We start from the raw sequence: 105,064 nt of genomic DNA, 5'->3' as shown, positions 1-105,064 counted from the left end.
ATCAGGTGTAATCTAGGCCTATATAAAAGGTGTTTCATGAGTTTTTAACTGGTTTCAAGAATGACACACAGCTTTGCTGGAAGATTTTGCTGGCATGCTTTTAGGTGACCCTTGAGTACTGAGGTTTGTTACTGCCACAGTAACGCATTAAAGCATGTTATGTATTCAACCAGAAGTACATTGCAATTTGCTGACCAAGTGCTCGCGTCTGCATTTGCGTACTTGCGTAAAGTATGTTTCTAGCTTAAGTACAATTTGCAGAGATTGAAAAATCGCAGGACACGAGAGTGTGTGCATGTCACCGTTCCTACCCGACCCACTCCGAGTGGGATTCGAACCGGCGATCCCAATCATGAGAGTCGAACGCACTAGCAAGGAGGCTATAAAAGCCATGGCCTCTAGCCTCGGTCGCTAGTGCATCTCTTAAGGCCAGGAGAGTGATATTTACACATTGCACAGCTATCACGTACCAGCTGGCTACTGTTACATGTGGAAAGCCCTTATTTGGAGATCGTTTGGCCATGTTTATGCAAAATACTAACTGCAGGGATGTGCTCCTAACGAAGGCAAGAAAACATTTATATCCACACTTTTGAAATTTTTGCGTGAAAACTTTTTCTACGCACGTAAATACGCAACTGTACGCATTCATTAGTAAATGAGACCCAGAGTTTTTAATTGTAAAAGTGGGTGTTTTCTGAAGTATACGCCCTGTAATAAAGTGCAAATGTGTTGAAATGCAAAGAAGAAGAAAAAGGGAGATGGAAAATTATGTAATATATGGACACCAAAAACAAACTGGTTGATGGAAAATGAAACTTGATGAAGCACAAATTAGAATTGGTCTGTAACCATTAGAAGCAAGATTATTTTCTGTTTCAATCATACCACACTGTATATTCTTGCACTGTTAATATTTGCCTCAAACTTTTATTTCAAAACTGAAAATGTGTCAAACATAAGCACAAAGTCATTGTGAAACATCATTGTTTAGACAGTCTCAGGATGCAAAGAAGAGCCTAATTGAATTTGTCTTTTATCATTTGTGTGAATGAATTTTTGTTCTCGCTTTGTGAACATTTCAATCTAAACAGCCATTTGTTTGACATTTGAATAGAAGACTTAATTTAGAAAAAGGAACTTTCAATATCGATTTCTGACCAACCCTTGTTAATATTGCTGTATATTACTTTGCTAAAGTGATTATTGGTGGAATATTGTTAAACTATAGGATCCCATATGAATATATATGAAAAAATTGTCAAAATATCTATTTCAAGTGTCCCATACTTGTAAATTTACACTCACTGACCACTTTATTAAGTATACCTGTACATCTACTTATTCATGGGATTATCTAATCAGCCAATTGCTTGGCAGCAGTGTAATGCATAAAATCCTGCAGATACAGCTCAGCAGCTTCATTGGGATAGTTCACCCAAACATTAAAATTCTTTCATCATTTACTCACCTTCATGCCATCCCAGATGTGTATGACTTTCTTTCTTCTGCAGAACACAAATTAAGATTTTTAGAAGAATATTTCAGCTCTGTAGGTCCACACAATGCAAGCGAATGGGTGCCAACATTTTGACGTTAAAAAAAGAACATCAAATCAGCATAAAATTAATCCATACGACTCCAGTGGTTAAATCCATATCTTCAGAAGTGATATGATAGGTGTGGGTGAGAAACAGATAAATATTTATGTACATTTTTACTAGAACGTTTTCTCCCTGCCAATAGGGGAGCATGAAGAATGTGAACGTGAAAGTTAAAGTGGAGATTGACTGAGCAGAGAGGAGAATTTATAGTAAAAAAATTACTTAAATATTGATCTGTTTCTCAAATACACCTATCAAATCACTTCTGAAGACATTGACTTAACCACCGGAGTATTATGGATTACTTTTATGATGACCTATGTCATTTTTGAGGCTTTAAAAATTTGGCACCCAATCACTTGCTTTGTTTGGACCAAAAGAGGTGAAAAATTCTTCTAAAATCATAATTTGTGTTCTGCTAAAGGAAGAAAGTCATACACATTTGGGATGGGAGAAAGGTGAGTAAATGGTGTGATAATTTTCATTTTTGGGTGAACTATTCCTTTAATGTTCACATCAACCATTAGAATGGGGAAAAATGTGATCTTGGTGACTTTGACCGTGGCATGATTTTTGGTGGGAAAAAAATTCTGGATTGAGTATTTCTGTAACTGCTGATCTTCACACACAACAATCTCTAGAGTTGACTCAGAATAGTGTCAAAACCAAAAAACATCCAGTGAGCGGCAGATCTGTGGATGGAAACACCTTGTTGATGAGAGAGGTCAATTGAGAATGTCCAGACTGGTTCGAGCTGACAGAAAGTCTACGGTAATTCAGATATCCACTCTGTACAATTGTAGTGAGCAGAATAGCATCTCAGAATGCAAAACACATCGAACTTAGAGGCAGATGAGCTACAACAGTGGGCACAAACTGGACCGTTAAAGACTGGAAAAACATAGCCCGGTCTCATGAATCTCTGATCAACTGTATACAGTTGGTAGGCTCACTGCAGCCTTAGCTTTCTCTTCTTGGCTGACAAAAGTGGAATACGACGTGGTCTTCTGCTGTTGTAGCCCATCCGCCTCAAGGATCGACATGTTGTGCATTCATAGAAGATATTCTGCTCACTACAATTATACAGAGTGGCTATCTGAGTTACAGTAGCCTTTCTGTCAGCTCAAACCAGTCTGGACATTCTCCGTTGACATCTCTCATCAACAAGCATTTCTGTCCGCAGAACTGCTGCTCACTGGATGCTTTTTGTTTTTGGCACAATTCTAAGTAAACTCTAGACACTGTTGTGCGTGAAAATCCCAGGAGATCAGCAGTTAGAGAAATACTCAAACCAGCCCATCTGGCACCAACAATTATGCTAAGGTCGAAATCACTAAGATAAAAAATTTCCCCATTCTGATGGTTGATATGAACATTAACTGAAGCTCTTGGCCTGTATCTGTATGATTTATACATTACACTGTATTGGCTGATTAGATAATTGCATTAATAAGTAGGTGTACAAGTGTTCCTAATAAAGTGGTCAGTGAGCATAGTTCATGTAAGTAAAGAAAAGAGGTTTGTTTGTTTTCTCCCAACACAGGGAATGTATATAATGTGTATATTTCAGAATTTAGTAAGCTGTTCATTTTATTTAATTTTAACTTGTTATTGCTGTTTTATGCTACGTGTGTGGAATTCCATTTTAGCCTCTCTAAGTACGTACTGTATGTCCCTACAGATTGTCATTAATACTAATTTATTGGGTAAATCTGATGGAAAAACACAATGCATTATTATTATTAGTGCTTTTTATAAGCTTGTGAACAAATAACAAGTATAATTTGTTCATGAGAAAGTCAAGACAACAATCACCATTATTGCCTTTGTGTTTGCAAAGAAACATATATGACACATTAAAGTTCTGGTGAAACGTAACTTTCAAAAAGGGCTGGGCGATATGGCTACTGAAATGATATCTAAAAAGAATTTCAGCCTAATGATGATCTTCTATATAGGCCGATCAGCCACAACATTAAAACCACCTGCCTAATATTGTGTAGGTCTCCCTCGTGCCGCCAAAACAGCACCAACCCGCATCTCAGAATAGCATTCTGGGATGATATTCTTCTCACCACAATTGTACAGAGTGGTTATCTGAGTTACCATAGACTTTTTCAGTTCAAACCATTCTGGCCATTCTCTGTTGATCTCTCTCATCAACAAGGCATTTCCATCCGAAGAACTGCTGCTCACTGGATATTTTTTTGTTTTTGGCACCATTCTAAGTAAATTCTAGTGACTGTTTGCGTACAAATCGGATCAGCAGTTACAGAAATACTCAAAGCAGCCTGTCTGGCACCAACAATCATCCATGCAATTATCTAATCAGCCAATCGTGTGGGAGAAGTGCAGTGCATAAAATCATGCAGATATGGGTCAGGAGCTTCAGTTAATGTTCACATCAACCATTAGAATAGGGAAGAAATTTGAGCTCAGTGATTTGGACCATGGCATGATTGTTGGTGCCAAATGGGCTTGTTATATATATCTCGATAATGATATATTTGCTCTGAAATGGCTCAAAAGTGATTTATGTTTTTTAAATAATAGGAACATCTTTTCATCCAAACGGCTATTGCAGCCAAACAGATTCAATGTTTTAAAGGCATTGAATAAAAATCTATTTAAAAACAATAAAGGCATGTTTCCCCACAGTTTTTCACCTAGTTTATTGTTCTACTAAAATACTCATTAGTGGTTCAAGTCCAAAGGATTGCATTTGTAAGGATTATTATTATTATTATTCTGCCCTAAAACTGATCGTGCAGACCAAACCATAAGGCCTAGAGACTTGAAATTTGGGGGAATCGTGGTACTCTGGCTGGCTAACCATACGCATGGACTTACCCCAATCAGCCAAAGGGGGGGGCACTACAGTGTACAAAATAATGTTTTCCTGTGATTCCTTGCATCATGGTGAATCTTTTGGAACGCCACAAACTATTTTCTCCACTCTTTAGTTTTCCCACTATTTTGGATTGTTTGAAAAAATAAAAACAAACTAGTTCTAGGCTGTTCACCTGATCGGAGTCAAACCAGTCCCAATATGAAAAGTTGAATCAAAGGAATTTGGAACTTTCAATTCATTGTCAAATGGTCAGCAAAAATGTAAATAGTGGGTGTGGCCACTTTTACTAAAATGGTTATAACTCATGAATTGAATGAGATATTATCACCAAATTTGGTACACATATGTATACCAAAGGGTCATTCTGAGAACACACAAAACAAATTCACGCCTCTGCCTCTTGGTGGCGCTATAATAATTAAATTTAAAGAAATGGCTATAACTATGGACCCCTTTGTCCGATCAGCTTGAAATTGTGCATGCAGTGTCTTTGTCAAAGGTGCCATCAAGGTCTATGAGGACAGTCTCATATATTGAAGAACATGACTGCCATCGACCAATCAACTTATAGCAGCAATTAGGGTTAGAAAAGGCAGATCGGAATGAAACGTGGCAGGCGAATTTGTCTCTTGGCCCAAGAGGCCTGTGCAAAATGTAATATAAATCGTCAACCGGGAGGTGGTATCGTGTTTTTCATGCGCATAAATCGTCATATATACCGTTGTGTTTCACCCAGACACATGTTATTCATACCATATTATAGATTACCTTATGCTGAATAGCTTTGCCTCAAGAAACATTGGTGTGGATCAAATAATTTTTTTTCAGGGTGGATGTGGCTCAGGTGGTAGAGCGGGTCGGCTGCTAATCGCAGGGTTGGTGGTTCGATTCCCAGCCCACATGACTCCACATGTCGAAGTGTCCTTGGGCAAGACACTGAATCCCAATTTGCTCCCAATGGCAGGCTAGCGTCATTGTGTGTGTGTGGGTGATTGGGACACAGTGTAAAGCGCTTTGGTAACCTCTAAGGTTAAAAAAAAGTGCTATATAAGTGCAGACCATTTACCATTTGTTAAATATTTAAGATTATTTAAAAGAAAACACACACAAAAAAAAACTATTTTTTCAAACTAGTCCTAGGTCGTTCACCCGATCGGAACCAAACCAGTGTAGAGAGATTTTCTGCAGTCCCAATATCAATAATTATAAAAAAAGTTTGAACTTTCTATTCATCGTTGCAACGGTACGCCAAAACATTAAAAATGGATGTGGCCACATTTACTTAAATGGTCATAACTCAAAAGAACGGAATGAGATAATATCACCAAATTTTGGACATTTATTTAGGACGTTAATCTTAGGACACATGAACAAATTGTGCACCTCTGCCTCTTGGTGGCACTGTAACAGTCATAACTGTACAAAAATGGCACGTCTATGCTACCTAACATGATGGTTCTGAAAAATTAAGCTACTTTATAATTGCAGTTACTGAAGTTTGGAATTGCATGAACACTTCAAGATGCAGTACTTTTCTTGAACTTGAACTGCTATAAAAGTGCTTAAAACACAAGCGCGTAAGCCCCACGTGTGAACAGAGAATTATTCGGAAGCGCACATAGACCATCTATCTTTAATCCTAGCCTTTTGCAGATGTATAATCACATATGACCATATTGCCATTTTGGTGTAGCCCTGTAGGTTCGCAAAATGTGTCTACTGAAACTTAATGGGGAAAATAAAAGAACATTAAAATCATAGATATCACGATGATTGATTAATTTGATTTTGTCAGCAAAATCATCGCGATTATATCACGAATATTCGATAAATCGCCCAGCCCTACCTTCAATGTACATTTTTAGGACATATTTCCAGTGTTCATACTTTATTTCACTGTTAATTACATTGAATATACTTGAGACACTTTTCTAATAACTATTTATTTGCATTTTTTGTTTTCTTGCTGTATGGGAAAATGTGTGAGTTTGCTTTTACATTAACTATCCAACTTTTTAAAACTATGCGTCTGTACAAAAAGACAAAAAACATTTGGAGAGTAAAATATGCACAAACTCACATTTGTGTTTTATTCTTCATGCAAACACTTGTTAGTGCACTTTCTGAACACTTTTGCTCAACATCATTTGGTACAAGAACTTGAATATGGACCAAATGCAATTTCATACATTCAACACTATTCAAACTAAACATATATATAAACATATTTACCAAGAATATTTGTGTTAATAAGTTGTCTATATGTGTTAGCACAATGTCACAAACATAGTTGTGGTTTCTGTTAGACTATGATTCACTTTAAAACATAATTAGAGGTCATTGTTGTTATAAATATATTCAAGACAACGTCTCACATTTTTACATCAGAAAAGGTATTTTAGGTACGTAATATCTTAACCAGGCCCTTGAGTTCTGTGATGGACACTCTTTTTTATAAGGCATACATAAGTGGGCTTGTATTGTAAAATACTTGGTGCTTTGCTGCCCCCAAGAAGTAGAACAAGTCATTGCACCTCCATTTTCAGAACTAAGAAGGATTTCGCTTAGGGCGTCCATATGCTCAGAAACAGCCCTGCCTCAAAGGTTTTGTTTACTGTTTTCAACTTTAATTGGCTTTTATTAAACTTATAATCCTGTCCATCTTTCCACATGGTGATGGTTTATAAGTAATCAATAATGGGAGTTGGCAGGGAAATTAAAGGATTTCAGATCAAAACATAGGGAAAGAGCAATGCGGTGTATTTATCCTTAAATCTAGACTGAGGCTTCGAGGCAGTAGAGACAAAAATATTACATTTAATTATGTTTCTAATGAAAAAATATATATTATTTATAAAGCATTATATATATATATATATATATATATATGTTAAACTGTCAAGTAAATTGCATACGGGTTTACATCAGAGACTAATTAGCCTGAGACAGAGCACTTGTATTAAAATGAATGGGAGAAATTAGAACACCCAATATGGTGGATGTAAATGCGGACGTCCCGCCTTACAGGTATAATAGCCAATCACCTTTTACAGACATTGTCTGTCAATCTGCTTCAGAACATGCGTGAGAACTAGCTAGACGAGTTGGTAAAATAGCGTTTTTAGCATGATCTTCGCAATCTTAATTTGAACGATCTAGATATCGATTCTTAAATCCCAAGATCCATCTTTCAACCCTCTCTAATGCGACCAAATTTTACACTATGTGACTAAAAATGTCTGTAATTAGCCACTGGCTGGTAAACTTTCAGATTTCACTCAGCAGTGATTGAGTAGTGTAGAAGTAAATAAGATGTTCACACTGAAATCCTTTGAAAGAAAAATCCTGTGTGTCCAAAGACGAGATCCACACAATCCATATGTCATTGAATAATGTCTCTTGAAATACTCTTTTTTTCTCCCCAATTTGGAATTCCCAATGCGTTCTAGGTCCGCGTGGTGTAATAGTGACTCGCCTCAATCCGGGTAGCAGAGGACGACCCGCATCTGAGACCATCAGTCCGCGCATCTTATCACGTGGCTTGTTGAGCATGTAACGTACGTGCGTGTGGAGGCTTCATGCTATTCTCCGCAGCATCCACGCACAACTCATCACGTGCCCCGCTGAGAGCGAACCGCATCATGCGGCCAAGAGGAGGTTACCCCATGTGACTACCCTCCCTAGTATCCGGGCCAATTTGGTTGCTTAGGAGACCTGGCTGGAGTCACTCAGCTCGCTCTGTATTCAAACTCACGACTCAAGGGGTGATAGTCTGTGTCTTTACTCACTGAGCTACCCAGGCCCCCAAAATACAAAAATAAAAACAACAGAGTAAGAATCATGCACATCTTCTCTCTTTATATGTGCTATACTCGCTAAACTCGCTGATGCCGATAGCCTTAAAAAGACAGATTTAGCACGTGTTCTGCATATCAATGTAAATACTTGTAAATTGTAAAACAAGTAAAAAATAAAGACGTAATAAATATACATTACATTCATAATTAAAGATTCGTACAAATCTGAAAGCAGTGTCTTTTTCTGGCATTGACTAAAAGATTGTGGAACAACAAAACTCATTATAAACATCAAACTTTAAAGAAATTAATGAGCTAATCTTTATTTTAATGCAGGAATATTACGTATTCATCTCAAGCTTGTTGGAACCTGCCATCTGCATAACAGTGCCCCCAGAGAGTTAATTATTAGGATTAATTATTTCCCCAAGCAATTAACATTGAATCTTTTTTGGACTGCTCCCAAATTGTTGCTGGATGTATCTTGAGATTGTGAAACATCACTATGATTGAATGGAGAGTGAATTGATTTTAAAACCATCCTACAGCATAGCTTGAAACAGCAAAAACATGAAATTAGCATTTCATTTGTCATTGCATTTTATCAATATTCTGCTGCTGTGGTTGTGCTAAAGTCCTCTTTGATTACTGTGCATAAGACTTTCTCCGGATTATCCCTTACTCTCATCATATGGCATTTATGGCTGTGCCTCTGGAATATTTCTAAGTGCACACCTCATTAAAGATTTTTGAGAGGACAACAAAAAGAAACAAGTAATTTGGAGATGTTTAGTATGCATGGAAGTGGTAAACAAATGAGATCACCTTGAAAAGACAATTAGAACTAAGAATATCTCAGGCCACACAGAGTAATTACAACTTAAAAGATAAACCATTGATTTTAAATGTTATTCTGAGTCTAGTTAGTTTTAATAAAATTAGGAAATATCAATAGACTTTGAGAGGACCACAAGTGTACCAAATTGGCAGCATTTTGCTTCAGAATGATGGTCATTGAAATAGCAAATGGCAGCTGGCACCTTGCGGCCTTGAGTAGAAACGTGGACGAACAACAAATGGGTTTTTCTTGGATTTTTAAAGATGATTTAAATTCAGTTCAGGAAGGCAAACTGAAGATAAGTTTTATCTAAAAAGGTTTAAAATAAGTTGAATACAAAGTACTAAGAATTGTGTGCAGGAAAACATGGTGAAATCCCTGTGTTCATAAACCTTGCCATGTCCTTAATAACTCACTCAATTATATGCATCACTTTAACAGAAGCCTTCAAAAACAAAAAGTAGTTTCAAAACAAAAAGATATTCATTGCCATATACTGTCTGAACAGAAAATGTTTACTGTAAAAGAATGAGTTTGCCCAAAAATCTAAATCATTTACTCATCCTCATGTTGTTACAAACATGTAACTCTTCTATTCTTCCATTGGAACACAAATGGAGATGTTATGCAGAATGCTTGCCTTTGTCACAATTCACTTTCATTGCTTTATGTCTTCTTTTTTTAATCAAACAATGCAATTAAATAAATGTTGACTGAGACTGAACATTCCGCCTAACTTAGAAGTTGGTTTGGCATGACATGAGGGTGAGTAAATGATTAGGTTTATGATTCTGGTGGTGCCACTGCATGTTATAAGTGGCTATAAACAGAGAAAACCCTTGCAACCACATATCAATGTCCAAGCATCCATCTAGAACCCACTAGCCACCACCAAGGACACCCAAGTAAATGTAAGTCCTTAAAACAACTTAGAACACCTTAACAACCACATATCAACAGCTTAGCAACAATCCAGGACATACTAGCAACCACTAAAGACACCTGAGCAACTGCAAGTCATTGAGAACTAGAGATAGACTGATAGCTCTTTTTCTCTCCAGATATGATTCCAATACCTGAACTCGCGGTATCAGCCGATATCGATTCAATACCAGTTTTGTTTTTCCTAATCAGTTTAGGACTGTGTGGAACTGACTGGGAGTAATATTTGAAACACTGCCTGGCCAAATTCATTGGACCACCATTAGCTTTAATTATGATGTGCATTCGTCGTGGCAACCTTATGCAACGTCACAATATTTATTTCCATCAAGAGTTGCATACATTTGAGGGGAGAGTCGAACCACTCCGTGAACCATTCTTTCACAATTTTAGTCCAATGAATCTTGGCATTGTCGTCCTGGAATTTGCCTGTGCCGCCAGGGAAGAAGAAATTTATGGGATAACCTGGTCATTCGGTACATTCAGGTAGTCAGCTGACTTCATTTTATTGCCGTATAACATTGTTGAGCCTTGACCTGACCAATTGAATCAACCCCAGATCATAGCACTGACTCCAGAGTCTTCTACAGTGGGAACAATGAATGGTGGGTGCATCGCTTCATGTGCTTCCCTTCTTATCCTGACACGCCTATCATTTTGGAATAGGGTAAATCTTCCTAGCAAATTTAAGTAGTTTTTTTTATGATTAGCGTCACTAACAAGAGGCTTCTTGTAGTCACACAGCTGTTTAGTCCCAATCCCATAAATTATTGTTGCTATTTGAAGCTACACAACGCATCAGTTAGGATTAAAACAGTTGTTGCCAGCTGAAACATTTTAATCACTGCAATAATGATCCAATCATAGGCTCTTAAGTATCTGCTAATTTAAATCCAAATGGTGACCTTTTTTATTTTGGCCAGGCAGTGTATGTAAAGGAACACATATTGGGCTGACAGATCAATATTTAAGTCCTTTTTTACTCTTAATCTCCATTTTCACATTCTTCTTCTTTTGTTTTTGGCTATTCACATTCTTGGTGCATATCGCCACCTACTGGGCAGGGAGGAAAATTTATAGTAAAAAAGGACATAAATATCGACCTGTTTCTCACCCACACTTATCATATCACTACAGAAGATATGGATTTAACCACTGGAGTTTTATGGATTATTTTTATGCTACATTTGTGTATTTGGAAGTTTTGGTACCCATTCACTTGCATTGTGAGGACCAACAGAGCTGAGATATTCCTCTAAAAATCTTTGTGTTCAGTGGAAGAAAGAAAGTCATACACATCTTTGATGGCATGAAGGTGAGTAAATTATGAGAGAATTTTTATTTTGGGGTGAATTACCCCTTTTATTTAAATTGCACTTTTTTCCCTTCAACCTTACGTGCTTCTCGTTTGTTGCGAGACGGTATCTGTATCACATTGGGTATTAATATATATTGATAATTGATGCTTAAATTCTGTAACTCATGAATGTTACACCTCTACATAGCACCCACAAAACTGTTGCATTGTGGCAATAAGTTTTGCACAGCCAAGCATCACATGCATTTTATCCAGAAAATGTATAAATGTGTTGTGACACATCAGTATTGCTGATATGAAATGTATTCAATGTATTCCATTTTGCAAACACTTATCATTAACAACTTATTATTTTGAGCAGTATTTGCGCTTGCATTATTAGAGAACAAACAAATGAGTAATGTACTTTGTATGGCTAAACAAAGGTTATGAAACAGCAAGGACTAATTAATTGCTATTCATGTGTTTACACATTTAGTGAAAACATGTTTTTACTGGCTTGTTATTTAATTAGCAATTATTTGCTACTATTCAATACATCTGAATCAATTAAATGAATTATACAGTGCATTCCATGGTTACATTGCAATACTTTGGTTACAGGGTTATAACAAAGTCACATAAATGTAAAAATAGAACATTTCAATAAAGTAACTATGACACAGAAAACAGTAACAACAACAGGGTTAAATCTTTGGACTAAGAAATGTATTAAAGTGATTTTTCATTCAGTCAACATGAATCGCCATTCACTGTAGGCCGAGACTTTACATTATCCGTTGGTAATGGATTGGATCCAGAATGGAGACTTGAATGAAAATCATATGTAACAATGCCTAAATAGCTATTTGGCGATTGGTTAACATTACCCAAAAGCCTAGGTGATGGCAGCAGAAATGGAAAGTTGTTTAAGATGTGGACCATTTGGATGAAAGATTATGAGTACACATGTTTTTGACACAATGTGCACAATAAGTAAATCATGAGAGAATTTTAATTTTTGGGGTGAACTAACCCTTTAATGTGAGACATTGAAAGTTCATTATTCTTACCTTTGAGACTATGAATACATCTTCCATGTATATTTAGACAAACCCTATATAGTATGCATTTAAAAGTGTAGGAATGACAAAAGTCATATGCATATACAGAATTAATACTTTAAAAAGAGATGCATATTCAGTATACAATTTTCATGCCAGTAATGCCAAAGGTGGATTAGGCTACACCAGTGGTCTTGGGAGTCTCTAATGAGCGGATGAGTTGAATCAGGTGTGTTTGATTAGGGAGACATACAAAATATAGTGTTGGGGTGCCTGTAGGAACAGGGTTGGGAACCACTGGGCTACACACTGGAATGTACTTGTTTATATGTTATACATGACATCATAAAATTATAATCAAGGGAATTACAATGATTGTCCACTGCGGCAGTGTAAGTGAAATGAATAATACTAGAATAATGCAACAATCTGTGGATTTCATATTGACAATGTTCACACACCAGCAGAATATTATTATTAGTCCTGTTTTAGAGTGCTAAATAAAGTAACTGTATGTTCGGTTATTAATGGAAATGGATATGTTATGAATGTTATGGAAATGGCATAGTTTGGTTATGAATGGAAATGATAACAGAGTACCTCCATTTAAAATTTCAGGGTTCACAACCGAATTCTGAATTTGGCTAGTGGGTTGAAGTTTTTTATGTTGGGTTTTGATAACTGATATATAATCTGTGTCATTCAAAGGTTTTAGGTCCAGTTGCTGTCTTCCAAATGTTTTGTATTCTGGGCATGACCCAAATTCTGCACTCATGACTTGCTGATAAATTGAATAGTCACAATATAATCAAAATTATTTTGATGAAATTATCAATATTGTGGATATTGCAATGATTTAAATGTGCTTTTTATTTGACTACTTCAGTTCCTAAAAAGCGTGTCATTAGATTGATTTCACAATCCTTATGGCCTGCAAAATTAATGAAAATAACCAATTATCAAAATGGTCATATGTGATTATTAAACCACAAAAGGTTGAGATTTTATAAAAGTAATGCATAGTCTGAGTGCGCTTCAGAGTGAACGGGTGAGGCGCTGTTGTGTGTGTGCACGTGCGGAGCTCATGAAACGCTGTTTTCTAAAGGTTCACATATTCATGCAACTCCAAAAATGTGTAACTGCTACACTTCATTACACAAATCTAAAAATGTGAAATAGTATCAGACAGGAACATTGTAAAATGTCAAACACTGACAAGAACCCTGAAGGTGTCCCGTGGTATCTGGCACCAAGACATTAGCAGCAGATCCTTCAAATCCTGTAAGTTGCGAGGTGGAGCCGCCATGGATTGGACTTGTTGGTCCAGCACATCCCACAGATGCTCAATCAAATTGAGATCTGGGGAATTTAGAGGCCAGGGCAACATCTTGAAATCTTCATCATGTTCCTCAAACCATTCCCGAACAATGTGTGCAGTGTGGCAGGACGAATTATCCTGCTGAAAGAGGCCACTGCCATCAAGGAATACCATTGCCATGAAGGGGTGTACCTGGTCTGCAACAATGTTTAGGTAAGTGGCATGCAACAATTGACCTCCACATGAATGGCCGGACCTAGGGTTTCCCAGTAGAACATTGCCCAGTGTATCACACTCCTTCCACCAGCTTGTCGTCTTCCCACAGTGCATCCAGGTGCCATCACCACGACCATCCATGTGATGTAAAAGAAAACAGGTCTCATCGGACAACGCCCATTGTAGGTGCTTTCGACGGTGGAATGGGGTCATCATGGTCACTCCGTTCTGCAGCTAATCCCCATACGCAGGAGGGTGCGATCCAATGCATGTTGTAACACATTTCTCCCATAACCATCATAAAAACAATTCTGTGACTTGTGACACAGCTGACCTTCTGTTGGTTCTGACCAGAAGGGATAGCCTCCGTTGCCCTCACGCATAGATGAGCCTTGAGCACACAACACCCCGTCGCCGGTTTGTGGTTTGTCCCTCCTCGGAACACTGTCGGTAGGTACTCGCCACACCTGACCGAGAGCACCCCACAAGCCTTGACGTTTCAGAGATGCTCTGACCCAGTCATCTGGCCATAACAATTTGGCCCTTGTTAAAGTTGATCAGGTCTTTACTCCTGCCCATTTCTCCTGCATTCAACACTACGAAAATTGATTGTTTGCTTACCATCTAATCTACCCAGACCTTGACATGTGGCCTTGTTATGAGATGATCAGGATGATCCTTTTAGTGAAAAATTTTGGAAAACATGCCTTCATTATTTTTAACTAGAGTTTTAGTTTATGCATTACACATTTTGAATCTACTGCTACAATAGCTGTTTGGAGGATGGTTCTTCTGATTAAAAAAATTATAATTTCAAGCCATTTCAAAGCAAATGCATCATTATCAAGATACAGTACATGTTGAATATTGTTAGTAGGCTGAAAAATATCAAGATATAATTATGTAGTCAAATCACCCAGATCTAATTCAAAGCCATTGTCAGTCAATTTAGATTTGACGCATCAAATTGCCCATTGGTTGGAATGGTTCATTAAATAGCATTGTGTCAATTGTTAAAAGAATTTCTGAATTTATTGATGTCACCATCTTTGATAGTTACTTTAGTAACTGTCACTATGGTAACGTGTTATTCACAGCTTATTTTGAGAATAGAAAATGGGCTTGACTTTGGTTTTTTGGTTTGTACAGACAGTATTCAATAAGCGCATGCAAGCGGTTCCAGAACAATTTGAGATTCACACCTGTTAGTAAACACTGACTGCATGAACGTAGCCATTATGAATCCACAGCATAACAGTAAACAAGGGATGAAAGGCCAAGCCATTTCTTAAGAAACTCCTGGTAAAAGTGCAAAATAGTCATATTCATATCATACATGTCTTATAAAAAATTACGAAAGTGCTACAAATAAGAAGGTCATGGTTAAAATTGTAACTGATTGTAGTAGAAAGGTAAGCTCCTGAGTAAAAATGAAATATCAGACCGTCACAAAGTGCTTTACTTCATACTGAAACATGGATCCGGATCTGTAACTGTGCTATGCATGTTGTCTTGCAAGGCAGAGGAGGACCTGCGTGCTGCTTTATCTTCTTGAGGACAAGTGTCCAGAACTTCCTCTGCAATAAAGACCTCCAGGCCGGTGTCTGCATGGGTTTCCCGGTCTGGGCCAGCCAGGTTTGGGGAGGCAATGGAGGAGAGTAGGACAGAAGTGGGAAAGTCGGTGGAGACGTACCCGGCCAGCACCTGCAGCTGCTCAGAGGTGTCCTTGGAGAGGCTCTGGCACAGGCCTGAGAGGTTCTGATGCATCTCCTCCATGCCAAGCTTGAGCTGGTTACGATCTTGCAGTAACTTCTCCTTTTCGTTCCTCTAATAAACATGGAAACATAAGAAGATCCATTTAAGGATTGTATCTGTAATTTACCAGACAAGATCGTTAACTACAAGTTTTTATTAGAGATAAAACGTAAATAAATTGTGTAAAATATGAATGAACATTTAACATTATATTTACTCAAACTTCGGCAAAAAAGATAGCTTGCTTGGAGTATCATGGAATGACCGTTGAGCAACATTTGTGAGACAGAGGGACACAGTTTTGATCCAGGCTATTATAAAATGTGGGTAACACTTTACAATAAGGTTCCATTCGTTAACAGTAGTTAATGCGTTAGGTATCATGAGCAAACAATGAACAATATATTGTTTACAGCGTTTATTAATCTTTGTTAATGTTAGTTAATAAAATACAATTGTTTATTGTTTGTTCATGTTAGATCATAGTTCATTAACTAATGATAACATACACAACTTTTGTTTTGAACAATGTATATGCTGAAATTTACATTAAGATTAATAAATACTGTAAATGTATTTTTCATTGTTAGTTCATGTTAACTAATGTTGTTAACAAATGAAACCTTTTTGTAAATTGTTACAAAAATGCGCTTAAGAAGAATATATATGAGCGCTCAACACACTGTAAAATGTACTTTACCTTTTAAGTTATGATAACAATAAGGCGGAATATGAATAACTGTATTGGATTGATCTTTTTGTGATACTTATCCAAGTTTTTGTTGGCTAAAGTTGTGATAAGTTACCTAACTTAGAAAAACTATTCAGCTGAATTAAAAAATATAAGTCGAGAGAACTATGCACATTATTCACGTATTCGGATTCCCAGCATGCACCGCGTCATGAATAAATTGTGAAAATTGCAGTGTTTCCATCTTATTTTTCATTGGTTTAGTGTTTGCTGCTTTTATTTGTGGTCTTGGTTGTGTTTGTTGTCACTTTCAGTTACTTGTCATGTAGCAATAATTCAAAGCTCATCATTTTACATAATGGTGTGTTTGATGATTTTGATTTGTGTGAAAACTGTTGAGACCCATGTGTGTGTCTGCTTTATAACCATATACATTAGATGTTGGTCTCTTATCAGTAACTACGGTCCATTTATCCACAAATCGCAGTTTAAGTCATCCCAGATATAGCCCAGCTGCTGCTATGGTATCCAATGAAATTAATTAATAAAACATTTGATTAATTTGAGTATTCAATTTGAATTTAGTTATGCTTAAGTTGAACTAAGAAAGTCAAGTTTGTTTAATAAGACATTATGTTCATTTAAAAAGTTATATTAATTTACGACAGTTGAAACAACAACAAAAATGTTTTACAGTGTAGTTGCTGTGTCAAGAAATTATTGGCTGAAGTAGAATTTAGCGTTTATTGAACAAAGCCAAGTTGGTTAAAGTACTGTGGATAAAGATATGCGGGACCTTGTAAACGAGACTGCGTTGCACAACGGTCTATTATTTTGGTAGCATGATGGAACGCAACAACAAAACGAACCGTCGTGGTTTCAGAAACCAATCGGCCAAACAGGAAAACTTATAGGCCAATACTAATAATTTAAAAATACTGAATATCGTTTATATCAGTCAACCATTAATTGTCATATGAACAATCAGTCAGTAATTACAGTGATTTAAATCTCACAAGCCTTGAAAACATATAACAAAGTTGGATATGATGCAAGTAATAACTTGCAGTTCAAGTGACTCTGATTCGTGAGTCTTTCAGAATGATTGATTAAAAATAACCAGCTCATTCATTATTCACCAGCTCATTCATTATTCTTTTGTAATTTAGACTATGCTGGTCGTGGTACACTGTATTTGAGTATGGTATTCTGTCCTCATTGGTGGAATAATATCCGTTCCATAACTGCTAATGGAACTGAATGTCAAGAAAACCATTCAAGAAAATGATTCAGAACCTGGTCTGAATAAGAACCATCTCTTGGCTCCCGGTGCAACCTCTTATTGAATGCATTCACAAAATATTTACCATAACCCATTATTTAACAAACCGATTTACCAGTCTTTTGATATCTCCCTCCAGCCTGTAGATACAGTCTAACTTCCTTTTGCGGCAGCGCTGTGCAGCCACACGGTTCTTACAGCGTCGTCTCACATCCTGAACAAATTCCAGCTGTTCCGGGGTCAGTTGCTGCTCTTTCAACATCTGCAGGAATGCTCTCCTGCTTATGCTAGAAATTTGTTCCACAGGGAATGGTAAATCTACCTAGGAAGAAAACCAAGATGTCAACAATAATGGAAGCATCCAGCTATCTCAGTCTAGTGTTTGCTAAGAGACAGACATTTGTTACTGAATCATGTTGGGGAATCTAAATCCAGTATGAATAAAGTTAATAAATAAGCTTAAAGGTGCAGTGTGCTGTGACTACTGTGGCACCAAAAACCAAAGTAACTAGATCAAGATTTTTGCATTTTCTAAAGAACATGTGGGTTGTTTAAAGTGATCAACTTGCCACCATGATGCTAAGGTGTTGTGGGTAGTTGCCAGAGCACTGCTATATGGTTGCTATGGTGTACTGAATGGTTGCCAGCTTGTTGCCATGTGGATGCTAGGGTATACTCTGTGGTTGCTAGGTGTTTTTCAGGGTGTTCTGGGTGGTCAGTTGATCCCACCCACAAATCTCTATAATATTCTGGTCTCTATAGATATGCATTGGGTCCCTCCTTCAATGTGAGTTAATGGATGTTTTTAAAGTATGTTTTATTATCCACCAGGTCAATATTGTATGCTAAGTCTGATTGCTTAGAAAAGGAATAGCACGCCTCTCCTCAACAAGCTGATTCATTTGAGGTATCATTCATGTCCGCATCACAGATGGAATTGGATGAGTTATGTGTCCAAGTTACAAATTTAGGGTTACCTAAGGCATTGCCCACTCGAATGGACAACTTAACTTAAAGTTCATGTTTAACTTCATGTTTTTTGTCTGATTTTCAAATATTTTATTGCTTCAGATCAAAGTTTTTAATGTTTGTAATGACTTGCCTTAGCAAGCACCACTGATGAATCTTTCCAAACATATAAAAGACAACAGAGGCCAGGCATTGTTATTATTTTTCTGTCTGGAAACAATAATTATTTTTTAAATTCTGTTTGGTGCCACTAGGATCGAAATTACACACTGGACCTGTAACTTCAAAAGCTTAATTCCAATCAGCAGCTGATGAGTGTTAACATACCTCCTGCACCTGTTCATTGCTACAACATTGCTCACTGTCGCCATCTGATTCACACTCAGAGTTCTCCATTGAGTTAATAGAGGACATGCAGGGACTGTCGCTCATGTCCTCTTTGGACAGGTTGTCCCCTCTAGAAATCTGTCGCTCATTGGAGCTCAGGTCCCTCAGAAAGGGACAATCATCAGGTGCAGCACCCAGATCCAGATGCTTCAACCAGTGGAAGTCTGAGCTATTTCCTGCAGATGTCTGGTCAACAGAATCCAGAGGTAGTGGCTCGGTTAATGTGGAGGACAAATCAGGCCAAAAGCCCTTTGTGAGATGTTCAGCCACTTCCCTTTCCACTGTGATCCGTTCATTGGAGACATCTTTATGGGCCAGATCGGGGAATGTTTGTTCGCCGGAATCAAAGACTTGATTGTTGTTGGCTCCAATGTTGTTTAGGTTTCCAGTGCTATCAATGCTGTCCAAAACCATGCTGGATTCTGTTGAACTCCGAGAACATGGATGGTGACAGTCATTTGGTGGAATTAGAGAACTTTCATATTGGTCAAAGTGTCCCTGAATGATATTCATGTTCAGGTCTTTATCAGAAGATGTTTCAGTAGAAACACAATGGACATCCACTGTAAGCTCTTTCTGAAATTCTTCATCCATTGTTAAAATGTCTCTGCCATAGCCAACTCTAGCAGAATGCAGTTTTTCGTTGCCACTGGTGCTTGAAAGGGACAGGAATGGACAAACTTCATTGGCTGCCAAAGAAGATGAAGGCAACTGTGGGCCACAGTTCTCCAGGAAAAACGGTTCTTGACCATCACCAACATGGTATGAAGTGTTTTTTGCGCACTGAGTGGGTACATCTAATTCTGTAGATGGTGTTGCACATGAGGTTTGTGCAACAGATTCTGCCAAATGAGGTGCATCATCATTTCCAGTTTCAGGGTTGTGGTCACTGATAGGACTCTGGTTTCCAAAGGTGGGTTGGGATTTCTCACGGGAATCTTGGCTATTGCCTTTGCTTTTGACTTTTGGTGGGGTTTTACTACTATCAGCCAGCTTGGGGACAATGAACTCAAAGCAGGCTTTATCAAGGTTGTGAAATCCCAGGAATTCAGCACATCTGTGGATCTCCAGGATATTTTCTTTAGTGAAGTGAAGCTTTGCAGTATAGGCAAACTGCAGCAGGGGCTCAAATCCTTCCACGGTGACCTTGAGAGATTAATGATCCATTTATGATTATTGAAAAAAAAGATATATATATTACATTATTGGGTTATGGCTGTAAGGTACTCAACTCTATATATTCTCAATATATAGGAGGCCTAATTGAAAATACTGCAATTTAAACAAAATTTGAAGTTTTAGTTCACTCAAATATAAAAATTCTGTCATCATCTGCTCACCCTCATGTCGTTCCGAACCCCTAAGATTACAGATTTCAGAAAGTGAAATTTGTTTTGTATGCGCACATAACGTTCTATAAAGGTGTAAATCAAGTTGCAAGCATAGGAAAAAAATATTGGCATTACTTTAATGCTTTGCATAAGTGTAATTTGTGTGTTGTGAATCTGTAATGTCATATTAACACAAAGTAAATCTGTATTCTTCCTGATTCCTGATTTTCACGCTTACACTTTTGGCACTGTTTTTGCACCTAAACATGGCCAAATACATTGCAAACCTGCAATCAGTGATATGGAAGCAAAGAAAGAGTATAATGAACAGCAAAATGGATTTGTATGTGAAAAATAAACTACTGCAAACGTGTAAATTACTCGTGTTTGTCGCATAGGCCTAAATGTTTTCCTGAAATAATACGATATACAATGTTCCGTTTTCCCTTTTGTTGCGCTCACACTTTTGGCACAAATTTCTCACTGAAAAGAGTTTTGCAAACGTGAGGGGGAAGGTGGGTCTACCTGCTTCTAGTAACTAATCAAATTTTCCATGACCAGTTTACTTTGACTTGATAGGTATAATAACATGACAGACAGCTTCTTCTTCATATGGCTGAGCGTTGTTCCTCTGGGTATCTCTCCTCTCTTAAATATTAATACATAGACATTCTTTTATTGTGAGAGTAAAATTGAGTAGACACCGTTTATTGATATCATTTGATTCTCAATCTGGTGTTCAAATGTTTCTTCTTGTTCTTTTACGCTTGCAATATAATTTACGTTTTCACAAATCTCACCCTGCGCATGCAAATCAATTAGGCACTGTTTTATCCTCATAGATAGAAGCTTCCATAAAAGCACCATAAATGTATCACCTTCCTGTGCGCCACAGCTTTCGAATCTTGTTCACGCTCACATGGCGTGTGAAGACGGCAGGTTTGACGTTAATGATGCTGAATGCTGTCAATGCTGAGTTGTCAAGTATGTCGAAACCGATCATGTTTCACCAAGTTTGAAAATGAAGAAGTGCTAATTAAATTTGAAAGATGCTGTGGAGAGTAAAATGTTCTGTGAATAATGACTTAAGGCTAGGGTAAACTTAATTTTTTCATGCACAGTCAAGCACTCAGCATTGCAAAGTATACTATTTTGACAGCAACCTATATGGACATGTTCAACTCATGCACACTACAAATGATTTGCGATACTCTTTTAGCAACGGCAGGTGCATACGCTGATGATGCACAAACACACGGACTGTCTGCATGTTTAGAAAAACTAGACTGTGTGTGGTCAGTCCACACATACTGTGTCGATGACAAAATGTATATATACTGCGCAATGTATGTATACTGCGCAAAACCGAAGTATAATTTGGCCTTTCGATTTCAGACATACTAAGCTACCGAATGGCTTCAACAGACCTGGAATATAGCAGATGAGTCATATGGACTACTTTAACATTGCTATTTTGTCCTTTTGGGAGCTCAACCTTACCAGTCTTCATAGATTTTCATTTTATGGAAAAGAGCAGTGTGAACATTTTGTCTAATATCTCCTTTTGTGTTCAACTGAAGAAAGCAAGACATAGGTTAGGAAAACATGAGGGTGACATTTTTGGAAGAGCTTTTCTCTTTTTTGTGAATGTAATTATTGAAAATAATAGGGGTCATGACAAATTCTTTTACTTGATATTTTGACATATAAGAGGTCATTCTACTATTAAAAAAAAACATTCTGTAAATTGTAGAACTAAAAACTCAATCCCCAAAGCAATTTATTAAAACAAAGGTGCAAAAATGCCTCTTTCTCTACTACCGCGACTTCCATACGTCACTAGGGGGCTCATTAATTCATGACCGCCTCTACAGCAACAACATCAACACTTACTTTAAATCATCACACCCTTGGCCACGCCCACTGGTTCTCAGTTCATAAACAGAGAGAGAACAAGACAAACAGTCCTAACGTGGCCTAACTATTCCTGAACACAAAAGCGTACCCATCTGGACAATTTAGAATTATTTTTGTATATAAACGGACAGACGTCTTTGACCACATTCATGTATCTTGCGCCACTTTTAACATATGCGGTGTCAAGTTAAAACTCTAAAGGGGCCGCCTTCTGTTTCATTCAGCTGCTCTGCATCTTGTTATTTTGAGCATAAACTCATCCTGGAAGTGTTCTTGCACCCATCTGCGCTTTTTAATTGTTGGTGAATTTAAACATGTACTAGATGGACGTCTTTGACCGTTTTGATGCATTTCCAGCTATGTGCATTTTTTCTGGCTCATATCAGCGTGGATTGTTTATGAACCTGTAATTATACGATTCAAGCTTTGCAAAGAAACTGTTATTGAAGGATGAGGGCAGTTAAAAACTCTATTGGACCCAATCGTAAACCCGTAAGTAAACGGTTTCACTAATGATTATTTCAATTTGAATGACTGTTTGATGCCGCTGTGCTTGCAATGTGCTGAATGTGCGTTATGTGTAAACCCTTAAATTTAGTTTTATATGGTTGTGGAGCTTGTTCATTGTCTGCCGATTGAGTTTCAAATATGGCTGTATGCAATGGGCTGCACGATTTTAGCCAATCATAACAGTGGGTGTTTAAACCAAGCTTATCATACAAAGGGCCAAAGACAGGGTGGAAAATTATCATATATCACAAAATAAGGGTTGTTTTGGTGCAACAAAAACTTTGATAACATTACAGGGGACATCAGGGAAGATAATAAAATTTTAAAAAAATTCTAAGAGTATCATGACCCCTTTTATGATGTGTTTATCAAATCTTACAGGTTCAACCCATGTATTGTATCAAACATTACCTCATCTGGTAAGCTGACAGTGTGGTTTGGTCTGCTGTGGTTTGTGAGTCTGGTGTAAAAATAGTCACTGCAGGAAGCCAGCACAGAAGCGTGTGCTCCAAAGCTTCTGCTCTCCACTTCCACAGTGACGTCACACAAGATCTGATTCTGCCTCTGCTCTTCCAGTGAGCGAAGAACATGATGGCTGTGTACAGCAGACTGAAAGGTGAAGACAGAGGTCCGGGGGCCATCCACAGACATAACGCAGGTGTTTAGCTACAAACCAATACACAGAAACATACAACTGTGTAACAAAGTGGAAATACAGACACACTAATGTATCTATACATAGTCATCATTTTCTCACTCACATGTTGTTACCAGCCCGTTTGACTTTCTTCCGTTAAAAACAAAATGTATGTTATTGCCCTGATTGACCAACACTGAACATGACTCTGTACTAACAGTAGAGAAGGAAACATGCAGTGTGTTCTAGAGAAACTGGATTTCCACAATATATCTAATCACAATCATGTTTACACGAGGGGTTTGCATGTCTGTGGAATAATACAATACTGACCTGACATTTCATCGGAGATCAGAAATCGTTAAATTTACCTCGCTGTCTATTGCTTTTGATGTATAAAAATATAATTAGATAATAACAGTTTGATATTAAAGGAGCTCCATAACGTCTTACGCCATTCGTGTGACTAGACAGTGCGACAGTGCGCGTCACACACCACGTACAGCACGTGCTGCGTCATGCAGTTGACAGGCACGCCCACTTCAAGCGCGGAGGAGCACAAAACATTTCTCTTCTTTCTTACTTTCTTTCTTTCTTTTTAACAATAAAAACAGGCTTAACAATACAAATGATTCAAAACATAGAAACAAAGGAGCTAAAAAGCAGTATACATTTAAACAAAAACATAAAATACAGTGAAAGGAAGGCAATTGGTTAATTTTCAAATACATTTTATAACATATCTCATTATTAAAGGGCATCTTTTGTTACACGTTTATCAAATATTTTATTATTATTATTATTTATCTAGATGTATGTTTCTAATAGTGTGGTTTTTAAAAAAAAAAAAAAAGAAAAAAAAAAAAAAACTATTAAATATCACAAATTCAACTTTCTGGAAAATCTAAATTTATACCAAACCAAGCCAGGCACTCCTACTGTACATTTCAACATTAATCAATCTTGAAGGTACTTCCAGTATTATTCATAGAAAATTTGCATTAAAGGAATAGTTCACCCAAAATAAAAATAAAAATCTCTCATCATTTACTCACCCTCTTGCCATCCCAGATGTGTATGACTTTCTTTCATCTGCTGAACCCAAATTAAGATTTTTAGAAGAATATCTCAGCTCTATAGATCCTTACAATACAAATGAATGATGGCCAGAGCTTTGAAGGTCCAAATTTCACATAAAGGATGCATAAAAGTAATCCATATGACTCCTGTGGTTTAATCCATGTCTTCAAAATTAATGATAGGTGTGGGTGAGAAACATATTAATATTTAAGTCCTTTTGTACTATAAATCTCCACTTTCATTTTTAATTCCCATTCTTCTTCTTTTGTTTTTGGCAATTCACATTCTTCATGCATATCGCCACCTACTGTGCAGGGAGGGGAATTTATAGTAAAAAAGGATGTAAATATTTATCTGTTTCTCACCCACATCAATCATATCTGTTCTGAAGCTATATATTTACCACTGGAGTCATGTTGATTACTTTTATGCTGCCTTTGGTTGAACTGTCCCTTTAATAAAATCCAATAGATCCAACATGTCTTTGTCTGCTTTACAAAAGGTGCACACATCACAATCCATATGAAATCTGTGTTACAGAGTAATACGCTCAACTTGAGAAATATATTCAGTCTTTTTAAACTGCAATTCAGCGACAGAACAATTACACACACAGGACAAAATGTTCAAAGTATGACTATTTTAATAGGCAATACAGTTTAAGCACAACATTGTACAGAACATTAGGCACAGTGGGCCAAATGAAAATAACATCATCAACAGAGTAATTTAACAGGCTTGAAACTGAAAATATTGTTTTCTTGTTCTTGTTCTTGCTCTCTGATGTGTCATGAGCATTTTTTCTGATCAAAGTCCCAGCATAGCGCTTATCTCACGCTATCGAGACTTCACCTACAAATTTGGTTTGGCACCTACTGTGTTGTAAGTCAAGTGATGAAGCATTGAAAGTACAGAAGTGATATTAGCTTCAATTTCATCAAAAAATACTTAGCAAAGGAGCTGGACATCCCAAAAAAGAGATAGTTCACCTAAAAATGAAAACTCTCTCATTGTTTACTCACCCTAATTCCATCCCAGATGTGTGACTTTCTTTCTTCTGCTGAACACAAACAAAGATTTTTGAAGAATATATCAGCTCTGTATGTCCATACAATGCAAGTAAATGGTGACATTTTGAAACTCCAAAAAAGCACATAAAGGCCATATCCATAAAAATCCATGTCTTCTGAAGTGATCAAATAGCTTTTGGTAAGAACAGACCAAAATTTAACAAATTGTTAATGTTTCTTGACATCTGCAGTCTCATTGGCGATCATGATTTTAAGCTCGATTACAATTCCTAGTGCAATCTAGCACTCTGCGCATGTGTCAAGCACTAAGAGGTGTAAATAAAGCTTGAAATCATGATTGTGCCTAGAGACAGCTGTCAAGATGTACAATAAAAAAGGAGTTATATTTTGGTCAGTTCTCACCCAAAACCGAAAAAGGACTATTAATATTAGTCATTAACCTAGTCGAGAGAGTTTACTGTGAATAGATTTTGGTCAATGCAGAATTCTTTGCATGCATTTATGATTTGTCTGGTTAAGATAAATTAAACCTTACTATGACCATGATCTAAACCCATGCTTTACACTTAAACTTACCCATCTGAAAATTATAAGGTTACATTGCCATCCATCCAGCCATCCTCAACCGCTTATCCGGGACCGGGTCGTGTTGGCAGCAGATTGAGCAAAGTAGCCCATACGTCCTTTTTCCCAGCCACATCCTCCAGCTCATTCTGGAGGATCCTGAGGCATTCCCAGGCCAGCTGAGAGACACAAGTTGAAGTCAGAAGTTTGCATACTCTTAGGTTGAATTCATTAAACCATATTTTTTAACCACTCCACAGATTTTGTGTTAGCAAATTATAGTTTTTTAGGACAACTACTTTGTGCATGACACAAGTAATTTTTCCAACAATTGTTTACAGACTTTTAATTAACTTTTAACTGACTATATCACAATTCCAGTGGGATTGAAATTTACAAACACTAAGTTAATTGTGCCTTTAAGCAGCTTGGAAAATGACATAAAATGATAAAATGCCTTTAGACAATTAGCCAATTAGCTTATGATAGGCTAATTGGAGTCAATTGGAGATGTACCTGTTGATGTATTTTAAGGCCTACCTTCAAACTCAGTGCCTCTTTGCTAGATCATGGGAAAATCTAAATAAATCAGCCAAGACCAAAAAAAAAAAATGTGGACCTCCACAAGTCTGGTTCATCCTTGGAAGCAATATCCAAACACCTGAAGATACCACATTCATCTGTAAAAACAATATTACGCAAGTATAATCATCAATGGAACACACAGCCATCATAGCGCTCAAGAAGGAGATGCATTCTGTCTCCTAGAGATTAACGTAGTTTGGTGTGACAAATGCAAATCAATCCCAGAACAACAGTAAAGGACCTTGTGAAGATGCTGGAGGAAACAGGTAAAGTATCTATATCCACAGTAAAATGAGTCCTATATCGACATAACCTGAAAGGCTGCTCACCAAGGAAGAAGCCACTGCTCCAAAACCACCATAAAAAAGCCAGACTACAGTTTGCAAGTGCACATGGGGACAAAGATCTTACTTTTTAGAGAAATGTTCTCTGGTCTAATGAAACAAAAATGTAACTGTTTGGCCATAATGACCATCCTTATGTTTGGAGGAAAAAGGGTGAGGCTTGAAAGCTGAAGAACACCACCCCAACTGTAAAGCATGGGGGTGCAGCTTCATGTTGTGGGGTGCTTTGCTGCAAGAAGAACTGGTGCACTTCACAAAATAGATGGCATCATGTGGAAGGAAAATTATGTGGATATATTTAATATATTGATATGTTGTCCGCAAACATCTAAATCTAAGGTTTGACAATTGGCTGGAGTCTCCTCTCCAGCACCCTCGCAAAAGCTTTCCCAGGTAGGCTGAAAAGTGTGATCCCTCGAAAGTTGGAACATATGGGAATCACCACATCTGTCTGCTAATCGGGTTTTAGGATATTCTGGGCAGGGGTCTCTGCCAAACATTCCCAGTTCACCCTTACTTGGGTTTGCCAGATCTATCTGGCAGTTTCCCCCGCCATCTGATCCAACTCACCACCAGGTGGTGGTCGGTTGACAGCTTAGCTCCTCTCTTCACATGAGTGTCAAGAACATGCAGCCGCAGGTCTGATGATATGACAGTATTGTTGATAGATAGCCATTCCTCCCAGTTGCTCCCTAAAGCTATCTCCATCATTGCCAACATGGACATTTAAGTGGCCCAGCAGGTGCCCCCTCCAGGGCCCCTCCTAGCGTCTCCAAGAATGCAGAATAATCTGGACTGTGGTTCGGTGCATAAGCATAGACCACAGCCAGAGCTTTTCCTCCTGCAACATGAAGTCACAATGAGGCGACCCTCTCATCTACTGGGCCAAAATGCAAGATCATAGCACTAAGCTGGGAGTTTGTGAGTATACCCACACCTGCTCAACACCTTTCACCCTGAGCAACTCCGGAGAAGGAAAGAGTCAAAGCCCTGTCCAGGAGTTTGGTTCCAGAGCCAGAACAGTGTGTAGAGGTGAGTCCAACTATATCTACCTGGTATCTCTCAACCTCACACACTAATTCTGGCTCCTTCCCCACCAGTGAGGTCACATCCCATGTTCCAAAAGCCAGTTACCGTAACCAAGGTCCAGTCCGCACAGGCCCCCGCCTTCACCTGTTACCCGATGGGCATCGCACCGGTCCCCTATTTCTCTCCTGCAAGCTCCTCTCCCGGGCCTGGCTTCAGGAAAGGACTCCTGTTTCCCTGTTCCAGGCAAGGTCACTTTTCTTCCTGCTGGCCACATCATAGGGGAGTTTCGGATGGCTCTTCATCTGGCCTCTCACCTGGGACCAAGGAAGACCCTACCAGGAGTCAATGCTCCAGATAACAAAGCTCCCAGGGTCATTGGGGCATGCACACCCCTCTACCACGATGAGGTGGCAATCCACAGAGGGGTTGCATCTTACTCTCAGTAAATCCAGCAGAGTCTGAGTGCTGCCAACCTAAAACTACATCTTTGCAACACTTGGATACAATGACAATGTTCATTTGAGATAGAAAAAAACAGGGTTAAAAGAGAATTACCTTAAAATCCCAGAGTGATTTAAAAATAAAGGTCTGCTCTTGGCCCACTTTCTAGAAACAGCATGCATGCAAGGCACCTGTGATGTACTTTTTTCATCTTTTTCCAATTTCCAGTAAGTTACTGAACTTACAGGTAATATTACAAATGAAACGCATTAGATAATTAGTTAAAGTTAATTAACATTTACCTGCTTTTACATGAACATGCAATAGAATGTACAATAGACATGCAGTAATAGCCAGACTAAATTATACAGCATACATTCCAAACCCATTTGTAGCACCTCATTATTTTACACTTACCACAAAATTAAGTGGCCCCCAGCCAGGCTCAGAGCTCTCATGCTGACTGACATGTCAAGGGAAAAAAATCCATAGTGTCTTCAGGTTTAAGGTCATTTTAAGAATAAATCAGGTATTACCACGAAATACTCCAATATAAGAAGTAAGTTTAAATTTACAACCATAAAAATGTTTAGCAATACATAGTGTACGATAAGTTTCAAGGGAAAATATTTTTATATGATCTGTTTTCTCCACCTGGAAAAAATGCCATGCTTTGAAACGGTGTTAAGAATTATTTAAAATAAATTCTGGTTGCATCAATCACATGGGTGCACTATTATTCAGCGATACTTCTTTCATTAGCTAATAGCTAATCCGATTAGTTAAAACAACACCGACAGTTTGACACAGTTTTGTCTCAGTGCCACAAAATCACTGTCATGTGCCACAACATCCAGTGGCATGAGAGGCATAAAAACGTAAGATGCCATACAACAAAATGTTAATACTGCTACTGCAAAACCAACTGGATCGCCTTAGAAGACATGAATTAAACCACTGGACACATTTGGATTACTTTTATGCTGCCTTTATGTCCTTTTTGGAGCTTCAATGTTTTTGCAACCATTCACTTGCATTGTATGGACCCACAGAGCTGAGATATTCTTCTTAAAATCTTATTCTGTGTTCTGTCGAAGAGAGAAATGGGATGGCATGAGGATGAGTAAATGATTATATAAAAAATTATAACTCATTAACCCTTAAATGCATACTTTGGGTCTTTAGTGACTTTAGTGGGAATTCATTCCACTCTAAAAAAAAAAACATGATTATGTCTACACCGCTTGAGTATTACTCAACTTTCTCTGCTAAATGGTGTAAAAACAATCCACAAAAAAAAAAATTATGTTTAGAATGTTTAATAGAGCTGTTCGGGTTGTAGTCCAAAAACCTAGAAGAGAATTCACTATGGGTTCCCTCAGGGTTTTCTTATGGGTTTTTATAATGGGGTTTTTGAGTAAAATAAGGTCTGTGGTAAACATTACTTGACGAAACGTGGACGTTGTGTTACAACATGAATTACAGTCATGAAATGTGAATTTCATTTGAATAAAAAAAAAAGAAAAAAGTATTTAAATCAATACAGATTCAAAATTCACATTTGAGGTATGACTGTGTGTAATTTACGTTCTAGATCAAAACTTCCACGTATTGTAAAGTAATGTTTACCACAAACCTTATTTTACTAATAAGTTCAAAAACCCCATCATAAAACCCATAGGAAAATCCTGAGGGTACCCATGGCGTATTAGACTTTCGTGTTCGCCTACAAATTGACTTCAAAGCTGAACAGCTCTATTACCCGAAGTGTATATAGTCATTAAAGACAGTAGATTTGTAACATTGTCTGTTTTTTTTTTTTTTTTTTTTTTGCACTTCTGTAAATCATATTTCTATGATTATTTCATATCTATATCATCTATCTATATCACACAATATATATTTTCTTGTTTAGATGACTATATTCATACAAATGACTACTAAATCACATTGATTTTCTGTGTGACAACAGTGAATTATGAGTATAAATATGGTATTTCTTACTCAAAGTGGCACTGATGTATCAGTGATTGACTTTTACATTTGACATTGCCATTTAATGAAGAAACAACATGGAAGTAAACTATAGCAAGTACAACACATTAACAGTATGATTTGGCTATTGTCATTGGGTGTACTACTGAAATGATGTAAGTTGTATATCTGTTTAGACTCAAAGTGTAGCTCAGTATGTGTTTGACAGCCAGTTGCTTTAGCAAGATGCAGGATATTTTAGACATTGTTTTGACATTCGTAACCGATTTACTTCAAACAATGACTTTTAATTGCTTATTTTGTTGCGGTAACCTGTACGGCTCTTTGAAATAACTGAAATAATTTGGCAAAGTGATATGGAACTATTATGCGGTCAAGTCCTAGAACTACTTAATAGCCGAGCATTTACTTAAAAAAGAATTGCACACTTTAGAACCAAATCAAATCCACGCCCTGGGTTTGAACCTATGACTCCAGCAGTGGTCAGCTTGCTGAGCTACCCAGGTCCCTAAGGGTTAAGCATTTTTAAGGTTTAAAGAAGTCAAACAGTTAGGTGAAATTATCTGCTATAATAATAATAATAATAATAATAATAATAATAATAATAATAATAATAATTACTATTACTTTTTACTGTCAGTTGGTAGCTTAATCGACACAAATAATATAATGTTTCTCCTCATTTACAATTCCGTGACTTTTATTTTGAAAAACCAAGAAGATTCGCTTCATGTCTCACTTACGATTTAAATACACTTTAACGTTTTACATATTTTAGTAATATCTCGTGAACAATTCAAACACAAAATATACTGTAAAAAAAAATGTAACATTTGAAAATATTGTCATGAATGCTCACAAATTAAATTATCCATGTCGAAAGTGCTGCTGTAAAATCACAGCGTGTCATACGCGCTGACATTGGCAGGGACGAGACATGCCTCTTTTCTTCAAGCCTCTGAAAGTTACTTTTCTCTGCGGTGCTGTTCCGTTTGCCAGCAGTTTCAGTTTGTCGGTATTGCTGGTTGTGAATAGTGAAGTCAGTATAGTTATATAGTTATAGACTAACAGTGTGATGTCAGTGTACAGACCGCTGGTGTGTTTACTCAGACATGGGACTGCAGTGAGGGTCTGTAGGACAGTCACCACCTGGTCACCTGTAGGAGCTGCTTTCAATTCCAAAGTCCAGAAGAGACTAGACCTCTTTCAACAAAATGTGGTATGTACTTTTCTTCACATTATAGTCTTGGTAGTTCATAACATCTTCTACGTCATAACTTCTGCACCACATTGTAAATGGCGTACATGATGATGTTACTCATTTTGTCTTCTGATCTCTTAGGGGTTGTTTGGGGTCCCGGAGCTCAGCTCCTTGGAGGGCTTTGATGTGGTCCAGGACAGAGCTCTGCAGGAGACAGAGCAGCTTGTGGAGAAAGCCTGTCGCTGCCCGCCAGGAGTCAAAACAGTGGAGATATTTGATAAACTCTCAGACAGCCTGTGCAGAGTGGCAGACTTGGTAAACTACACATTTAATTGGGGTCATTCGTATTAAGATGGGAAAAAATACAAAGTGAAAAATCTGAATTAATGTCTGTTCCTTTTTTCATGATTTGTAGGCAGACTTTATCAAAATAGCACACCCCGATTCGTCCTATCGGGAGGCTGCAGAGAGGACTTGTATAAAGATTGGCACTATGGTGGAGAGGTGGGCCTGCTTCACATTGAGCAGTTTTTAATAAAATCGAAGGAAAGGTATTTTTCCAAAGGAATTGAATGTTTTTATTTCTTATGATGCAGGCTCAATACTAACGTTGAATTGTGTAAGAGTTTAAAGGACTTGTTGGATAATGAAGAGATCATGGCCAAATTGGACCCAGAGACAAGGTATGAAATCTTTTGAGAACCAGTTTATTCTGGAAAAATTGCCACAAATTTCTAACTCTGATTTATGTTAAATAACAACAACTAGGCTTTGAATGCGACGCAGGTGACTGGGTCAAGAAAAAAGTGAGGCACTTACAATGGAAGTGAATGGGGCCAGTTCATAAACATTAAAATACTCACTGTTTTAAAAGCAAAGCGACATTAGGCAAGTTAATATGGCTTTAGTGTGATGAAGTCACAAATAAACTTTATCGGTGTTAAGTTATATCCAATATTGCAACTTTGTTGCCATGACAACGTTATGCCAGTAAACCCTATAATCTAGTAGGCACGGTAATGCCCAGAAATCTTTGATTTTGTCACACTGAAATAATGTCAACACATAATGTTTACATCTTTCGGCTATACTTTTGAAACTGTGTATTTGAATGGTTGTAGACTGGCCCCATTCATTTCCATTGTAAGTGTCTTACTGTAACCACACCTCTCTCAAACAGTTTTGAAGAGATTTTTATCAAAGTCAACCCTGAATCAATTTTAGAGTTCTTATTGGGAGAAAAAAAAAACCTTACATAGTCTTTGTTTTTAATCACTCTACCTAAAACATATATTTTAACTTTAGCTTTTCATCATGAAAATAGCCTTGGAAGCTGGCATGGCATAAAGTCACTAACTAACTAACATTCTCTCTCTCTCTCTCTCTCTCTCTCGCTCTCTCTTTTACTCTCTCTCTCTCTCTCTCTAATTAAATAAGGGATGAGTCTAAATTATTTTTGTGAGAATAATATCATTAAAATGAATTCAGCAAGAAAATAAATAGAAAACTTTTGTTTCATTGATACAGAAGAGTAGCTGAACTGTTCATGTTTGACTTTGAAATAAGTGGAATCCATCTGGATAAAAAAAAGGTAAGATTCTTTGTATTGATTGTGCTTCTCGTGACCAATCGTAATTTACTGGTGAATGAAAATTTGTGAGTGTCTATAATATCCTCTCTCTTTCACAGAGGAAAGAAGCAGTGAACTTAAATGTTAAGATCTTGGATCTGAGCAATAAGTTTCTTATGGGCTGTCACATGCCAAACAGAATAGAGAAGAGCGCTCTTCCTGAACACCTTCACCAACACTTCACCAACGAGGGAAATTACATTCAGATTGGAGGCCTGCACGCTGATGCACCTGATGATCTGGTAGATCACAAAAGATCACTGTGTTACAGCTGTTACCATCTGATATACCTCTCAAACTCCAAAAGGGGGCACTATATCGCAAAAATAATAATGCTTAATATGCTCAAGTACCTGTATACATAAGTCAGGCATATGTAGTATTGTTTGAAAGCTTAGAATTAGAATTTTTCATAGATAACTATTACTTCTGCATTTATGTTACTTAAAATAACAAAATAAGGCCTTATAACATCCACGTTGCAAATAAGCGCCACCTAGTGTTATGTGGTAGAAATATTAATATTAATATAAAATAGCACTTAAATAGACAAATCATATATCAAATGAAAGCTGTCATTCTCAGGAATGCATTGTTGCCCTAATACCACAGTTTAAAAAGATTTTCAAAAGAATCACAAAGTGAAATGATATCTGTTTTACTTTAGGCAGTTCTCTAAAATATAATCCATTGTTTTCTTGTCTGTGAGCTTGCTTGCGTGAATAATTCAATGTTAAATCTTGGGTGTCCAGAACAAAATATGTGGTCCCGCAGTAATAGCATGCTAAAACATTAATCGTAAATGTAAGTTATCATCTATACAGTGAGGGAAAAACGTATTTGATCCCCGGCTGATATTGTACTTTTGCCCAATGACAAACAAATGATCAGTCTATAATTTTAATGGTAATTAAAAAAAAAAATTTGTTTAAATTTAATTGCATTTTATTGAGGGAAATAAGTATTCGACCCCTCTGCAAAACATGACTTGGTACTTGTGGCAAAACCCTTGTTGGCAATCACTGAGGTCAGATGTTTCTTGTAGTTGGCCACCAGGTTTGCACACATCTCAGGAGGGATTTTGTCCCACTCCTCTTTGCAGATCTTCTCCAAGTCATTAAGGTTTCGAGGCTGATGTTTGGCAACTCGAACCTTCAGCTCCCTCCACAGATTTTCTATTGGATTAAGGTCTGGAGACTGGCTAGGCCACTCCAGGACCTTAATGTGCTTCTTCTTGAGCCACTCCTTTGTTGCATTGGCCGTGTGTTTTGGGTCATTGTCATGCTGGAATACCCATCCACGACCCATATTCAATGCCCTGGCTGAGGGAAGGATTTGACAGTACATGGCCCCGTCCATCGTCCCTTTGATGCGGTGAATTTGTCCTGTCCCCTTAGCAGAAAAACACCCCCAAAGCATAATGTTTCCACCTCCAGCTGTTGTCACCTTCTCACCAAGCTGCTTGGCGATGGTCTTGTAGCCCATTCCAGCCTTGTGTAGATCTACAATCTTGTCCCTGACATCCTTGGTCAGCTCTTTGGTCTTGGCCATTGTAGAGAGTTTGGAATCTGATTGATTGATTGCTTCTGTGAACAGGTGTCTTTTATACAGGTAACAAACTGAGATTAGGAGCACTCCTTTTAAGAGTGTGCTCCTAATCTCAGCTCATTACCTGTATAAAAGACACCTGGGAGCCTCTGATTGAGAGGGGGTCGAATACTTATTTCCCTCATTCAAATGCAATTTAATTTATAAAAATGTTTACATGCTTTTTTCTGGATTTTTTTGTTGTTATTCTGTCTCTCACTGTTCAAATTAACCTACCATTAAAATTATAGACTTATCATTTCTTTGTCAGTGGGCAAATGTACAAAATCAGCAGGGGATCACTGTATCTGTTATAGAATGTTATTCATCACCTCAAAGGAGACTGAGCTTCTAATCCATTCAGAGGCTGAGATTTTCGATGAAACAATGGAGGTGGTGCACAAACTGAAAATTAGACTGAATGTCCATGGACGAGTTCATCTGCAAGGGCTAAAATGCGTTAGAGCGCCACCTACATTTGAAGGTGATGGAGGAAAAAAAATGATTCTAGTACTTGCTGCCATCTAGTGCAGTGGTTCTAAACCCTGATCCTAGAACCACTATTTTGAAGGAGGGTGAATGAGTGTGAACAATTGCAGGTGGCAGCCCAAAAATGCCTCAGTTGAAGAGGTTAAAGTTATAGTTCACCCAAAAATAAAATTTTTTTTTACTCTTGTTGTTCCAAACCCCCTATGATTTTCTTCTGTGGAACACTAAAGAAGATTTTATACAGAATTTTTGGGACTGAATGGTGACTGATGTTGCCATTCTGCCACATAGGTTTGGAGCAACATAAAAGTGAGAAAGTGATGACAGATTTTCCATATTTGAGTGAACTATCCCTTTAAACTGTGAACTTTTTTTTATTTTATTTTTTTAGGTAAGGGAAGTTGCATATAAAATTTTTCTCTACCCCAATGCAAATTTGATGCACATACTTGAGGAACTGCTGACCTGCAGGGATAAGCTGGCTCGATTGGTTGGTTATGAATCTTATGCACACAGAGCATTAAAGGGAACCATGGCCAAAAGCCCAGGTAAAAACCTTTAGTCTCATCAGGCCTAATTCTTCTCAATTTCATTGTTTTGCTTTTTTAGTTTTTTTTTTAGGGTGAAGTGTGTAATTTCTGTACAACTAGCGCCACCGAAAGGAGTAGCAAAAATACTGATTATTTCCAAACAGTTTTCCCAATGATTTTTCACTGGTAAGACAAACAGGTAGTCCCGCCTCAAACTCACGCAATTGGTTGAGGCAGATGATGTCTTAGACCATTCAAACAAACAGAGAAATGTTTTGTAAGCTACCTATGAATAGGTCACTTATAGATGTCTCTGCACCTAAAAATGGAATAGTATTTAAAATGTATCTGAAAAATTACACACATCACCTTTAAAAAAAACCTTCCAGCTATACACGTGCCCTCTGATGAGTATTCAGTTCAAGTTCTGTTTTTCCACAGAGGCAGTCATGAACTTCTTACAGCTTCTCACAGACAAACTCTCTGACAGGTTGTGTTTTACCCCTTCATTGTATGTAATTTGCATTAAACAACTGCTCTAGATGAATATATCATGTGCTAAAGTTTCTATCTGTGAGTTATTGATAATTTAACCTGATTTATGTACTGAAGTGTTGTCAAATTCCTATTCGTGGAAATGTCATTCTGACATGAGCCACTAGGTGTCACTGTCTACTAAATGTTATATCATCGTCACTATAACAGAGGCACAAGGCATTGCATGCTTCAATTTCCATTTGATGGCACTTTAAGTGTTTTTTTGTTGTTTTTTTAAATCAGGACTGAAAAGGATTTTAAAATGATGAGGGACATGAAGACAAAACTCAACCCCAGAAATCGAGTAAGCACTGCACTATAACACTATGATGTAGATTTTAGACACAGTACTGTGCAAAAGTTTTAGGCACTTGGGAAAAATGATGCATAGTGAGGATGTCTTCAAAAATTATGCCATAAATAGTTGTCATTCATCACTTTATGTCATACAAAGTCCAGTAAACATAAAAAAAAGCTACATCAATATTTGGTGTGACCACCTTCGCCTTCAAAACAGCACAAATTCTCCTAGGAAAACCTGGATACAATATTTCAATAGGATTTTCCAAGCTTCTTGGAGAATTCACCACAGTTCTTCTATCTATTTTGCCAAAAAGAAATGTTTGGGAGTCTAAAATGTATATTTCATAGTGTCATACTAAAGCTGAAATATAAATAACCATCTGAAGACAAAAGTTTTTGTGAAGCATTTCTGTGCCTAAGACTTTTGCACAGTAATGTATGTGTTCCAGAGTAAAGTGTTTAACCAGGAGAATAGATTCAACAATTTTTATTTTTGTCCTCTAGGAACTAATGCCATGGGACCATCCATACTACAGTGGTGTGATACGTGCTGAAAGGTAAGACAAGGGAGAAAGTACGAGAGAGTATTCCGAATCAGAGGTTTTGTGCTATCAGATTTATACAATGTAAATAAAGTAGGAGAGCGGTAAAGATAATTTACGAAAGACACAATACATTTAGCAGTTATGAACTATCAGTAAGGAAAGGAGGATGTCCTATATTTTGTGTACAGTCGCAGCTAAAAGGTATTATTAAGCACAATGCTCAGCAAAGCCATAAATATATGAACTATGTTTACTATGTTACCATATACTGTGTGTATGTATGTATGCACTCACCGACCACTTTACAAGGAACACTTGTACACCTAATTATTCATGCAATTATCTAATCAGCCAATCGTGTGGCAGCAGTGCAATGCATAAAATCATACAGATACGGGTCATGAGCTTCAGTTAATGTTCACATCAACCATCATAATGGGGAAATTGTTTTATCTCAGTGATTTGGACCGTGGCATGATTGTTAGTGCCAGATGGGCTGGTTTGAGTATTGCTGATCTCCTGGGATTTTCACACACAACAGTCTCTAAAGTTTACTTAGAATGGTACCAGGAACAAAAAGTATCCAGTGAGCAGCAGTTCTGCGAACAGAAACACCTCGTTGATGAGAGAAGTCAACAGAAAGTGGCCAGACTGGTTCGAGCTGACAGAAAGGCTACTGTAACTCAGATAACCACTCTGTATAATTGTAGTGAGCAGAATTGCATCTCAGAATGCACTACATGTCGATTCTTGAGGCGGATGTGCTACAACAGCAGAAGACCATAGAAAGCGGAAGCTGCAGTGGGCACAGGCTCACCAAAACTGGACAGTTGATAACTGGAAAAACATAGAACATATATCGATTTCTGCTGATATACACTGATGGTAGGCCCACTGCAGCCTCAGCTTTCTGTACTTGGCTGACAAAAGTGAAACCCAACGTTGTCATTTAACCAGGATAGAGAGAGAAGTGAATAGCCCAGATGCTTGACAACAAGATGACAAGTACATCAGAGTCTCTAGTTTGAGAAACTGACCCCCACAGATCCTAAACTGGCAGCTCTGATGACCAGTACATGGCAAACACTAGTTTCATCTGCAACTGTGAAGAGAAGACTGAGATCTTTGCCTTTTAGACAGACTTTCAAAGAAACATTTGAAATGGCAAATAAGAAGAAAAGTGTAGAATGTGCAAAAAAACTAGAGGTAGGCCGATATATCGGTTTTACCGATTAATTAATTATAAGCAAAGAAACACCGTTTTTAATTCCTATTGATGCCTTATTAGGAAAATGGTTTTATAAATGTAAAATATTAATCATTTTAAATATATTAAATATTTAGATAAGGTAATTACAGTAGGCTATATGCAAACAAGGGGAAGACTGGCACAGATTTGTATCCACTGAAGCACTGGCATAGATTGACAGACACCCTAAAGACACCATTCAGCCCTTAAAAATGTGGTACTTTTGTGTTTGTCTCTGCAGATTTAACATTGAGCCAAGTCTGTACAGTCCGTATTTCTCACTGGGGGCTTGTATGGAAGGTCTGAACAGTGTTTTCACACAGCTGTATGGTGTATCGCTGCTGGCCGAGCAGCCCAACCTGGGGGAAGTGTGGAGCAATGACATCCGCAAGCTGGTGAGATCATGAGTCTGTGTTCGGACTACTTTTGACTTCATTATCAGACCCAAATCCTGTGATGAGCTTCCAATGAGAGTACTTTCTAAGGTCTCAGATGACTTGAGTTTACCATAACTTCCTTTTTGAATTGTGCCTACAGGCTGTGGTGCACGAAACCGAGGGTTTGCTGGGATACATCTACTGTGACTTCTTCTACAGGCCAGACAAACCCCACCAGGTAGAGTAGAGCTCAGATAAGCTTTCTTTCTATATAGTTTCCACTTCAGCCAACAAATGTATGTTGTTTGATCAGACCAGTTTTGTTTGTCTTCTCCTCAGGACTGCCATTTCACCATCCGTGGTGGAAGGCGGTTGGATAATGGTCAGTATCAGCTGCCGGTGGTGGTTCTGATGCTGAACCTGCCCCATGCCACTCGATCAGCCCCCACACTGCTCAGCCCGGGCATGATGGAGAACCTCTTTCACGAGATGGGCCATGCAATGCACTCCATGCTGGGACGCACTCGTTACCAACACGTGACGGGTACAGCTATGAACACATAGTCTACTAAATCTGTTTACATGTCTTTATCAGCTTGTAGGTTATTTGAGTCTGTAGGAACATGTTTCTCCATGTTTCTTTGGGGTTTGTTTTATTGTGTTCTCTTTTTAGGAACACGGTGTGCCACTGATTTCGCAGAGGTGCCATCTATTTTAATGGAATACTTTGCCACAGATTATCGTGTGATTAACCAGTTCGCCCGGCATTACCAGACAGGACAGGTACAGATATCTCAAAACTGTACTGTGTTATTTCTGTATTGGCTTTATCGTTGTAATGGTGCTTTATTTCACATGCATCTCTATCATTTGTCAAAGCCTTTGCCGCAGAGCATGGTGGCACGTCTCTGTGAGTCCAAGAAGGTCTGTGGTGCTGCTGACACTCAACTTCAGGTAGCAGATCTTTAAAAAGCAGAATGTTTTCCAGCATGAACAACCTAACGCAACAAATGAAATGTCTCAAGACAAAAAAAACTGTTATAAGTTGAACTGTTTTTAACTTGTCTGTGTCTAAAAACATAGCGCTCCTGCTCGAGACATTCATCTAGCACATGTTTACATAGAAAAACAATTGGGAAAAAAAGTTATTTATAAACTTCCCCTTGGAAAGTTAGACCAGAAACATACTTTATGCAAGCATGCATACGTAGAACGATTCTTTGGCCAACATGTAGACCGGTTGAACATGCTTGGCATGCCTTCTTGTGTTTCTGTGGTGGTAACAAACCTCAGTATTCAAAGGGGCAATAGAGTTACCTTCAAAAGTCTGTGCAGTTAAACAGGATGTGTTATTATTCAGGTAATTTGCTATAAATAAATTGACTAACTTTTTCTTTAAACTGTGGCTCCTCCATGACAGTAGTTGGCTCACCGTAGAAGTGGACAGTTCACACTAATATCCTCTGTAGAGCCTCTTGGGACAACGCTGAGAATGCAACGCGTAGTTATGCTTCGTTGTAAAATGCGGTCTGAATTTTGAAACTCAACAACGCCCAAAATTGAGCTGGCTTAGCTAGACGCGTCTGCATTCACGTATTTGCGAAGAGCACTTTAGGCCATATTACTTAGCTATGAGGTATGCTACACCACAAGTGCACTACTTATGTTGGGAATGAAATAGGAATACATTGAAATATCATTTTTACATCTAGCTAGCCGATAATTATATTTGTATTATGTCTGATTGCAGAAGCAGATAATATAGTCTTTAAACAAATAAATAAAATTGTGTTCAACGTTAAGTTTCAATTTAAAACTTTACACTTTACAGTGGAATTGGGCATTATAATGTGTAGTTTTTTTTTTTTTTATGATATTAAAGGTATAGTTCACCCAAAAAAATATAATTCTCTCATCATTTACTCAATTTTATGCCATCACATGTGTATGTGTATGACTTTCTTACTTTTGTAGAACACAAACAAAGATTTTTAGTAGAATATTTCAGCTCTGTAGGTCCGTACAATGGTGGATGGTGACCAGAACTTTGAATCTCCAAAAATCCCATAAAGGCAGCATAAAAGTAATATATAAGACTCCAGTGGTATAATATACAGTATGAGAAACACATCAATATTTCAATCCTTTTTTTACTATAAATCTCCACTTTCAGAATGTGGAGATTTAGTGGACTTAAATATGAATCTGTTTCTCACCCACACCTATTATATTGCTTGTGAAGACATGGATTAAACCACTTGAGTCATTTTAATTACTTTTATGCTGCCTTTATATGCTTTTTGGAGCTTGAAAGGTCTGGTCACCATTCACTTGTTGTGTGTGGACCTACAGAGTTGAAAAGTTCTTCTAAATATCTTTGTTTGTGTTCTGCAGAAGAAAATCATAAACATCTGGGATGGCATAAAATTGAGTAAATGATGAGAGAATTTTCATTTTTGGGTGAACTGTCTGTTTAACATTATAATGAATGATAGAAAAGATCTGCTTCCAGTATTGGCAAATTTAGACTTTAGTATAAAAAGTTCTAATATTTGCCACTGTAGGCAATAATGTTTTCTAGTTTTATATTATTATAAATGAGTCGGCACCTAAACACAGGTTTCTTTTATTGCTGTTTGTCTGCAGGTTTTCTATGCAATCCTGGATCAAGTTTATCATGGAAAACCAAAAAATCAATCAATGACAGATATCTTGACAGACTTGCAAAAGAAGTATTATGGCCTACCATATGTCACCAACACCGTAAGTTTGTTTATGTTTTTTTTGGTGAAGAACATCGAAAGACATTGTTTTCAAAGTATTTTATTATGATCCTGCCAATATACGTATGCTGTAACACTTCTTTAACATTCACACTTCCCATTTTCAAAATGATTTTTTTATGCCCACTGTGAAATATGAAAGATCTTAAAGGGATAATTCACCCAAAAATGAAAATGATGTCATAGTTTACTCACCCTTATAACTTTCCAAACCCTTACGACATTCTGAGAAACCCAAAAGGAAAATTTAGGCAGAATGTTTACACTACTCTTAGTCATGCAATGGAAGTGAATAGGGATGGACACTGTCAAGCCTCCAAGATGACAAAAAAGCACCATAAAAGTAGTCCTCAAGCACAATATTTCAAGTCTTCTGAAGGCATACAATAATTTTGGGTGAAAACAGATGGAAAGTATAAGTGGTAACTCACTGGTTACCCATATTCCCCACTGCAGCCCCTCTCATCTCATTTGCACTTCCGTATGTTCAAGCTTCGGTCTGTACCTCACAAAAGCTATCGTATAGCTTCAGAAGTCTTGGAATATAGCAGAACAGTATGGAAAAGAGCAGCATGAATATTCTGTGACTAAATTTGTTTTCCAGGGAAGCTAGAAAGTAATATGATTTTACAGTGACATGAAAGTGATTAAATGATGACAGAATTTTCACTTTTTAAAAACTTCCCCTTTAAGGATAAATCGTTTGAGTTAGTAAATGTCACTTAAAACTCGAAGCATGTTTCTCCATTTGTTGGTGGTCTGTTAACCTAAAATTAAGTGATCCCTTGCAGTTAATGAATGTTTGCGAATCATTCCTTGACTAATCCTTAATAACATCTTATAGGCTACAACTGCTTCTAAAGTACAAAAGTACATCAACACACCAAGGTAGTTTAGTTTTGGCTTTGTTCCTTCCCTGTGGTTTTATCTTTTACAGACGTTGCACGGTTAAAGGGTAAAAATGCTTTTCTTTCCTGTTTGGGGGCCTTTTCTGAAATAACAAAGCAGAGATATCCTTTGAAGAAGCACTCCCTATTTGAAACTCTTCTTTCAGAATTGTTTGTAGGGAGGGAAAAAGTTTGAAATGCTTTTCTCAACACTTCAGCTGCTGTAGACATGGCCGTTTGGGAGCTAGAGCGATCTAAAAAGCATATTTTATTTCGGAATGGCCTTCATAAACCATTCATCCTAGCCTGTAATTATTTGGAGCCACTGGGAAAAAGCCCCCCCACCAACTCAAAATATTCCCCTCTCTTTAATTGCCCCAGCCATAATGTCTTTACCATCCTCTGAATCACCCTCCTCTCCCCCCTTTTTATCCATTATTACTCCCACTCACGGTAACGCAGCTAAAAGTATGCGTGTCTTTTGTTCATGTAGGACGCACGTTTTATTGACTAAAAGAACAACTGAAACCTTTCTTCAGTCCACAGATGGTCATAAAATCAACTTGTTTCTGCATGCATCTATTCATTTAATCTTTATTGAAGTATGACAGCTGTTTTGATGAACAGACCTTATTGTAGTAACTTATTTTCAAGAATATGTAAGTGGTGCTTGTTTGTTGGAGTTGCTTTGACAATTTTTCCAGGTTTTTCCATGTCTCTTAAAGGGATAGTTCACCCAAAAATGAAAATTCTCTCATCATTTACTCACCCTCTTGCCATCCCAGATGTGTATGACTTTCTTTCTCATGCTGAACACAAACAAATATTTTTAGAAGTAGGTTCATAAAATGCAAGTGAATGGTGGAGTGTAGGGATGCCACGATCATATGGTTTTACTTCTATTCATGATTTAAAAATGGTGCGGTTAATTTAACCGTAAGAATTTAGAATCCACTATTAAAACTGTAAAATGCTTTACACATGGAAAAATATTATATATAATGTATTAATATATACTATAATATAAAATCGTTTTTTGTTCGATTTTTGTAAGCCTAAATGTGAAAAACTCTTGTGCCTGTGTGGGTACTGGAGCTGTTGCTATGGTTACGGACGGTGGCCACATGGTGCTTGACCAGGTGTTGCGGACTGAACATGAAACTGGGGCTACTACATGCAAATTTCAAAGTACAACAGAGGATTTTGAATATCAGATTTTGATTATCAGATTCATATCCATCAAAAAACCAACTTAGATTGGCTGTTTGGCAGCATTTAAATGACTGACTGAAGACGACAGATGTAAAACAAGCAGACAGAAGTCCTAGAAACACACACTTTCTACAAATTGGACCGGATGCTCCACTAGTCGTCCAACAACAAACTAGTAAGTTTAATATTTTATCTGTGGTGATATTAAAGACTTTTTGTCATGTTTAAGCATGTTGACAGCTTATGGTGCATTGTGTGTAGTTACTATCAGCAAGTAAATCATCATCATTATTTAAAGCATTGCTTCTGTACAACTTCACCGCATTCAACAATAAATGTCAATTTTAGTCATTATAGGACTTTAATCGCTTACTGTAAGCAATGATACCGTTATTATGCATAGTCCAAAGGTTAATTTGTAAAGTGTTGTGGACAGTATTTTAATGAAATCTGTTGCTGATTCTTTATGTTGGGGTGTCTGACAAACAACAGATTGCTTTAGTAAACTGTTGCAGAAGAAAAAACTATTGGAAGACATGAACTACATATTGCGCACCCACAATAAACTTACGGTTATGCACTTTTGAAGCACTCGAGTGGTTACATTTAAGCACATCACCTGAGCTTGGGATGCACATTATCGTTGTCGTGCCCTAGACTGGAGTGTCTATATACATACCACCTATTTATTTTTTGTTTTCCTATTTTAGGGCTGCCCTTAGCGTCTATTTATCCCTCTTAAATATGTCCACTAACACGTTTAATGCAAATATGCATTTTTTGCATAATAAGAAAATATGCTAATAGTTGTAAAACCGGTTAACAGCAATAGTTTTTTTCTCAGAAGGTGATCAAACTTTCAAAAACTCACACCACGGCATCCCTAGTTGTCAGACCTTTGAAGCTCCAAAAAGCACATAAAGGCAGCATAAAATGTATCCATATGACTCCAGTGGTTAAATCCAGAGCCATATAAAGAGAGAGTTGCGACAACGGAAGTTCTAAATGCTTGATCGTCACGTGATTCACGTAGACTCCAGATAGTTCCAGGAAGTGCTTTGCGGTCATTCCAAACTGTTAAGAGTGACAGAACTGCGATTTCTGGTAATTAGTAGTCAATAAATGCATTTATTTTCTATATTTATGTAACATACCGACATATGTATGTAGCATGAGTATGTTGTTACAGCGATGTTGTTTTTTTAAAGATCAAATCAGCTAATATTTGAGGATTAGTGTTCAGCTACCGTTATTTGCCTCAACTTATTTCAGGCTAGGGTTTCTGTTGCCTTTTTATGTTACCTCATGTTCATTGTTTTCACTAATCTCATGGTAACTAATGTCATATTTATGACTTTTCAGATAGTACAGAGACAGTCTGGTGACAGGTGATTTCCAGCTCGCACCGCACAATGGGTCAATGAACTATTAACCATTAGCAGCAGTTACGTAAATGTAAAATTTAGTGAAATGAAGCTTATTGTTTACAATTCTTACAATTCTATATATAGTAATATAATTATTTATGTATTATAAATATTATATATCTAATGTATAATTCTTACAATACTTATTCATATACACAATATATTCAGCTTTAAAACAACTTAAGCATACTCGTATATAAACTGCCGTTCAAAAGTTATGAGGTTGAAAATTCAGCTTGGCATCACAGGAGTAAATTACATTTTAAAATACATTAAAATAGAAAACAGTTATTTTAAATTGTAATAATATATTACGATATTACTTTTAAAAACGATGGATGAAACTGAATCAAGAGAACAGATTTTACAATTAATAGGGTGTTCGGTTGACTAACTTTATCCAGCTCCAATCCTTGCCTAATCTGTTAGTTATCCGATAACATCCCTTATCTCCTAATTTAATGAGCAATACTCAACTATAAGGTTTTAATTTACAAGTTATTTTTATTTAGATGTACTGATAATATACAGAATAAGATAATATTATTCTTTAAACGTCTCACCTTTTAAAAGTGCGTCGCAAATGGTTTGTTCTGCTGCATCTCTACGGCGCGGCATGTGTTTGCTGCTACTTCCGGGAACTATTGAGAGGCTCCACGAGCCGCCATTGCTGTAAAAAAAAACGTTCCATTGGAGTCAATGGAGTTGTCGCAACTCTCTCTCTATATGGCTCTGGTTAAATCCATATTTTCAGAAGCAGTATGATAGATGTGGGTGAGAAAGGGATCTATATTTAAGTCCTTTTTTTTTTAACCATAAATCTCCGCTTTCACTTTCACATACTTTTGTTTTTGTCGATTCTCTTTCTTTGTGCGTATTGCCTCCTACTGGGCAGGGAGGAGATTTTATAGTAAAAAAATAACTTGCATATTGATCTGTTTTTCACTCACACTTATATCACTACTGAAGAAATGGATTTAACCACTGAAGTCATATGAATTATTTTTATGTTCTTTTTGGAGCTTCAGAGTTCTGGCCACCATTAACTTGCATTGTATGGACCTACAGAGCTGAAATATTCATCTATAAATCTTCATTTGTGTTTGGCAGAAGCTTTATGTCCTTGTGATGGCGTAATGACTCACCTCAATCCGGGTGGCGGAGGACGAATCTCAGTTGCCTCCGTGTCTGAGACAGTCAATCCGCGCATCTTATCACGTAGCTTGTGTGTGGAGGCTTCACACTATTCTCCGCGGCATCCACGCGCAACTCACCATGTGCCCCACCGAGAGCGAGAACAACATTATAGCGACCATAAGGAGGTTACCCCATGTGACTCCACCGTCCCTGGCAACCGGGCCAATTTGATTGCTTAGGAGACCTGGCTGGAGTCACTCAGCATGCCCTGGATTTGAACTCGTGACTCCAGGAGTGGTAAAGAGAATTAAAATTTTTGGGTGAACTATTCCTTTAAGATATTCTGGTCACTTATTATGGCTTGGGTCCTCCTTCAAGGTGACTATATTGCATTTTGTTATTGTCCACCAGCCGAAAATTGTTAATTGATTGTTGGGAATCTCATAGTTGTGAATCCAATTTTTTGTCCAGATTCATATTCATTCACACAAAACAATTACTTGAATACACCTTTATGAGCTTGTATTCAATTTCTGAGTTCAAAGTCATTTTCTAGGACTTAAAGTAAAAAATGTGGTATAACTGTCTGGAGATGTTTAATATAATATTTGAAAAACATTTGTCCATCAAATCGAAGTCATGTTGTCTAGCAGAAAATGCTACTTTAGACCCTTATAATGACAAATGAGTTTGTGAAGTTTTTAAAAATATCATATATATATATATATATATATATATATATATATATATATATATATATATATATATATATATATATATATATATATATATAAAGAAAGCACGTTTTGTTCAGGCCAAATGGATTGACCTAAGAAAACGTAGTGTTTTTCAGTGACTCAGAAATTCAGGATATTTGTAAAAATATTTTTTACTTGATCATTAATAAAAATAAAAAAAATTATAAATTCAAGATGTGTACACTTACAAGGTATATTCAGGGTACAATGAATTTAATAAATGTTATTTTCACTTGATATCAGAAGCCATTTATTATCATTATTATTATTATTATTATTATTGTAGAAAATTATGTTTTTCAAAAATGAATGAAACCACCATGGACACAACTATTACATTTTTATGAACCTGATAAACTAGATACAAAGATTGCTTATCTTTTATCATTTCGGACAACCTTATTTGTCAACCACTGGCTAATAAAGATTGTGGGCAATGATGGAGATAACTCACAGAGAGAGATATTTACCATTGTTTAGCTTTCATTATGACATTGATTTGGTTTTTCTGGGTCATTAATAATGTTCTGGAAGATAATGTCAGCTGTTAAGAACATGGATCATATGGTGGCTGACGAAATGCTGGATGTGTCAGTATCAAAGCCCCCAGCTTTGCTCTTGCCAGTCATAAGGACATGAAAGCCATTTGTTGAACTAAAGACAACCTAGGAAACAGGGGCATAGCTGTTACTATTACTGTCGGTTAAATATTGGTTAGGGACTTGAACAAACTCCTAACCCTGACTATTAAAGGGATAGTTCACCCAAAAGTGATGATTCCCTCGTCATTGACTCACATTCATGACATCCCAGATGTGTATGACTTTCTTTCTTCTGCAGAACACAAACATGGATTTTTAGAAGAATATCTCAACTCTGTGGGTCCATATAATACAAGTGAATGGTGACTAAAACTTTGAAGCTCCCAAAATATAATAAAGGAAGCATAAAAGCAATTCATAAGACCCCAGTGTTTTAAACCATGTCTTCTGAAGTGATCCGATCAGTTTAAGAAAGAACAGACCAAAATATAACTCCTTTTTCACTATAAATCTTGACATACGCAGTCTCCTTGGCGATCATGATTTCAAGCTCGATTACACATCCTACAGTGCCATTTGGTGTATGCGTCAAGCACTAGAAAGTGTAATCGAGCTTGAAATCATGATCGTGCCTAGAGGCTGCAATGACAAGATGTACAGTGATAAAAGAGTTACATTTTGGTCTGTTCTCATCCCAAATTAGATTGAATCGCTTCAGAAGACATGCATTAAACCACTGGAGTCATATGGATTACTTTTAAGCTGGCTTTGTTTTGTTTTTGTAGCTTCAAAGTTTTGGTCACCATTCACTTGCATTGTATGGACTTACAGAGCTGAAATATTCTTCTAAAAATCTTCTTTTTTGTGAAAAAAGAGAAAGGCATACACATCTAGGATGGCATGAGTACGAGTTAATGATGAGAGGACCCATCTGCAGAGAAAAGATTTCCATTAGCAAACTCGTATATCAGATTTGAAATGAGTGTTATTGGTAGAGTAGCTGCTGTGCTGAGCTAATGTTTAGCTTTCAGATGTTGCGTCTCAGCAGCAGTGCCATTTGGGCTTATTTAAGTCAAAAGGGGCCTTATGGGATCTGTCATGCTGATAATCTGGGGCTAAAGCCTGTATACACATACTGCTGTTTACACAACCCTGGCTTTCTTCAACAGCCTTTTAGAGACAAACACTTTTCACAGATATATTCTGCTTCAGAACAGACTGCAGAAGTTCCATAGTTATCATTAGACCCAGATGTCTTTCAGGAGTCCTTAATATCCTGCATAGTTCAGCTTCAACAATTAATTCTGAAGAATTTGGCTGCATCAGAAAATGTAGGCAGCTGACATGCTACCTTATCAGGTAATGGCTTAACAGGCAGTGTTTTTTGAATTAATGGAACTCTTAAGCAAACTGGTCTCAGAACAGTTTGAAACGCACCTTATTTTCATCCTACCTCCGTATGCAGCCTCCAAAGGCAGCATTTTCCAGTTTTTGGACGCAGCCCTGATTAGCTGGTTCAGAAAGTGGCGTACACGGAGTACCTTGTGGTACCCAGAAAAATATAATGAAATGTGAATATAAAAACATCATATGATTGGGTTAGGATATTACAGGGTATGATTAGGACATTTTTGGAACTATCATTCACCATGGTATTACCCTTGTAACACCACAGTCCTTCATAGAGCTAATCTTTTTCTTATCTCATCATTCTTCTCTTTACTTTCCCTTTATCACTGCTCCCGCACTTCATCCTGTCATATCGGCTGCATCCACTCTGACCCCATCAACCTCTTTATAGAATTGACACTTTCTATAGTACGTTCTCTTTATTTGCTTTCATATGAATATGATTTCATTTTATTATATTCTGCCATTAATTTTTAGGACTTTACAGAAGCAATGTAGCAAACATGGTACAATGATAGTACCAAGATAGACATTAATACCATGGTTCTGGATGGTTACCATGGTAGCCTACTTTTCCAAAAAATGGTAATAGCATGGTGCTTTTTTAAAAGTGATTAATCTAATGGCTTATTTGTTTAAACAAAACGTAAACTAGTTTTGGCTGAATCAGGGAGCTTCTTCAGTTTACGACAGTATTCTATGAAAGACATATTGGATTTCAATCTGCAAGCAACATGACCACCCCATTATAATTAATAAAGATCAACACTGCAAATGATGTGATGTCGGAATGCTGTTTTAATCAAGTATTATTTTTTTAATTATCTTACAATAAAATACTGTGCATTGAGTGGCCTTTTTTTCTAAACTGTTACTCCTCTGAGGCAACACCACTTTGGTGATCATGGGGCCGAATTCCCTAAGGCATATTTGTGCCCTCAAAGGGCACTGCGGGATGGGGAGGCCACTCGAAAGGTTGTTCCAAATGAAAGTGAGAAAATTAATGACAGGACTGTTAGAGAAGGGTACATTCATAGCCTTGTTCCTTTCAGAATACTTTCTTCAAAGGCTCTGTACTTCAGAGTGAGTAGGTGAAAGACATGATCACATTCGATTGGAATTCCCCCCGATATGCTGTAGCGTGCGCTGTTAAAGACACCTACTTTTTTTAAACGCTTCCGCGATTTACAAGGAAATCTCACATTGATGCAGTAATACTGCTATTGTGAGATTATTAAGAGATTTTACTTTTGTTTTTATTATTAAAATGTCCACCATTTTCTGCACGACAAGAAGGGCACCTTTAGACTTGTGAATGAAAGAGGCCCCCCTCTGTGCACACCACTGGGTTCAGATGGGTTTGATTAGGTTTGGATCTAAACTCTGCAGAAAGGTTGCTTTCCAGGAGTGGATTGGCTAACTCAATAGCCGCGCTTCTATTGTGGGGCCAAATGAGGCTGTGGTAGGGCGATCCAGGGCCAGTTCCGTTCCCACTGTAAGTTCCGGGGCTTCATTATGCCGCCTCCCGCCAATTACCCTTGGGTTTAAGAAGGCCAACTGGGAGTTGAGGTGGGGTCATTGTCAAAGGCGGAGTTTTGCTGAGTTTTCAGAGGTTTTAGCAACAAGAGACTCCTTTCCCAATTTTTCATATCTTGCTACAAGCTTAACTCAACAGATCAACAGCGAATGGAGAATTGCCAGTACTTGTCAGTAGATAAAATCAGGGCTGATAAATGTTTGGCCAGATAAAAATGTGCAACATTTGATTGACGGCATCTGCCGAAACAACAAATACGTGATAAAGTATATTGTTGCAGAAACAAGTGCACAACAGTACAGGTTTGACATAAATACAATTAAAAAACATTGTGTTGTGTTCCTTTCAAGGACTAGCTAGTCTCCAGAGTCTGATACCTCAACTTGTGTTTCCCTCTTGCTTGTGAAATGGGCAGGGTGTCTGATGTTGGCACGAGAAGGGCATATTAAGGGTGGGTTTTGGGGAAATGCTTTGGAGCTATTGGCCCGATGGTAGGACTGCAAATTTATTTGGGTCTTGCGGCTTGAGGTCCGAGGCTATTGGCCCCAGCTGACCAGCTGGTAGCCCTTGCTCGCACTGGCTCGATAGTGGAAATGCGGCTGATGGATATAGCCTCCTCCTTATTTTTTTTATAATTGTATTTTAGTTGTTTTGTTGTGTTTTTGTTTTGTGCACTTTTTTTTGTGGTTTTGTTTTGTTTCAGGTCAAATTTGAATATGCATGTCCTACATAAGCATCATGACTCAACATGTCAGGACCAAGTGCACTAATCTCTGTGCCACCTCGGCTGCGACAAAAACAGCCAGTTATAAGAACTGAAATTATTATAGGGTGTTCTCACACTAGGCGATCTGTACCGTACCTGAGCACGTTTGACCCCCAAAGTCCAGTTTGTTTTATTAGCGTGATCACTCCGTTCCATGCCCAGGCACGGTTCAGATGGCTCAGGCACGGTACGCATCTAGTGTGATCGTTAACCGTGGCCAAGCACAGAACTCAAAACATGACACCAGTGATTCGACTGTTCCATTTAACAAACATGGTGGCAAAAGGATCACGGAGGTGCAGTGTTAACTGGGAATTTGGGCCGACGAGAATATGCAGGAACAACTGGATACAACACACATGACCTCTGAGATATTTGGTAAAATTTGCGACTATCTTCGTGCTTGTGGATACCAAAGAACCATTGAGCAATGTCGTGACAAGCCGAAAAAATTGCAGGTTCAGTATCTGAAGGTAAATCTGGCAGCTCACTGGACGAAATGGATAAATTCCAGTAGTACGATGCTGTCAACAATTAGGCATATGAGAGGGCCGTGTGTGACCGCACCCCAAACGACTCCAAATAAGCTACAAAGTAACGTTAGAATGATGGACTCCATTGTGCTGTGTGAGAGCACTTTTCTTCAAAACAAAAAGTCGCTTAAATTACATAAGCGTACTCAGGCCCGGAACGTTAAGTGCAATGTGAGTGCAGGCCAGCAGGGGAGTGGTTAGGGAGGACAATCGTGCTTGGGCACGGTACAAGGCAGCCAGGACTAATATGAGTACGCCCATAGATTTGAATGGTAGTCACTTAAAACTAAGTATGTCAGTCACACTATTAAAGCTAAGAAGTATTTCTATCATCATTCAGTAAACATGTAATACCTAGATGACTTCATGAACACAGCTAATCTACTTCTGCAATGGCTGTGGCATTTATCTTATATCAACAGGCTTTGTTGCCCGTATTTATTGTCGTTCCAAGCGTAGTGTGCTCGGATAATTTCCTGCAGGGATATTTGTTACAGTGAGTGTCTAAGCACATCTCCATCACTCAGCAAGGCGTTTGAACTTCTAAGCTCTTTAAACAGGAATCAAGTGTGTGTTTTAATGCCAAAATATTTCCCCAACGTGCATCCACCTGAAACATCATTACTGTCTTTAATTTACCTCAGAGTAAAGAAGCCAATGGAAAGAGGTTTGTAATGTTCACTTCATAAAATTGGAAGTAAATTATATGAATGATATGCCATCCTTTATTTGGGAACAATACTTGAATATAAATTATAGATGCATTGATTATTAGTGGTGCTTTCTAAGACAACTCATCACTTTTACTATTTTTCATACTTGGGCTAGGGAGTTTGTTCAAATCCCTAATCATATCTAGGGACCGACTCGGGGTGGGTTCATTTTAGTTGGGCTAGTAAGCAACCACCCAGAACACCCTTACAACCGCAAAGCAATGTGCCTAAAACCACTGGGAATACCTTAGCAACTGCATACAGAAGTATTTCCCTTGCAGCCATCAACAACATCCAAGCATTGTGGCAGCAAGTTTTGTACAAGGAATCACCACTCACATTTTCTTTAGAAAATGTAAAAATCTAGTAATGAATTTGGTCCGCAAGGCATTGTGTGGCAATACACAAACTTGACCCTTAAATTTATTTTATCACAGTTGCAGCCGAGATATTAAGTGTTCCGAGTATCAGCATGTTCATGGGTTAGGAAATCACTTGGCAAGCGTTTACAGAGATGGTTCTGTAATGTGAATATTCCAATGGCAGCTTATGATTGGTTCACTTGCACCTGTCTCTGCAGGCTTGGCAGCTGAGATTCAGTCATCTGGTCGGCTATGGGGCGAAGTATTACTCGTACCTGATGTCACGGGCCGTGGCCTCCATGGTGTGGAAGCAGTGTTTCCATAAAGATCCCTTGAACAGGTGTGTATGTTTTTAAGAAGCAGAGCTTAATTCAATGTTAAAGCTGAAGTGTGTAACCTATCCCAGCTTAATATGCATGGAAATTTATAAATAAGCCATACGTGGATTGATTTCCTCAAACTGCGAACACTGTCTCTGTGGCGCTAAAAAAATATTTCCATTTACTTGAGCATCCCAACCACCTTGCACCGAAACATTTATTCAACCAATGGCGTAAGTTTGGGGCAGTACTACCTATTTGTTTTCGATCAATGTCAGACAAGGGAATGTTCAGAAAAGTTGTCTGAAAGCAAGTTTACATTTTGCATTTCCGTTTGTTGCCGCTATTGGCACAGAAATGAAACATTTTACATTAGTTTTAGCTTAAAAACATTTGCTTAATGTTTGTCTTAAACATTTTGAAAATTGTTGATTTTAGTCAAAGAAAATAAAACTCGTCATGAAATGCTAAACCAGTCATATTAGTATTGAGATCGCTACAACCAGAGGTGGAAGTCATCCAAATATGGGCAGAAAGGATCGTTAACCCTAATTACATATGGCCATCAGGAGATGGCACCAACAATTTAAAAAAAATTCAAAATTAAAACGTGTCAGACTGTAACAGACCAAACTTTAAGCAAACTTATCAAACATTTAGATTTATTTTTTTATTTAAACATGTTTGATAATCATTTAAACTAATTGAAATAATAGCATTATAATGAGTATACTGACATAGTACTTTAGCTACTTTTTTCTATTATTTTGTTGTGAATTCTTCATGCTTTTTAGACCTATTAATTTGTGTTTTTTTAAGTGTATTGCATGACATGCATTTGTTACAGCAATGCAATATTTATGTAACTTAATTCACCTGTGCATTTGCTTTATCGTAATTTTTTCATCAACAGTATTCAGTAAAATCATTTAATTATTGTCACAATGCTACTTTTTCATCTTGTCCTTGTTGTTGACATTATTTTTTAAAAGTCATTCGTCAACAAACTTTTTCATCAGTAATTTCATCTAAAACTGAATAGCTTTATAGAAAACCTGGAAATATCTGGGAATTTTTAAAGGTGTGGTTTCCAGGCCTGAAAGAGTCTTGGAAACTACAATAGTGAACATTCGTTGTTCTACTTATGCTCAACTCAAAATATTTCATTGTTAAAATATTGCTTTGTGGCAGATTGAATCTCTATAAAATTGTTTTTTAAAATCCTTATTCAGTCATGGAAAACTTGTGAACACAAATATGAAATCAACTTTAAATCAATAATCTTGAATATATTTCTGTACCCCTACCCAAAGAACACCACCATACCTTCACCACACTGTAGTTTTGTTCTTGAGCTTTTTTTTGTTTGGGCAGTTTTGAACATGTCAGGCAATTTGAGAGGGTGTATTGGCTTAGATTGTGGGAATAATGCTGGTAGTGTAAAGTAAACTTGCATCTGCTCACGTTGTTGCAGGGAAACCGGAGAACGTTACCGCAGAGAGATGCTGGCACATGGGGGAGGGAAGGAGCCCATGCTGATGGTTGAAGGTAAGCAACCGACTCACTTCTTTCACTGGAGGAGTTACAAGTCTGCACTGGAGAGAATAAATGCAGTGCTAGTTCTGACAGCATTTCTTTGTGCCTGCTATTGTAGTTCCCTGTTGTTGCAAGAAAACATCTGTGCAAGTATGTGTAATAATAGCTTAGAATTTACCAGAAACTAAGTGTAGTGATTCTTTACTAATAACAGTACTTTAAAAACTTAGTTCAGTGCCCTTAATAGATCTGAAGCCACCCAAAAAAAATGTATAGTAAGAAGGACTTGGACCACTCTTATAAAGATGATTAGGAGAAATTGCAATGCTCAATATGGTGGCTGTAGGAATGGAAAACCAACCTTTTAGTTAAGAGCCAATTGCCTCGTTTATTTTTATTTATTGGTGATGTTTATAGTGAGGTTTTATTGGTGATGTGGCATATGTTATAAAAACATACTCTTGGCAAACAGTTTGAGATTGAAGTAGATAGCTGTACTTGCATACATTTGCTAAAGTCCCACAAATACATTCAAGCTAGTTACCTTCAATCACCTGTAAACTGTAGGGATGCACAATATATTGATGACCTGCCAAAATTTGTGTTTTCTTAATATGATCGGTAACTTTACTAAATTATTGGGATCAAACGCATTTTTCTGTGATTTCTGGTTTCATTTTAAGTATGTGATTTCTAGGGATGCACCATTATGAAACTTTTTATTGAAACAAAACAACCTTTTACAAGATTTATTGTGGTGTGATGGATTATGGAAATTGCCGTCCAGACCGCTAGAGGGTGCCACTTGCTTACACAATGCTAACTGATGTGCTGACTGAAGCACTGATTGCGGCCTATTTTTAAACGCAGCCTTTCAAGCTTTCATAATTGTGGAAGAGCATATTGCAATTTCAATCTTAACTCAATCAATCGTGCAGCCTAAAATGGATACCAAAGCAATTTCTCAGACATCAAAGTTTGCTGGTTTCAAAGCGTTTTGGATGGTTTTACCTCATGTATGTAAGTGCCACTTTCACAACTGTCAGGTCTGTAACTACGGTTTTTCCTCATTAATGTGAGAACAAAACTTATTATAAATTAAATATAACTTGTTCTTAGGAGTGCCAACCTTCTATATTCTGTGGCTATCATTATTTAAGGATTGTGCATTTTGAATTCAAATTTTTTTTACAAAGTGTTGATAATTATTAAAGAAACATTATTTTATCATATCTGCGTTTTCATGCTTAAAACCATTTCGCTGATGGTTTTAATTTAAAAAATCAGCAGCTGATACATTGGTGCATCCCTAGTGATTTCACTAGGTGTGAACACTATTTTAGTCTAGCAGGCAGCGCATATGCTCCTACACACTGCACTGTTCAAATCTGCCTTGTGACATTTCCCCATCACGTGTGCTTCTCTTTTCCCATTATTTCCTGTTTACTTGACTCTTGCTTCATAATAAAAAAGTTGCCTTAAGGCAAAAAATAAACTGAAAAGCAGTTTAGATGTATAATATAGACTATCATATCAGTTATCGGCAGTAACTAACTATTATTGGTTATTGATATTTTCTAAAATTCCCATATTGCTGCATCTAATTCCTTATTGTTGGATTTGTAAGCAACTGTAGTACTCCATCCGTAAAGTAATAGTTTCCCCTTAAAATTCTGTTATAGTTTACTCGCCTGCATTTTGTTCAAAATCCATATGGCTTTCTTCTGCAGAACACAAAAGGAAAAATTGTGAAGAGTGTCCCAGTCCGTCTTTTCAGTACAATGGCAGTGGATAGTGACTTCACTTTCATGCTTCAAAAATAATGCAAAAGTATCATAAATGTAGTCCATGTGTCTCATGCTTCATATTCCAAGACTTTTGAAGGCATACGATAGGCGACATGTCACACTTCAGCTCTAAAGTGAGTGACTAACTGTCATTGTATTGAAAATATCCCCACCGGGATATTTATAAAAATAAATTCTCCTTTTGTGTTTGGCATAAGAAAGAAAGTCATGTGGTTTTGAAAGACCATGCTGCTTTCTGAGCCGTTGTTATCTGCTGCCCCCTCAACCAGACGTGGCTGGCTCCCAGACCTCTGTAAGGTCCAGGCTGGTATAGATTGGGGAGCGGAGAGAGGAAAGTGGCAGTTTGACGGCATGCTGATTGAAGTCCTGTGTTCTCTAGCCGTGGGTGGCACAGAGCCGTCTTTCATGGCCCTCAGCTTTCCCAGGGACTTTTAATTTAGAAGCAAAAACTGGCTAAAAGAACAATAGCACACCTGATGGTGATATGTATGGGTTTTAGATACAGGAGAACAAGGGGGTTCAAGTTCATCTAAGGGCTGTTTACACCTGGTATTAGGGTTATTTCAGGTTATTGGAACACAATGATAAAACAAGAGTTTTAAACTTTGCCAGCTACATGTAGCTTTACAAGGAAATAATCGTCCAATCTGGACATTTTAATAAGTGACATACATGAACAATACTTAATGGAACTTCACATCTGAAGCTCAGTTAATACAGGTATTTGCCGTTGCTGGTTCAAACCAAATGATGCGCCCAAGCCTTCATTAGTAATTCAAAAATGTCACTTCAGAAATAGTATCACGGCTTGTGCTGTTTCTAACAAGTTATTGGATAAACGAGAGAGAGAGAGAGAGAGACGGAGACAGAGTGTGTGCGTTCACCTGTTGCCACACCCAAGCAGAGATGCAGTCAGCTTTCTGAAGATCAGCTTTCTCAGTGGAAAAATAGCCGTCCAAGTGAGGGTATTTCTCCCTATTACACAGTAGCCGGTGCGCAATCGTTTTTCACTATATAAACTGCAATGTCCTCCGCCATTTCAAACAGTGTGTCCACACCAATGTGGAAAGTCTGATAAGAGGTAAGCTTCTTTAGGTAAGTTTGTGTAATTAATCAGTCTGTGTCTCTCAGCTGTGATGAGCCGTAATGAAGAAGTTGTTTGTTTAAAGCTATTTCCTTGCTTTAGTGACGTAGTAATAATACAAGTGATTACAGGGTGCTGTATGTAAACACTTGATGATGCGGATCCACTTCACGTCACCTAACTGGCTCATATTACACACAAAAAAGAATATTTTGCCACCACATGCTGCTAATATATATATCAAGTAAAAATATAAAAATACATGTTAAGCTCTTAACACATATGCACTGCTCTTGCACTTTAGTTTAGAATGGTACGAACACAAGCGGAGTGATACAACACAGTGAAGCGTAAAAGTGCTGATGGTGTGCGACCATCAGCACTCATTGAATGTCTCTCTCTCTCTCTCTATCTATCTATCTATCTATCACTATGTCATATTACTACTAGCATTTGTGCAAATTAACAGTGATATGTCTTGTTTGACTACTTGCAATTAGATCACTTGAAAGGGATCTTAATACCAGGTGTAAACGGTATTAAAATGTTTCTTAATGGGGTTTCAACTAAAAGTGCTTTTAGCTTGCACTGCTAAGTAAACACTCCTTTCACTGCCAAATGATTAGACTCTGTGTGTGTCTGCATGACTCAGATGATTTTTAAATTATACAGACTTTGATTATACCGGATTAATTATGCCATGAAAAGTTGATAGAATGCCTAATCCATGTTTGTCTTTATGATCCGGGCATTAAAATACATTTCAGTGACTCTTAAAAAGTATATATGGGAGAAGTTGTGAACTTTTGTGATTTTTTTTTTTAAAGGCGTTTAATTTTCTAAAGTTCAGCATGTATATGGGCAAATATCACGAAAACAAATGTTTGTCATATTTCACCCCAAAATCGAAATAAAGAGTAGTTTGCTGATTGAAAGTGAAGCCTATTTTAGGACCATTAAGGTGGTTTTCATTGTGACATTATTTTCATGACAATTATGCAGTTTCTTTTTTCTTTTTTTTTTTTAAATAAGCAAAAATTATTTTAAGGCAGTGAAACAAATACTACAGTGATATTTGAATATTTTTTAAATAATATATAATTTATTGCCTTGTGACATTATTTTCATGACAATTATACATATGAATTGAAGGCAGTACAACAAATACTACCATAATAAATTAATACTTTACAATTTAAATAATATGTAATGAATTGCCTTTTTATGACAATTATGCAAAAAAAGTAGTGTGTGTGTGTGTGTGTGTGTGTGTGTGTGTGTGTGTGTGTGTGTGTGTGTGTATATATATATATATATATATATATATATATATATATATATATATATATATATATATTTTTTTTTTTTTTTTTAATTTTTTTTATGACAGCATAAATTAAAGACAGTACAACAAATACTACCATGCTGAATAAATACTTTACAATTTAAATAATATAAAATGTATTGCCTTTTATATATTATTCTCACGCACCTTACAGTCTAGCTGGTCCCACAAAAGCTCAGTGGGGTTAAGATCCATAACACTCTTTTCCAATTATCTGTTGTCCAATGTCTGTGTTTCTTTGCCCACTCAAACCTTTTCTTTTATTTTTTTTGTTTACTTTTTTTGCCATTTTTGACCTCATATTGACCTTAAGACATGCCAGTCTATTGCATACTGTGACAACTCAAAAACAAACACAAAGACAATGTTAAGCTTCATTTAACAAACCAAATAGCTTTCAGTAGTGTTTGATATAATGGAAAGTGATTTTCTAGAACCAAATTAGCAATTTAGCATGAATACTCAAGAATAAGGTGTTTGAGTGATGGCTGCTGGAAATGGGGCCTGTCTAGATTTGATCAAAAATAACCTTTTTCCATATAGTGATGGTGCTTTATTTTACATCAGTAATGTCCTGACTATACTTTGTGATCAGTTGAATACTACTTTGGTGAATTAAAGGAGCAATTTCCTTCCTAAACAACAAAATCTGTACATTATTCCAAACTTTTGGCTGGTAGTGTCTGTATAATATATGTTAGTGCTGTCAGTTGATTTTTTTTAACTTTATTTTAATCACGATTAATTGCTTAATTTTTTTGTAGTGTATCATGATTAATTGCAGATTTTAAAAGGGCTGAGATTTGACACTTTATTTACTTATTTTCCTGTCAAAATACATTTATTTCCATCTTGCAAAAGAAAACAAAGCAGAGATTATTTTATTTATGTAGATAACCTCTGCAGCTCTATCATAGCAGAGAGTGTATCGGTCAAGTAGTGTGACCGTACCACCCATAGAATGTCTATGGGACCGTGGCATTTTGCTATTTTAAATGCCAAGTTTTTAGGCTCCCTGGAATTTTGGCCCATTCCTCTGGAAAAGAACTGGTCTAACTGAGTCAAGTTTGTGGGCCTCCTTGTTCACACATTCTTGTTCTGTTCTGCCCTCAAATTTTGGATTGAGGTCAGGATTTGTGATAGCCACTCTAATATCATGACTTTGTTGTCCTTAAGCCATTTTGCTACAACTTTGGAGGTATGCTTGGGGTCATTGTCCATTTGGAAAACCCATTTGCAAACAAGCTTTTTACAGGCTAATGTCTTGCTTCAATATATCCAAATAATCTTCCTTCCTCATGAAGCCATCTATTTTGTGAAGTGCACCAGTCCCTCCTGCTGCAAAGCACCCCCACAACATGATGCTGCCACCCCCATACTTCACGGTTGGGATGGTGTTCTTCGGCTCCCAAGACTCACTCTTTTTCCTCCAAACATAAGGATGGTCATTATGGCCAAACTGTGAAATTTTTGTTTCATTAGACCGGAGGACATTTCTCCAAAAAGTAAGATATTTGTCCCCATGTGCACTTGCAACTGTTATCTGGCTTTTTATTTCTTTCTTTTTTTTTTTTGTGGTTTTCCTTGCTGAGCAGCCTTTCAGGTTTTGTTGATATAGGACTCGTTTTACTGTGGATATAGATACTTGCCTACTTGTTTCCTCCGGCATCTTCACAATGTCCTTTGCTGTTGTTCTGGGATTGATTTGCACTTTTTGCACCAAACTACGTTCAGCTCTAGGAGACAGAATGTGTCTCCTCCCTGAGCGGTATGATGGCTGTGTGGTCCCATGGTGTTTTTACTTGGGTACTATTTTTTGTACAGATGAATGTGGTATCTTCGGGTATTTGGAAATTGTTCCCAAGTATGAACCAGACTTGTGGAGGTCCACAATTTTTGGGCTGATTTCTTTTGATTTTCCCATGATGTCAAGCAAAGAGACACTGAGTATGAAGATAGGCCTTAAAATACATCCACAGGTACACCTCCAATTGACACCAATTAGCCTATAAGAAGCTAATTGTCTAAAGGGTTGCAATATTTTTCTGGAATTTTCCAAGCTGCTTAAAGGCACAGTTAACGTTTGACCCACTGGAACGGTGATATAGTCAATTAAAAGTGAAACAATCTGTCTGTAAACAATTGTTGGAAAAATGACTTGTGTCATGTGCAAAGTAGATGTCCTAAACAACTTGCCAAAACTAGTTTGCTAATATTAAATCTGTGGAGTGGTTAAAAATTTTGTTTTAATGACTTCAACCTAAGAGCATGAAAACTTCTGACTTCAACAGTATATACACACACACACACACACACACACACACACACACTGTAATCATTTAAATAATATACATTTAAAATACCTTTTTCACATTACAGCAATGAGTGATTGTTTTTATGTTTACTTTATGGCATTGACAATTAAATGTGCATAATTGTCATTTTAAATTATCTAAAAAGACCAAGAATAGTATTAATAATATTAATGCAAAACACAATTTCTTATTCCTGTCTTTTTGATTTTAGAGTGAAATATTCACTCTTGACAGGTTTCGTGAGATCTATGTGCATCAATGCTCAAATCTTACAAGAATATTTACATGAATAACATTTTTGTAAATTGTTGAATAGGCTATAAGCCACATGATTCATGTTCACAATGGTGGACTGCTCTTTGTAACCTCATAATCCTTGATACTTTTTTTTTCACAAAGCCTTTGAGGCCTCTATAATTTTAATTACAGAGTTAGTGATGAAGTAATTTCAAGCTTCAGGTAGATTATGAGGTTATTGCTTACAATTCGTGACATGTTTCAAATACTTACAAATGCAGACTGAAGTCAAACCGTGGAACAACCAGAAAATCTTTTCAGCTGCCGGCAGGGACACTGTAATTATCTTCTTAGTCTTTAAATGTTGCTCAACCGATTGAAGTCTAAGAAATATGCAAGAAAACCAGAGCCTAGGCAACTATAACTCACTTTGCTGAGCTTTAGGAACAAGTACCTAAACATTAAAAGGATAGTTCTTTAAAAAACAAAAATGTTTTCATTACTCACTGTCATGTAGTTCCATATGACTTTCTTCCATGGAACTCAAAAAGTGAATTTTGTTACAAATATCCTCGCCACTTTTTTCATATAATGAAAGTGAATGAGGACTGGGGTTGTCGGCTACAAAAAAAAATTAAAGTACCAAAATTTAAGTTAATATTCACTGATAATCTACCAATATTGTGCTTTTTGGTTATTTTGGAGCTTGAAAGCTCCAGTCCTCATTCAGTTTCATTATATGGAAACGTGTGGCCAAGATATTATTCATAAATTCACATTTAGTGTTCCATGGATGAAAGAAAGTCACATGGGTATACGGAACAACACAGAGGTGTGCAAATTGATAGAATCTTCATTTGTGGGTGAACTATCCCTTTAATATAAATGTTTTCGAATTTTAGGCTTATTCCTTATGCTTATTTGACCTCTCTGTCACCCTGTACTTTTTACACATGAAAACCAAACCAGATTAACCTGAGTCATGTTCCACCATGTCTAGCTGTGCCCACGTAACCGCACAACTTGTAGGTGTGGCACAGCCCACGGGAGCCAAAGAACAGCATTTAAACTGGGATTAATTGAGGAGAGATGAGCCTGCCTCACTTTGATGTGTCCTCATTTTCATTATCCTCCATTCTAAGTCTTTGGCTATTCTGACCAATCAGAGTGAGCGCCCTCATCCTATTGTGCTCTGTGGATAAATGAGTGTCAGTGTGGAGTAAAGCTTGCCAGGCGTTTGAAAAGGCATGTTGGCCATTTGATCTGTGGTTGACCTCCATTTCTAAACACACACAGCTGGGTTATCAAGGACAGCTTGCATCAGAAGCCCCTTTTGATTTGTAATCAAACACACCTGTGTTGGTAAATAAGGTGACTTTGACTCCATACCTGTAGATTGTTTAATCCTGTCTACCATATAATCTTGTTCCCACATAAAAAGATGAATTATATCTTTGTTTATTATAAGATTACAAGGATGACCTTTGACCATGTAGTCTTGTTTGTTTTCAATTTTATATATATATATATATATATTTAACTAGCATATAGTATAAAATATGGATAACGTTTTAATTGTTAATTAATTCAATATGTTATATATTTGAATAGTTTTGGTCTACTCTGGTCTATTACATTTGTTATTACAAAACTTAAAATAACTTAAAAAATCAAAAACAATTAAATCGATTTATTCAGAAATTAAGAACTTTAGCAGAATGTTCATGCTGCTCTTTTCATATAATCAAAGTGAATGGGGGTGGATGCTGTCACGATTCACTTCCCCTTTGTATTATCTCAATCTAGTTTTTAGTAAATTGAAAAATTAAGATTTTCAATAAATAACTGCTTAAATTTTGGTCTGTTTCTCAACCAAAGCTAGCGTATGGCTTCAGAAGACTTGGCGGACAAGTTGCATTGACTACTTCCATGATACTTTTGTGGTGCTTTTCAATCAGGTGCTTGACGCTTCAGTCGCCATTCACTTTCATTGAGTGGAAAAAAGCAGCATGAACACTTTACTTCTATTTGTGTTACATAGGACATTAGGATGACAGGATTTTATTTTTGGGTGAACTATCCCTTTAAAGTAAAAAGGAAAAAGGAATTAAAACTGGTTAATCTCAGATGTTAAACTCCACCCAGAAGCCCTAAGGGTCTGTGCAGAAGAATCATTTCCACAGCTCGTTCAATCCTGACTGTTGTGTATTCCTACCTGGGCACTCACATTGACACATTTTATTTTTAGAAATCATTTTGATTATAATTATTTATCTGTAAGTTTAGGTGACTTTAATTATACATCCCAACTCTTAAGCATCATGACTATGAAGCTCAATAGATTTATCTGATATGGTTCAGAATTTACGTGGTCTATTCTTTACAAATTGAAGAATCTTTCTCTGTATATCCTATTAAACCCGTGGATGTTATTCAGGTCCTTTAATGCTAGATATAAAATTTTTCTAACTCGTTAAGGATTTTGATGGATATTTTTTGGTTTGAAAGAAGAAAATATGTGTCTGGAATGTTCACTGGTTGAAATCCCCTCTAGAGTAAGTTCAGGAAATTGCCGTCATTATGGAAAGTGGTTCTGAAGCTGGAGACTAGATCAGTTTAGTGTGATCCAGTGTGAGCTTCAATATCACATATTTTTAAACCACCATAATTTCACAAGATCACAAACTGTCCTCATTAAGCAATAATGTGTTTTCCCCCAATGGTGAGGAATATCATGCATGTCTCTTTTATTCCCAGGTCATGTCAAGTACATTATAGACAACTGGTGTGTGTGACTGTTTTGGCATAAAATCATTTAATATTGATTTACTGTTTTTGTTTTACCTGCAGTTTACTTGCAAATTAATGAATGGGGCCAATCTGTAAACATGAAAATACTCACTGTTTCAAAAGTATAGCCACATAACATAAACAATATGCATGAAAACTTGATTTTAGTGTGATTAAATCACTTACTAACCCCTTCTGGTTAAGGTTATAGATAATTTTACAACTTTGTTGTCATGAGGACATAACGCAACTGTAAAAACATTGATATAAACAGCTTTATAGCTCAAATAATACATGTTTAATACAAGTTTTAGCAGAAGTATTAATGGAAGTGCTTTTATGTAATTATTAGTTTCACATTTCTGCCTTTTAAACCCTCCAGAAATTGGTCCCATTCACTTCCATTGTAATTGTCTCATTGTAACCTCAATGTGTGCCTTTTTTCTTTTTCATTTTCTTTTTTTTTTTTGAAAATGAGGGACGAATCAAAGTTTTTTTTTTCTTCTGGTAATTATCATTATGCCACAAATGCTTTTGATTGAGCTTAAAGTGTATTGTTTATATATAAAGTATATATAAATATATTGTCCTAAGCATTATTATAAATCATTAATGAAATTTAACCATATTATGACCAAATTTCAGGTTTTATGATGCATTACATAATTTTAAGTGTAAATATGTACACCACTAATTTTTATACATGTCATTAGATATTTTATAGTTTAAGGATGCACACATACATAAAGGTTTGCACATGGGGTTTGTGGGTAAGACTGCTGTTGCATCAGTTTTTAGTTAATAACTCTATTGGGTAGTGTGCAGCCTATTGCTCTGTGTGGACTTGGACTCGTGTGTGTGCGTGCGTGTGTGTGTGCGTGTGTGCGTGCGTGTGTGTGTGCGTGTGTGCGTGCGTGTGTGTGTGCGTGTGTGCGTGCGTGTGTTAGAGGTGACCCATGGAGGAAAGAGGGGGAAGGGAGGAGGGTGTATTTACATTGGCAGCTCTACAAGGGGAAATGACTTCAAAGCGCCAGTGTAGAGGAATTGTAAATCGAGTGCACAGTTTAGGAGGCCAACACACACATACTGCATTCACTGCACTGGGGAGCAGTTCCTATGTGTGAAGAAGTGGAAGATGATATTGTCATTTTAAAATGTGACCTAGGAAAGATAAAACCTGTGCCCTTTTTCTCTGCCAGAGGAAATGCCACACAAATGCTTTGGTGCCTTTTTTTAACCTAAAGGATAGTTTACCTAAAATGAAAATTCTGTCATCATTTACTCACCCTCATGTTGTTTCAAACTCTTCTGTGGAGCACAAAAGGAGATGATAGGCAGAATATTAGACTCGCTTTAATGTCAGTGTGAAATATCTAGTAAAACTTTAACTAAACAAGTAATTATCATAGGACAAGCTTATTGTTATAATGCCATTAAACATCTTAAAATGACTTTCATTTTGCAGAAACTTGATAGTGTGTCTGTAACAGCTGGAATTTGCCCCTCTTGTTTCATGTCCAGGCATGTTGCAGGAAAGACCTTCCATTGAGGACTTTGTCAACGCTCTCGTGACTGACCTCGACCCTGACTTTGAAACGTTCATCATGGATTCTGAAGGCTGAACTGCAACAATTTAAGTAGAAAAAACGGTGACAATTATTTCGCAGAAGTGCACTGTGGTGTGTGTGTGTATGTGTGTATATATTTATATATATTATACACGTATGTATATGCAGGTGAATCTCATTAAACCTATCTAGAACATATTTGGGTCATATATCACCCCAAAATAAAAAAAATAGGAAATTGTATTTTGCTTAAGAAAACAAAGCCTAATTTTAGGACACTTAAGATTTTTTGCAGTATGAGATTTGTTTTTTTACAATTATTATTATTATTGCAATTAAGCACTTTTTAACCCCTAATTATCTTTACCATATTGCAATAAAAGAGTCTCATTACATAATATAAAAAATATATATATATTATTTAAATTGTAAATCATATTTGTATTTAAACTATAATGTTAAGTAAAAAAAAAAATGTATATATAGTTTATACATTTCCTGATATACAGTAAACAATAACTGTATATAGAAATACAGAAACACAGTTATGAGAATTTGGTGGTGGGGGGAGAGAGATTAGCTTAATTGTCATGAAAATAATGTCGCAATGCAAAAAATTCTTAATGGTCCTAAAAAATAGGCTTGATTTTCTATATGCAAAATATAACTTTTAATTTAGAAATATGACCAAGACATATTTTCATAAGATTCCCCCCATATAATGCCTTGGAAAAGGAACATTTCAATTATATCTCTAAAAAATATCATGTGTTATTACATGACAAAGTGTGTAAAATGTTCAGATAATTCTGTAATAAAAAAATTCAAATATTACTGCATGGCAACATTCTTGCATGTTCACTCATCATTTTCATGAAATAATAATTCTGCAGCAAAGTTTGTAAAGTTTTATTTACAAATTTGATGAACAACAAAATTTGTAAGGTTTACCAAACGTTACCAAAAGCAAGAGTGAAGGCATTATAAAAATATTGTCCTTCTATTTACTATGATACAATATCTACAATTCAACACACTGGAGATCGCACACAGTCTTTACCATGAACAGTTTGATCTACTTTGAATGTACTAAGAACAATCCAAACAATTGAGGTCACAACTGCTACTAATACCTGCAGTGTAACTTTAAAGAGCACCTGTTATGCTTTCTCAAATGTTACCTTTCATGTACTGTGTTATATAGCTGTTTGTCAATGTAAAAAAAAAAAGTCTGCAAAGTTTCAAAACTCAAAGTGCATGTCAAATGGAGTTATTAACTCCCAAAAGAAAGAACCAATTCTGAACACCTGAAATGAGACTTTAGTAATTCCAGACTTCCTGTACTAACCTACGTAATTTGGTAACAAAAAACCCGCCTCTGGTCTTCACTGGCTGCTCGCGAACAGCTTTGATCTGCCCTCAAATTCTACACTAAAGGGGCTTCTCCACTGCACGGTATAGCTTAACTCTGCTCGCTTTTGGGGGGTTTTCCACTGTGGATAGTACCTGGTACTTTTTGTTTTTGTACCACCTTGTTTGAGGTTCCAAGCGAGCCAAGACGATAATAAATTGACTGCAGATCACTGATTGGTCAGAGAGAGTCGTCACTACCTGCGTCACTGGATTTGTGACACGGGACATCAACCCGCTAGTTTTAAAGTTAGCAACAGCGATAGCAGTATCATTTGATCACGTGACTTTCGAATTGTAAAAAGAAATGGCTGTGCGCAAAACCACGCCATGGTCAATAAACAAGGTGCAGACGTTCCTCTTTTTAGCGACAAACGAAATGACGCAAAACGAAAAAGTCTTTAAGGAAGTGTCTCAGCTGTTGGCTGCACACCGCTACCACCGGACCTACCAACAGAGTAGGGAAAAGTAAAAAAAAAAACATGCAACAACTGCTTTATGCAGCACAATGAGCTAGTAGCTAACGGCTAGCGGTCGTGCTATTGTTTATGGTCAGTAATGTTTGTGTCGTGTTTAAGATGATGTCACGGCAGTAGAGGCGGCGCATCTATGACAATCAGCCTATAATCCCACCCATGTTGAGGCGGCACTAAACTGTAGTGGAAAAGTAAGCTCAGAAAAGTAAAGCGAGCAGAGTCGAACCCTAGCATGTAGTGGAAAAGTGCCATATGCGTTAGACCAATCACAACAGACTGGGACATCTGACCAATCAGAGCAGAGTAGGAGTTTAGAATTAATCCTTTAGAACGGATCATTGAACAAGTCGTTTTTGACACTGGGAAAAAATGTTAATGCTGCAATTTAAATTATGAGCAAACTAAAGTGCAGGTCATGTTTTTGAACTTGGATGCATGTAAATCTATTGTATGAGACCTTTAAAACAAAATTAGGCACGTTTAAAAACCATAATAGGTGCTCTTTAACTTCAACCCATCTGAATAGGTAGTCAGTGCAGGGATATACAGTATAACTAGCGGCTAGTTGTAATGCTTTCTTTACAATACACTTCCAAAAAGCTTCCCTCAGCTTCTCAAGAGTTGTTTTGTCTTGTGTGGTTTTGTTGACACTTATTAATAAAGTCTCTGTAGACTGCTGTGGTTGAGCTCTCACAGACTGCTGGAGAAAGATGACAAAACACTCGTTTTCAGTGTGTGTGGCCTAATGATATCTGAGTGGGGATCTTCCTTTTCTCTTTTTACCTCCAGAGTGGCTTTCAAAGACCAACAGCAGGTGAGATAAGAGTAAGTCATCCTGGAACAAGACAAGATGTTGAATAAACATTTGAATCTCTTAGTATTGGATCAATCAAGCTAAATTAAAATGTACATGGTTTGGAATAGTTTCGGCTTTCCAGACTTTAGCAAGCTTCCTGTACTGTCAGCTTCCTGTCCTGGTTAAGGATTCCACAGACTCCTAACCCTAAGTATTCAACTTTGGTGTGTAGGTCCAGAAACAAAAAGTACTTTACATAGGTACGTGAATGCAGACTGGAGTGCTTGGCCAACGCATTGCCAATGCATGGTCCGGTTGAAGGTGCTTAACGTGCACTCTTGCATTACTGTGTCGGTAACAAACCTCAGTACTCAAGGGTGCGATAGTTACATTCAAAAGTTCATGTCAGAGCTATAGGTCTACTGATAGTGGATTTTGCTGATTCCGATAACTTAGGTGGTGGTAAAGACCAATAACCGATTAATCGGGCGATTTAGTTTTTAAAATTGATTCATAGAATGTTACAACATTTTCTAAGTCTGCACAGACATCGAAGACAGAGTTCAAAATGAATAAAATCCCAGAGATGGTTTCTATTTCAACCACACCAGGGAAAAAACTTTTTATAGCCTATATATTATTATTAATATTATTATTCACAATATGAAGAGACACAATGTATGTGCTGATGAGGTACGTTTCAATATAGTCAAATTTTCCTTGAAAATAAATAATAATTCGGAGGGATAAAAAAACTATCAGCATAGTTTTTGCCAGTAATTGATAGTTCCAAAAAGGAACTATCGGCACGATTAATCTGTAATACCGATATATCGGTCTACCTCTAGAACCGAATGCATTATTGATAGGGTAAATTGCAATAAATATATTGACTAATTTACTCAGCAATATTCCCTTCAAACTCTTGCTCAGGCATTACAGTAGTAGGTTTGAAAGAGAAAAGGGGTTTGTTGCTATTACTTTTCTAATCAATTAGACCTACAATTTTAACCAGAAGGCTGAAGGTTCAAGGCCTTGATCCAGACAATTGATCCCTGTGGGAATTGTCCTTCTAATAAATCACTTGGGATTAATTTGTTGTAATTAGTTTCACCTCTTGGAGCATTTACCTTCAATTATAGACAGTTTGTCCCATCCTCAAGCTCAGCTGAGACCAGGCCTGAGCTTTGCAGGTCATGTTCCTCGTCGTCTTCACAGGAGGAACATCTCTGTGTGGAATCTGAGCTGCAGCGGACATAATCTGGGGTTCTGGTGCTCTGTACGAGTGACCATGCCTCGGAGAGAGGGACATCTTCTAAGAGGGGTTCTGGAGCACAGCACAGATCTGCTTGACTGGTTCCCAGAGATGGATTCACTAGACTGTTTGGGAATAATAGGCTGTGTCACATTTCTTACATTAAGTGTATGATCGGTGTAGGGGTAATATGTTGCAAGCAACGTTTTATCTATTTCAGATTATTTTTTGGCAGTATCGAGAAGAGTTGTTACTTTTTGAATTTACACCAAAATCCCCAAATTCACTTTTTTAAACTAGTAACATGCGCTACGTTTATCTGCTGACAAATACAATTGAAAACCTTCCTAATAAATAGTCACGCATGTGGTGTGTAACAATTTGTACACTGTGAGCAAGCTGTGTGACATAATACATTATGCATAGATTTGTGCGACCCTGCATTCACCTGCGTGGGTGTTGTATTTTGGCTTCGCTATAGACAACGCATCATTTAAATTACTGATCTCGGTTCAGGAGACTGTGCTGTCAGTAAAGTGTTAAACTTGCACAGTGTCATGTGACAAAACAACATGGTGCTGACCACAGCAGAGTTTGTCTTTGGGAGAAATGCCAACAAAACAACATCTAGTGAGAAACTTAAGGTTTTACATTGAAACCTGTTTGAGTCAAAAGATTAGTCTCTAGATTCATCCGATATGCCATTTTTAAAATTTGAGCGATTTATTGTGAAATGCCACGCTGCTAAACACAACGTACTCTAATATGTACAACAGCATAAGGTTTTCATTAGAAATCCTATAGTTACTGTGCAATATCACATTTAGAACCAATGGGTTCATCCAAAAGCTGAAAGATTTAGCTTTCAGGGGCTTTATACAGAGTTAGGATGAAATAAGGTACATTTTGTACTGTTCTGAGACCAGTGCAGACAGACCACACACTGGCGGTTAAGGCATTCACTAAATAGGGAGCAAGGGAGCATCCTATAGCTCTATATGCTCCAATTGTTTAACCTCATTTAAAATTTGAATGGTTACAATCTGGTTGAAAACCCACCTTTCATTGAGACTGCTCTGAGAGTGAAAGGGACGAGACTCACGACCGTGGCCCTGGCTCCAGGTGTCATCACAGCATAGAGATGGGATCAGGTGCGCAGGACCTGGAACACAAACCACACAAAATGATATCATATCATAGATATCATTCTCTCTAGAACTGTATGTAATTAATACAATTTTCATTTGACAGATCATTACCTATTAATTTACATGTTTGGCTCATCCAGCCATCATCTTAGCCAGGGTGAACACAAGATTCCTCATTGCACTCCAACAATTTAGCAATGTGTTAGTAAGTCTTGAGAAAGGTGTGTGAAACTCACCGCAGGTATGTCCTGAAGCCTGATGGCAGTGACAACATGGCCGCTGGGAGAACTTGAGCACTCTACGATCCAGACAAGACAACTCAGACCCCACATAAGGACCTTCGTGAGACTGCAAGGAAACTGAGAAGTCGGGCACAAAAAAAAAAGATAGACTTTTAAGTTTCAGAATTGTGTTATTAGACCAAGTTTCAAATAAAGCAATTAACCACAAGAAACCATATTTTATAGTGATTTTACCACTGCTAAGAATTTTACGTCACCCTTAACTGTGGTTAAATCACTGAAATTCATAGTCTTGAGTCGCTTATTAGTTCTTTAAACATGTAATCTGTTAGCCAATTGGCTTGCATATTCTATGGCCCAAGCTAAAAGGTCCTTTTACATTTGCCAATCAACTTGCATACTGCCTCTTTATCGAACATTTAAATTGCTTGAGTTTTTGACAGGTAAGCCGATTTCCCTAGAGCAGGCTATGAGAGTTTTCTGTCTGAAACCCTCCTCCACCTCATTACCACAGGTCTAGATCTGCTTCAAGTTAATTGAATCGGTGTTAATTGAATCAACTTAATTACTGACAAACATTGTTACCACCACCATGTACATTTTAAATGTACAAGGATGATTAAAATACTTTAAAATGTTTTTTATCATAAAGTGTTATGCCATACGCAGAGTTCCAGGTGGACGTGGGTGGGTGGTTCATGTGATATGAGCGCAAAGCAATCATCTGTGTTCTGCAACTGCTTTCAGGTCCTTAAATAACATATAATGTGTGAGTAAGGGCAGAGGGTGGACTTTGTTGCCCTCCTAGGGAGTTGGTGCCCTACTGCTTATTGGGAGCGGCGGTACTGAAAATGTGACTCTTCTAAAGTCACTGATATCAAATCATTTCAAAAGTCTAGTCTTTAATCAGAGAGGATTAAAGACAGTTAATGTGAATTACCAGTTTTTTTCTCCAGCAGCTGTCTCTTACAGTAGATCACACATAGGATGAAGAGGGCCAGGAGGACAGTAGCCAGAGCACTGCAGATCACTGCAGCAAGAGCCATGTCCCTGGGGCTGGCCACTGTTGACTGCAGAGGAACCAGATTCACTCGCCTGATACCTGAGTCAAGACACAGAAGGGAGGAAGTTGGCTCACAAAGAATCCTTAGTTCAGTTTTTTAGCATAAGAACCATTCAATCTTAAAACTCACATTTAAAGTCAAAGCCATTACAGCTAAGTTCACATTACTCCATTTCAAATTTATTTTTCAAATCAGATATTTGGGACTGGATGCTTGAACTGTCATTTTGCAAGTAATGAAGCTGGATCCATTTGCTCAGAGAGTTATGTCAATATCCAGTAATGCTACATGGCTTTCCATACAGACTCTTTACTGGGTTGTACTGTTGTTCCGATTAACTTTTTTCTTTTCTGAAAACCACTTTACATCATCCAGTTTGAATAAAATGTCATGACTTTGTTCACAAAGGGCATCTAAACACATATAATTAGATAATTTTCATAAAATGTATTGGTTTTATTTCACATGTACGCACACAACTTGAGCACCCTTGTGTGCATCGTGTTTCCATGTACACTAATTGAGGAATATTTCATGATCTACTTATTATGTTGTGTTTTGGCTCTTTTGAATTGGGATAGTCTGCTGTAAGATGCGATATGTCGTCAGTTGCGTTCACACATACAGCCTTTTCCAGAAATGAAACTACAGTTTCCAATTTTGAAAATACTGGTAAATTTTGCTCTGGCAATTTTCTTTAATGCAAAGTTGTATCATTACCTATACATTTTCATATTGATGGTATGTGTGAACAGAGCCTTAAGATTACCGGTTTGAGTTTGTATGAGGTCAGGGTATGCTGACATAAGAACGTTCTGAGAGACTAGAGCGTTTCTCTTTATCCGAGCAGATGTATACATTTCCCGACAACTCAAAGGAACCCTTAGCGATTTCCCATTTATTCTGATAAACCCACGTTCTTCGTGCAGACCTCTGTGAAGTGAAACATGTTCATACTACTGTCCTTTTCTGCATATCACAACCCCCCTTCCGCATATCGCCGTGTCGTTTTGTGTCCCTCTTCAGACTTTTATGGCCTGTTCGGCATAACGCAGCGTCCCGTTTCAGCTTATTGCGGCTGGCCCAGTGGGAAAAGTCCCGGTTCTCCCTATGGCCAGTCCGCCCCAGCTAGTGTCTATGTTATATGTATGTTTCAGGAAATAATAAGGAAAACGCCCTGGATTCGAACTCACAACTCCAGAGGTGGTAGTCAGCGTCAGTACTCGCCGAGCTACCCAGGCCCTGACACACCTGTTTATTACATTTCTGTGTGTCAGCGAAGGAGTTTTACTAATACTCACAGCAGTTTGGCCACTGATTAAACAAAGTTGCTCATTGCATTTTACTGACTGAAAACTTTCAATTGATGTATAACTATATCTAATCTTTTTGATGTTTTTACCGACACAAAATATTACCTTACTCAAATATTTGTTGTGCAAACCAATTTGCAAATTGTGTGAACAAAACAGTTCTAATTCATCAGTAAATTAAAAATCTTTATTTAAGAATTGGTAGGATCATCTATATTCATTGTAAATTCCAGATTCTAAGCTTTAAAATGACACATATTTTGTAAAGATCAAGCAAGTGGTTGTTCATTTATTACATATTATTTTTTATAATTTTTTCTGTAGGGAGTGCCCCCTACTAGCCCGGTATAAGCTCAGTTTATAAAGAAATTTCAGTACACAAAAAAACTCCAGAAAACTTGAGTTGAGGAAAATCCTCAATGCATGAATGACACCCAAATCCCTCTTCCACCGACTCTGGACTAAAACTTGTACAGCAGACTTTAAACAGCTAAAATTTCATTTTAACAACATGTGACACACTCTGTCTCATCTTCCATTGGACCTGCCAATACCGAAAACCCCAACCTCAGTGTGTTTGTGCTGTGGTTGCTGCTGGGAATCAGCTCCAAAGGAAAAACGGGCTTCAATATGGCAGGAATGTCCTGAAGGTGAAGGGCACATTCCCAACCTGCCGATAATTTTTCACCCCTTCACCCCGGGCCAGTCGGGCCTTCACTTGCCAGACTAGCGAGCCTATTATTAAAAGGCAGAAGATCAAGGCCGTGGGCAGTCACTGCTGTATGTTTGAAGTCAGCTGGGGAATGTGTAATCAGCCTGAGAAAACAGCTGCCACGGTCTGCAGGCACCACATCTGATGTCACTGCCTCTCAGGGCGCTCCCTACCCTGAAGACAACAGTGATCTGAGCAAAAGCGAGGGACTATCAAGTGACTGATCTCCCCTGAAGAAGGGGTTTTACAGTCAGTGTTCTCTGACACCAACAGTCAAGTTATTGAGATAATTTGGGTTATCATGCGTCTTTTTATCATACATTTTTGGGGTAAAAAATAGTTGACAATGCATCAGGCAAATGTTTAATGTGAAAATGGCCAATGGCTCATCCCACTTTGAGACATTGAGACGTTGTACAAAGAGTTACACATGAATACATTGAAATCTAGTGATATTATAGGCCTTATTCAGGGTAAACACCATATGTAATTTCACGTGAATGAAAATGAGGCAGTGAGGGATAGATATATAGTTCAATCGGTTGAGTTGTTGTATACATGGGTGGTTCTTTCAAAACCTGTCAAGAAACAGTCCTTGTTCTATTTCACTCCAATATCAGAATCAGAAAATGTTTTTATGGTCATTAAGGTTTTTTACATTGTGACTTTTTTCATGACAATTAAGCAAATTTTATTTACCAATTCTTATTACTGCAATGCTAATAAAGATAGTCATTATATTAACTGTATACAGTACATCATAGTACTCCCTTGATACATGACTATTATTTTTGCTGATTTTAATAAAAAAAAAAAATTATAATAATTGTACAACAGAATCTTTTTTTTTTTTTTACACTGTCATAAAATTCTGTCATCATTTACTCACTCTCATGACATCCCAGATGTGTGTGTGACTTACTTTCTTCTGAACACAAAAAAGCTTTTTTAGAAGAATATATCAGCTCTGTAGGTCCATATAATACAAGTAGGTGGTGGCCAGAACTTTGAAGATTAAAAAAGTACATAAATGCAGCATGAAAGGAACCCATATGGCTCCAAAGATAAATCCATATATTCTGCAGTGATATGGTAGATGTGGGTGAGAAACAGATCAATATTTAAGTCCTTTTTTACTATAAAATTCCCTCCCTGCCCAGTAGGTGGCGATTTGTACGAAGAATACAAATCACCAAAAACAAAAGAAGTGAAAGTGGAGATTGATAGTAAAAAAAGACTTAAACATTAATCTGTTTCTCACACACATCTATCATATCTCTTCTGAAGATAATGATTTAACCAGTCGTTTGAATTAATTTTATGCTGCCTTTATGTGCTTTTATAGCTTCAAAGTTCTGGCCACCATTCACTTGCATTGTAAGGACCTACAGAGCTGAGATATTCTTCTAAAAATCTTTGTTTGTGTTCAACAGAAGAAAGAAAGTCACACATCTGGGATGGCATGAGGGTGAGTAAATGATGAGAGAATAAACATTTTTGGGTGAACTATCCCAAAAAACTGTCACAATGCAAGAAATATTAGTGGTACTAACTGTAGGCTTCATCTTCTTAATGCCAAATATAATTTCATAATTATTTGTGTTGTTTTGGTGTTAAATTTGACCAGGACATTTTCTAACCCACCTTGGTGTCGATCATTCAGACAATGACACATTGAAAATACATCTTTCCAAGAAATATCCATTGGACAAAACACTCTTGAAAACATGGGTTTTGAAAAATGACCTTATAGGCATGGTCACATTTACCTTTGCACGCGGAATTCGGCAGCTGAAGAAGGCATGGCGAGGAAGCTTGAACCAAACTTGAACTTCACGTGAAATTCGAAAGGGAAAATTCGTTGCCGGGGAATTTCGCGATTATGAGGATTCCCATTGAGATGACCATATTTTGCCCACTGAATTTCGCCTTGCAAAGGTAAATGTGACCATGACGATACAGCATATTAAAAGGACTGTACATCTGTCCCTCACAGCCTCCTTTTCATTTGTGTTCAATTAAATATGGCATCCACTCTGACTAGGGTCTATTACTTTCCTAAGCGACTGAACTTACATATTTCTCCTGGCAGATGTTAAAACAGACGAAAAAAAAAATCCCTTTCACATTGAACGAGGGACCCAAGTCATATTTATGAACCAGAATATTATATTGTATTAGAAACTTAAAGCAAACTCTTAGCAATGACCCAGAACACCTTACCAACCGCATAGCAACACTCTGAAAACCAGCGAGATTTGCATTGACAAACACTACTCATATTTTTCTTTAAAAAAATGTAAAGCCTACTTTCTTTAAATATTTCTTATTTAGACTTATTTGACTTTTGCAATCAAGAAAAGTCAGTTTTAGAGACTTCTTCAATCAGAAGATTTTTCAACAATAGCAGAAATGTAAAGGTCATAAAACATGGACTAAAAGTGCATATCAATGCATACAGTCATGATGACATACCAAGTGCAAGTCTAACATTGACAATTTTGGGATAGAAAACAGTACAGACACACATAGAGATAAAGCCTGTAGACGTTTTATTTTATACTGTATAATAAAGTTAAATATGAACCAGATATTTGTTTAGCATCTTTTCACAGGATGAACACAAGCATTCTTTATTTGCTCTATGGTAAAATAATCATTAAGTAAACATGGGTTTGGCCTTCACAGATACAAGTGTTCTTTGTGAGACAATGTCAACACCACTTGAGCTCTCCAAAGGAGTTTGCTTATAGGGGATATGTATGTGTGTGTGTGTGTGTGTGTGTGTGTGTGTGTGTGTGTGTTCCATTTCAAGACTGAACAGTCAAACTATAGGTGCCGATTTAATAATTTCATCCTTTAAGGATTAAAGATTGTATTTTATATTCGGTACTTATTGAATTATTATTATCACTACATTATTATACAACCTGTTTGATGAATTTCCTATTGGGATTCAAAGAGAGATCATTACCCCATAATCAGATTATTACAGTAGTCAATTAGAGTAAACATTTTATAGAGAAAATGTGAATGGTGCTTGCTCTTGCAAAAGTCGGGTGGCTGCCAGAGAGTTGCTGTGTGGTTGATAAGGTGTTTTCAGTGGCTATAAAAACATTGTTATGAGGTTTCTAGTGAGTTCTGGTTGGTTGCTATAAGTGGTTATTTACTGGCGTAAGTCTATGATGTTCAATGTAAGTCTATGAGATCATTTTACCTGTTTTATTGTCCTCAATTCTGATTGTTTAGAAGAGTAATAGGGTAATTTTCACAAAGCTTGTCAACAAAATGTCCTGGTCCCATTTTACTACAAAATAAAAAATTAAATTAAATAAAGAAATATAAAATTTTGCATGTTGAAAATGAAGACTATTTTAGGAAAATTGAGATTTTTAAATTTGTATGATATTATTGTCATATTGTCATATTTTACTAAAAATGTGGGGAAAGAGTGTGAAACAACATAAAAGTCTAGCATTTATTATTTTACAATTACTTTAAAGAAATATTCCGGTTTCAATACAAGTTAAGCTCAATCAACAGCATTTGTGGCATAATGTTGATTACCTCAAAATTTAATTGAGACTCGTCCCATCTAAACATGCAGTAAACATGCTCAAAACACATTGAGCTGTGGTGCTCACACAGATGATGCAGGGTCGAGTCCAGCCTGCAACATGACATTTTCCCTCTCTTTCGCCTATTATTTCCTGTCTCTCTAAAATGTGATCAAAAATATGTAGATTTGCAAAAACACTGAAGGAGAAAGACATGTAAAGAATATGAACAAGTAGCAGTAACATGTAAAGATCATGTTGAGAGAAAAAGAACCAAAACTCTTTACATGTCCTAAAGAGTTTGCTAATTAAACCTCTGTCTACAGTCATGTCTGTGTGCCAACAAATCTGAAACCACTTCACCCCCACCCCCCTTAAACCAAAACATTTCCCCTCTTATCAGCGTTCCACAGCTGCAGCAAACACAGACAAAGAGCGTCCCATTGAAAAGATCTCACCTGCTGATAGTATCGCTGCACTTGCGCTTCATGAGCCAATAGACTATTCTCTTTGATATGTGCGCTTGCTTGTTGACTTTAGAGAATGACAAACTAAAACACATGGCCTTGAGCCTGAAACAACTGTGAGGAGGACAGTAGAGACGATTGTGATAGTTTAGATCATGAAATTCCAGGTGGGTTTCTATTAAACACTTTATATATCTGGTCACTATTCACTTCATTTGTTGTCAAGGTTGGTGCTTGCTGGTAGTGTACATAACATTACAGACTCACCATTGCAATGTCATTTTAGATATATTTATTTAAAATATCACTCTCTTCCTGTGCTTGTTTGATATAATCAGTCTAAATAATATTTTTCTATTATTTGGTAGAAATCGTTATTTGATTTGAAGTCATGGTATTCTGCTTCAGGCACCTCCCTATCTGTTTCTGTACTCAAGTACATTTTTCAAGTATCTGTACTTTTCAAATATATCAGAGTCCTTTATTTGAAGTCACTTATTTAAAGGAAGTAACACTTACAGGAAGTAACTCTGTACACCATACAAATGTTGATTTGTGTTGTTGATGCTAGTTTGTTTCTATGCTAACAACCAGAGGTGGGACAAAGTCATTCTTTTGCAAGTCAAAATTAATTCTCAAGTCTTTGCATTCAAGTCCCAAATCAAGTCCAAGTCAAGTCCCAATCCAAGGCTGTGAATACTTATGTACATGTGATTTTTTAGTTTTTTATTTGTAATAAATTTGCAAAGATTTCAAACAAACTTCTTTCACGTTGTCATTATGGGGTATTGTTTGTAGAATTTTGAGTAAAATAATGAAATTAATCCATTTTGGAATAAGGCTGTAACATAACAAAATGTGGAAAAAGTGAAGCGCTGTGAATAGTTGTGAATTACTATAAACATTGTGTGGTTAAAACAGCTTCATTTACTGACCTCATGTGAATTCTACTCATAGAATGAGGCATAAAGTCATTGATAACACATTTTACATGTAATCTTGAGTGTCCTAATGTTTCAGTGTACTTGTAAATGCCTCCCACAGCAGTGTGGCAGATGTCTGAATGTCTATTCGCAAACAGTATTCAGTTTCAAACATCTGTTTACTCTAGAAGGGGCCACTGACTGTCCCCTGCTGACGCGGCTCGTAAAAACACACAGTAAATGTACTTCAATTTAAAAAAATTCGATGCTAGGAAAATGCGTACTTTTATTACAGAATTTAATTACAGGTCAGGAGGAATGTTTAAGTGTGTTCATTTTATTAACGCATGTTTTTTTGTTTTTTTTGGCACGTCATAAACATGTTATAAAAACATTATTTTCTCAAGACACTTTTAGATATACATTTCCTTCAACTCCCTTCACCATATTGGATGATTTTTTTCACTGACCAATGCTTTCTGGAACCAATTATCTAACGATCTATATTAGCTGAAGCTGTATTCAATTTGCAACAAAGATTTTCCCATGACTGAAAAGCACCATGATGCAAAATAGATCCAAGCCCAATCTGACAATATTCCATATTCTCTCCCTTCATACTGGGCTGCTTTTGAGGATTTGACTCCAGTAGTGCTGGGTTTGAATTCTGGTAAATACCTAAGATTACAACATAAACTTCTCCTTTTGTGTTCCACGGGAAAAATGAAAGTCATACTGGATTGGCACGAAATGAGGGTGAGTAAATAATGACAGCATTTAAATTTTTGGATGATCTATTCCTTTTAAGCAGAATCCAAAATGCCAGCTTATATTACTCTCACCCATTACCAACCCAGCAGCAGTCCAGCTCTCATGTGACCCTTTTATAAATTGGCTTCACATCAGTTCAGATGCTTCGATGGGACAGCTGTGGGGGGCTTTGCCAAATATTTCGAGCAATCCCATGACAAGAAGAGAGCAGCAGATGAAATACTGTACATTAAAGCCGCAAGAGGACAATTTTCTTCCTCTGGCTCTCAGAATGGGCCAAGGGACCAGAGACCAAAAATGTTAACAACTCTTTACAGTCTTGGTCCATCGCTAAATTCAGTTGAAGTCCATAAAAAGTATCAATCCCACCCTACAGTGACTTTTAAAAATTGGCTAAAATGTCCGGGATTTGGCTCTGTCTTCATATTATTGTGCTCTCTAAATAAGGAATATCATACATTATGTTTGCTCATACAGGAAACAGAAACGATTAGTTCACCTCTCCAGTTTTCTGGTCCGAGTAGTTTGTTCTTTTGTCACGTGACAACTGTATATGCTATGTATTGCTCACACAGGAAACAGAAATGTATTAAATGTATTAAATACAACCAAGATATGGTTACACTATCTCCCCAAGATTTGAGTCTTTGATGTCTTAGTGTTCCATGAATGAGATCAGAAATATTTGTGATATACATTCCATCCAGAAATTACAGTCCATAACAATTTGTTAAAAATAATCCACTCTCCAGCCTTGGCCCTCCATTAAGTTAGCACCAAGGTAGTGTTCACAGATACATCATTACCAAGTAGAACCCTCTGTGTACATACAACCAAACAAACAATAAGGGTAAGTCACCAAAACAAAGTACCTTAAATAAATCAAACATTGCATAACAATGCACAACACTTATATTGAGATTTGAACAAGTTTGCTTCACAAACTAGGGTCATTACAGCAGATGAAAGAAAACTCACTGCTGCTAATACCATGGGTGCTTTTCATTTCTAAAATTGTCCATCCTGGTTTCCTTTCCTTACTTCCACCCTCTTAGGAAATTAGGAAAGGATGCAAGAAAAAGAAATGAGGATGGAGGAATCAAAACAAGATGTATTTGTCAAATGACAAATTGAGAGTCCTCGCTCACTCTGCGCATCACCTCTGAGCGCTTGCTGTTATGTTGTTGAAACTTGATTTATTAATATATTAATAATAATTACTAACAATTCAAGATGCACTGTTTAAGTATGGGACAATTATGATTTATTTAAAGTCTGCATGAAACAGAAGTTGCAACCGACTTGATCTTCATTTCTGTGTGAAACAGCTTATTGAACAAGAAAGAAAGTTCAGGGCGGGGCTTTGAGTTTATCCATTGGTTGATGATTGGATTGTGACACTATGGGCGTTGCATAGCAGAATGAAAGTAGATGTGAATGCGAGTTTGCAACGGATACATACACCCCTACCAGCCAGTTATCGGTGAAACTGAGCAGCGATCTCAACACATTATTAATCATACTGACTACATAAATGCACAAGCACATTGCGGCAATTGCCAACAAAAGCCTTCATCAGCCAATTAACAAGGACAATTGCATCTATGTGAACTTCAAAGACATTGGTCATTAATCTTACAGTTCAGACAAAATCGATGTTCAAACACTGACCCTTAACACTTACTTAGTTTAATAATTTTAAACCATGACTTTAACTATACCTAAGTAATATTTACATTATATTCATGATGTTAGCCAGAGGGGAACTGGCCCCCACAGTGAGTCTGGTTTCTCCCAAGGTTATTTTTCTCCATTAATCAACATCTTATGGTGTTTTGTGTTCCTCGCCAGTCGATTTCAGCTTGCTCACTGGGGTTATTAATACAATTATTATTTAATTACTTATTTTTAAACACAATTAACAATCGTATTTTATCCAATTACACAATGATGACTCATCGACATTATAGACATTACAGTTTTATCGTCTGTTAATGCCTGATCTTCTGTAAAGCTGCTTTGAAACGATGTGGGTTGTGAAAGGCGCTAAACAAACAAAATTTAAATGACTTGACAAAGAGGCTGTAGCCGCTGAAAAACGAGTGAGTAAAAGATAACCATATTTTAACGTTTTGAATCACAATACACTAATTATAAAGGAAAAAACACTTACTCGTGCTGTGCATCCCAATATAACTGCATTAAAAAATATGAATAATCTCTAGAGGCATCCAAAGTGTTGTATTCATTAGTGATAACCTCAGCAATTCAGTCGTGAAATGTCTCGAACACAACCTCAAATTCACCGTTATTCCTCCATACTCGAAATGTACATTCAAGCCAGCTGACCCATAACTCTGGAAGTTTGGGCTAAGGAACGATAGTTTTTAAGGAAATCAGACGGAAATACACCTTGCCATCTTCACCAATGTGCGATTGACGCTTCGTTCAACTCTACACAAGGTTGTGGTATTTATAAGATGGGGCAGGGTTTAAACGGACTAAATGATTGGAGAGGTTCTGCATACGTCACCAGAGAGACGTCTGTCGTTTCACCGTAAAATCGAGTTATGACATTTTGATTAAAGATTACAAGGTCAAAAAATTTTAAAACCTATGCATGGATCAATCATTCACAATAAGATCAATAACATGCATTTACAAAATCGATATGGTGTTTTTTCAATTAAAAGACTTTAAACTGCAAAGGTGAAGCATGCATTAAAACTGTTGTTTCACATGTGAAGGTGGAGGATAATTTATGCGTGTGTCTTCCGCATAGGATGCTCCAGTGCTTCCTCACTCAAGCGTCCTTGGAACGCTTCTTGCACCCTCATTCTTTGCCAACTCTGGGTGCATTTAGAGAATTGATAAGGATACTTCATGATGGCGGAGCGAGGAAACGAGGATGCACAATTAAAGAAACGAGAAGCATCCCTTGTGCTAATCATGTGTTCTTCTCCATTTTAGTGCAAACCAGAGAGAGAAGAAAAAACCTCCATTGCGCCCCCCAAGGGTCGGGATGAGAAATACAACTAAAAATGTAAACAGTTTTTGAGATTGCTGAACTCTGTCAGATAATGCCTGAGGAGAGGAACGTTCTGGAGTTGTTTCAGGCATTTCCATGCACAATTGATCAGAGTTTGAGTTTCTGGATCAGTGTTGAGACTGAAGTATAGCAGCAAAAGGCCAAAGATACCCTGATCCCGGATCAGTGAATTTAAATCGCAGAACTACAAGAGAAAAATAAATTTGAAGATCATAAAAAATCGAATTGTTCTGGTTAGGGCACGTTGTAATACATATTTTGCAAACAGGACTCGATGTGAGTAATTTTAACCAATTCATTAAATTAACTGATTCATCACTTAATTAGAACCATCTCATAAGTTTAATTTGTTTGTGAATCAGACTACAATGGTTGTTGTTTACAGGATGTTATTGAAGGTTGGGCAGTGCAAATTTGATTATGCCAGACAGCAAACCCGCAAACTGTAAGTACATGCCACATGCGAATAAGGGTGTTTTCATACACGTTTTAATGTGCCGGTAGTAATAAAAATGCTTTTAAGGGTCAGAGAGTGTTTTTGGTGCAAAAAACTTTTTAACATTATAAGTGAACCTCATGAAAAAAATTGAATGATTAAAACATGTTAAACTAGTAATAGAATTCTGGTGTCCTCTCCTCTTCACTCATCAAAATGAATAAAAATCGTAGCGCTTAACGATTACGTAACCCAGAGTTTACATAGAGATAAAATTTGTCACATCCACAGGTCAAGCTGAAGTATACGCCTATAGTTTATCTTCTTATACATCTGGCACAGGAGTGTTATCCTGGCTCAATCTCTACATACACACAGCCAATCCCACACATACAGCAGCTGCTGATGCCTTAACCTTCTGGAAGTCACATTCAATTTTGGGAAGTAAAAGTTCTCTCCCGCCTTTCCCTGTGTTAGCACCTAAAGACACAAGGCTTTGTACAATGGCTCTCAATGGTGGGTAAAATGGGCCCAATTAGAGCCGCCAACTGCCTGAGAACAATACACTGCTTTGTATTCTATGCGTTTAACATAGTCTGTGTGTATTTGCAGAAAAAAGCATTAGAGTTTCATACAATGACACTGAAAGTTGTGTTTATGTCCTGAGAGAGGACATAAAGAGGCATTTATTTGATTGTAAACCATTGCTGTGTGGATCACAAAGACTGTATGGGCTACAGGGATGGAAATCGTAAATAATGTAATTATTCTGGTTCCAATACTATCAGTTCCAATAATGACTCATAGTACTTTTGAGGACTTTATATAGAACTATATTATAGGCAACATACAGTGTACGATATTATCTACAAAAATAACAACAAAATCAGTATTATATTTGAGAAGATTTAAAGAACCATTTATTACAACAAATGCTGTTGCTAATATGTATATTTAACTACACGGTGTCATATGAACAACTAGTAAATTTTAAAACTAATTTAAGTACAACTCAACACAGTAACAGTTATTGATTTTTCAGAGTCGTAAATGACATTGAGTGAGTTAAATGTTTATTCAGTAACTTCTCAGGGGTGCATTTCCCATTCAACTACATAACTCACTGCTTAACCACCAAAGTACGATTCATCGTTTAAAAAAACTTTACTGGCTATTCACGAGTATTTCCCAAAACCATGTGTTGCACATCAATCGTTTGAACCACAGTTGGTTCAACAATATAGAGCTGTTGTTAATGACGTTACGCAGGGGGTAGAGTAAAAAGTTCTGTGGATATCAAATTATAATAGCTCATTTACACGTTCTTCAGACAACTGTTTCAATGCATGAAAGCTGCTGAAGACACAAATCTGCATGCACTATGCAAATGTGACAGATTCATTGCACTGCAGTAATGGCGTTTCCCTTTACATCAGACTTTGGGGTTCCCCCGACGCACTTAAGCACATATGCCCACGCGTACTCTTAAGAACCTGTAAGAATGCCACTTATGCATTTACATGGACAGATAAGCAGTGTTCTCAGACAGAAGCTGTGGGTGTTAAATTGCTTTCTCTTAAACACTTAAAATCCCTTAAACGACTCATATTTCTGCAAAACCCCATAATAAGCACTTTAGTCTATTTGTGTGTGTTTGGGGGATTTTACATAGAATCTGGCCTAAAAGTTGTTAAGCTGGGGGTGTTGCTGTCCTTTTCTGCTTATCGCTGCCCACTTCGGCGTATCGTGGTGCTGTTTTGTGGCCCATTCTGCATAACGCAGCGGCCCATTTCAGCTTATCGTGGACCATCGGGAAAAGTCCCAGTTCTCCCGATGGCCTGCCTCGTGGTGGCATAGTGACTTGCCTCAATACAGGTGGCGAATCGAATCTCAGTTGCCTCCATGTCTGAGACTGTCAATCCACGCATATTATCACGTGTCTTGTTGAGTGCGTTACACACGGAGACCCACGCTATTCTCCACAGCATCCATGCACAACTCTCCACGTGCCCCACAGAGAGCGAGAACCACATAATAGTGACCACAAGGAGGTTAACACATGTTAATACCATCCCTAGCAACCGGGCTAATTTAGTTGCTTAGGAGACCTGGCTGGAGTCACTCAGCACGCCCTGCATTCGAACTCGCGACTCCAGGGGTGGTAGTCAGTAGTCTTTCCTCACTGAGCTACCCAGGCCCCCAATAAACATTTTTCTTAAGTTCATGTAAATGTGGTCAAAGTCTTGATAGAATGAATGACATGGAATGAAAGATATAGAAGCCTCAGCGAAGTCAAATGATGTCCACACAGCAAACTAACAAGGAACTAAGCTTCTAACCATAGGTGACTGCTTTGATTTCCAGATCGTTGAAATATGTTGGGACTGATGGAACTTGCAAAAATAGGTGGATAACGATCCTTTTAGGAAATGCACCCCTGAATGATTCAGTGAGTGTGTGATACGTTTCAGACTGACGACTTCATCTGCAACTCAATGCAAGTCGTTTTAACCGATTCATCAATTAGTTTAAAACATCTCATTAGATTAATTTGTTTGAGAATCAGACTGCACCGGTTGCACTGTATGTTTGTTGTTGCATGCAACCAACATAGACAACGCAATCGAGAGATATATGTTGTCTACTTACTTTCTTTTTGATCTGATGATGAAATCATTTTTTCTGAGCAAATTAATCCAGAGTCAACAGGAAACGACATTCACAACAATTTTTACATCTGTAATGTGATCATAAATAATATTCAGAAGACGTTTTCTTTCCTTATTTTTTACTTTGGAATCATACGCACTAAAGAATCATGTGCAATAAGACAAGGGGCTTCATTTATAAAACGTAGGTATGAGTCAGAATGTGGTCATATTTAGATTATGTATGCATAATATAAATGCTTTTGGATATCTTCTGTTACAGAATATTTATTTATAGCCCTATCTGCACGCTTCCATAGTAACTTAATTTAGAGACATAAGAGATAACAGGTAGGTGTAATATATAGTATGTAATACTGTATGTCAAGCACGTACTGTATATGGCGCGAGGAGGAGCAGAGGATATAGTTTACAGCCCTTAAACGTTTTTTCATCAGTTCATACTTCAGACTCTTGCCTGCTGTTCTTCAGGACATAAATAAATACAAATGATTAGACTAAAATACTCAAATGCAGCGTAATTAAATTTGCACGTTGTTTATAAAGAACACGATTGCCATGTAGACTATGCCATCATATGTAAAAGATCACGTAAACCTCTTTTTGGTATTAAGGTTCAGGAAGAATATAGACATTGGTTGAAGAATACCATGGATATAGTAAACACGGTCAATGAATGGATTTATTATTGATAATGAAAATGAATAACTGATAACTGAGTTGTTAAATGGGCTGCATTATATGGGCAGAAACCGGTAGCTGCACTTTAGCATGTTAGAAAACCTTGCCAACCACACAAGAACATTCCTAATAATTGAAAGAATGAATGAAAAACTTGCACATATGCTTTAATTTTATTCCGTCTCCCATATTATGATATTTTTGGCAGTTCTGTAAGTGGAGTCCATGCGCATGTTTTTATATATAAAGTGGGATGCAGTTAGGAGCCTTTTTTCGTGAGCACAGATGTTTTATAAATCGTTTGTAGGAACATTTAGGAAATTGTCGCACTTTCATATTAAAGATCAATCGACTAATGTCTTCATAAATGAGGCCCCAGATATCTGTATTAAGAAAGTAAACGGTAAATTTTGATTTCATGTTGACTTTAAAGAGTAAAATACCTTCTAAAACTTTTAAGTTTGACAGTAAACGTGCTTACAGTGCGGCTCATAAGGTGGTGGTGGGTCTCCACAAGGTATACACTCCATATCCTGGAATCCACTTAACTTTGTCTTTCTGTAAAATCTGTAAAAAGTTAAAAAAATATATTAAAATTATTTTATCAGTGCTGAAAGGAAACATATCAGTCTTTAATAGTTACTCAAAATAGGTAATCTGACTACAAATAATGAAATTCCTCTCTAAAATGGTAAAAAGATTACTTTACTGATTACTTTGTCGAAAAACTAATCACATTACTAATTATTTTACTTTTAAGTTACTTTCTAAACATTTTTGTTTTTCCACTCAATAAATTCAAAATAACATCAATATTTCCTCCCTGTTCATTGTCTCACACCAGAAATGCAAACAGCCGTACATATGAACATTCATATTTTATATATATTATATAGAACATTATATTATTTTAGAAATATGTATAACCCAAGTAATGTACTTTCAAGTAATTACTTTAACTGAAAGTCAGTAACTGTAATCTGATTACTAGCATTTCAAACCTAATGTATTACACTACTTTTGTAAATGTAATTAGATTACAGTTATTAGCTACTTTGTAATCGGATTATATATTGTAATCCATATAATATTTTATCATATAATATACAATCAAAGTGAATTATCTCCAAATGAAGAAATAACACCATAAAAGGATCATAAACGTGGTCCATATGATCATTTGTATTATATTTTAAGTCTTCTTTAAATACTTGTAAATAGTACAAATTATGCATGTAAACAATAAACATGTAACAATATATATATTTAAAAAAATGTGCACATTTTTAAGAAGTTAAAATGTGAACAAAACTATACTAAAGTGGGAGAAAATGTATGTGAACCCTTTGGAATTAGCTGGTTTTCAGCATAAATTGGTCATAAAATGTGATCTCATCTTCATCAAAGTAACAATTATTGACAAACAAAATGTGCTTAAGCCAACAACACAAACAATTCTAATCTTGGATTTTTATTTATTAACTGGTCGATCCTCCTTTGGCAGCAATAACCTCAACCAAGTGTTTCTGGTAGCTGCTGATTAGACCTGCACGACGTTCAGAAGAAATTTTGGACCATTCTTCCTTACAGAACTGCTCTTCGAATTCTTAGAATGTCTGGTGTGAACGGCTCTTCTGAGGTCATGCCACAGCATCTCTATTGGGTTAAGGTCTGAGCCCTGAATGGCCAATCTAAAAGGTGGATTTTCTTTTTTGAAGTCATTTTGTATTGGATTTACTTCTATGTTTAGGGTTATTGTACTGCTTGCTGCATCACCCAACTTCTACTGAGATTCATCTGGCGCACTGCCACCCTGACATTATCCTGTAGAATATCTTGATAAACTTCAGAATTCATTTTTCCTTTGATGATGGAAAGCAGTCCAGGCCCCGATGCCACAAAGCAGCCCCATATCATGATGCTCCATCCGCTGTACTTCTCCTTTGGGTGATGTTTTCATGTTGGTACACCTTTTAGGCCATACTTAGTGCTGCGTGTTCTTCCCAAACAATTCAACCTTAGTTTCATCAGTACACACAATATTTCCCCAGTAGCGTTGTGGAGTGTCAAGGTGGTCTTTGGCAAACTTCAGGTATGACGCAATGTTTTTGTTGTAAAGCAGCAGCTTCCTATGTGGTGTCCTGCCATGGACACCACGCCTGTTTAATGTTTTCCATATAGTAGACTCGTGAACAGAGATGTTAACCAGTTCCAATGACTCCCAAGTCTTTAGCTGTCACTCTAGGTTTCTTTTTACCTCATTGAGCATTCTGTGGTGTGTCCTTTAAGTTATCTTGTCTGGACGGCCACTTCTAGGGAGATTAGCCACAGTACTAAATCATTTCCATTTATAGACATTTTGTAACTGTGGACAGATGAATATCAAAGCTCTTTGCAACCCTTTCCAGCTTTATGCAAAGCAACAATTCTTGATCGTAGGTCTTCTGAGATTTTTTTTTTGTGAGGCATGGCCCACAACTCAAAATGTTTGAGTGCTTTTTATAAGTCAAACTAGCTCTAACCCACAAATCCAATCTTGTTACATGAATTGGATGCCAGGTTTGCCAACTCCTGACTCTAATTAGCTTTTGTAGACGTCATTAGCCTAGGAGTTCACATACTTTTTCCAACCTAGACTGTGAATGTATGAATGATGTACAAGAACAATACAATAATTTGTGTTATTAGTTAAAACAGATTGTGTTTGTTCATTATTGTAACTTAGATATAGATCAAACCAGATTTTAAGAGAAATCTATACATAAATGCAGGGGTTAATTCCAAAGGGTTCACATACATTTTCTTGACACTGCAAATTAGCTTATGATAAAAAAAGCTTCAGAATGAACCAAATTAGAAGGTTTCCTGTATAAGTAACTGCATAAGCTGAGTATTTATTTCATATGTAAGAAAAATTGATATTATAAATAAAAAATATACCCAAATTAATCGGATTCAAATCGAGAGCTTGTGATTCAAAATCAAATTAAATTGGTTAAAAGAACGATTTATTAATGGATCAGAGATCATTACTTCTCTCATGAACTCTCAAAGGTGAGGGCATATATCAAGATTTTCAGTGAATAACAACTTACATTTCAGATTGTTCTTCACACTAATCTATCGGATGACTTCAGAAGACTTGGAATCTAGAGCACAAGTTGTGTGGACAACATTTATGATTGACAGCTCCAGTCCTCATTCAATTACATTATATGGAGAAAATAAAAGTGACCAGAATATTAACTTAAAAGTTCAGTTTCATTTCCAAGTGAGAAAGACAGTCATACAGGTTTGAAATGACAGGCGTGTGAGTTTTTTATTTGCTTCTTTGCATGAAGGAAGTATGTGTTCTCAGAAAACGGCCATTTTCCAGTTCCAATATTACACTCCAATGGCTGACTCACCCGGGCAGGCAGTCTCCGCATATGGCGTTTTTTGTGGTGGAACAGTTGCCCTTCTGGAAGCGGTTGAGGAGGGAACAGTCCAGACAGGGCTTGCATTTCTGCAGGCTGCGGTCCTCTTTGAAGCGACTGGCTCGACAGGGCACACACTGGGCATCCTCTCCATAGCCAAAGCCACATTCCTGCGAGGATTAACAGAAAACATCTCACTGCCGAGGAAGGGTAGAGCCACGCTAAAGAAAAGCGCCAATGTGGACTAACAAGAGGCTGAGATGAAATAATGATCCCAGTGTGTGTGTGAGATCCCCCTGCCGAACAAAGGCCAAGCTTCTTTTGAGAGAGTCTATCTTACACAGGCAATAATCTCCCTGACCTCACAGAATCAATAGACAGCCTTCTGCTCCGGGCCACTGAAGGGCTCTGCATTTGAATCAGAAAGGCCCACGGGGACACCCATTGTTGGTTTATTGGGAGTTTATTGCAGCGGTTTTGTCAGGCCTAAAGCATGTGTGAGGGATATTGGTATTGAGAGATTGTGGTATGTGGAACACAGATTGAAAAAGCTCTTAAACCTAAATAGGGATAATTAACCTTCAAATTAAACCTTTGCCATAATTTCCTCACACTCATGGCATTCTTAACTCATGTGGTATTATTTTGTCTGTGGAATACAACATTTTTTGAAGAATCATTTGGCAGCTCTTGCCATACAATGAGAGTGAATTGTGATGCTCGAGTCCCAAAAAGGAATAAAAGAGTATCATAAATGTGGTCCATATGGCTCATGCACAATATTCCAAGTTTTCTGAAGCCATACGATAGGTTTGTGTAGTATCTTCTCAGTGACATCAATGGACAAAAACTAGACGTGAGCTTTTCCAAAGGTGAATAATGACTTACATTTCAGTATGTTGCTCATGCAAAAATATTGCATAGCTTCAGAGTCATATGGACTAATTTTATGGTGCTTTTATGGTATTTTTATTTATTTATTTATTTATTTTCCCTTTTTAGAACTTGACACCCCCCTCTGGTCATAATAAACTGTATTTATATAGCAAGAGCTGGGTAACAATTCTTCAAAAATGTCTACTTTGTGTTCCACAGAAAAAAATAACAGCATCAAATCTAAATGTAAATCCAGTTGGCTATATTCAATTATGTATTCAGCTATTCAATTTAAACTCAAATGTGTGTAATCTGAGACAAAGGCTGAATGAAATGTGAATAAATCTAGGTAATTGGATAGAAGGGTGAATTACAATCACAAAAAATGTCCAGGTAACCTTTTGCCCCAAAATCAAAATCAAAAGGAACTACATTTTGCATTAAGAAAATTAAGCTTATTTGCATTGACATATGTTTTTACATATATATTTATATTCTCATTACTGTAATTCTGGACATTTTACTTTTGTTTACGAGTTTGTTTGTTTTTTGTTTTGTTTCTACACTTTTTCACATTACAGTATTGAGAATACATACTTTTTTGCATTATGGTAATTAGAGTTGTGGGAAAATGTGCTTTTCATGAAAAGTCACAGTTCATATATATATATATATATATATATATATATATATATATATATATATATATATATACTTTATATATCTTGGTTGTTGGCAGATAGGACGTCCCAAGCATCTTGGAGAATTCACCATAGTTCTTTTATTTATTTTGGCTCTTTAATTTGTCAATTACTTCTGTCTTTTCTTTTAAACCAAGATTGAATGGATGTTTAATGGGGGTCTCTGTGAGGGCCATGCCATCTGTTGCAGGGCTCCCTGTTCTTCTATTCTATTCTATTCTATTTGCAAAAGTAATGTTTGGGAGTATAAAATGTATATTTCCTATTGACACTAAAATAGCGGATATAAATAACCATCTTAAGACAAATGTTTTTGTGAAACATCTTATGTGATTTGTACAGTACTGTGTATATATATATATATATACACACATATATATATTGGTGGGTAAATATGACTCAGACCTGTTCTAGACTGATTTTGTAAGATGCATCTATTAAAGCGATCAATGTAGTGTATATACATCCAAATCATGTGACAGTAACTTGAGGAGAGGTCTCAATGTCAAGTAGAGGTTTGAAGAGAATTTACCACCCTTAAATAACAGTAGACAACACCCAAGGCATTGTATCCAAGATACAGCCTTATTTTATTTCCATATAAGATCTATCGCAGGGCAGTTTGTGTAATTATATGGGATCCATTGCACATGCACGCATAACATGGGGAAAAAACACCACAGGCAAAGGTGTCTATACACACAATATACGTTTGCTTGCTGTTCTGAAATGAATATGGACTCTAACAACAGAACAGAAAATTGTTGCTTTCAGCCAAGCAACTAGTAACAAATCACTATTTTGCACACAAACGAGACCGAAAATTCAGCTGGGAGAGTATTCTAATGGCTTTAGAATGATTTTCCGTCGAACTGTAACAAACAGCATTTTCTGGGCATGTTTCTGTAAAACACAAAGGACTTTGATGTTTCGCTACATTGAGTTTGACATTAAGAGGTGAAATGTAAGCAAATGTTTGTTAGTTTTTTCCTAGCTCCAGGATCTAAACTGAAATCTTAAGTACGACTTAATTAGCATTACTCAGTACAGCCTTTTCCCCTCCAGGTCCATCCACTTCATTAAACAATACCAGAGTCTTCTCAAAACTCTAATCAGTCTGGAACATGGCTGTTCATTTTAATCCTTCCCACATTGATGTAATTCTTGGGAATCTTGAACAAATCTGTTGCGTCTTAATAGCGCCAAAGGGATAGTTCACCCAAAAATGAAAATTTTGTCATGATTTACTTTCTTTCTCATGCGGGACACAAAAGGAGATGTTTTAATAAATATCCTGGTCCATCTTTTACATACAATGGCAGTGGATACTGACTTCCTTTAAAGCTCAAAGAAGGACCCGAAAGTGTTATAAAAGTAGTCCATGCAACTCATGTGTCATATTTATTTTTTCATATTTTATGCATCAGAAGTCTTCCGAAGGCATACAGTACATGTTCTGTGAGAACTCACTTTAAAGTTTAAAGTGACTCACTTTGAAAAAGTTTTCTCAACTTTACAAACAGCACAGTCTTTTAACTATGATCCATTAAACACATACAAAAAAAAATTGCCACCAGTAACATTCCAGCAGACAGGTGTAATGCAAAGAAAAGTGAGAGGACCTCTGTGGTTTGATATCACTCTGCACTATTGTGTTTTTTGCCCAGCTACCCACCTTCCCACTCAGGCTACTTTTACTCCCCTGCATTTCCACCACACTGAGCTGGATTAGAGGGCAGGCTCATATATCATTAACTTGGAGATCGGCTTCAAACAGGGGCCTTCTTTCTACACCGTGATCCTGTTTCCAAGCCTGAGCACACACAGATACACAAAAACACACACTGCGGGCATGGATTACCGACCTGCGTGAGAGAAGCAATGACAAGAGCTCTCCACAAAGCCTGGCCTCTGGATCTGATGGGTTTCAGCCTCTGATTTGGCTCTCTCAACACAGGACGTCCAAAGACTGCATATAGGGTGCCTTGAACAAAATGAAAGCTGTTGTTGTTGCATGCCCACACCCATAAAAGGCCATTTTCTCCAGCAGGGCATGGAGGGGCCCGGGAGATGTGTGTGTGTGTGGGGGGGTGTATAGTCATTCTGTTTAAAGGCATGATGCCATTCCTGGGGAGATAATCAATAACAGAGAGGACCCCCTGTGGTTTGCCTGTTGGAGTGTGTTGCTGAGACCTTTGGATGGTAGTGTTAATTTTTGCAGATAAATGGTATCTGTGAAGAATTTCAGTCAGGATTTAGGCCCCATCATAGAATAGAGACTGCACTAATCAAACTTACAAATGACTTGCTTTTATCATCTGGCCGCCACTGCACCTCTCTTATAGTTCTATTAGATCTCAGTGCTTCCTTCAGTATCATAGATCATGACATTCTCTTGGATAGGCTTCAGAATTATATTGGCATTTGTGGACTGTCATTAGCATGGTTTAGTTTATATGTATCTGACCACTACCACTTTGTTTGTGTAAACGAGGAATTGTCAGATCAAACACAAGTTAAGTAAGGAGTTCCGCAGGGCTTAGTATTAGGTCCTCTACTCTTCTCCTTGTATATGCTTCCCTTGGTAGACATTATCAGGAACTATATTTACATTTCCTAGAGACCTGACAAAATTACCCAATCACGTTGCACGCCCGGGTCACGAGCTGTCTTCATGTTGTGCGGAGGTTCAGTCACTTCAGTCTGAGGTGTCGCTACGCATTCTCTCGTCTTGTTTGTCGGTTGGCAGGTCGTACCTCGCCTCCTTGTTTGCTTATTATCAGTTAATTTGCCTCAACTGTCCCCTGTTAACCCATTTGATTTCTCTCCCTATTTTAGTCTCCTCGTGTTTCCAGTCTTGTGTGCTTGTGTTTCCAGTCTTGTGTGCTTGTGTTTCCAGTCTTGTGTGCTTGTGTTTCCAGTCAGTCTTTCTTGTGTGTTCAGTCTTCCCTGTCTGTACTGTTTCTCCCACCTGGTTCCTGTTTCGGTCCGGTTGGTCCTGTTTCTCCCTGCCCCAGCCTGGATTATCCTTTTTCCCCCTTCGGGTAGTTTATGTCTACATTTCCTCCCTCGTGGGAATTTTTGGTTTGTGTTTTTCCCTTTTATTTTTCATGCCTCTGCATTCTCTGTCTTCATGTTAATCTCTACACATACTAATACAGTTTAATATAAAAAATTGGTAATGTAACATCATTAAGAACTAACATGAACTAACAATAAACACTATGTATAAATAACAAATACTAAGATGAACAAATGCATAAACATTTTTTTTATGTCTTTAAACCTAATTGGGAATGTTACATGTTCATGCTTTAGAGTATACAACCTTAGCATAAAGTGTATTGTTAAATCATTATGCCGAGCATACAGTAAGCTGTGCTTTTAGAATTTGTTGTGGGTTAATTGGGTGGCCTGGATGAGTGTGAGACTCCCGGCCTGAAATGATCTCCTAGTCCGGCACTGATTATGGGGTAGAGTTGATAAAATATTCCTGTTGACTGTATTACACCAATTACAACTAAAAATATAACTTGCTTTTGCAACCTAGTCACAGAGAATGACCTGACCTTTGACCACCCCACTAGCTACGACCCTTGAAAGCAGCCAACCAGGGCCGTAGCTAGTGGGGTGAAAGGTGGAAATGATTCTAGGGGCCCACATGACCAGAAGGGCCCCACAACAAATTCTAAACTGTATTTTTTAATAGGAAAGTGGCCCAGAGGAAGTCAGGGGGCCCAGAATACTTTGCTACGGCCTTGCAGCCAACTCTTTTCTTTACAAAAGTCTTTTTTCACAGTCCAGACTTCCATCAACTGGGAACAATCTGGTCTCGTTATACTCTCCAAACCAGTACCTGCAAGTACCATTTTTTGCGTATCTCCAGATCAGATTTGAGTAAGAAAGCCAAGAAAAACAGCAGCAGGGACGTGCGATAGAGGAGAAGGCTGGATGGAGAAAAAGCATGTTGAGACACACAAGTATTTTAAAGTCATCTTAAACAATACAACTGACAACCCAAGAAAACTCTATTCTACTAAATTACCCAGAACTACCCTTGATTAATAACAGGACTTTCACCACATCTAAGGGAAAACCTTTTACTTAATAGGTGAATCTCACACAAAAAAGTCATAGTTACCCCAAAAATCAAAAGAAAGAAATAAGAAATGATATTTTACTTAAAGAAAAATTAAGCATATTTTAGGACCATCAAGATTTTTTGCATTGTGACTTCAAAAAAATTTGAAAAAAAATGAGAAACTCAAAAGAAAAATGTCCAGATGCATTATGGCAGTAAAAATGCACAATGTAATCACAATGCAATAATAATAATAATAATTTCTATTATAATTTCAAATACAATTAAAATGTTTTCATGATATTCACCCTTAAAGTAACTTAATACCAAAGTAAATATATTAAAATATATTTAAAAAAAAACCTGAAATTAACATTGTAAGGAATAAGAATGTATTCTGATTGTATTGTACCTTTTGTACATCATAGTATGAACTTTCCTTACACAGAAAAACAAAAAATAGACAACAAGGCTGTTAAGAAGGTTTTCATTTCGATTCTTTCATTTAACAGTTGAGATGCACTCCACCATGACGTTTAGCAGTGAGGAATGTGAGATGTTTATGAGGTCTGTTTTGAAATAACTGCACGTCTACATAGGGGTGAATTTGTTGAAGCCTGAGAAGATAGTTCATTTAGTGGCCTCATTTACTCCCTGTCATGTTAATTCTGCTCTTCACAGAATCATTTAGCAAGTAATTACAAAATGGCAATCAACAAATCTAACTTTATCTCAGCAATTATCTGCCTATTCAGTTGAACTACACAGTATAGGTGGGGGTTTTACGAGCTGTTTGACTAGTCAAGGTTCTCTGAGAAACAGCAAAAGGGCGTCAAATGAACTTTTGCTCTTAAAAAACAAAAAACAGTCTGGAGGAACTTCTGAAGTGTCAGACAATAAAAATACAGAAATGTTAAGATGTCTGTAATGTTCTCTGAGCTCATTTGTTTCATGAAATACAGTAGTTAATGCAAACTTCTGTTATCATTTACTCACCCTCAAGCCATTCCAAATCTGTATGCCTTTTCTTCTTCAGTGGAAAACAAAAGAAGAGGTTTAGCAAAATGTTGACACTGCTCTTGTACTGACAATGAAAATGAATGATGACTAAGGGCTGTAAAGCTATAAAACTGACAAAAAAGCACTATTAAAGAAGTCCATTCAATTTGTGCACAATATTCCAAGTCTTCTAAAGCCATACAATGGTTTTCTGTCAGAAATTGAAATTTAAGTCATTATTCACTGATAATCTCCTCTGCCGCAACTCTCAAATCTAAGTCACGACAGGTACAAAATCAACCATTTAATGGTTCTCACGTGTCTATAAACTCATCATGATGCGCCAACATTCAACATGCACATATTCCTATTGTTCAAAATAGATTTGAGAGCTACAGTGGAGGGTAAGATTTTCAGTGAATAACAACTCTGTTCCTTACACAAGGCTATTGAAACCCTTTAGAAGACTTGGAATATAGTGCATGAGTTTTATGGAATACTGTTATGGTACTTTTATGGTGTTTTATTTACATTTTTGGAGCTTGACAGACCCAGCTCACCATTCACTTTAATTTTCTGAAAAAGAGCAGCACAAACATTCTACCTAACATCTCTTTTTGTGGTCTACAGAAGAGAAAAAATTGGAATGGGTTTGGAATGACATGAGGGTGAATAAATGATGTTAAAAATTTCCTTTTGGGTGAACTATTCCTTTAATTAGGATCCAGCTGATCTTCCCTGCAAAGTTACAGTGACTAATCCTTGGCAGCAAAGAACGAATACTTGAATGGAAAATATAAGGCAATCATTCACTATGGCCCCAGGACTCATAGCCTTAGTTGACTGAAAACATCTGATGCATTGAAATGTATAACCAATAAGTGTGTGTTTACACTGAAACACAGTGCGGTTAAAAAAAACATGTACACTACATTTTTATATGTCCAACACTTAAATGTACCAGCATTTACCCAAGCATAAACTGTGTAATGGTTGCCACAGTTAAAGGTAGAAATACCTCAGTTTAGACTATTCATAAATATATAAAAATAAAACTCTTAAAGGACTAGTTTACCGAAAAATGAAAATTCAGTCATTGTTTACTCACCCCTGTGTTGTCATAACCCTATATGACTTTTTTTCTTTGTGCTCAGTGATGTCAAACAATGGCAGTTTATGGTGTCTACCTCTTTAAGCTTCAAAACTATAATTCAGAAGTCTAATAAATTATTCCATGAGAATCATGATTGTTATGAAAACATACGATAAGCTTTGGTGAAAAAAAACAAAATCTAATGTATTATTTAGTGAAATTATTCACTGATCGTTGATCTCCTGTGCGCATTCATGATAGGGCATGAGAGAACAGTTCACGCATCCCCTTCGCGACATTGGGGCGTTCAAGCAAAATCTTGTTTGTTTATCTAAAAACAGGTCTGCCACAGCGATAGTGACAACAGTACGGTATATTCTACCAATCGCTTGTTTTCTATTTTGAGCATCACACAGGTATCCGTCCACTGTGAACTGGCACCGGTCCAAAAACAAAAAATAAGTAACTTAAATAAAATAAGGCTGGGCATATAAATGCATCAGTTCTTCAACTACAAATGCTTTAGGCATGTTTAGAAAGTTCTGTTCTTTGTTTTGTGCGCAGCTGTGTTGTGTTCTGTTGTCACTATCGCTGTGGAGGACCTGTTTTTAGATAAACAATACAAGATTTTGCTTGAACGCCCCAATGTCGCGAGGGGGCTGCATGAACTGTTGCTCTCGTGACCGAACAGTCTGTGAATAATTTCACAAAATAATACATTCGATTTCATTTTTTTTCTCACCAAACCTTATAACAATCATGAGTCTCTTGAAATAATTGATTAGACTTCTGAATTATACTTTTGCATTCTTTTGAAGCTTGAAAAAGTGGTCACCATAAACCGCCATTGTATGACATCACTGAGTACAAAACTTTTTCACAATTTCTCCCTTTGTGTTAAGAAAAAGAAAGAAAGTAATCTAGGGTTATAACAACACAGAGGTGAGTAAACAATGACTGAATTTTCATATTTGAGTGAACTAATCCTTTAATTTCATTATATTCCATCTAGGGTCTTGCCATTCTCATGGGTGGCAATGCCATAAAAGAGCCTTTAAAAAAAAAACGTAGAAGATTTTGAGCAATAAAGGGTTAGAAATGTGGGTGTAACTGATTAAAGCGTGGCCAGCACTTTACAAAGCAAAACAGCAGTTTACCCTCTCCCTTTATGAAAAGGAGGAAGCAATAAATAATTGGTCAGGACAAGCCATTCAAAACATTGGCATCCCCTCTCTTTGGGTGAACTCAAAAGCTGCACTTTGCTTTTGGCCTGTTTGGTCCCAAACTCTTTCATGAACCCTGTGAATCCGATGGGACAGCTTCTCTCTGTCCCTAATTTGATCACATTCGTGGCTTTTTTAAAAACAGATTGAATTGGAACCATTGAATTAGTCTAAATATATTTGCACATCAATCAACTGACTGTGGTAGGTGATCTGGAAAGGAAAGAATTCCCACAACCCACAAACTGAAGGGAACAGAGTGCTATGGATACTATTTCTTGCAAGATGTAATCTTTTTTATTTCTTCTTTGTTTTATCTGGGCATCGATGTTTCAAATTAGGCTAAAACAAGAAATAAACTAGTACAGAACTGGCCAAACCTTTGAAAGCTCCTGTCCTGCATCACATTGCCGGCAGGGAATACAGTTCCCAAAGTTATCCTTGTATTCCTGTTCCCTGCAATCTCTTCTCTCCTCTGACCTTACTGCAAACTGTGAGGAACATAAAACAACTATTTAATTATTCCGTCATTTCATCAGAGCTTTGACAAAGGCAGTGTAATTTCCAAGCAATCCTAAAACCTAGAGGTACACAGTCATGACTATTACACTTGCAATCTCAAGAGCACAGAAATAAATGGAGTAAATGGCAATTTCCAAAGAGCACATCTTAGAAAATAGAATAAAAGTATCAAGTTATTACCTTGTTTTTACCTAGTCTTATTTGTCACATAAAGTTTAAGCCTTTCATTTTTTGTTGAGAGAGAAACAGGATGAAACTGGATTGCATATAAATGAAACATACCATAATGCTCAATAGAAGCACAAGTGTCCTCTGAAGTGGAAATAAGAAGAGAATCGGTGACCGGAGCATTTTCAGAGGTCTTTCCCACGTACACTCTGAAAGCAGCAATATATTAATGAATTACAATGTTAGGACACAATTTCAAACTTTCAGATCTTTATTATTATATAAGGATTTTAGGGGGATGGGGAAAAAACTAAAAAGAACACTAAGCCACAATGTCTCAATTTTGATAATAGACCAGGGATGCACTGATATACGTAGAACTTTTGGTAGATTTTAATTTTATGTAATGTCCAGTAATGAAGTGTCGGCTGATATTATTCTATAGGAGACTTTGGGGTTGGTTGGCTATGGGGTCAGTAGGAAAAAGGTGAATTTCTGGTTCATATCTTGATGTGGTCATTGTTTACCCCTTGACTCACACTCATTGATCCAATCAAAACATTAAATGATAAAAGCTTGTCGAGGTGAGGACCCCCTTATCTATCTCACATTCTATCCCGCCAGCTAAAAATATTATAAAAAAATAATAATTCTGCAAAGGAATTTAATGTGTATTTTTTACCCAAGAACAGGTAGATTTGATAACCCATAGTTGTGTTATCTTAATGTTTGTACAACCAGAGATATTCAACAAACAATAAAAACTATGCTTATCAACCCAAGTCTCCCTAATCTTTTGTCTGTTCTTTGCTTCACACTACAGTATAAGTGTCCACAATAAAGACCCAATCTACAATATCATATGTTGAAATTATGCATCACAACTTTAGGCTATAATGTATAGTAGAAAAGGAGGATAACTATTTCATTCTTGTGTAACCTGACATAGATAAAGAGGCCGAAATTTAAAGAATAGCCAGCATTGCTGGCCGATACGGTCACCGATATATAATATACAGAAAAAAAGATGGATTTCTGTTTATTGATTTAATATAACCTGTGAAAAATAGTTCAAATGTAATAAAATAAGACCCTTTTAATCAATTAGCCTATCTACTTTCAATATGTGATTTTCTGATAGTTGCCGATTATTTAAAAGCATGCTATATTGGCCAATATTGTTACCGATAGACTAGTATATGTATAGTATGGATAGCTGTTTAATTATTTTGTAAAATGACATAGAAAATGCTATACTAGTTGAATTAGAAAAAAGCCCCTTATAGGCTAATATATAATCAGTGATGGGTAATAATGGATTACATGTAATCTGTATTTCGTAATCAGATTATGAAAATCAAGTACTTGTTATTGGATTGAATTTTTAAATACTCGCAATCGGACTACAGTTACTTTTTATGGATTACATGATTACATTTTAATTAGGCAACGGCAGTAAACGATTCATGATTTATTTATCACCATCATTTTTATATATACATATATATATATATATATATATATATATATATATATATATATATATATATATATATATATATATATTTTTTTTTTTATTATTTATTTATTTATTTTTTAATAATTTACATTTTTCAATCTAAATCAGCTGCATGTTTTCTTAACTTTCTTAACTCCTGAAGAACACATTTTACCACACGTGGATGGCGTTTGTAAAATGGCAAAATTGCATGACCACGTTTGTGTAACGCACCGAGAACCTGTCCATATTTCTAATAAGAAATATATTCTCAAATAAGAAATTCCTGTCATTGATGGAGGGCCTAGATCTCATACCAGCATCATGGGAGAAAACATGCAACTCCCTTCATATTTTTACTCCACTTGTGATTTATTTTTCTGAATTTGTGAACAAAGGGTCACTCAAACTATTAGACCATAGACTGTTAATTATGAAAGTTATTAATTTTACAATTATTATCTTTTGTTTATTTCATGTTGATTTTATGTTAATTAATGTTGTAATGTTTAATGCACTTTTAAACAATGTTATAAGAAGCTGTTTTTTTAGGCACTTTTAGTTAGCAATAAAGAATGGAATATATTTTCTTTCCTCTTTGTATTTTTAAGTTAAAATGATAAAATGTTATCCTACTCAAATGCAAGTGACATCAAATAAAAGAGTTAGGCTGGAAGTAATCCAAAAGTAATCAGATTAGATTACCACAAAAAATTTAATCTGCAATACATTCACATACATCTTCCCCTATGCATTGTACTGATATCAAGTCTATAAAGTTACAGTGACCATGCTGCACCATAACCTATGCCAGAACAATTCAATTATATTTCACTTACAATTACATGTTAATGAGCATATTTTATATTCACATGTATAATTTTATATTAATTTGTTTATTTGGTTTATGCATAGGTGTTCTGGCAACGGTGCTGCGACTGCATGCAAAACATTCTTACCTACAATTACAATCTTGCTTCGTAGATTCCCGTTTTATATGAAAAGTTCTTTCGGATGTGCTCCACTGCCCTCACCGCTGAGGTCTGAACTCGTCCCGAGTCAAGCGCAACAGTAAAAGCTCAGATCAAAAGCTGTAATCTGATCTCGGATCAGCATGTACATCAAAGCTTCAGACACGTCCTTAACAAAAGTACTTAATCCGACCTGCAAATTCAAAGATTCCGATATGACTAAACGAAAAGTCTAATTGCTTGATCCCGCAGTCGAACGGGAGCACGCGAAACCTTTGCACACATAGAGTAGCTTCGTCTTCTTGTGTGATCTATTTTCACTGTTGCGCTTGTTTGATGCAGAATTTGCTTTCATCTCAGTGACGTCATCTGAGGCGCAGGGATTGGCTGGATTGTTTTTAAGCAGCCAGCGGAAAAACTTTCTTTCACATCAGGGGCATTGAAAATCGCAATCGTTCACAGTGAATGAGAACAATGAGACACGCTCGGGATAACTTTGACTACTGGACTGTTTGCATACTTAAGTGGAGCACGTTCATAGTTCAAAGGGATAGTTCACCCAAAAATGTAAATTCTCTCATCATTTACTCAGCCTCATGGCATCCCAGCTGTGTATAAAGCTATTTAGATGAATATTTCAGCTCTGTAGGTCCTCACAATGCATGTAAATGGGCGCCAAAACTTTGAAGGTCCAAAAAGCACATAAAGGCAGCATAAAAGTAATCCATACGACTCCAGTGGTTTAATCCATGTATTCAGATGAGATATAATAGGTGTTGATGAGAAAGAGATTCATATTTAAATTGTTTTTTACTATAAATTCTCCTCCCTGCCCAGTAGGTGGTGATATACACGAAGAGTGTGAATTACTAAAAGCAATAGAAGAAAATGAAAGTGAAAGTGGAGATTTATAGTAAAAAAAGGATTTACATATTGATCTCACACCCATCATATCGCTTCTGTAGATTAGGATTTAACCACGCAAATTTTATGGATTACTTTTATTCTGCCTTTATGTGCTTTTGGACCTTCAAAATTCTGGTCACCATTCACTTGCATTGTATGGACCTACAGAGCTGAGATGAGCCCTCTTCACACCAAACCTGCTTTTTCAGTACAAATTTTTGTTCGGAAACAATGGATTCCGATGCTGCTATTCATGCCAAGTCCGACAAATCATCCTCTGACAATCTGAAGTTTGTTTTTATGGAGAGTGTTCCAATTGTCTTTTCTTTGGACTGAGATGAAAACTGACTGACCAATGATATAAGATATCATCACTGAGTTGCTATATTCTCATGGCATTAAAAATAGCAGTGAAGGTAAGCAATTCGTTTGCACTAAGCTCGTAGTAAAATCCCATAAATAGATTTGTTACATGCAATGTTTTAGACAATTGCAGAACTGCTGCTATTTTTATTGCAAGGATAATATAACAAAGTACTGCAATAATTTAAATAAAGAAAATCCAGTGAGACATTATTTTCTTTTATATTATTTTTCATATATGCATCATATTTTATACTGTACCTTTTATTCTCAATGTACATTATTCCACGTGTATTCATATTACGGTACCGTGTTTATATTATCCAGGCATTATAGAACAATACATGTGCAAATATAAATAGGACATATACTGTATTTATGCAACAGTGCTCTTTACTCGTCTCACTCGCATTAAAATCACAGATTATATACTCCTCAAAATGCATCAACACCATGGAAAGAACATAATGAACCAGTTATGCCAAACTAGGTAAATAAATGCTTTAACAGCGTTCAATATATTAATCTCTAACACAGGGGCGTAGATTCCAGCAGGGATGGGGGTAACCCCCACAATAATCCAACAAGCAAGTACAACCCCCCCATTATTTATACCATGATCAATGGAAATATGTAAATGCTTCATGCTGCAACCCCCACATGTTCAAGCCAAATGTGCGCCATTGCTCTAACAGCTAAAGGGTGTGAACAGGAGACTGGTATAACATCAGTACCTCAACAATGCTGCCTACTGTACAGGAGTGAAATAGTTTTTCATGTCATGTTTTTATGGACTCGGTGTGAATAGACCTTCCGTCAGAAGTCCGTCTCGCAAAATCTTCACGGATTTGGTGTGAACATGCCTATATTCTTCTAAAAATCTGTGTTTGTGTTCAGCAGAAGAAAGACAGTTATACTCCTCTGGGATGGCATTAGAGTGAGTCAATTATGAGAGAATTCACATTTTTGGACGATCTATTCCTTTAATGCGCTAAACTACACCTGTGGTTACTCTGCTTGGACACATGGTGAACTTGAGAAGAACTGACAAAACACATCCAATAAAAATGACCTAAGGTTAAAAGAAGGGATGCACGGATGTAGGCCACCAATATTTATCGGCCAATTATTGGCCAGATTAAAACAATCAATTAGTCAAAAGTATGATAAGGCCAAAATGAAAGTGGGTTATTTATAATTAATTATGTAAATGAGTTGTGTTTTATAATGTTTTAAATATATTTTTTTTCTGTGTGTAATATAAAGAAACCCCTTGCAAATTAAA

The 105,064-nt window shown here is 37.0% G+C and overlaps 3 protein-coding genes across 4 annotated transcripts; 1 reads left to right on the top strand and 2 right to left on the bottom strand.

Moving 5' to 3' along the window:
* Positions 1–11,409: 11,409 nt before the first annotated feature.
* Positions 11,410–23,871, bottom strand: bach1a (BTB and CNC homology 1, basic leucine zipper transcription factor 1 a). 2 transcript variants are annotated; one of them, XM_052107245.1, is made up of 5 exons: positions 23,740–23,871; positions 23,181–23,435; positions 18,952–20,157; positions 17,771–17,977; positions 11,410–15,754 (listed from the first exon to the last, which is right to left on the bottom strand). In XM_052107245.1, exons 1-5 carry the CDS (start codon positions 23,749–23,751, stop codon positions 15,386–15,388), a joined length of 2,049 nt encoding a protein of 682 aa, XP_051963205.1. In that variant the 5' UTR covers positions 23,752–23,871; the 3' UTR covers positions 11,410–15,385. The 2 variants fall into 2 exon arrangements, with proteins under 2 accessions (XP_051963205.1, XP_051963206.1); XM_052107246.1 differs by lacking the exon at positions 23,181–23,435 and having other exon boundaries at positions 23,740–23,792.
* A 7,523-nt stretch (positions 23,872–31,394) lies between these two features.
* mipepa (mitochondrial intermediate peptidase a) lies at positions 31,395–66,807 on the top strand. The gene is made up of 19 exons (XM_052107244.1): positions 31,395–31,694; positions 31,818–31,991; positions 32,092–32,180; positions 32,273–32,359; positions 33,204–33,267; positions 33,366–33,548; positions 35,774–35,930; positions 36,354–36,402; positions 36,693–36,753; positions 37,257–37,309; positions 38,788–38,941; positions 39,084–39,161; positions 39,263–39,467; positions 39,597–39,706; positions 39,803–39,877; positions 41,570–41,686; positions 53,209–53,330; positions 54,785–54,858; positions 65,947–66,807. Exons 1-19 carry the CDS (start codon positions 31,551–31,553, stop codon positions 66,045–66,047), a joined length of 2,097 nt encoding a protein of 698 aa, XP_051963204.1. The 5' UTR covers positions 31,395–31,550; the 3' UTR covers positions 66,048–66,807.
* A 404-nt stretch (positions 66,808–67,211) lies between these two features.
* Positions 67,212–102,825, bottom strand: LOC127629935 (tumor necrosis factor receptor superfamily member 19-like). Its single transcript, XM_052107252.1, has 10 exons — positions 102,499–102,825; positions 100,156–100,250; positions 99,732–99,842; positions 90,370–90,548; positions 87,444–87,529; positions 72,261–72,422; positions 71,315–71,437; positions 70,990–71,092; positions 69,806–70,055; positions 67,212–68,714 (listed from the first exon to the last, which is right to left on the bottom strand). The coding sequence occupies exons 2-9, from the start codon at positions 100,222–100,224 to the stop codon at positions 69,812–69,814; spliced, it is 1,077 nt and encodes a 358-aa protein (XP_051963212.1). The 5' UTR covers positions 100,225–100,250; positions 102,499–102,825; the 3' UTR covers positions 67,212–68,714; positions 69,806–69,811.
* Positions 102,826–105,064: the final 2,239 nt, after the last annotated feature.

The sequence above is a fragment of the Xyrauchen texanus genome, chromosome 36 (assembly GCF_025860055.1).
Source record: "Xyrauchen texanus isolate HMW12.3.18 chromosome 36, RBS_HiC_50CHRs, whole genome shotgun sequence".
In the NCBI taxonomy this organism is placed as follows: domain Eukaryota; kingdom Metazoa; phylum Chordata; class Actinopteri; order Cypriniformes; family Catostomidae; genus Xyrauchen; species Xyrauchen texanus.
Note: the sequence above shows the minus strand (reverse complement) of the source record. Positions and strands in the feature narration are given on the sequence as shown.

Coding starts and splice junctions, on each gene's coding strand:
- bach1a (XM_052107245.1), bottom strand. Junction 17,978..18,951: donor GCAATGAACAGGTGCAGGAG/GTATGTTAACAC, acceptor TTTTCTTCCTAG/GTAGATTTACCATTCCCTGT. Junction 15,755..17,770: donor AGGGAGATATCAAAAGACTG/GTAAATCGGTTT, acceptor CATGTTTATTAG/AGGAACGAAAAGGAGAAGTT.
- mipepa (XM_052107244.1), top strand. CDS start 31,551: ATGTCAGTGTACAGACCGCTGGTGTGTTTACTCAGACATGGGACTGCA. Junction 33,549..35,773: donor CTGATGCACCTGATGATCTG/GTAGATCACAAA, acceptor TTATTTTTTTAG/GTAAGGGAAGTTGCATATAA. Junction 37,310..38,787: donor GGTGTGATACGTGCTGAAAG/GTAAGACAAGGG, acceptor TTGTCTCTGCAG/ATTTAACATTGAGCCAAGTC.
- LOC127629935 (XM_052107252.1), bottom strand. CDS start 100,224: ATGCTCCGGTCACCGATTCTCTTCTTATTTCCACTTCAGAGGACACTT. Junction 71,438..72,260: donor GCTGCTGGAGAAAAAAACTG/GTAATTCACATT, acceptor CCGACTTCTCAG/TTTCCTTGCAGTCTCACGAA. Junction 71,093..71,314: donor GGCTTCAGGACATACCTGCG/GTGAGTTTCACA, acceptor TTTGTGTTCCAG/GTCCTGCGCACCTGATCCCA.